This window comes from Lycium barbarum, chromosome 2 (assembly GCF_019175385.1).
Source record: "Lycium barbarum isolate Lr01 chromosome 2, ASM1917538v2, whole genome shotgun sequence".
Classification (NCBI taxonomy): Eukaryota; Viridiplantae; Streptophyta; class Magnoliopsida; order Solanales; family Solanaceae; genus Lycium; species Lycium barbarum.
The window spans coordinates 139635268-139779446 of NC_083338.1; the positions used below are offsets into that span (position 1 = coordinate 139635268).

The window sequence follows — 144179 nt, forward strand, 5'->3', positions numbered from 1 at the left end:
ACTTAATATTAAAGCATCTAAAGAATTGTCATCTTGCAAAGATACCTGCAAGTTAGGATAAGCATTAAAATAAACTGGACCATAAGCCAAACTTATTTGGACTGTCCCTGTGAGGGATTTTTTCCAGTTTCGGTTTCTTCCATCTCTTAAAGCTGCTATAAAGCTTTCTGGTAAACCTCTTAAGGTTAAAGGTTTGAATGCAACATGTACTAACCCAATATGCATAAATCTATGGGTTACCACTTAAACATATATATATATATATATAACCTAAGTATATTGATATATATAAGTATATTCTTACTATATTTTAGGTATATGTAGTATAATTTAAGCATATAACTTAATATATATATATATATATATATATATATATATATATATATATATATATACATACACGTATATGTTGTATTGCTGACTTGCTGTTAGCCTGTTAGTCAGTAAATATATAAACTTTACTTATAAACTTATATAACATATGTAAATATACCTACAATATACTAATAAATACTATAATATATATATACTATATAAAAATAAAAATAAAGTCTTGGACGTGTTTAAACCGAACCGGTTCCAGTTTCGGGTTTTTAACCGGTGGCCGGTTCCAGTTTTTTAACCGGAAACCGGCCGGTTTGTTAATCGGTTACCGGTCCGGTCCGGTTCAAACCGGTTAACAGGTTTAGGCTTTATGAAGGACTTAAGCTATATTCGAGTTTTAACTTATGAAAGCATGCTAATTACTATTTTCACCAATTGAACCAATCAGTGTTTATCAAGATATTTACCTATAATTAACTAATACATAACTTAGAGTCCATTTGGATTAGCTGGAAAAAAAGTGGCTCTTAAGCATAAGTGCTTAAAGTACTTTTAAGTGCTGAAAGTTATTTTATAAATAAGCAGTTACGTGTTTGGATAAAAGTGTTTAAAGGGTTTTTAGAAGTAAGGGTAGTATTGGAATGTCACGACCCAACTCGTGGGTCGAGCGCGCACCCACACTAACCCTCCTGGTGGGCGAACCCTTCCCCTAGCTACCTCAATTTGATACAACGTGCGGAATAATAATATGTAAACACACTCCAACAGTTTAAATATTAAAACCAATGCGGAAGAAATACTTTTATTATAAAAAATTCCCAAAAATTGGTCTAGACTTGTACAAGAGCTTCTAAGAAGTTTACAATTTGAAGTAAATAACAGACTCAAACTGGATACGACTTCTGTTTAAGGATAAGGAACAACAGAAATCTAAGAAGAGACTCTGGGCTGCAAGATCTCAAATAGCTCACCCAAACGCCTCTGACGAATGCCTCGAAATGGTCGGGAGACTCCGAACATCACCTGAAAACAACTCTACACTCCACAAGGAGTGTAGCAAGAGTAGTATGAGCACAACACAAGGCTCGTAGGTATCATAGGCTGACAATGGTTAGTTCACACATATAAATTAGAAGCAACTAACAAGTAAGCAGATAAGTAATCAAACACAGTCACAACTCCAGCAAATATGGAAGTCTTGCAGTAACGATAGTCACAAGGGATTTTAATATCTCAGGTTATAAGCCTAGGGGGAAATCTCTAAACCTCGAGTCCATCAAGCCTCTAAAGTAAATACTTACCAACAACAACAACTCAATAATTCACCAATCAAGAATCAATCAGAGAATGTGCCATGCAATGACATGAATAACAATTCAAATAGAGAGCAATGTAATGCCGTCTGTGCAATGCAGTAGTCACCTCTCACGCTCCACTCTCGTACACACATGCTATAGCAATGCCTCATAGTCATGACCCATGGGGGACCCGCGAAGTCCATGTACCACTCATGCTCTCCGGCAGAAACCTCGGAGGCTATCAATTACTCTCAATCTCCGGCAAAGACCTTAGAGTCTCTCAATCACTCTCAATCTCCGGCAAAGACCTCGGAGTCTCTCAATCACTCACCTCACCATCAGGACAACATAAGAGTAATATGGAAGCATGTCATGCATGCTATCAGTCTCAACAATATCATCAATATTAGGGGTGGGCATAAACACCGAAAACCGAAAAACCGAACCGAACCGAATTAATTCGGTTTTTCGGTTTCGGTTTTTCGGTTTTTCGGTACGGTGTTCGGTTCCGGTTCACCGGTTTTTCGGTTTTTCGGTACGGTGTTCGGTTCCGGTTCACCGGTTTTTCGGTTTTTCGGTTTAACCGAACAGTGCTGCTGCTACAGTGCTAATTGCTCATGTCTTTTCCAATTTCCAGTTTTCTCAGTTTGCTGCACCCCTTCTAGTTATACTTTATTTATGTTTGCTAATTGCTATGAATAGTTCTAGTTATACTTTTCCAAGGATACTACTGATTCTAAAATGTATAGTACCTTTATGTTAATTATTTATTAACGACAGAGGGATGGTGTAACAATTGAGCAAGGTTTGGACTGGTTCTGAAATAGAAGCTTAATTAATTAGATATTCGGTGTTGATCCTAAGCTTCTACTGACTTTTTCTCTTTTCCCCCATCGTGTACATTTTCGTTCTTTATGTATTGCATGATCTAGCTTACATCTTCGCATTATAGAATCGGTAAGCATATACTTAAAAACAATAAAATAGCTCATTTTTAATTAAAAAAAAAGTCCATTTTACAAGCAGAAAATATCTCATTTTAGGCCCATGCAAAAAAAAAAAACCGAATTAAAAAACCGAAACCGAACCGAACCGAATTTCAAAAAACCGAACCGAACCGAACTAATTTGGTTCGGTGTTCGGTGTCCACTTTCAAAAAACCGAAACCGAAAAAACCGAACCGAAGTTTGAAAAACCGAACCGAAAAACCGAACGCCCACCCCTAATCAATATGCAATCAACAAGTACAAGTCATATTATTGTCCACGGTTCAATCATCAATATTACCCTTTCCTTTCATGAGATGAGTGAGCTAGTATGTGACAGAGATACAACTACGCAATAATCACATCAAATAACACATGGAATATGGGATGCATTCCTCGCATGAAATCAACCTCAATAATCACTGCAATCATAGGTTCCACAGATTCATACAATGAAATGCAATTCAATATTCAATTTCTCAGTAATAACCTTCCTCTTCCATATGACAAGTGAGATAACAAGAGAGAGAGAGAGAGAGACAATTATATCAAGTGCATGAAATCACAACCATGCCGACCAGCCCACATAACGATATCCCAATAATGGCGACAAGCCCACATAACAACATCACAATAATGGCGACAAGCCCACATAACAGCTCAGAATACCAGCCTAGATGGAATTCAGCTCCACACCATGCCCCAAGGCCTATCATGCTTTCCCCGTCAATCACTACTATCTACATACGTTTTGCTAACCGGAGTCTAGACATAAAGTAAGCCGTAACCTACCTCGAAGCCGAACAGGAGCCACAAACCTTTAAGCTAACGCCTTTCCTTTCTGGAGCGTTTCCAAACGATGAAAGTCTATCAAATACAAATTCTACGTTAAAAAACGAATACATGGATACCCATATTGCCATAGTTTTACCCAGAATCCAAAAATGGACTCAAAATAGCCAAACCTTAGTCCCGAGGGCAAAACTGTAATTTGTTAAAAATCTAGTTTAATATAGTCAAAATATTACTCTACGAGTTTAAACGAGTCCAATGATACCCATATTATTATACTTTAATTCGGAACCCAAAAATGGACCCCAAAAGATGACCCGAGCCCATAAGGGTGAAACTGGAATTTCATTGAAAAGTCAGTTTACCCATAATCTAAGGGTCCTGTATTCAGAAAATTAATCAATTTCATCCACAAATGAACTCTTAAATCATAAATTCTCATTTCTTAAGACTTGGGCTCAAAACCTTCAATTACCCCAAAATCTTAGCATAGGATTATAATCTCGCTTTTCACAACTCAAATACCATTACATATAATCCAATACCCTAATATTAAATTACATAACCCAATATACCAAAATTGAAGTGCAACATGATAAGCAGATGAAAGTTCTCAACATCGGAAGATCTACACTTTTTCCTTTCTAGTTTTAATAACCTATCTTACAGAAGAAGTTAAATACTTTAATCTTTACATCATTTCATTTGAATTATGTTCTCCGCCATATAATTCCTATCTTACGTCTATATCATGTAAGTTGTATATTAATATCACCAACTTGTAATAACCTCTAATAAGCTATTGTAAAGCTAAGGATAACCACATAACTACTTAATTAGCAACTAGCCAGCACCATATTAGTTGAGAATATGCTACCTAAACAAGGAGATGGTATGTAATTAACATAACTTCTTAATAATGTCTTGAAATAACATGCTTTATTCTCTGCAATCAATAGAATCGGGAAATTAGTAGCATAAACACCCAACATTTACATGACTCCATTAACACTTCCTCCTTTTCTCATTATTATCTAATGATTATCTCAAATCATAACTTCATTATTAGTCCATTACCTTCATAATCATTACCAACATCATCTCTAACATGACCATTATTACCTAATCACTAAGCACATAGAATTAATTATATTACACGAAGAACAAATTTTCAGATGAGACTTACCTGATGCCCTTAAACTTTTTGCACGAAAATCCCTTTAGTTATTGCCTTCTCCTTTTCTTTTCTTTTGCAAGCCAAATGTAAATATATCATTTTGGAACCCTAGGCCACTAATATGTATGGGTCATAAGAAGTGGGTCTGGCCCGATGACTTATCATAATACTTTCCTCAATTCACTTAATCACTTTCTGTACTTTAAAAATTTACTCACTCCGTCAAATACTATATTTACCAATTTATATTCTAAATGTTTGCAAATAATATTCCTATGAATAAACTATTCACAAACATTAAATAAATATATTTCAAAAATTACCCATCAATTAAATAACCGTGTCATCCATCCCACAAGTCAAGAATACCGTTTAAGGCTACGGAAAGGGTATTTTAGTGAGGAAGAGTCCAAAAGTGCTAAACGACCAAACGGGTCGTTACATGGAATTAACAGAAAATATAAGGGATAAAAGGATAAAGTTGTTGGTCAATCCAAAATGACTTTTAAGCAAAAAAATAAATAATAAGTTGGGGTTGAGCAACTTCTTAGTTTTAGCTTATTTTAAGCACTTTTTAACTTAATTTAAGCTGTTTTCTATTTTTGCCAAACACTCAAATAAGTTAAAAATGACTTATAAGCTGGTTTGACCAACTTATAAGCCAATCCAAACGGGCTCTTAATTATACAAATACCTTCATATCTCTTTGCATATAATTTAAACTCTAAGGGCATGTTTGGAAAGCCACCTAGGTAATTGAAATTGAGTGTAATTGGTTGTAATTACACAGTTTGGTTTGTTTGTTTGACCAAGTAATTACACAGTTAGGCAGGAATTGGATGTAATTGAGAAGATATGATTACACTCTCCAATTCTCAAGGTGGGTGGGGGGTGGGGTGGGGGGGGGGTGCTCAGACCCAGGGTTATTTTTTAGTTTGAAAAATATTATAGTATCAATTATTTTTTACAATATTAGTTACAAATATATGATTATTAATTAATATATCTTCAAGAAACAATGTGTTATTAAATAACTAATTTAATATCATTTATAAAGGCACACATTTTTTAATATTAATTTTAAATTTTTGATAATTAAATTTTATTTTTAAATCAAACAAACTGTGTAATTACACTTATGCAACCAAACAACACACTTATAATTACACTATAATTACATTATGACAAACAAACAGGTCGTTGTTATTATAATACTGTGTAATTACTGGGCTTTGTAATTACTAGGGTAGTAATTACACCAATTGGCTTTCCAAACAGACCATAAACCAAATGGTAAAATTAAACTCTCTGCAATAACGACAAATGATCATTTAATGTTGTGGGGAACACTAAGTGAAAGGAGCTTCAATAGCCTCCCATCCCACAAATGGGAATCCATTCTAAATCTTTCATAATCTTAGCTAAGTTCATCCCAGTCTCTTTCCTCTATTGGATCACCCCAAATAAACTAAACTTCCTTGAGAATTATGACTTCTCCACAATTGTCTAAGCAGTAATATATGTATGTTTAACGACAAATTGCAGATACCCCGTTCTGGAAGAATCAAATAAAACAAAAATAGTTCCAGGTGTTGTACAAATACACATTGGTCAATTCAATAATGGGGCTAGTACTGCCATTGAGCTAGCTACTTGCATAAATACACCACACAAGTTGTAGGATTTTAGTGCAGAGTAAATCCAAAAGAATTAATGTCGATCTCTGAATCATAATAGTTTTAAAAGAAGTTTGAGGATTACAATTCATATGAGTAAGGACATACAAAGATCCAAGATTTCTTCAAGAACCATAGCCTCTAATTGATTCTAATTCATGCAATTGGACATACACGATCCAGCTGCTTGTGGATGTAAATAATTACAAGACAAGGATAGGTGTCTTCTCAAATTGCGAATTTCCTGTAAAACTCAAAGTTTGTGAAAGACTTAGCTGTTAAACGTCCAACTTAAAATTTTAACGAGTAAAGTGACTTATGTGATATTATAAACCCTTTTGGAAGCCCTTATACAAACGATGAAAAGCAAAAGTATTTCTCCAAACCGTCCAGCGCGTGTAACCCTATTCTAGAGTTTACATGTGGATTTGATTATTTTCTTCAAGTAGAGAGGGGAGGTTCAACAAGACTGAGTTTGAATTATAGAGATTAATTAAGCTCAGCAAACTATATTGAGGTTCAACAAGACTGAGAAATGTTATAAGTATATGGCTAATGCGCTGAATTGAGAGAGAAGCCTAGTGCAACTCTATGTCTGAGTTGAGAGAAGTTCAAAGCGATAGAACATGAAGAGAAACTAATTGTGCAAATGGGTCATCAAAGTGTCTATATAATAAGAAAGAATATGAGTTTCCAATCCAAAACGTTAAGGCTATGGATGTAATATATAATGACCCGAAAATAATACGGCAATACGGGCAAACGAAATCTACATTGCCTGCAAATTCGTATAGGGCATTAAATTGTTTTTACAACTGTGTGGTTGTATAATTAAGTACAGTTAGTGTCTTACAACATGATGCACGACAGTCATTATGATAAATGAAAATAAATATGGGAAGGGCTAAAGCCGCTATTCATAAATGCTCCTAATTCCTATTATGATCAACAGTCACCTCTCAATTAATATCTCCATCAATCATTAAACGTGAAGCTTACAAATTTCTGCCATTCACCCATGCCATGCATGTTCAATTGAATCTCAATCGACACTTATGAAGAATACTGAAGGAGAATCAAAGCTCCAAAGGTATATAAATCTTAGCCATTTTTTAATATATACTAGTAAATCTATCCGCGCTTCGCGCGGTTAAGAAAATAACTACTTAGTAAAGTTTTGTGACTTGCAGAGACATCTTTTTAAATTTTATACGGACATAGTTTAATTCTGTGAATTAATTAAACAAAAGAAATTAATATTTTAACTTTATCGACATGAGTAATTCACCGGAGGTTATGTTTTAAAGGGGAAAGATTGAGCATTGCCTTGGCAATAATACTGAAGGTATTGACCTCTTTAATCTACTTTCTAAGCAATTTGATTAATTAATCTACTTAGTCACGAAAAAGATATGTGTCGTTCGTATTTGAATGTTGTTCGTAAATAGTATTAATATTGTATTTATTGATTTATTTGCAAGGATTATATATAGTGACTTCTTTAATGAGGGAAAATAATCATTTTAATATTGTAAATAATAATATTGATTAGTAATTGCATTTAGAGGGCTTAAGTCTTATGTGTCTCCTTCCACTATCCCTTCCTGTTAACAAATAAAAAGAAAACGTAAATTGACTTTTATAATCTAGAAAACAGTATCAACAATCACACACACACACACACACATATATATATATATATCATTAACTCAAAAAGTGTTTTAGCTTGACAAAAATAATTTGTGGAACATCAAAGATGTAATGCTCTCTTGACTATGTTACAATTAACGTTATAATTCATCTATCAAATACCACAATGTTTGCCTGACCAAAAATGCACGCCAACAAAACGAAAAATGAGATTATTTACCATTATAGGATGACATAAGTTATTAGTTCATAAATTAAATTTATCAGTTCGTTTGGAGTTTTTTCTCTAGAATTTCATCCCTCATCCTTATGGCTGGTTTTGTTCAAAAACAAATCTGTTATCACAGATGTCAAAACCCATAAAAGATTAAACAAATTAAACAGAAGATTACCATTATTTCTAATGGAGCGATTCCTATATAAAAATCAATCAACAGACTGCGGTAAGGTATCCAATCACTGAAAAACAATCATTTGTTCAGTGTTTTTTCTTGCGGACAACAATTTCCTACATTGCACAATTGCACAGGAAGCCTCAGAATTTGAAGTGCTGCAATTGTACGCTACTGGAAAAAAAGACGCCGGCACCTACGAAGAAAAACAGAAAATTACGTACAATTAATACTTCAAAAGAAGCAAAACACATACACTACTCACTAAGAAGAATATAATGGAGTTGACAACAGAGAATCGTTGAATCAACTTACATATGATGAACCAAGCTGAAGGATAAATTTGAGTATACATAGCGGTGTGCTGTCCTTCCCTATCTAATGGAAAATAACCCATTCTAAATCCTCAATTAAGTGGTAGAGGCGTTTTCCGTTTCCAAATTAATTGATAGGATTTGTTTAGTCATTCTTTCTAATAATGGGGAATTAATAAATATTTAATATAATAATGAGAAAAGCCAAACAAAATGACATAATAATATGGAAAAAAGGCAAAAATTTGAGAAAAAAAGATAAATATGAATGCTGATCATAGAGAGGTGTCACATCACCTTGTCTATATCTAGCTTTATATTATATGTAGATTTGATACACGATATATATTATATGTTGCCGTGCCACCTATGTTACTTTAATATCTACATAAGAGATTTTGCATATATTAAATAGGACATAATATATATTTAGTCCATAAAAATACATAGGAAATATGTTTCTGTACCACCTCCCTATACCCCTTTTTGTTGTGGCTTTTAAGTTTTTTTGTATGTTCTTCGCTTTTGATTTTTCATTCTAATAACGCCCCATTTCAAAATCTACACCTCCAAATTTATACTACAAAAGTTTAAAAAAACTACTTCTTTCTCCTAATATTTACTATTACCATTTCAAAACACCAACACTTTTGACAATTAAGAGAAAGATTACACAAGCAGATTAGATTAAAAAGGAAGAAGGAAAAAAATTAGTCAGTTACAAAAAGTGAAAGTGTGAAACTATGAGAAATAAAAACAAAACTCACCAATTTTTTATGTGAAATCCCCATTCAACTAACATTTCTTTTTCTTTTACATTGTTGATGACGGGGGCAAGGACTCACAATTAACACAATACCAAATCGACCACAAATATAATTTGCCAAGGTTTTAAGTTTGTGAGATGTGGATATGGAGAAAAGATAACCATGTAGGAAGAAAATGTTTGAAGGTGATAATTTATAGATATGATTATTATATTGATTTGTAACTGATGTTAAATTGAAGAGGTAAAATAATAATAGTAATAAAGATTTTAATGTACCAATAAGCATTATCTTTTCCTTTACTAAATTTTAACTTAGTAAGCCTTATTTCTTTCCTCCAAATTCTTAAGCTTTTATTGGTGTATATTGATGATATTGAGTATTTAATACCATAACTGAGTGGGCAATTAAGTACAGACAGTAGAAGGAAGAAGGCAGCACACTTCTTCCGCATATTTGGAACAAAAAGCAAGGAAAATACAAAAAAAATGTCAAAAAAGGAGAAAAAAGATAAATGTCAATAGAGGCCATAGAGAAGTGCCACATAGGATTATCTATGCCTAGCTTTATATTATATATAGATTTCTGGTAACAGTACAAGATGAAAAAATGATGCTGAAGAGATGAGATCTAATGTTGGGAAGAAAATAAAAAAAGCAAATTAAAGACTTTAATGTCTTTAAAATGAAAAGTTAATTTATAAAATCAGCTAACAGCATGGGAATAATAGAAGCATGAGTGTCCTTCACCCAAATACTCAGTGTTGTCACAGCCTGAGAAGTGAGTAAGTACATATAGAGTAGCAAGTTCTGAGAGAAAGTGACCTGCATTTTTTGCTTCTTTTGGAATATGTCTACATTCAATAATTTGGGAGAACACTGGCAAGTTCCAATCCTATTTTAATAGTCTCGTGATGTTTATAAAGTAAGTTTAAAGCCTCATTGGTTTCGAATAAGGTTAAGACGTCTGAATCTGAATACACATCTGAATATTAAGATGTGTATTAAGATCCAGATGTCTGGATCTGAATGCATATCTGAAAATTAAGATGTAGTCTCTAGATCTGAACAATGAATGATTAAGACTGTTTGTTTTCAATATCTGAATGTGCATGTGATATTATACTATATCAAAAAAATATTACAAAAACCTCATTTCAGCAAAATAAATTTATATTTTTGATAGAAAATAATATTTGAATATTCTATTTGATAAAAAAATTAAATTATCTGAAATGCAAACTAAAATTTATATATCAATATAAAAAAGTACTACTTTAATGAGGTAACATGATTTTTTTCCTTCAGAATTCAACATAAGTTAATTTTTTTAACAAAAAAATCATTCAGTTAAACAAAATCTTGTTCCACTTCAAACGCTCAAGTATAAGATAATTCAAATAATTAACTACATCAGATCAAATTCTAAGGTCCAAACACTGGAAGTATTTCAAATAATGAAAATATGAAAATCTCAAGTATTTCCTCTTCTTTGCATTAGTTGAAGGGCAAGTTGTTCACACATATTGTGCATTATCTGCGAATCTTCAGCTATCCAACTAGGTCCACTTGCTTCATCTAACATTTCTTCTTGTTCTCCTTCTTCCTCATCAAACATTAACTGAGGTGAACCGTATTGATTAAACAGTTCATCATTTATACGCTCCTTCCTAATAAAACTATGAACTACAAAACCTGCAACAACAACAACAACATTGTCGACTAGAGCCAATTTTCTTATCTGAGGCTTTCTCCACCCCACGAGAATGCCAAAAAAGAAAAAAAGGAGTGATGGGCTTAATTTTGGTAAAAGAATGCTAGCAACGCCTATATTGAGTTTCTTCTCTTGTGGAATGGATGGATTCTAATTCGAGATTGTTTGGTGCCAAACATCAAGTTTTTGACAAGGAGGAACCAAACATCAACTATGACTAAACAAATTGATCTAATAAAAAATTATAATTCATGTAAAATAATCCAGCCCATGAAGCACTAGACAAACAAAATTACCATGGACTACCTAACAATGCATCAAATAAAAAGCTAATCGTGAAAGACCCATCCACTAAAAAGCTACTACCATGGACTACCTATCAATTCCCACACCCTCTTATATTTGGGTTGCTAATTGTGAAAGACCCAACAAAAATCCATCTTTAGCGAAACAGAGACTATAATCCCATTAGAACCTTAAACCCAGAAAATAAAATTTCTTATTACTTTGAGCAAGAAGTTCAATCTCTTTCCATAAATGGGGCAACAAAAAAAAATCATAGCAGGTTGAAAAATATCAATACACCTGGAAATGTTGTGAATATAAAAAATACTAGACAAAATACTTGTAAAGATTATGAAAACTTACCAGTACAAGAGGGAAAAAAGTGGTAGTATTTTGGTTGAAGAAGCAGAGAGGAGGCATGGAAATTTTGCTAGAGAAAGAAGCAGAGGCGTGTTTTGTTAATAGCGTGTATTATTTAATGAGTCTGAATGGAATAAGACTCTTTTATGAATCTGATTTGTTCAGATCTATTCAGACCCATTAAGAGGCTTTATAAGGAAATAAAACAAACAAAGAAAATTTACTTGTCATAGCTACTTCTACGACCTATTTATGAATAATAACTAGCTTTGATTTTATTTATTGTTCATAACTAAAATATTTTCTTAAATTACACATCATAACTAGTGTCCTGTATTTCACAAGTTTCTCTTTTAAATTGGTTTTCTCTCACCTCTCAAATTTATTTCTCCCTCACCCTTCTCTTTCTCTCTCTCTGCTCCCTCTCCTGCCCCCAGATCTGTCAGATCTATTTCCCTTGCCTGATTCCTTCAAATATGTCAAGTTACTTCATCAGGAAAATTGTTCAAGATTGTGACAGTGGAAGTCAGAATGACAAGAACTAGTAACAGAACTCTTCTTGATGGCATAGAGCACATAATCTCTGCAATCCTCGTCGAATTTTTGAAGAATAACACTAGAGAGCTCGTACCCCTTCTCGATTTAGTTATGGAGGCAACTCTTCACTGTTGATGTTGCTATAAATCAGATTCCTTTGAAACTTCTAAGTTTCTCTGATTTACAAATCTCTGAAGAAAAGGAGTGACGTTTTGGTTTGTTCTTTACTTTTTCGACATTGCCACTTCTTCTCTGCGGTGGCAGCGGTGGTTCACCGGTGGTTAAACGCATACTCCACCTCCGATGAGAGTTGTGGAGCTTCATGCTCACCAAGTGTTTGATAAAATGCTTCAGTATATTTCAGTATATTTCGTTGTATTTCAATGTATTTCTAATTTATGAAATAATTTTCTGATATATTTCATTGTATTCCATTGTATATATGCATACTACAATTTTATATTTCTTAAACAATCTACCATATTTCATTGTATTCCAGTGTATATTTTTCTGTATTTGGAAGTATTTCTAAAAGTTTGGAATGGAATAATTTGGAGAGAGAAACGTGGGTTATTATGGAACTTCAACAGTTATGCGTGATACATGGTTGATTTAATTTGACTTACCATTTAAAATGAAAGAAGAGAATCTGTTCCATAGATACAACCTATTTTGACTCTGCCAGATTTTGTATTTCAGTGTATTTCAAAAATGCGAACTCAGCCGAACTTTGTATTTCCGTGTATTTCCCTGTATTTCAAAAAAGCGAAATACAACAGAAATATAAGAAAAACTAGCTACGATTTGTAAATATAAAAAAAGTAGCTATAAATTGTTAGAAGCTGTTAAAAGGTAGCTGTTTATGTAAGTTTCCCATAAAACAAATGCACTTAATGGGCTGAATCTGAATAATTAAAATTCAGACCTTAAAAACAAATGCACTTAATAGGCTGAATCTGAATGATTAAGATTCAGACCTCCATTAAGTGCAAACAAATGAGGCCTAAGTCAAGTGAGCACCTATCTAGCTATCTAAGCATACATTTGAAGTAAAGCGAGCACCCATCTAAATTTAGTAATTGAAGGGATTTTTTATTTAGTTACATTAGTATACAACAAGCTCATGTGGGGATTATATTCAACTAGTAAATAAATCCGCGCATCGCGCGGTTATATAAAAACCCGTTTTACTTAGGTTATGTGTAACAAATATGTATTTTATTTGTATTTTTTTTTAATGAAACTTTTACTTGGAAGAATACTAAAATTGATGTTGCAATAAACCTGAATTAATTCTTCTTTAAAAAGAATAGAGCCTCTAAAAATGAAGATAGTATCTACAAATTTTATCGTAATTTCAATGTTAACATTTTCTCTTTTTTGTTCTTTACTAAATGATTTTGGTGGGGAAAGAGTTTGTAAAACAAAAAAAAAACAAAAAAAAAACAAAAAAAACTTGCATCAACATTAAAACTGTGTATGTTCTTAGAAGGTGCAAGAATAAAAGTATAAGAAAGTGAAAATTATCCACATCTCAAATTCTCCAACCATTTTAAAAATCTCTAAATGATTGGATATTCGAATGTCTATAAAATTTAATGAGTTTATTATATGTGTATCTGAAATAACAAATTAAAGTGAAAATAATTATTTATTTGTTTCTCCTAATTAAAGCTTACTAAAAATTTCAAGAATAGTATATACTCCTCAATAAGTTATATGATTGTCCACAAATAACTCTAGAGTTACAACAATCAACAATGTTAAATATATTTTAAAAAATAAAAGGGCATGAAGAGAATATGTATATTTCTTTCTTTTTCTTCACGCAATAAATGTTTCGAAATATATAAAACCAATAACGTACATAAAAATTATAAATACTATACTTATCAAAGGAAGAAAGAACTACAAATATATAATGGTAGTTTGGTATAAGACAAAAAATAACAAAGGTGATTCTAAGTTAACTGCAAATGTTATATATTCGTACTTTGTAAGCAAAAATCATTATTGAAGTATGCGATGAGATAGTTCTTTCATAATAAATTAAAGATTTCGAATGTGAACCTTAAAATTAATGAATAAATCCCTAAAAGAAGCTAAATGGAAAAATATAACACCATAAAAAGTATTTAGAAAAAAACTTCAAGCCAAAAAAACACTTGAAATAAGCCATCTCAAACACCCTTTTATTAAGGTGACCATAGATTTTTTGGCAGTTTGCCCTATGCACTTTGCAATTGATGAAGAAGACAGAAAGAGCGGAATAGTGAATTTGTACGTTGCAACTTACAATTTCACCTGCCTCAATAGGGTTTTAATCTCATTGAAGATCCTCCCTTCTTTCATTATTTCTGCCTAATATATATATGCAATACTTCAAGGAAATAAAATTAAAAAGAAACTAATGAACCGCGTCCCCGAAAATTATTTTCTTGTCCTTTTCGACAGTTCTCGAATCAATCCAGTATAATATATACCTAACAAAGGAGGATATGAAAATAAATGAACTATTTAAAGGGTAAACTGATATGAATTTGAAAAGAACCAACCCATCGATATAAACAACTACGCATTACAATAGTATCAACATATACTAAACAATTATAGGAAAAAAGGAAAAAGAAAGATACGATAATCCATAAAATAATGTAAAGAACATGAAGAGGTAGAAAAAGATATTGAAATACATTTTCGGGACTTAATCAAGCTGGCAAAAAAATACTTACAAAAAAACTGTAGTCGGATCCAAATCACAATCAATGACGATAAACAAAAACAGAAAAGCAAAACCCCATTTTAGTTGATACCAAATTAACCTCTCATGGTTAGTAAAGCAAGTTAATTCAATGTATAATATGCTAGAACTCATTTGAGAATCAACTCCAAAATTGATATCATATATATTATTTTATTGAAAAATATACATATGAGCATTATGACGTAGAAAACAAACCTGAACATGATTATTGATGTGAATTGTGGTTGTTGCATGCTTTCACCCATTTATGCGAAGATAGAAATGAGAGAGGCCGATTTTACGAAGTTAAATTTTTTTGAAATTAACTAAAGTATAAGCAATAATTTTGTTATTCTCCAGACCATTTGAACATATTACATGAATAAATTATTTAACCACCATTATTAGACATCAAAAGAAAAACAAAAACCTCCTAGAAAATATACAAAATCTCAAGATTGTGCACGTTAAAATTCAAACAACAATGAACTGAAAATTACCTCTGCAGAAAGAAAAGAGAGGGACATTCTTAGTGTTGCTGATTGTGCTCATATTCTTAGGTCATATTTCAACGTTTTATGAAGTTTTATTTTAGTGCATAATTGATCAGTAATTGCAAAATTAATAGTAGCAATGACTATCACTAATTGCAAAAGCAATGGCAGTGACTTTCGGACTTTGTAAACTGAAAAAAAGAAGAAGCAATTAATAGAATGTAATTAATTAAGAAATGAATTTCCTATTTTTAATATATCCTATAAATAGGAAAAAAGTCAAAAAAATGAGAAAAAAAATAAATATGAATGGTGGCCATAGAGAGGTCTGTGCCTAGCTTTATAATATATATAAATTTATTAAAGTAAACAATTAAAAGTATTTTGTTGATAGATGTCAGAGATATGTCTGCTCTAATACATACCATATTGAATTAAAACACCACCCATCTAAAAGATTGTTAATCTTTAATCCTCCTTACAGTATTGCATTAATCTCAACAAGGCATACTAGATTTCAATTCCATAAGCAAATACAATTTCTTTATCAAGAAAATCTTAATGGTGAGAAAAAAAGTACAACTATCTAAAGTTACCACAAGGGAAGTAAATGAATAATACAACAAGCAATAAATAAATAAATAAATCATAATGCAATCAATTACTCTCCCCTTTGGGGTTCTTTTCCTACATCAACCAACAATTTAGATTCCTCTAATTCTTTTCCATTTGGTTTTTTCACAAACTTTACCACAACACCACCATTACTACTACTCTTGTTCATTAACCTTGTACTACTTTGTATCATCCCCATTGATCTTGACTTACTCAACCTTACTGTAGGCATCTTCATAGCCAATCCTCCTTTCCTCCTAATCGTCTGATTATTATTATTACCGAAATCCAACGGCTCAAATCCAATCTCACCAAGTGAACCAATAGATTTTGACCTAATAACAGGTTTTATTTCTTGATCCTTATTAATATTTCCTAAATCTACGGTCACCACATTGGATACTTTCCTATTTCTTCTAGTAGTACTTCCAATTCTCGAGATCTTGACTACTTCCATACTATCATCCAAAGCCTCGTACTTAACCACGCGCGACGATCCTGTTACCCTCCCCACGCGCCGCCCAATGTGATTCCATATAGGAGAACTCATTCTTTTATACACCAACTTCAACCACTCCACCACTTCAACCATCGCCGGCCGTTTCGCCGCCGTCTTACGTACGCAACGCGCCGCCACCACCGCGAGTTGCCGTAAAACGCCGTCGTCCTCGGGTGATCCGATTCTCGGGTCACAAATATCCGAATAATATTCGGATTTAATTAACGGTACAGCCCAATCTACCACTGATGGCGGACTATAATTAACGTCGATTGCGTTACGTCCACTAATGATTTCCAATAACAAAATCCCAAAGCTAAAAACATCAGATTTTGTACTTAGATCACTTGGCGCAAGATAACCGGGATCCAAATACCCTAACGTGCCTGCTGGGGGCGTACTTTTAACGACCACATCTTCAACGTGGCCACGTAAAGACAATCCAAAATCACCAAGACGAGCACTGAAATTTCCATCAAGAAGAATATTCGACGATTTAATATCTCTATGAATCACTGGGGGATTCGAAGAATGTAAGAAATGAACACCCTTTGCGATTTGTAACGCAAATTTGACACGTCGGGTCCAATTAGGAGGTTTAGATGAACAATGAAGAAGTTCATATAAAGAGCCGTTTGGCATAAACTCCACAACAATCAGTTTATTCTGATTGGAGTCATCCACTGCATAACCTAGTAAATTAACTAACCTGGGGTGATGAACTCTTGAAAGAATTTCGATCTCATTTTCAGTTGGGGAATTGGTAGAACTGTTTATTTTGCTCTTTTTAACAGCTGCAATGAGTTTATATTGATGAAGATGAGCTTTGTAGACATATCCATGGCTGCCTTTACCTAAAAGATTGTCTTGAGAAAAACCATTGGTGGCAGAGTGAAGATCAGAGTAAGAAAACTCTCTGATTTTAATATGGGTATGTTTTTTTGGATTCTTTTTAAAGTTGCAGTTATAAGAACCGCAGGTGGCAATTGCTGATTCTGCATTGCATGATAAATAACCCATAGACAAGAAATGTGAAATGAATTAGGAAAGTATTGTAACGTGAGAGAAGATTTGGAATTTGAGAAAATAATACTAGTGAAGAGAGAGAGAGAGAGAGGGAGAATAGTATAGTAGGAGAGAAGGGAGAGGCCATAACTGAGGAGATGAGATGGGTGAAAGAGTTGAGGTGGTCGTAAAGACATAAAAGCGGTGGTAAAGGACGCATCTTTCTCTCTCTCTCTTTTTTTTACAGCTTTTGTCAATACCGATTTGAATGGAAACTTGTGAAATGTGTAACCCAAAAAGTTGGAGAAAGTGAGAAAAATGGTCCCTTATGTTTGACGGTAGGTTTAAGAATTGTCTTTTAAGTACACACTAAACAGTTTTGGTCCTTTTCTCAAACTTAAAGGTAATGTTATTAGCGTCTATCAAATATTACCGTTTGCCATAACAATTCTTCATTTTTTTCGATTTTTTTTCTCACTTTATTTGAAAATCAGCTTTGGCCTTAAAAATTTCAAATATAACTTAAAATTGTATTTGAAATTTGAAAAACACTTAAAAATCAAAATACCATAAACTTTTTGATAAAAATGACCTCATTTATACTGGTCACAAAAGTGTTTCATGCTCTACTACACTTACATTCTAAACTTCATAAAAAAAATAAAAACTTGACACTCTTTGGGAGTTGATCAAGAGCCCGTTTGGCTTAGCTTATAAGTTGCTGAAAACAGCTTATAAGCTGTTTTTAGCTTTTTTGAGTGTTTGACTGACCTGCTTATAAGCCATTTTGTGCTTAAAATAAGTTCAAAAAAATTGGGTACGTTTTGCTTAGCTTATCTAAAGCAGCTTATAAGCTGTTTTCAACTTATAAGCTGCTTTTTTAAGCCCATCCAAACAAGCTCTAACTTGAAACAAATAATAAGCATTAGAGTTAACGGCTATGGGTTTTATATATTGCGTAAAATAATAAGGATTAGAGTTAACGACTGTGGTTTCGATAGAGGAAGAAAATAATAAGAATGACAAATTCGAACAAATTAGTCAAGTTGGATGATTTTGCTAGTTTATTGGAAAATATAAATCATATTTTATATTTTTTTAGAAAAAATATATTTAAACAACCAAATATTAATTGAATAAATTATAACCAAACACAATTTTATCTTCAACCCCAACTTCAAAAATTGTAAGTAAAGTGAATTTTCTTTTGATTTCTATGGCGAAACGCCACACTGAATTCTGTTTGTTAAGGTCTATTTTGAATCTACCCTTCATCATAAAGGATCATTTTTGTCATTTTCTTCCAAAAAGTTGAAAATTAAAAATTAAGAATGAAAATTGAAAGATAGAGAAGATAAATTGGTGAATACTTCAAGTATTTTCTTTTTAACAATTTGTCAACATATGCCTGCAAATTTCAATCACCTATCTTTTCACTATGTTAATGTCAAAATTTCTTTTGACAATGTGCCTAGAACTTTTTTACTTTCCGTCCTTCGAAATACTCTCAGCATTCATACTTACAAGTTACATCTTGATCTCAACTATTTGGTTGAATTTTTATATTTTTCTTATCTCGCTGGAAGGAATTATTTTTATAAATGTCACCACGTGCATAAAGATTATAGATAATATTCTGATTTAAAAGAAAATTGTGCCTGCTACTTTCAAAGTGGCAGTATTGCTTCCAGAAATCATTTTGTGGGTGAGACCTAAATTATTTTTGAAAACAATGGAGAAATACACTACAAAAAGTAAGGGAGATTTATCTGAAAATTTTCAAATCTTGAGCGCTAAAGTTTAAATATGAAAAATCAGGGGACGATTAACTTACATTCTTCTTAATTAATTATGAAACGAAGTGAAAGAGCATCTCTTGAAATTTGCACCGATGCATATGTTACTTTTCCTTTTAGTAATGTTGACGTTATTATAAAGTAAAAGCTTGTTTGCTTCAAGAGATAAAAGAAAGTTACATGTCGATTATGAGATGGAACAATATGTAATTGCAAAAAATAACGAACTGGGCAAGAAAATAAAGTTAAGAAACAGAGGATCCAGAATGCGCCGGAAGCTGTCTCTCTAGATATGGATTGGAGATTCAAACATTATTGTTTCTATTGTACAGTTTATTTGAATTCAAAATTTATTGTGTATACTTTGAAAATTTTAATACATATACATAATTTAAGCAAATATTACGAGTGTGATGTTCATGACGGAGGACGAATAAGAGAAAAAAAAGAGAGGCAAATTCATAATATTTGTTCGATCAAAATGAATGATGCATATCATGAACTTCATCTGTTGAATTAGACTAGAATGAATGCGTGACTAAAGTTCTACATCTGCTTGTAAGTTTATCTGTAAAGTAAAAGAAATTACCACAATATTAACTTTATTGAAATCAAAATCAGATAGTAGTATACAATAGTAGTAATAGTCAAAAGTTAGTTTAGAGATGCGTAGCAGTGGCGTGCAAATGGCTTAGGAAAAGGAGAGAAGAGTGGGAATATCTCGGGGACATGCATCTAAATACAGTAGGGTCAAAATGTTCCCATTACCTTACCCTATTAATCCACTTTAATTATTCGGTGCTTCTCTGCTTTTTAGTCCCCTCCTTCCCATAATATACAGCTGCTTTAATTAGTGGTGTTTCTTTTGAATTATTAAAGTTCCATATATTTTAACCATGTACTACATATAGCTTTGTACAACTCGCAAATGCAGTACTATTCAAAAGGAGTCCGGATCTTAAAGGGTATAAAAATACACGGTTAAATTAAAAGGGGATATCCAAATATTTACCTACCAAAACGGGTATAACGTGGATTTGATCAAATCCACGTTATACCCCAAAAAACTTTTTCGGCTGCCAGAAGCAGTCAACGAAAAATTAAAAAAAAATAAAAATTGTATAACGTGGACTGATCCACGTTATACAATATATTTTGAGTTAATCACTGAAATTAACTATATGCTTTAAAAACACAGCCGAATATGATTTTAATCACTCAAAATATATTGTATAACGTGGCTCAGTCCACGTTATACAATTTATTTTATTTTTTAATTTTTCGTTGACGGCTTCTGACAGCCGAAAAAGTTTTTTGAGGTATAACGTGGATCAGCCCACGTTATACCCGTTTTGGTATGTAAATTTTTGGATATCCTCTTTTGGTTTATACCGTGTATTTTTATATCCTTTAGGCTCCGGACTCATTCAAAAGTTTGAAGAGAGTATTATTTCGGGTAGGGAACTTTAAGCGGTGTAAATTTGAATTAGTAAAGTTAGTGAATATCGAATACCATCGTAAAAAAAAGTAATACGTAACAATCTCTTATGGTCGTTTGGTTTGAGGTCAAAATAGTCCCGGGATTACAATCCCGGGACTAATTTATACCATCTGTTGGTATTATTTTATACCATCTGAAAGATGGTATAAAATAATACCAGTATAAGTGGGTTAAGAAGGTATAAGTTGAGTTATTCCAGCACTAATTTTTATACCACGTTTGGTACAAGGTATAAAATAATCCCGGGATAAATCTATACCTTATACCAAACGTGGTATAAAAATTAGTACCGGTATAAATTCCTTATGCAAAATGCTATGAATCTTGGAAGAAAGAAAACGACAAAAATAGGCTGGATTGATGATTTTAGACTATAGATATAGGTCAATTCACTATCAATTCCAATATAGGTGAGTTTGTTCACAATAATAGTTACACATTTTGTCTTTTTCTTTTTTTATGCACATCTGTCCATCCCAATTGCGTTTATTTCAAACAACAAAGATAAAAGGACATCTAACTAGATTATAAATTTACAATTTGTCAAATCCAATTTGTTGTGGATAGATAGGTAGCTTTTCATTTTCTACCTAATTTAAGTATGGTCCTTCAAAATCATAAATGTACAGTAATTTGGTATAATTTGTACACCGACTTAGCCATGTGCCAGTTAAGCTAGTGCTCGAACAAGTACAACAAAAAAAAAAAATAGACTAAATTATACAAAGAATTGCCCATAAACTTATTCGGCGAAGAATAGAGAATGAGAGGATTTTTGGATTATTTTACAAGAGAAATCTCTGTTGAAATATATAGGTAGATGACCACTTTTGGATAGTAAAAGAGAAGATCAGAAACGCCTCTTAACGTTAGAAAAAATAAAGAGCCGTATAACTCCGAGTAATGGTCGAGATTAGTGGCATTTGTTTTGATCATGTTGATCGATGACTGTCTGGACAAAATAATAAAGCAAACTCATGAAAAACCGTCAATAATAATTTGTTCTTGTGTTCTTCAACGAACAAGAATTGAGGAACGAACGTAACACAATGGTCTTCAATGAGATTTCTGCGCTTGATTTTCTTCTTGTTTTATTTGCTAAATTAGTTACAAAGCTCTACAACTTAATTATCGTTCAAATTCATTTGTCTACTTGATAATTTAAAACGAGTGCATCCTTGAGCATCTCCGTAGATTTGCCCAAAAAAAACAAAAGGGAAAAATGATAAATTTCAAACAATATCAATGATAACTTATGGATTTTGCCACAAATTAGTCCAGCATTTGGAACTGCTTCAGCTTCAAAGTAACTACTATTACTACTCCCTTTGTTTCAAATCATTTACGGTGTTTCTCTTTTACACGCATTGTAAGAAAATACTCCCTCCATTCACTTTTACTTGTCCACTTTGAACTTTTCACGCTGTTTAAGAAATAATAAATGAAGTGCATAATTTATCAATGTACTCATATTAATTAGTGTATATTTTTGAAAAATGATTTGAAGTGAGTCATTAATACTATGGGTAAAACGGGAAAAAATAAATTGTCTTATCTTGATATGCTAAAACTGACAAGTAAAAGTGAAAATCTATTTTTGGAATATTGGCCAAGTAAAAGTGAACGGAAAGAGTATTTATTAGGAGGATTTTTTGACTATTTTACCGTTATTTATGTAAGATATAATCTCTCTTCATTAAATATTTACTTTATTTATGTTTCATCTTCAGGTATTTGTAGTATTCAAGAACAATTTTTACTAAGGATAAAATGAAAAAAAAATTAAATTTTCTTGAACTTCTAAAATGACAAATAATTTAAGATAACTATTTTTAAAAATCACGACAAATAATTTGAAACGGATGAAGTACCATTATCTTGTGAAATGTTCTATTTAAAAGACTGGCTAGTTAGTTTTATCAGCTTGGAGTCTAGCAATTATATTAAGTAGGTTCCATAGACCAAAGGGACTAGTTAAACTGGTATCACAATGCCTTAATTAATTAATTAATTCCCCTTGATATAGCCATCATTTAATTCTTCAGTCATGTTCATAGCTAGGCATCAAGTGAAAGAAAGACATCTATCTTCTGCAACTAAAAAAGGGTAAGAAATGTGGGAAGATGGCAAGCTAAGACAAGGACGTTTTAATTACAGCATTTATGAATTTAAATATAGTGAGACATTCCATGAAGTATTTTTCTAAAAAAAAAAATCTGTAGAAAATGTGAAGATTTATATTTACAAAGCTATACCCAACTAATTTCTAACTATAGATGGCCCTTCATGTCTCCTCAGAGAGAGAAAAAGGACAGAAGACTATCTTCGAAACCAATCAGAATTAATGTCCACATGCATATGTTTACTTGTCGTTTATGTAGTTACATTCGATTCTTCTATTCTATATTCTATCTGTATTGAGTTTAAGGTACATATACTGATGATGTAAGAAATATTTATAAGATCACGTTATTGATAAAGTAATTGTAAGTATATTTATTTAACAAGCATTAATTGATAACCTAAAACAAAATGGTACTATAAAGAAAATATTGTAACATGTTAAATTGCATGTATTTTCACTAAAAATTCAAGTTAATTACAGAAGGAAATTAAGCAAATAGAGAACTGCTATATATTGATCTAGATATTTAGACGTGCAAGACTAGTTTAGAAGATTATTGGAAACACATTTTTTTTGGTAAAGAGGATATTTATTCATTAAACAAACTTATGAATAAATAAGCTTATTCATAAGTTTGGACATCAGAGATGAGGTTATTCAATTGGACGCTGTTAAATGCCATATTAGTGTAGCACAAGCTCATTCAAACATAAGTAATTTGTTTATTATGTATCTTAAGAATCTAAACAAACTCTGTTACGAACGTGTACTAGAATTAAAGTCATGAAACTAATTTTGTTTAAGGAAAATATAACTCAACTGTACTAGTATTACAGAATATAAAAGTCATTGAATAACGTTAAATTTGGTTATCAAAGTACAAGTGAGCGCGCTGTTACATTTATAACTTTTCTTATTTTTTATTAAAGTTGAAGTGATCTTAAAATATCAGCCGCCACAATAGTAAAGTTAATAATACTACTAATTTCTCGACTCATTCCCATATGTGTTATGTGTACAAAATTAACTTTCCTCTCTAGTTTTTCTTTTCCCTTAGAAACAAAAATGAAAGAATTTTTTCCCTAAAGATCTAGAAGTTAGTTAAACAAGAATTTGTAATTGAGTTTGAATAGTCCAAACCGACAGGATTTTTGGAAAAACAATTCGTGCTTAAATTCTTCATAACTCCAATAGTATGGGTAGTTGTATATTACAAACGAATTTATTTTATTATAATCAATCTGAATAGCCTCCCAAGTCTGCCTTTTTCATAGGTTTTGTCTAGGAGGCATTTCTGAACAGTCGGTGTGTCCTCTTCTTTATAATTTTGACTTATGGTGCATACTACTTCAATCTCCATGCCGTTCTACCATAAATAGCTGGGTGTAATACCTGGTAGGATGGGTGGAACCTTGTTTGAAATCTTAATGATGAAATTTTTAATTGAGTTAAAAATATTGCATTTAGGATTTGAACGTATATTTCTGCTATTTCGAGTTCAAAATTTCATATATATAACTTTTAGACGAAAAGAATATAATTTCCTGCATGTGGCTCCATCACTAATTTTTCACCCTTATTATAGGTGTGAAGTTTAGACTTTGGGAATAGAAAAATTTCTGGGTAGAGCGGGATTCACCCCCATTGGGCCTGCACGAATTCAAATTTGCCGAGTCAGTGAGTTTAAATACAGAACATTCAAATATCAAATAAATAGCGGTGTACGACAGCCTAAAATTTGCGCAAATAACATCTTTCAAATTTATTATAAAACAAATTTTCAATATAGGATGTTTGATTTTGGAGTAGTTCTAAGGAGTCATTGTTGTTATTTTCTTCCAAATATTCTTATAAATTAAAATTTTAAGAATAATTCGCGTAATGAAGAGTATGTTATAAACTACGTAAGTGGAACAACTTAGCATCAATATTTTTCGCCTCTAATTAATTTTAATTATGTGGTTGGCGTTTGTCCATGGAAATAACTTAAAATCACGCAAAGTTTCTCATTGGCAACGTCCATGGAAATAACTTAAAAGTCTCTAATTCGTTTAACAAACCCCGATTGAAGGTATAGTGATATACATATATATAGCTCATGGACTTTTGCAACTTACATAGTAGTATTATAAGTATGTAAGATGAAAAGCTTATATCCACCTGTCCTACAGCAGGCGTTTTAAGAAATTTAAAAAAGTTTAAGTTAGAAAAAATAAACGCACTTCATTGTATGCATTCCAAATGTCAATGCCGTACAAGTGACGACTTGTTACGTGCAAGTAGTTGTCCAAGTTTTCTTTTAAGAGTCACAAACCCAAAATTGCACAGAGTCAAAGACGTCAACTAAAATTATTACTTATGTTTTTCATTATATTGAAAGTCGCGATTACAAGTTGTACTATTTTTGGGTATAACTTCTAGAAATCTTAATTTATATTTAAATACAGAAAGTACAAATAAAATTAGTTGAAGAATTAATTACATTGACATTAGGTTTATTAAATAGTAATATTCTATTTTGGGTTTTGATCGACTTCTTGTTTATGAGTGCTAAGATATTGGTCTCAATGCTGAGGTATGGGATACGCGCAATCGGACTTGATTTTAGCATATATCTATTGGGACTCTATTCACCACTCTGAGTGAATCGAGAAATGGATCAACCTAATGTTTACTAGGACTCTTGTTATATTTATTTGGGAATTATGATATTTCCTTAAACATTTGAAAACAAGAGATCAAATAAGTTAACAATAATTTAATATAAGAAACACTGGGGAATTTTTACAGTTGTATGCAAAAAGTCATGCCTTGACAAGTGATAGTACTGATGCCCTAAGAAATTTGAAAGGCTTAGGCCCTATTTGGACATGGTTTGAAACTATGTTTAGACATGCAATTTGAATATTTTAAGGAGTATTTTCTCTTATACACATAAAAACCTATAAGTTGTGAAAACTATCAAAACATTCTCAATTCTTATATAATCTTACCAAATGAGCAAGTCATAGTTCATACCAAAATTAATACGCTAATTCATAACAACCAACTCAAAAATACTATAAGACCTTTCTAAAGATACAACATCAATTGATCAAATTTTAGTTTAATAAATAAAATTAAACTATGGGTCTTTTTTTTATAAAATTAAAAGGTTGGTAGACATAAATAAAATTTGGTGAAAGTTAATGAGATTGATAAATGATTGATGGGGTAAATTGTTAAAAATGTCTACCAACTTATGGGTCTTTTTTTACAAAATATAAACTTATAGGTTAAATTTTATATTTAAAAAAGTTGAAACAAACATCAAATCATGTCTTTTTGGATGATTTCGGGTTTGCAACTATGGTTTCAAACGCATGTCCAAACGCTGGTTTCAAACGCAGGTCCAAACGCATGGCCAAACGCCTACTTAGATTCAATTGACTTTCAATAAAAGTTACCTCATATTGTCATATATTCATAATGTTTCTGAAAGAGCGGTACTTTGTGCTTTCTAATTGTTATTTCATATGTTCCTTTTCTCATTGTACGAATTCCAACAGCACTAAATAATTTGTACGTATTTTCAGAAAAAAAAGTGAATGTTGCGAACATGGATAATGTTTATGGGCCACTTATTTGGAAAGAGGGGGTCATTTGCATGATTGTCCTTCAAAGGCACTGGTCTTTAATTTTGGTTCCTCAAATTGTTGGTCTTTAATTTTTGTTCTTCGCCTAATACCTCAAGGTTCTGAGTTCAAATCTAAGCTGAGGAAAACAAATCGCAAGGCACAGGTTTGTAGCAAAATTAGGCCTATTCAGGCAGAAGTTTGCCTTTAAATAGGCCTAACTTTACTACAAACTTCAGCCTTACGATTTTTTTTTTTTAATATTTGCCTGAGCGGGAGTTCAAACCCAAAACTCTTAGATGTTAGGCGAAGGAAAAAAATTAAAGATTTCAAATTTGAGGGACAAAAATTAAAGACCAGTGCCTTTGAAGGCATTCCGCACAAAAAATGGGAAAGGGGCTGGTCAAGCTGTAGGGCTAGGGCCTAAAACCACGAAGAGGTCGATAACTAGACAGCCCAACAAGAGATTCAGATAATAAATATGGGCCAGTTATTGAGTGTTTGGATAATTAAACAAATAGCCGCTATTCAGCTTCTGTAATTAAAAAATGACCATTATCAAAAAAGTTTCAAATTCCAAAAGCGAAACTTCAGTACATTGTCTATTTTAACCATGAAATTTGAAACTTCATGAGAGTGACTATTTTTCAAAACAAGAGCCGAACAGTGGTCAGTGAATGTTATTTCTTATGACTTGTTAGTGTTTGTGCATCCCCTCACCCCAAAAAGGAAGAAGGAGAAAACAAGTTCGAAAGAGAAGGCACTACATTTTTTGTCAATGCCATATGAGCCAAGATTTTCACAGGTCCGACTAGCCCAATGGATAAAGTTTCTTGAATGGACTGGATTGTACATGCATCATTGAGGGACTAAAAATAAAAAGTCGACATCCAATTTGAATAGAAGGGAGTAACTTTGCAAGTGATCTTCAAAATCCAATTTGAAAAACAAGGGATTGACTTCGTAAGTGATATTCTTTTTGCATGAACCAAGAACGGTGATGAGGCTTTTGGATATAGTGATCGTCAATATATGTAAGGAAATTAAACTGTTGCTACTATTAAATTCTTCTCAATTAGTCTATTCATTATTCATTATTTGGCAGTAGTTAGTAACTTTAAATTAATTTTTGTAATGGCTGGGTAGTAGCTAGTACGAGACGCTAATCTCGCATGCTTTTTATGTATTCATCTTCTTTTATTTGAAACATAGAAAGGAGTTGCAGTACCATCCCATTTGTAGTTGTTAGTACATCTTAAGGTCAATTTTGACTAGTCGTGTCACGGTCCAAGCACATGTTTGTTTTAACCCTTTGCGCTACTCCATCATCGAGCTCAAGAATGCATGTATCATGTGCACTTGTGCGTTGTCTTATATAGCGTTTCATTTTGTTTTCTCTCCATTTTCAATATGTGATCTGATATAAGGTGCATCCCTTTTTTAAATGCTTGTAATGCCAACCTAGAAGTCCGACAATCTTTCTCCGTGACGAGCCTTCATCAGCTGCCCTCCGTTATAGGCGTCACATGATTTTTAGTTTCCAATTCAATACATCTACTGTAGGGAAAGAGGTTGATGTCTTTAGACATCATCACATATATGATATGTGTAGGGAACTCTATTGCAGCTATCTTAGGGTTCAACTAATGACCTAAAGGCTTTTCCTGTACAACAAAACCTCGTTTCTCAGCATTAAAAAAAAAATTGATGAATAGCAACTTTTATTTTTGAAAACCATAAAAAAAAAAAAAAAAAAAAAACTCAAATAGGAGTCAATGAAAATCTGTAGCCATGATAACACATATTTTCATGATAAAAGAAATTATATATACACGATATATATTCTGCATAATTTTTTCTCTTATATAGTAGGCGTTTGGCCATGAAAACTAAATATTTTTCACTTTATTTGATATTTTGGAGTTGGAGTTGAAAATGGAGTTGTGTTTAGTTATAGTTTTTACAAAAAATATTTGGTTGTTTGAATGTATTAAAAGTGAAAATAAGTTTTTTGGTATTTTTCAAATTTCAAATATAACTTCAAGTTGTATTAAAATTTTCATGGCCAAACGCTAATTTCGAAAAAAAGTGAATAATTCTCGTGGCCAAACGGGTCCTTAATCATGCTTAGCTGATGTATATGAAAATGCTGCGGGTAAGCATTTACGTACCTATCTGCCATTCTGTCAACAACTTTGAGATGAAATTGAGACTTTGTCAAAGTATTTCCATACTGTATCTTTTGTCTGGACGTGCCCACAATAAATTCCGGATATAAATTTATTTTGGTCCAATGTAAAGAATTGTGTTATGTCACATCAAGCTAGTCCTTTATTTTACTCCGTATTTCTTTTCATGGACATGAATTTACTCAGTCAAGTCTCCCTTGAAAATTTAAAATGAAAACAAAAAGTCTACCTTTAAAACATTGGAGAAAGAAGTCTGCTTCTAACCACCATAATAAATACTGTACATTTGTATTTATCCTTCATTTCTATATATCTTGGTTGATTATTCATTTGGTCTACACTAGAGACCACCACTAGACACGTGCCATGTAAATAATTTTATTTTCGGGCAAAGGAATTCAGTTACTCATTCACAATTTTCACATCCGATGAACAAGGAATATAAATTTATATTAGAAATACGTTAATCAAGTCCTTTAGGGAGTATATTTCCAATAAATTAATCTTCCCTAATAACATGCCAAAATAGAGAAAGAAAAAAAAAAGTGAAGGAAGTTTCTAGATAGAATCTAATTCTCATGAATCATGATAATGAAAATGTTGTCCACCATATGAGAATTGGTTCAAATGTCGCATCGAATTTTGGAAAGTCTAACAGTATTCATGCTGTAATTGATCAGACAGCATAATATTTCGTCGATGTGAATCAAATGATCTATTTTTTTATTTTATTTTTGGTATATAGGATTAAAGCACGTAATCTTATATTCCTTCTCTTTTTCATTAGGGCCTGTTTGGAAAGCCACCTGGTAATTGGAATTGGTGTAATTACCAAGGCAGTAATTACACAGCCTAGTAATTACACAGTAGTGTAATTTCAATGTCCTGTTTGTTTGTCATAACGTAATTATAGTGTAATTACAAGCGTGTTGTTTGGTTGCACAAGTGTAATTACACAGTTAGTTTAATTTAAAAATAAAATTTAATTATAAAAAATTTAAATTAATATTTAAAAAATATTTACCTTTATAAATGATATTAAATTAGTTATTTAACAACAATTTTTTCTTGAAAATATATTAATTAATAATCATATATTTGTAACTAATATTGTAAAAAATAATTGATATATATTTTTCAAATTAATAATATTTAATTTTAATGAATTATAAAACTTAAAAGAAGACTTTTTTTGTGTGAAAGTCATGGATTGGATGTTTGACAAAAAAATAATATTTATAAATATAATGTCATAACATTATTCAAATGTTTGACATAAAAAATCCATCAAATTAAATGTAAGTGAAAAATAAACAACATGCAACGTGAAAGCAAATAACTTAAAATTGAAAAAATAACTTAAATTCAAAATCCAAAAGAAAAAGTTTAACATAATACTCCTATGTCAAATTCCAACACTACATAAATAAGTTCCAACGTAACTTAAGTAAATAATTCAAAAGAAAGGGAAAATATAAGTCTATAACCTCAATCACAACAAAATTCTACTTTAATAACGTTACTCGTTATATGTCAAGTTTGTTAACGACTTATCCTTTCTAATATTAAGAGGTGTAGTTTTGAAAATTAGAATAATAGCACGGTTATGCTAAATGAATAAAATAAGAAAAAATACAAGCAATTACATGGAACCATTGGAAGTAATCATTCTCGCAGGAGATCCAGACCCTTTTTTTTTTATCCTTCGAGAAAAAGATTCATTCTCTTCATAAAAAAAATAGGAGGTAGAACCAATAAAGATTTCTTTTTCGATTCATTCCTGGCTTCATTCAAGAATTGTTTTTGATCCAATCCGCAGGAATCAATAGAACGGGAATAAGAAGAAAGGAAATGAAAAATAAATAATATAAAAAAATACATTTAAAAAAAATAAAAAGTAAAAATTAAAAAGAAATTAAAAATATATAAATTAAAAATAAATTAAAAATCAAAAGAAATTAAAATAATAGAAATAAAAGATAAATTAAAAAAAAAAAAAAAGTAACCCTGTAATTACAGGGTGTAATTACACTCAATTCTCAACCCCCCCCCCCCCCCCCCCTGCAGAATTGGAGAGTGTAATTACACCATCTCAATTACACCCAATTCCCACCTAACCGTGTAATTACTTGGTCAAACAAACAGGTCAAACTGTGTAATTACACTTCATTACACCCAATTCCAATTACCTGGGTGGCTTTCCAAACAGGCCCTTAGTCTCAATGCCTTTACATATTTTTGTTTTAGTATACCTTTACCTTGTCTTCTCCTATTCTTTGAATATATTGTCTTTCTTACCAAATACTCCCATAGTTCATTTTTACTTGTCCATTATTTTAAAAATAAATTTTTACTTTTACTTGTCACTTTTAGCATATCAAAGATAAGACAATTTTTTTTTCCTGTTTTACCATATCATTAATTACTCATTTCAAATCATCTTTCAAATTCGTTAGAAATATGCATCAATTAATATGGGTATTATGATAAATTAAACACTTCATTTATTATTTTTTAAGGGGTATGCAAAGTTCATAGTGGACACGTAAAAGTAAACGGAGGGAGTAATTTCCTAACAATATAATTGGGTTTACTAATGATTATTTATTGATTCTTTCAATGTTTACTTGTTTAGTTAATGCTTTTTACCTTATATTTTATATTAATAATAACTAGAGTACTGCACACATCCATCAAGCAGCAAATTGAGCTGGCGAGCTAATCCTCAACTAACTCACTGATCACAGAACTGATCAATTAATGGAAGTGATTAATAAAAAATGTTAATTGAAGTTGGTGAAGTAAGATGATCTGTATGCTAGCTAGCACTAGCTAGAATTCTCCTACGAATTTTACCTTCTTCCTAGGAAATAGGGAAGAGAAAAATTAAAGGGAGGATATATATGTAAATAATTTACACTCGAGTAAAATTCACAGTTATTTTTATTAAAATACTGATTTGTGTTTACATCAAACCAATATATACATAATATGTGTTTGGACATAACACTTCTCATTTAATCATGATTAATTAATATATATTCTTACTATTTTAAAATCACTTAATCATAAAAAATGCAGATAATTTTTTTTACCGACAGGAAGTGAAAGCCAATTTTTTTTTTTTACTCGAGCTTTTTAACAGAGTCGTTTTAGCCAAGAGAATTTTAGAAGAGAGATATCCATAGACAACAAGGAAATACATAAGCATAATATTTGCAGAAGGCAAAAATTTAGTCGCAGCTAATATTACAACTAATTATATCAATTTTTTGTCATGCTTAAGTGATAAGTAATTACTAAGATAAATATTCGAGCAAACTTTTATCACTTGCAGAGTATCTCTTATTTCTTTATCAAAGACTAGGCCCTGAACCAAACAAGAGAAAAAGGTCATCTGATTATTTCCCTACTCCATTTTCCCATAACTATCTGAGTAGTCATAGTTATTTAATTTGCAGTTATTTGTCTACTCAATAATTACATATTTTACCTGGAAAAATTATTAGCGTAAAAGAAAGAAGAAACAAGAAAGAATTGGCAAATCATTACTTCCATGTAGTGTGTTGTCAGTTGCTTATTGCGATGAGACACTCAACAGAATTTCCTACCCATGATGTTGGGTCACTGGTTGTTATCTCCATTATTGGTGTTACCCCTTGAATTTTACTTTTACACACACAAAAAAAATGTGTATTCACTTAAAAGGTCGAGACTATATATACCTTGCTGACACTTTTGACAGTTGAGATAATATAGTGGATCGGAGCTGTACTATTAGGTATGAATTCAAAAAAATACAATAACTTTTACTTCGATTATGTATTTGTATTAAAAAAATTATTTTTTTTATATATGTATAGTTATCTGCAAATTCATTAATTAAAACGAGCTATGGGTTGATGACAAATTCAAAACTCATAAACTTTAAATTCTAACTCCATCTCTAATCTCAGAGCGGAAATTTAAGAACCTGCCTCATGTTAGATTGTTCTTGTGGACTATAACCACTAACGAGAGAGCACTGTATTAATAGTAGTTAATAATTAGTAATATTCTGAATCAAGGAAACATCATGGTGTTATCACTTCTTGTTGAGTTTTAGTTTTATATCGTCTGTATAAATAGTTTTTTACATCACTAGGAAATATCACCTAAATTATATCTATACGTAAATATTCTTAAAACGTGAGATTTGTAAATTTAAAAATAAAATATATTACATGTCACAATAGATAAAAATTATTTACACTAACGATTTATATTACTTAGGCAAATTAGGAACAAGAAGAACAATAGAGGCAAAGATAAATAGGGTACTCCACGAACCCTATTTCTGCATTGTAAATTTCTCAATCATAATCAAAGGGTTCTAAAGCAACCCCAATTTTTTTCTCTACATAAAATTGTATGTGTGAAATTTCAGAACCACCAAAATTATCACACCAAAAAAGAAAAAGAAAATCATAAAAATCTACAAACTCTCAAAATTTTCATTAGCTTGAGACTTCATCCAAGAGCTTATATCTTCTTACCCTACTTTTAAGTACCTTTCTTGTGATCCCTCTATTTGAAATCTCCTCTGATTTAGTCCTCCTTATTTTTTCTTCCATATTCACACCATCAACTGTAACCCTTTTTCTAGCAGCCAATGAAGGAGACTTTTGTAATTTGATGGGGTTTTTCTTGATAAGTTCAAGCTTCAAATTAGAAGAACCCTTTAATTTCCCCTTTGGACTTGTGCTTCCAATTCTATTATTTTCATTTCTAATGATCAACTTCTTCTTCAACTTTGGACCATCTTGAATATTGTCACTTGTAGTATTTCTACATGATGATGAAGAATTTGAAGAGTTCTGTGTTTTTTCTCCAGAAACCTCCTTTGGAGTCAAGCACCAATTGCATATACGATATGACTCAGCTTTTGGATACAAGTTGCTACAATATCTGCAAAAGAAATTAAAAAGGACGCCTTTTAAACATGATATTTTCAAGAAAATACATTAAGTGGCAAAACCAAAATATGATAAGATCAATTTAAACCACCCCATCATATTATGTATACGATACAGTATGCCAACTTATTAGAAATACAAAGTAGTCATTCAGAAATGTCACGAAATCTCCAATTCCTAGGAAAAATAAATAAAATAGCTTAATTTAAGAAAGATCCTTTTTTTTTGGGGGGGGGGGGGGGGGGGGGGGGGGAAGAATTCAAGTAGTACCTGTGTTGAGATCTAAATTGGCAAATTTTGCATTTGAAAAGCTCAGAAGATAAACCATAGTCTCCACACATGCAGCATTCAGTGGCTCCTCTGACGCTTGTCATCTTTGTGTATCATTTCTCTAATGAAGGACTATAATTTCCCCTTTTTTTGGGTTCCCTAAAGGGTTTTATATGCACAAATATTGTATATGCGTATATATATAGATGTGTATCAGCGTATGTATGCGTGTGTTGGGGTGTTTGGAGGGGGTGGGGGGTGGGATGGGGTCTTGAAGGGGATTGTCTTCCACACAAGAAAAGAAAAAGATGGTACCATGATAGAGGGGGAAAGTTTATCTTTTTTTCCCCACCTTTTTAATATTAGTATAATTGGTCCCTTAGTTATTGATAAATTATTATTATAGTTCTTGGAATATCGTATTAAACATATTAAACCTTTAATTAATTTAATATGCAGTTTTGATCCCTTTGCTTGCAAACATTCACAAATTTACTAGAACTATTGACTGTTCAACATTTTAATTACACATGTAGTCAGTGGCGGAGCCAGGATTTTCATCCAGAGGGTTCAAAAATTCTAAAAGATAAATACACGAAGAAGTCAGGGGGTTCAACATCTACTATATATACATAACAAAATAATTTTAACTTTGAAAATATACTGTAATTTTTCTCCGAGCCTGGAGCCAATGTGGCTCCGCCCCTGCATGTAGTGTAACGGTAAGGTGTACAATTACTTCATATTTAAGGACTCTTAAAGTCTAAATATACAATATTTTCTATAAAAATGGACTAAAAGCGCACGTTCTAATGAACTGAAAGTTAAATATGTTCAAGTCAAATTTCACAAGCATCAATATAAGAACCTATCAATATCTAGGGACCAAAAGAGATATTATTTCTAATTTCTTTCTTAGAATTGCGGGTGTATGTTGAAATGAATCATCATATCATTTTCAAGGGTCCCGTGAGGGACAAGTACGTAATTTATTGTAATTTGCCAAATGAGACTCCGTTTGGATTGACTAAGCTGTTTTCAGTTTTTTTAGTGTTTGACTGACCAGCTTAAAGTCATTTTGTGCTTAAAATAAGCTCAAAAAAATAATTTGGCCCATTTGACTTAACTTATCTAAAGCAGCTTATAAGCTGAAAAGCCAAAAAAAAAAAGTTAGACTACCCCAACTTATTTTTTTTAACTTATGTTTGCAGCTTATAGGCATAAGCCCGTCCAAACGTACTCTTAGATGCTGAAAAGGAGCCGTGGGGCACATTGCTACATTTTTTATTTATTTGTTTAGAATTTAAAGTTTTTTCTGAGTGGACATTCTTTCATCGTTCACTCGTTTTAATTTTTTTATTAAGACGACTTGACTAAGAAATAAAGAGAGAAGTATAGAAATCCTAGATAAATAAAGTTGATTTGACATATACAATAGGATATTATTTTAAAATAATAAATTTGATAACCAAGATCAATTTATGCAAATTGTGTAGTATTATTTTGATTTGCCGGACACGATTGATGCATAGATTAGCAATTTGAGGAAAAGGAAGTTGTTGTTTCCTTCGTTTCTCCATCGTTTAGGCCTTAACTGGTGGAGAAAAAGAGTTCATTTTATTTTAAAAATCGATTCATAGTGTTCTTAATCCACTTATAGTTTTTAACTATGAATAGTATTTATTTTCTCCTCCAAAGAGTAAGTTTTCATATATAGATTACTATTGATAAAATTCCATGCGAATGCTCACATGGTAAAATACCACTAAATATTTTCTTAGAATTACTATTGCTGATAAACTTTCCAAAAGATCTCTGATATTTTGAGTCAGCTGATCGTGGAGATGATATGAGTACCACATTTGATGTTTTTATTAAAGACGTGTTTTTTATTCAACAAATTTCGTTTCTTTCTTTCCTTTTAAACTCTAAATCCAACAAAATAGGAAAAAGGTTATGGCCTATTGTTAAACTTATAAAATTATGAGTTCTAAACTTATTAGTTTTAACATTGTATGTATCTTCTACACACATATATATATATATCCGTAAATGCAGGCTAATTGAGTTTATTAAACAATGTTTCATTCGCTGAGGAAGAAGGATTCCTTGGTGACAAAGCAATTAGCAAGACAATAAGTGGCCCACACGTAGAAAACAAAGAGAAAACGGCAACGTAATTCCAAAACACTTAACATACGCTCTTAAGACGCGGCTTCTATTTTAGAACAACAAAATTCCAGTTATCTTATGCCAAATTTAGACTAATTTATCAAATTTGATTTATGAAAATGTTGCTCTAAAGGTGAGATTTTCTCCCAACGTAAGTTCAAGGTTATTACTCTTGGACTTTTTTTTTTTTCAGCACCTTATGTGATTATATTTAAATCAAATATGTCTCGCTAAGTACTCGGTGTGGTCACCATCACGTTTGAACATCATTTGTTCATCAATACCATATAAATTGACAATTTAAGAATCATTTCCCTAAATAATCAAAACCATCAAGCCTTAGTAATTTCTTACTTTTTTTTTTTCTCATTAAGTTTCTTTTTTGTCCTTTTTAAAAAAAAAAAAACTTTAATTGGATGTCCAGCTCACAAGATTATCCACAACATTTAAATTCTTGCGGATATTCTAGTCTTTATTCTTTACAGGAAATTAAGTTTCCCACTTGACCTTTTGGTTTAAGTGTTTTTTTATCCCCATCACCTTTTATATTAAATTAGTCGATCAGTTCTTCCCCATTTAGAAGTTCCCATATCATCACACAGAGGCACATTGGCCTGGGAGCTGAAGTAATAAGTTCAACTGCAAACACGGAAAAATTGTACAAGCTAAAGTCTCCATGAACGAAAGAGTTGGTTCACCATTTTAGTTTCGCTGAGCTTCAAAAATTCTCTCCCTACCTTTAAACATGATGGAACCCTCTTTAAATTTGTTCGAAATATTAAAGGGGCATATAAGAACTTATCTTAAATCATGACTTAGTAAGAAAAATTTATACAAACACGTTTCATGCCATTGATTTGATTGTAAACACCGGGTGTGGATAAATTTTATCAGGCAAAAATTATGCAGCAATATTCCTTTTTATCTTAAAGGAAACAACTCACTCATGAGTCCTCTCCGTTCAGCGAAAACTATTTTTGTTAGAGAAACCACTTTAACAGAAATAACCGAACGTCTGTTCGTGCCTGGTGACTCCATAAGTTAAGTGCACTGGTACAGGAATGATGACTATATATTGACTTTTAATGAAGAGTATTCAGTGTCCAAAAGTTATTAACACCTTGCTGAGGAGACAACAGAGATTGCAGGTTGCAGTTTGATTTGGAACTCTACTATGGTACCTAAACATAGGCTCATAGTTTGGTTATCAAATCAGAATAGGCTTCTGACTAAAGCAAGGCTGCAGAGATTGAATATTCCTATTTGTGGATTGTGAATGGAACAAGGAAGTGAGACAGGCTTTGCTAAGGTGGTCTGGGTTACCACTCTTGAATCAAACTATCCGGCAAACTCTGAAATGGTACAAAGCAAGACAGTGGAAACAATTCAAGAAGGAGATAACCACAGCACTTTGGGGAGCATTGATCTATCAAAATTGGCAGGCAAGGAATGGGAAACAATTCAAACTAGGGTTGGGCATAAATACCGAAAACCGAAACCGAAAGAAACGAACCGAACTAGTATGGTTCGGTGTTTGGTGTTCACCTTCAAAAAATCGAAACCGAAATAACCGAACCGAACCGAACTTTGATAAAACAGAACCGAAGAACCAAAATTTAAACTCAAATTTATACATTACCCAAAAAAATTAAAATAGTCCAGACCCATTAAGTTTAAGCCCAAAAAAAACCCAATTGTAATAAGCTCTCTTTTGCTTTTGTATCTCTAATTTTTCACTTCAGTTGAGAAAATCAAATATCATTAACAAAGAAAAGTGACTAGGATGTGTCTTTAGGATTAATGTATATCCTTTATGTGTTTTCTTAATTATTCTTACTGTATGTATATGACACCTAGCAATCCTATATTATGGTTATAATTTTCTGTTCTTGTGTATCTTGTTTGTTTGATTTTGATTTTAATTTGTTAATTTTATGTTTTGTTGCTTTTGAGAATATGAATTAGTGTAAATGGAATCGCTTCTAATATCATATCAAAAAAACCGAATTGAAAAAACCGAAACCTAAAGAACCGAACCGAACTAGTTTGGTTCAGTGTTCGGTGTCCACCTTCAAAAAACCGAAACCGAAATAGCCATACCAAAGTTCAATAAAACCGAACCGAAGAACTAAACGCTCACCCCTAGTTCAAACAGGTGATAGTGCAACCAGAGTTGGTGGCATCTCAAATTCATCAGGTCAAGGAAAGAGTAAAGCAGTTAAGTCGTACAAAAAGAGCATACAATTGTAGACAGTTGATCCAACATTTGTGTAGTTAGGTTGAGCTACAGCAAAGTTTATATTTGGGTTCAAGTTACTGATGTATAGGTTGTTTTTTGGTTTGTTTGGAGGCATGAGATATCAAGACCCTTCCTGGAAGGTGGTTGGTGTTCTCGTGTGCTCTTTAGGTATAATGTTATTTTGTGGGTATGGTAATATATTCAGAGTTTATTAAAAGGAAATAACCGAACGAAAATCTATAAAAGATTTTCTGGTGCAGTATCGCGCACGATTAGCAGACATTCTCACCAACATTAAAACATTCGAAGCTAACAGCACTGCTAATTACTAATCTAAGCCTCAAGCGATCAATCAAAATACAAGGAAAAGATGGACCGCGTTTTACCTTAAATTTATTACTATGTAAAGTAAAAGACCGAGATATTATTTACAGAGTTGCAAGGACAATAGAGAAGAAAATTAGAATATGATACAGCGAGACCAAATTACAAAATTACAACTGCATCAAACTTCAGCTGGTTCGAGACCCAAAAATTTTCAATCGTCTCGCTCAACTATACATTCCACTCTTTTCCTCCTTCCCAAGCCAGCTTGTCCAACAGATAACCTTCCTATCCAGGCATCTGTAGTTAAGCACATGTTAGTACCACACAAACAATACTACTGTTGAACCTACCGCATTCCAGAAAAAAAATAAAGCAACCCGATCAAATGCAAAGAAGCTTCAACGAGGACAAATGGTTCATCCAGTGATGCTAAGCGCAGGTACAAAATTTCGCTGGCTTCTGTCACACTCCTGGACGTTCTCTCCATTACTAGTGACATAATAGAACACCCTTGTTCGAAAATAATCAACTGTACGACATAGGATAGTCATATTATAGTCACTAGTGTATATTGTCGTGTATTAAGTTCAACTCCAAACCCCTACCCCAGAAGTAGAATCTTCTCTAAGCCACCTACTAGGTAATCTATAATGACGCTAGAGATGAAACTCGCACCACTTCCGTTAATCCTTACTGATGAACCAGAATCGAGCAGCAAAATCTGTGTTACGTAGTGAGCACAATATTATAGATGCAAAAATAACTTATTAGTCCTTCAACCAATAATAAGAAAATAATAGTATAACTATTCTTGATCTATATTACTTTTGCCTTAATGATCACCTTTACGTTGCTGCACTTTTGACACATCAAGCTACCAATTTGAAGACAAATGACAGCCATATACATCTTCATACTATTGCAATTAAAACATGACTGAAATCATATTAGGTGCAATCAGAACATTTTTGGCCATATCGATGGTAGCTTGTGACTTCCTAATGTTCCTTATAAGGAAGAACAACAATAACAACAACAACCACCCAGGAAAAAAATCCCACAACGTGGGGTCTGCGGAGGGTAAAGTGTACGCAGACCTTACTCCTACCAATGTAGGACGGCTGTCCCTCAGTTTGACAACTATCTCTTCTCCCAGCCTTGTGAACAAGATAGGATTTACTAGGTTATAATTCCCCTGCAAAATAAACTTTCTTCTCCAACTCTTTGGAACATTTAGCCTAGTGATTGAACAATTTTTACAATGATACCAAGCAAAATTCTATAGACTAATACCCGTGCAATGATAGCTATTGGTCAAAGTCACTAGTGATAAGTGAGAACAATCAGGTAGTCTGTGTGGTTCCTCTTTCTTTTCTTTTTTCCACCCTCAGGAGGAGGGTTTGCCCTCCCTACGTTTTCTTCCCTTTGATCTGACAAACAATTATATAAACTACTGCGCCCAATCCCAAGCTAATCCAGGCTCAGCTATATGAATCATCAAAATCCATTTTGCTCAGACGTGGACCCATTTCATTACAATATTCAAAGGGTAAAGAACTGCTTACAAATAATTTTATCATTCCTGTTAGAACCAGTCAGTTAAGCATATATGTCTGTCTAACTCAACCGCAGTAGTAGTCGTATAAGTTACTTTCTTAATCTCTAATAGTCAAAGGAAGTCATCTGAGAAAGGATACATTTACCATGCATCACTGTTGTCATTCCAGCCTTATCAACGAAAAACCTTACCAGGATAAAATTTCTAGGACGTACAGGAACTATGACTAGTTAGATATTGGTATGCATTTTCGCAAACAAGTTGTCAGAAAAATACCAGCGCTAGAGTTGGTAGGTGCTCAGGAGAAGGCGGTCCAAAAGCTCACACATCAATACTAAAGTCCGAGTGGGACTCCAGGTATATCAGCTAAGCATTTTACCTTTTGTCAAAAATAAAAACAAAAAAATACAAGGGTCAGATGACAACTTATCATACCAGTATCTAAGAGAATCAGGTTAAAATTCTCAGCTTTGCGTGCATTCAAATGGATGTAAGCTGCCCTCTGTAAACTCATGCATCCTAAATCGCTCCAAAAACTCAAAAGGCCTGCAGAGAACAATATGGATAGCTCGAAGTTGTCAGAAACTAGAAGAAATAGCTAAAATAGGAAGAATACCCATTTCGCATCTATCAGTCAACGTAAAGTCTATTCTACTGGCATTCATGACACTGCAATCCCATCAAGATGTAGATGGTTTATTATAATTTCTGAAGGTCTTTACAACCAGAATGCCGAGAACAGTAATGGAGGAAGACGCCATGACGGGGTTTAAGCCAACATAAAGTAGCTACTAACAGGAGGACACAGGGCTATGAACTACCATGCCCAGGCCTTTGACATAAAAGACAGATCATGAGTATTGTCATCACCTGAAAGAAGAAACTACGCAGAGTCTGCTTCTCAATTCCCTATTAGAGGATTGATGGGTGTACAATAGGATTCATAGCCTATTTGGCCAAGCTTATTTTTCTCAAAAAGTGCTTATTCTTCTCAAAAGTGAGGTGTTTGGCCAAGCTTTTGGGAGAAAATAAGTGCTTTTGGAAAGTAGCAGAAGTTGTTTTCCAGAAGCTAAAAAAAGTAGCTTTTCCCCGGAAGCACTTTTGAGAAAAATGCACTTAGAGGCACTTTTTAAAAGCTTGGCCAAACACTAATTACTGCTCAAAAGTGTTTTTTTAACTAATTGGCCAAGCAAAAACTGCCTCTCACCAAAAGTACTTTTTCGAAAAGCACTTTTGGAAAAAACACCTTTCAAAATAAGCTGATTTTAGAAGCTTGGCCAAACAGGCTAGTAATGTCTCACAATCATTAATTTAGAGGAAAGATGATAACTCTGTTAAGTCTTACAAGACAGCTTCACGCGTGCGGCACAATCTGCGTTGATTACTTTCCATTGCATCTAGCACATTGGAAGTCTCTGGTCCTGCAGCTCCACCAGCCACGAGGGAAGGGACAGAAGCAGTCGGAGTCCAAATCTGAAAGAGATACATGTATTGGATGTGTAAATTTGTCGTTACACAAAGTGACAACTAATCCCAAGTACTTGTGACATTTCTCTCTCACCTTAATGGTGCTATCAATTCCACTTGTAGCCACAATGCAATCATATGGGTGGCACTGTACACAATTTACAACTGAACAGGGGTGAAGGCCGTGACGTCAGACTAGGTACGACAGATTCTAATAACCACTTTGAAGTATAAGAATTTTAACAAATTTATGAGAACAGAGAAAAATACCAGCTTCATCTCCATGAAGCATTTTTATCAATCTACCAGTTCTTTTCTCCCAAATAAACCATCTGCCATCATCACTTCCACTAGCAATATATTCACCTGCACAATGTTTTTTACAACATATCCACTGAGATCCTTATAATAAATTGCTAGTGTGCTTAACAGAGCCACTAATTTACATAATGATTAGCACAGGAATAGAACGGATCCATCTGACACATTTGATTTGAAAGTAGCTTAGAAAACCTTCAAATTCAACTCACAACCAATAATCCTTATAAAAGTACTAACCCCCTTTTCTTCCAGACCAGCACTCTCTCAGGCACAAGCACACACACCCCACCCCCACCCCTACCTCACCCACAAAAAAAAAAAAAAAAAAAGAGAAGAAGAAGAAAAGTTCGGCAAGATGGAAAGAGAATCAGTCTCTAGACAGATGAAAAACACGACCGGAGAACAAGAGAGACTCTGGGTTCAGCAACCAAAGTGAACCAACCCTAAACATACAGTTGGTCCAGAGAGCCAGAAAGAAGAACAGTTCTCTTCTAAAGAACATGTACAATAGTTGAAACTTCTTCACATCGTCCAAAATCTTGGACCATGCACATCCTGAACTGGGTGACTTAAGATAAGTCTACGAAAATGTTGCTACCATACTTAATACAGCATCCCTGTTGAACTGAATCCATAAACCAGACAGGAAAACCACTTCCTTGATGCCTAAGAATCTTATCATAACATAACCAACGTATTGAAATCCAACTGTCTCTAAAGTTCTGTCAGCACCCACTTTTTTTCTTTTTTTTGGGGAGCAGGGGGTGGGTGGGGGAAATTTTGCTAGTGTAAAACAATAAAATATTTGTTCACTTGGGCCTCAGTGTGGTTGCAATTTTTTTTTTTTTTTTTTGATAACCGTGGTATCCGAGACAGCTTGCACCCACCTCGATTAATTCCAACGGGTTCCTGCTAGCTTGCACCAACACATGTACCGGGTAACTCTGTCCACCAAGGCTTGGACAAATAGGAAGAAATCACCTAGTGTTTTTTCCTCTGCCAGCAATTGAACCTGACACCTCATGGTTCTCAATCCACGTCATTGACCCTTGGTGACTATTGCTCATGCCATTTTATCCACATACGATTGATTATTTTATTATAGGATCAGATGAGCTAAACTGCACAGTAACTTACTCAAACCAACTACTCCTACATAAGAAGGCGATAGAGAGAGATGAACCACATGAATGATCTCTAACCAACTACTCCTACATCAGAAGGTGATGAGAGATAAGGCAACAAAAGAAATGAGCTACATGAACGATCTCTGTGCTGACACAACAGGTAAATGGAAAACGTACAATAAAACATTAATTATGCCTCAATCTTAACTAGCAGGGTTGACTATACCAATCATTCAATATCACTTCCATGCTATCTGAATCCATTTCATCCCAACACTCAATAGTTGGGCTTTTATGATAAATTATGTTTCATCGAACACTTAAGGTTCTCTATATTCGCCACTGGCTTGCATAAAGAACTACCAGTAAACTTAAGGTTCTCCACATTTACTACTCGCTTACAAAACTCAAAACAGAGTAAAGAACAAACACTAACATAATATAATGGCATTAACATCACTAGAATTTGAGGAAGAGGAAGCTCACTTATGTATGTTAGTTGGTGTTTTATGTGTAAGGGATCAGTTGAAGATGTTGATCATCTCCTCCTTCATTGCCAGGTTGTTTCGACGGTAAATGGGAATTTTTGACATGGTTTGGAAATTCTGGATGATGCCAAACATTGTAAAAGAGGTAGTTTAGTTGGAGATGTGAAGGGGAAGAGAAGGGGCAGGTCTTGGAATATTGTCCCCCTAGCACTTATGTCAATTGCGCGTAGAGAAAGAAATAGGAGAGCTTTTGAAGGGGTAGAGATGAATTTTGTACTGTTGAGGAGCAGCCTCTTATCCCTTATTTCTTTTTGGTGTACCCATGAGATCCTCGTCGGCATAGAAGATTAGGTGTCATTAACCAAATCTTTTTGTAGGTTTTCTATCTTTTGGTATACCTCTTGTTACGGGGTTCTGTTTTTGCCCAAATATTACAGTTTCGAAAAAAAAAAAATTGCAATAACATCACTAAGCCTCAATCTCTTATCACCAATATGGATCTTTTTCCATTTGTTCTATTTTTAGCTAATTCCACGTGGATTCTTGGAGATTGGTCTTTTGAAACTAATTTCCTTCTACATGGGTTTAGGTCTACCTGATCCTCTTTCCCACATGCAACCATCATATGTCACCCATATGGGAAATCGACTTTGCCGTCTATGTAGGTTCAATTTCTTACTTAAATAAATCCTTGTGAAGAAGTTTTAAAAGGAGCATAGTAGGTGAGAAATAGACAGTTGTTCGACTCAACTATAATGACCAGATAATGTTTCAGCATAAACATGAAACATGGAGACCATTAAAAAGTTGAATATACCTCGTTCACCAAGAAAGCTCGCCTGTTTGATGTCAGTGCCTACGTTGCAATGACCAACATATCTTCGCTTCATATCTATTGCTGCTTCAGGCTGCAATATTATTTGAGAGAAACAAAAAAGTACACTGTTTAAACAAGGAACAAACTTGATATTGAAAGACAAGGTGTACATGCATCTGTATAACAAGGGGAAGAAACTTCACTGAGCAAGACATGTTCAAGTTTTAATATTTTGGCTTCCTTAGTATTTTGACATCTTTTTAACAAATGAAATCCATGAATGCCTACTATTCTGCAAATTATTAGTCAGTCAGCGGGATGAGCATTTTGACACTTTTTAGCAAATGAAACGCGTCTCTCCCAAGTACTACTGCAATCCAATGAACAGTCTACAAGATGGTATGTCAAAGACAAATACTATGATCAATTGGATGCATTTGATTACTTGTTTCAGTTTTCACAGTTCAGCTCACCTTCAAAAACCTATGATGACCTTTGAAATTTAAATAATAAACCTCAACTTTTGGTCAATAAGCAAATATAATTCACTTCCATATAAGCATGGGCAAATTATGTGAACTATCTCTAGGTCATAACCAAGCATTGGAGCAGGGGACTCATCAGCAACAGAAACCAGCAAGTCATCACTCACAATCTACCCAGACCAGCCGCCAAGAGCAGCTATATGCTTTGACTCACAATACAAAATCAATTTAAAAACAGATGTTGGAAAGAGATTTGAGATGATACTAGAGACATGTTAGATTAGCTTTGTGGCAACAAAGAGAAAGATAAACTGATCAGGGAAAAATAACCTAAACAGAAGTTCGAGATAGACAGGTTTAATATCATATGCAGAACCAACCATTGTATCACTCATGAGTCGAGACCTAAATAGACAAAAAAACCTCAATAAAGCAGAAAGATGCAAGTAGATCAAAGCAAAAAACACAGTAAAAAGGATAGAGAAAAGAACACCTTTTCAAAACCCAGAGAATAAAAGGAAGACCACACAACTTTACAGCACAGAAAAACAACATTCAAGCCAAACCTGGTACGCTGCTTTCTCTTTTTGACTAGAGGTTGGCGAACCACAAGAACCATTCGCCCATCCAGTCTCCCCAGTGGAATCACCTCTCCTATGAATTCTTAAGTTCAAACTTCCGTGGAGGACATTAGGATCAACATCCCGTCCTTCATCACCAGATATTGATGTTTCAAAAGCCAATTCTAACTCATCATCATCATCAGAATCATCTCTTTCAGACCTGGGACCATCTGGCGACGCATCACTGTTTGTGTCTGAACGATAAAGTATGTCACTTAGGGATAATACTCTTCCTGCCCGGGGATCAGACCTAGATTCTCCTCCATTTGCCTTATTTATTTTGTCAGCTTCAGCTGTAAATTCAGGCATATTGTTGGTAAGAATTAACACATGAATATGAATTAGTATTTGGTCCCGACAGGAATTAGAATTTTGATCCTGACAATAAGCTCTAGTGAAGTGAATCTCGAATCCTCAACAACAATAAATTCTCTACAGCTATTCCATGCACAGAAATAACTCGCAAAAATCATTCTGACATTTAAAACTATGACAAGAGTTCTGAGACACTAATTTGACATCGAGGTGAAGGAAGCAGTTATTTCAAAAAGACCAAAAAACAGTAGAGTAGACAGGAAAACATGAAGATGGCCCTTATGGTGACGGCAAGACAACATAACTAGGAAAACCCCGTAAACTCGTGGTGCTCAGTTGGGTCACCAATAACTCATCAGCTAGTCATGGACAAGAAGATACAAACAAGATTACACAATCATCTGGTCTCAACATTTATTCCCTTCGCCTAAAAACTCCTCTATCTAAGCACTGGAAAAGGGGAACTGAAAGATTTACGAAGTAGAAATACTCAGTAGTAGTCTAGTGTTTCAATAGGATTTCGATAAGAGGTGGCACTGATACCAGCTAAACATTTTTTATTTTAGGCTACAAAATACAATTGCACGCCCAATGTAAGTCACTTACCTGCAGCAATATGTTCTTTTATACTCTCCACCTTTAGTGCAACTTCAGAATCAGATGGAGCCAAGGACTGAGCGCCAATAGCAAACTCCAATGCTTCTTTATGTTTACCCAACTGCAGATAACAACGGTAACAGCTCAGAAAATCAAGTGACAAATGAAAATCAGATAAATAATCTCAATCAATTTATGCATTATCCTTGTCTAGAAATATATTTTATGTAGTTATAGCTACATACAATATATAATTAGATCAAAGGCATACAATATGGAGGATTAGTGCATATTTGAAAGCAAACGAAGGAAGATGTTTTCCTGATCAACCAAAAAAAAAGACCTATTAACTTTAACAATTACCATTTTGGAAGACAAGAAGATTATGAGGTGCTAGAAACATCAATCATAAAGTTTATTTTCCAATGTTATACCATGTCTGAGAAGAAAATCTTAATCTAAGGAGAATCCGGAAACCTAAAATGATTCTGATACTACATCATAGTACGACAAACACATAAATCGCCTATTATTTTGAGTACGTCATAAATATGACGCACAATCACCTTTGATATCTCTCCCTGATAATTGATACTCCAATGGAATTTGGCAAAAATAAATGCCAGAGAAAGAAGACCATAAGTGAGCAAGAAAAACCATATGGCTAAGAGGACCACAACCATGATGGAAGGGATGAGTGCAAAAATCCACCGGGGAATTGGCCCTAAAATCTATCCAGCATATTAACAAGAAAATTTTAGCCACAAAGTTCTTATAAACACTGAATAACATACCTGTGAAAGAGCATCAGCAATCAAAAGAAGAGGCCTAAAGGAAGATGAATTGAGCTTTCTAGCTCTATGACAGTCTCGTATAGCCATATGTGCATCATTTTTCCACTTCCTCTGGTAAAAGCCGAAAATAAATATTTTAAATTAGGTACACTATCCTTAAACAAGTGCTAATATTACAGTTCGATAATGAAATTGTCTGACTTCAGATACCTTCAGCAATATTGAGGCACGAGTGCATAAACATTCGAAGGTTAGAAGGGGACCAATGTCATCCCTGCAACCGTCTAAGACTTCATTACAAGCTTCTATCCCATAATAAAAGTTGGAATCCTCTTTCAAGGACTTCACTGCCATCTGAATCAATTTTTTGCACTTTTCTAGCTGAAGAAAAGTGGAAACAATGATTATTAAGATATGCCACTCTAAACGAAGAGAAAGCAAAACATAGTTTTTAATCAATGCAGGCCCGGAGGCAGGAGATCAGGGACGGGTAAAGAAGGAAGAATAACCTTGGTAGCTGGAATTCGTTTCGATGAAGAACCATTCAAAAAGATTCCACTAACTGATGATTGCAAATCGATTCCATTAGGCAAGGGAGCAAAATTGATCAGGTTTGACACGTCTCCGGAGTTATATGACATAGAACTTCCATGTGCTACAATGAATTAAAGGCTTATCATAAGTCAATAGCATAACCAGATCTTCAAGTATGACTTATCTTAAACTTTCAAGCACACAGAATGTGATATCTCAAATGGTAGCAGTGAATCAAGGTGCTTTCAACTCACAGTCACTTTCAAAAATCAAATACAAGCGATTTGCAGCAAGTTGACAGGCTAAAATTATTTGTCAATTAATCCTTGAGTGACATCCAGAATAAGTCACTTGAGGGCTCATGCACCAATAGTTACTTTTTAAAGTTCTAAACAAAAAAAAATCAGACACTTACACAATTGTTGCACCAACATTGTATCAAAACACAAGTACAGTGAAACCCAAGGTCAGTTTACCATTTACCAAAAGAAAAGACCACATTCAACAACCAACCAATCAAAAGAAGAAGAATATAAATAAGTTTGCTCTCCCTCAATGAGGTCGCCACTTTGACAAGAATGAAGAGCAACTTACAGTGCCCCCCCCCCCCCCCCCCCCGGGGGGACAAACCAAGTACAGAACAAACGTAAAATAGCATCAATTAAACATAAGAAGACACAGACATATCACATGCTTATTTTATAATATTATCAGTTCATTAAAAATGTGCATCTTCTTTATTTTCATCTTTCCTCCAAATTGCTTATCTTTCAAACTTGTTAATTTCTAGCTAAAGTTGGTTTCACCAAAAGGAGGGGATCAGCAGAGGAACATAGTATAATAATTGACATATTGAATAAGTGAAATGTCTAGCAGAATTCCTCAATTACTCAAACCCATTATAGCTAATAAGGCACATGTTAGATTCATCACACATCTCAGGGAGTTCAAAAACTGAAGGCACAACCATACTAGGTAGCAGAGGAAACAGAATCAATAACAAAAATATCTATTATAAGAAAAAATACGACCGAAGTTACGCACCAGGATTCACATCCATCAAGTATACATGTTCTCCACTATAGCTAAGCAAAACCTCTTCTCCATTGGGACTAAATGCGACGTGAGTTAGATGCAAGCTAGTACGTCCCTGAGGAAAAAGAGAGAAAAATTCAGCAGCTTCCATTACGAAGCCACAATCATGAAAAATAAATTGCTCATTCTTGGTGACAAGCACTGACCAGTCAGAGCAAAAGACTGATATGCTATACATATATATACACACAGAACTACGAGGGGTTGCTATTAAATCGTACGAAGTAACTTTGCTTGGTAAGAAATTCGGCAAAAATAGATATTCACTGTAATGTAGCCAAGTAGATGCACCAATTTGCATGCTACTGTTACATGGTGTCTGGTCCAGCTTGCACTCATCTGGATTACTCCAAGGGCACCTGCTACCTCCCACTAGCACAGGTACCGGGTAACTCAGTCCAACAATACTTGGACTGTTAGGAAGAAAGCACCTAGTATTTTTGCCTCCGCTGGGAACTGAATTAGACCTCATGGTTCTCAACCCACTTCATTAACCACTGGTCATGCCCTAAGGTCTGTTGCATTACACTTTACACCGACATATTACCTTTTTTTTTTTTTCTCCTCTATCTTTGCTTCATTCCATTTCTGCCGGAAGATTAGCCTGCATAAAGTTAACCCCTCCCCATTTTATTATCATTGCTGGAGAACACCTTCCCCACTTGTAAAGGAGGATGACCCCAAGAGAAAAAATCAGTTAACCATAATTATATTTTCAGATGGTTGACAGCAGAGAAAACCATGTCTATCAGAAGTAAATTACGTCTTTGGATTAACCAAATATTAATATAGTCAGGTTCTGCAGAAAAAAGCATGTGATCCTATTCCAGACTCCTTCCCCCCGTTTACTCCCTTCTACCAAAACAATGACAACAAAGAACTCATTGATATCCACTTCCAAGTTCCAACTATAGGATTGGCAATAAAGCATGTAGAGGACTAGAGTAGACTAGACAAGTTCCTTGCAAGAACTTCTCAATGATCTATTGTTGGGGGACTGGACAAGTCGAGAAAAGGTCATGAGGACATCTTCAGTGCAAGCATCTGTGAATTTCAAGTGTCCAAACGAGATGAGGTGTTCCCCATGAATCAAGATCTACTGAAACCACTGCACCCCTAATGATAGAGAAATAATAGAACTTCTAGCCAGCAAAACTGTGTGGGATAATGCAGAAACTGAAGTTGGAACTAACACTGTCAGAAAGATGCATTGGGCAGAAATAGCTGACACAAGGTGGAGGTGGCAGCTTTTTCTGACTTGAGGATAATGGAGGTAGCATTCTCCTATCGTACAACCGAGCAAAAGCATCACTGCAAAAAAAAAAAAAAAAAAGTAAAATGCAACTCAGAAAACGCAGTATCGCCTGGAATATACCCTTACTGCAATAGACTAGTGAAGACAACTACACCTTCCACCAACAATAAGCAAATGCGGCCTCGTGGAGCTAATATCACATGACTTCAGAGCAAACAACTGTCTAGGAGGATCAGCTAATGATTTCTTAGCTCCACAGCGTAAGTCAAGCTGTCATCAGGGATCAAACATATGGAAATGCAAATGTTTTAGATACATCACAGCTTAAGACAAAGTTCATAACAATTCATATCAATTCACTTGAGAACAATTAAAGATAAGAGTACTTAGAAACATTAGCATCAACCACTCGATAAAGAACTCAGAGCCTTCAAAAGGAGCAGTTATAGTTATAAAACAAAAGTAAAAACCAATAATAATCATATAGAACTTTTTGAGTTGATAGCTAAAGCTTCAGGCTAGCCAAGGAAAAAATAGTAGAGCACATAACACAATTGCTTTTGCCAAAATTGCCAAAAAAAAAAAAAAAAGAGAGAGAGAGATTCCTAAAGCACGTCATGATGATGTCATTAAAAAAGAAAAACATAATTTTCATGAAGCAGTCGTAACTCGATCTTATAAAAGAGATGGGGGACTTTTAGCCTTTCGATGAAAAGGAAATATATTCATCACAATGTAGAGTAAGTTAAGACTAACAAGTATATTACGACATTCTTGACGAGAAGAACCAGCTGGGGGACAAGATGCACCCTCCCGAAAGTCATGCTGCCTCACTGTCCCATCTTCACTAGCACTCCATACTACATGAGGATTCCCAACTTCAACCTATAGTCAGAAATAGCAGCATATATTATAAAAAGACGGGAAATAAAATCCACACAAATACTTGATTATCACTACAAAAATATTTCACTGCTGCCTGAACACCTACAGCTATTTTTTTGACCCTCCTGGTATGACACTGAAATAGTGCCGATGGAGTCACAGCATTGTCTTCGCGACCTCTTCCCTTTAGATGAGACAAATGAAAAAGACGAACCTGCCATAGCAAGTAAATGTGAAAAAAGCATAAATTTCTGGAGAAGAAACACTCAAAGAAATTGAACAGCATCGTTGTATAAACACACAAAAGTTGGTGCTTCAAGAAACTACTTCAGCATCTCCTGCTCCAGAAACAACTAGATCATCAGAGGTTTCTGGAACAAATTTTGTGCAGAATATGTTGGCACTGTGACCGGTCTCAATGGAATGCAAAAGTTTGCAGCTTGAGTAACTCCAGATATTCATCTGCAGCAAATAAATTTTTCATTACTTAGATTTAGTGCATTGAACCCAAGATGCAGGACATCAAATATCAGCTGAACCAAGGAATGCAATATAGATACAGAAACCACAGTTGTGAAATATAATTAAGCAAGGGGACCAAAAATTAACCAAAAGTGCAAAAGAAATTGTGAAAAATTGCTCACATGATTCCCAAAGCCCTCTGACAAACTGGTCCATCTTCAAGTCACATTTAAGAACTGTTGCCAGAGTACTCCCAGCAGACCCTGGGGTAGCCCTTGCTTTAATTTCTTTTGTGTTAGTAATAGCTCTTCATTTAATCTATATGTAACAAAGCATCTCCAAAGATTCATCATAAGTTTAAGTTTTAATAGAACTTCCTTTTATTCAGCCATCTCTGTGGTTAGATTTGACGAATAGAACAGTTCTCTATCTCAAATCTTATCATTTTACTGCTAGATTGATGGTGGTACTTAAAACCTCCCTTCACAGGAATCTATTTGTGTTGACTCTATCATGCACGAGCAGAACTCGAAATAATTGTTATAACACAATTCGCGGTGGTCTTCAATTTCAAGGATGCAGGATCATCCAGTAGCCACGGCATAGTAAGGAGAAAAACTAGTACGTGCAGTACTTTGAATCTTGTTTCTCATTATAAGTGCCATTTGCAAGTTATGGATGAATATAGAGATAGATCATCTACCGTGAGGGAGAACCATGAACAAGATACCAGAGAGAAGAGAATTACCGAATGAAGAAAGCTAGTACTCATCCGAAAAGAATAATCAAGAAAAAATTTCACCACTTGTCGAGCGATATTCTGTATTCACCTATCTACCAGATTTTGCAATCCATGGTAAGAATAGCTTTTCCTTTTCCCAAAATGGAGCAGGCATAAACTGAGTTTTTTAATTAATGCCAGAAAATAGTAAACGCCGACATCTTTCTCACTTGAGATCATGATTGAAAGGAAAAGATTTCTAAAGCAAGTCAAGTGTTAAAAGGATAGAGTTAGCTCTAAGCCTACCAGAAGTATCATCAACGGTTTGAGATTGACAAGTAATACAAAAATTTATAACTTTGCACTAAGCCAGTGCATCAGGCGTAATTACAGGTTGTGCAATCCCTCCATTGCATTTACGGTCTACCTCATGTACAACAAGCAGCTTGCACCAAAAAGGTAACAAAAAAGTACATATCTGTTTAAGAATATCAGAAATATATGCTTCGTATGATATTGCACTTTATTCTGCTTCAAGCTTCTGCATCTTGCTTCTCTCTGAACTGGGCTGCTATTTATAAGTGATCAAGAGAAATAAAGACCATCTGATATGAAACGGTTCGCCTAAGTCTTACAGTTCTTGGTTACAACCTTAGTAATCAAAACATCTTTGGTCGAACTGGCCAAAATGAACATAATGATTCAAGAAGCCCATTGGGGATATTCAAGCTACATTTGTAACATGGACCTAAGATAAGTTAGCTGCTTCTACTGTCAATGGAGCTCAAACTGCTTTTAAAAACAGAGCAAGAAATTGTTTTCCCAGAAAAACCCATGTATTTTATATGGTCGAAACGTACAGGAAAAACTTGACATTCTCTTTGATGTGAACATCACAATCAGAAACAGAGAGAAGTCAGTCCAAAGGAAGTCTATCCCTATCCTTTACTATCGGGTGTGTAGCTAGAAAAATAGGTTTTAAAAAATGTCAAAGAACCATATATAGTTGAAGCATCTCCCTAAACTGTTACCCGAAACAACTAGGTATGTTGTCACTGGCGACTAGCACCATCGACATAAAAAGTAAATTATCATGCATTTACGGAACCATGGAAGCCCTTATGGTAACTTAGCAAACTTAATTTACGAAGGATAAACGTTTTTTTACTTTTAATCGGTAAGAATAAATGTTTTCTTTACCAATCAAAAGAAAATTATTTCTCGGGCCTCTTTTATCTTGGTTGCACTTTTGGTCCTTCAATTAGGACATCATGCACTTGACTTCAAGTTATCGAGCTCTGCAGATTTCAGTCAATAGTAAACCAACTAGCTAATTCTAGCAATTCAGTTACGACTCTACAGCTTGCGGAGGGGCATGTTTGTCTCTCATATGCAAGGCAGCACGTGACTTTCAAAAAGGAGCATTAGGTAGTAAATTTACGGCTTCCTTTAGAAATGAGCGCCCTCTAAAAATGGTGTGCAAGCATCACCTGGGCCATTGATTATTATAGCTGACAGGTTAGTTGGTTAGTTCTGTTTAAATTAGAGAAATGGTAATGTCTCAAAAATTGAAGGTTAAACATGAGCAACATCAAATAATAGGACAAACGTAAAAATACAGGATACCAAAGGGAGCAAAACTATATCTTGCTCCTAAATTATTTCTTCTCCCTAAATTTTTTGATTCTGAGTTCCAACTGTTTCCTCAAGTGTTCTGTATTCTTGATTCTATTAGGCCAAAAAAAAAATTGTGAAAGTCAACTGAGCATATCACATATTGTATGATGGAACATCTTTCCATAGAAAGTTAGACTATTGTGCTGACAAAAATGTGTCAAGATGCGAAGTGTCTCCCCCAGTACCATTATCAAGTCAACTCTATTCGAGTCAACCTGCCTGGATCACATCCAACCCATGGGAGAAAATAGTCAAAGAACCACAAGGTTGATAATGCTAACAAAGGTTGTAGCCTCTTTGTTTGCTTTCTAGATAATCAGCAAATAAACAATCTCAAGGTTATTTTGACTTTTGACCACTTAGTTGTATTAGGCAAAAATCACAATGAGCGGTATCATCAAAGACAATATAAAAGGTATTCACAAGCAACAAATCCACAGCCAAAACAACTTATGAGGTCCCCCACCCTCGTCCCTGAGCTCATGGTAAACACTAAATAGAACTTCTGTCTGTCCAAGTCAGTCACCAATGTTTTCACACTTTGGAAAAGAATCGCAATAGACTTGAGGCTCCCGCAAGAAAATTACAAAATGATCCAACATAAAAAATGTACTCAAGAGTTTCAAATGACTATTAATAGAGAACAATCTGTCTCCAAGACAGGGCTGAAAAAAGTATAATGAACACACACATACAGACACGTCCATGAGAGCTCTTATATCTGGCTATCTTGCAGACTCTAGAAGCCAACCCAACCATCACATTGAGAAGCTTCGTTCATCTAAAGCAGAAGAATAAAGGAGCAATGAGGCGTAGAGAGTATCATACTTTTGTATCATCTGATCCAGATATCAAAAGGGAGCCTTTTGAGTTCCAAGCTATCGCATTCACGCAACCCTGGTGCCCCTGTTAAGCAATGAACAAACCCTTGAGACTGTAAGCACACACATATATACATGAGCCAACAAAATAATATCAAACAAAGGTCCAATAGCAACTAACAGCATTTCTTAAGAGGTTAATAAATCTACATATGGTGTTTGTTGACCTGAAGAAAGTGTGTGATAGTACCAAGAAAGGTCCTTTGATAGGTGGGTGTTGGAGAAGAAAGAATTCATATAAATATGTAAATGCTATAAAAGACATGTATGGAGGAGACGTAACCGGCATTAGAACAGTAGTAGGAGATACAACAAATTTCTCATAATTGTTGGTTTACACCATGGATCAGGATTGAACCATAGCTGTTTACTCTAATTACGGATGAATTAACTAACATAATACACGATGAGGTCCAATGGTGTAAGCTATTTGCTAGCGATATTGTACTAATTGATGAAACCAGTGAGGGTGTCAATCAAAAGCTTGAAATATGGAGAAGCACTCTAGCGAATAAGGGCCTCAGGATAAATAGAAGTGAGACTGAGTATGTGTACTGCAAGTTTAGTCAGCATAACAAGAGGCAACTTGATATGAGAGTAGATGGGGCTGTGGTATCTAAATGCGAAATTCAGATATCTATAAATAGAAGTAAGACTGAGTATGTGTACAGCAAGTTTAGCCAGCATAACAAGGGTCAACTTGATATGAGAGTAGATGGGGCTGTGGTATCTAAATGCAAAATTCAGATATCTTCTATGAAAGATATAGAAGATCAGAACTTTATGCTAAAGTCTGGAAGGAATTATAATACAGATGCATAATGGTTTGCTTATAAAAATAAGCTTTTCTTCACAAGCATTTGTAAAAACATTTTAACTAGAACTATTCATCACAAATACTAATTACCCTAATCCAACACTTCTACTTTATATTATTTCCAACTTGACGTGACATCTCTTTCAACTAACTGTGATAGTTTGTCACACTTCAAACAATTAATTAAACTACTCCTTAACCAACTCAACACATCAAAGTGTGGCTTTTTTTGACGGGGTGTATGCAAGTAAGGTGAAATTTCCTATCTTTGACTAAAGTCATTTCACATATTGTTCTAGCATCTTGAAATATTAATATTTGTATTCTGCTCAGGTTTTACATGCATAAACTTTATTGCAAAGGAGACTCATTCAAGGCCTATAAATAAGAAAAAAGTGCCTATTTATGCAAATGAAAAAAATACCACTTACATGGGCTGCACTTGAGAAAAGGTAAATAGTTGACAACCTCAGCTAGTTGCTTTTTAGTAAAGACATAGGATGAGGGTTTTAAAAGACAAACAATGTTTTTAATCTCTCACCCGACTCTCAAAAGAGAGATACCCAAGTTTGCAAAATAATAAGTCAGATAAAAGATACCATGAGATAAAAAACTTAATAATATGCGCCATAGTATTGGACTCACTAAGGCACTCACCTCTAGTTCTCTTTCTAGAGCCATTCTTTCCACCAAAGAGGAGTGCATTTGTAATCCATGACTGGAGTCCTATAAAGCATAGAAACCCAAGCAGAATATAGTTGTGAGACCAAATAAGAAGAGTAATGAGCTTAAAAACACCAGAGAGAACCTTACTAGTAATCAAATCATTAAGGGACTGAAGCTTTGCTGGTCTCATATACAAGAACCAACAAAGAAATATATTTCCGCGGCTGTGAAAGTATTTGATAAATTTTCAAAAAGACAAACAAATGTGTAGCTGCCTTAAGTCAAATCAACGCCTTTATTTGTAAGCTCTTGTGATGGTTTTGGCTTGGATTTCTCAAAATTTAACAAAATTGGATGTATTTGCTTCTCACTAATTTAGTTTAGATTTTTAGTTGACAGGAAATAGTTCTCGTGTTTATTTTTGAACTAAATTCCTTCTTTTTTTTTTCCTTTTTTTTTGGAAGTAGTACAGGACACAATTTATAAAATGAGGGTTTCCGGTTCTCTTTTCTTGTTTCCATTGTCAGAATTGATATAAATACGACCCAACATAAGCTATTGATGATGGATTTGGAGATAAGGAAGACGAAGAAGAAGAAGAAGAAGAGGGTCGTGGATGACCGACCGAGGATTAGGTGGGGGAGTTTGACTTTGTCTAGATGGGGGAGAAGTTGATGGCTATGGGAGCGTGGGATAGTAGGGGGGATGCGAGCAGTATGTGGGATAGGACGGCCAGTTGCATTAGGTAAGCAGCTAGAGAGGTATTGGGGGTCTCGAGAGGCCGCCGTGGTGGGCACCGAAGGGATTGGTGGTGGAATGGAGAAGTCCAAGGGAAGGTGGAAGCAAAGAAGCAGGCATATATGAAGTTGGTAGATAGCAAGGATGATGAAGAGAAGCGGACGAACAGGGAAAAGTATAAGATGGCGAGAAAGGAGGCGAAGTTGGCTGTTTTGGCAGCAAAAATGGCAGCCTTTGAACGCCTTTATGCAGAACTAGAGGACAGAGGTGGGGATAAGAAGCTATTTAAGCTTGCCAAGGCGAGAGAGGAAGGCACACGACTTGGATCAAGTGAAGTGCATCAAGGACGAGGATGGCCAAGTGTTGGTACAGGAAGCCCACATTAGACAGAGATGGCAGTCGTACTTTCATGAACTCTTGAACGAAAGGGGGGACAGAGACATTGTGTTGGGAGATTTGGAGCACTCTGATAGGCGTCGCGACTTTAGATATTATAGGAGTATAAAGGTTGAGGAGGTTAAGGGAGCTGTTCGTAGGATGCGCAGGGGAAGAGCGACCGGACGTGATGAGATTCCTGGAAAATTTTGGAAGAATGCAGGCAGGGTAGGCTTGGAGTGGCTGACTGGGTTGTTTAATGTCATTTTCAAGACAGCGAAGATGCCGGAAGAATGGAGGTGAAGTACAATGATTCCCTTTTACAAGAACAAGGGCGACATTCAAAGCTGCAACAACTATAGAGGTATCAAGCTGCTAAGTCACACCATGAAAGTGTGGGAAAGGGTGGTGGAAATGAGGGTGAGGAGAGGTGTGTCCATTTTAGAAAATCAGTTTGGATTCATGTCGGGGCGCTCGACTACAGAAGTCATTCATATTGTAAGGAGATTGGTGGAGCAGTATAGGGAGCGGAAGAGGGACTTGCACATGGTATTCATTGACCTAGAAAAGGCCTACGACAAAGTGCCAAGAAAGGTCCTATGGAGATGCTTGGAGGCTAAAGATGTACCTGTGGTGTACATTAGAGCGATAAAGGACATGTATGATGGAGCTAAGACCAGGGTAAGGACGGTAGGAGGAGACTCGGAGCACTTCCCTGTTCTGATGGGGTTGCATCAGGGATCAGCTCTTAGCCCGTTTCTATTCGCCTTGGTGATGGATGAATTGACCCGACAAATACAAGGTGAGGTGCCTTGGTGTATGTTGTTCGCGGATGACATAGTCCTGATTGACGAGACTCGCAGCTAGAGAGCTGGAGACAGACGTTGGAGTCTAAAGGATTTAAATTGAGTAGGACCAAGACAGAATACTTGGAGTGCAGGTTCAGTGGCGTACTGCATGCGGCTGACGAGGAAGTGAGGCTTGGTACGCAGGCCATTCAAAAGAAAAGGAAGTTTCAAGTATCATAGGTCTATTATACAGGGAGATGGGGATATCGACGACGATGTTTCACATCGTATTGGTGCAGGGTGGATGAAATGAAGGTTCGCCTCCGAAGTGCTGTGTGATAAGAAAGTGCCACCAAAACTTAAAGGCAAGTTCTACAAAGTGGTGGTTAGACCGACTTTATTGTACGGGGCGGAATGTTGGCCAGTCAAGAACTTTCACATTCATAAGATGAAAATCGCAGAAATGCGAATGCTGCCATGGATGTGTGGGCACACTAGGAGGGATAGAATTAGGAATGAACATATCCGAGACAAGGTGGGAGTGGCATCGATGGAGGATAAGATGCGGGAAGCGAAGCTGAGATGGTTTGGGCATGTGAAGAGGAGAGGCACAGATGCTCCAGTGCGGAGGTGTGAGAGATTGGCTATGGACGGTTTCAAGAGAGGTAAAGGGAGGCCGAAGAAGTATTGGGGAAAGGTGATTCGACAGGATATGGCACAGTTTTAGCTTACCGAGGACATGACTTTAGATAGGAGGTTGTGGAGGACTCAGATTAGGATAGAAGGCTAGGTTACTTATCCTTTCACCATAGTAGTTGTAGTTTTGCTCATCGTTTATTGCCATTTGATTTCTGCTTATATTTGTTGGGCCTTTGTACTTTGATTATCTTATTTATCTATAGTAGTTAATGCTCCTTTCTTTCTGGACTGTTCTACCATGACTTTCTCGTTTTTGTTATTCCTTGTTTTCATATTGTTTTTTATATGCTTGGCCATAGTTGACCTTTTGTCTTGTTTTCCTCTCTTGAGCCAAGGGTCTTTCGAAAACAGCCGCCCTACCTTTCAAGGTGGGGGTTAGGTCTGCGTACACTCTACCCTCCCCAGACCCCACATGGTGGGATTCTACTGGGCTTGTTGTTGTTGTTGTAATCCACTTGTACTCTTCTTTACATTACTTCAGGCTTGAAATGCATGTGCACATATTTCAGACATAGAACAATCACTTCTCGCTGATTAAAGTTTGGTAAAAGATTAAAGTTTTTTTTTTTTTTTTTATAAGGTAAAGTTTTATTAAAAAGCAGTATCAAGATGATACTGTGAAAGTACAAAGAAAATGCAGGCTAGATTACATTAGAAACCTAAGCAGTCTAGCATGTCATCTAAATTCATCACAACATTTCCATCTTTCCAATAGTACGTGTTGTGCATACAACTATATTTCACGGACTGCAACTGCTCCTTTTTGCCTTCGAAACACCTCTTATTCCTTTCTATCCACATAGTCCAAGCTATGCTAAGAGGACTGGCGCTCCATATCTTCTTTAGGGATGCATCTAGACATGTAGCTTCCCAACACTCTAACACACTCCTGAATGTCATTGGGCTTGTCCAATGACAAAATACATTGAAGATAGATGACAGCTAAAACTTTGGAAAGAGGACACCGGAAAGTACACCATATATACAAGGTCAAAATTATTTTTATGCATATAAAGTAGATGTTGAATTCCCTTGGCTTCTTCATGTTTTTACTTCTTTGTATGTTGAATACCCGTAATTAAAATCCTGGCTCTGCCACCTGTTGCATTGCGTGATAACAAATTGCATTTATTGATTGGATTCGGGCCTAACTCGCACTGCTTTCAAGAGCTAGCTTCCACACTCCTTCTCGGAGCCACCCCTGTAACTGCTTAATTTACATTCGGCATAAAGGCATGTTTGTTGTGATGGAAATGTTTCTTTGAGAAATATTTTCCTCAAGAAAAAAATCTGTGTTTGGTTACCTTCAATTTTGGAAAATGTTTTTGCCAAAAAAAATATTTCCGTTAAAGAAGGATATGATTTTCCTCTCATGAACAGAAGTGATTTTCCTTTACAAATATCTCTACTCATAATCCAAAGCACTTACTTCAATCTAACATTTCAACATTATAGTAGGTTACTCTAACATTTCACGGGTTCGAGCCGTGGAAACAGCCTCTTGCAGAAATGCAAGGTAACGCTGCGTACAATAGACCCTTGTGGTCCGGCCCTTCCCCAGACCCCGCGCATAGCGGGAGCTTAGTGCACCGGGCTGCCCTTTTTTTACTCTAATACTAGAAAATATTGTTAAAAAATATTATCTTCCGACCTTATCCTACACCAACTTTACATCTGACCAAACAGTGGAAAATAGAACAAATATAATTGCGAAAAAAAAATATATTTTCTTTGTAAGTAAAACATTTTTATTCATACCAAAGTCCAAACTCATAAACTCCAAAACCGATTACCAGTAAGGGCTTTAAGCAGAGCTTCATTAGATTTGTGAAGAAAAAAGAAGTAGATTGTCCTTGCAAACATTTAGGGTTCAAACAGCCGACATGAGGCCACCTACATCCGTAAGGGTTAGCTTGCTTGATTCAATCTAAGCTGCTTCAGAAACACCACATGAAACATTCTCTGGAGATCCTCTTCTTTTTTTTGAAGTATTTCTAGGGTATCATAATCTGTTCAATCTAGTATAACCAAACTGATCTTTGCCTTTGGCATAGCTACTCTTACTCATTATGCATTCGTGTTTTTTTTTTTTTTTTTTTGTCCTTTGCCAGCACAATTTCAGCATCATTGCTCTACTATTCCTCAACTAAGTACTAAACAACACAGATAAAAATTCTCTTCCCTTGCAAATTCAATTTGGTCTAGTGAGGGCAACCATAAAAGTCACAAACAGGTCAGCCTTATAGTTGTCCCGAATTACAATATCATAGAAGAGATAGTCCAATATGAGCGAGGACATGCGTTATAAGTCACTATTGTTCAATGGAACTCAACATTTCTATCCAGAACCTTAGCTAGAAAGTTTGAATTACATTCAGAATGCAGCATCCACATTCATATTTGCCCCTCTACTTTCGAAACTAAGCTACATTTGCCTTTCATTATACTTTCTCAACAAATATACCCCTACAGTCATACTTTAGGGCTATATTTACCCCTCACCCGTTAAAACTTCATTTTCCCTAGGAAATGAATCTCGTCGAGTATATGAGACTAAACAATCCACCACTATTCCCTTTCCTCACATAACGAAGCACAATTATTCACTTGACTAACTGAAAAAACTACAGCATATGGCATCATCATAAGGCATAACTCACATAAAACAAAAGCTCACGGAATATCAATTAGAAGAAGAGATAAGCAAACTGACGAAAACACAAAATAAAAAACAGGTAGTAGTAATAACAATTAATAAAGGAGATGAGAATTACAGTCAGTAGTACATAGAACCTTAGCGCTTTACACTACTAATCCCTTATGCTCACATTACAAAGCACAATTATCCACTGACTAACTGAAAATTATAGCATATGGCATCATCATAACATAGAACTCACGAAATAACAAAATAGCAAACTGAGGAGTATTCAAAATAAAAAATAAAAACAGGTAGTAGTAATTAATAAAGGAGATGAGAATTTGAAAGCGTACGTGACGAACGTCGAGGTAACGTTTGTTGATCAAGTTAGTGATGTTGCCGTCATGGAAACAGAGTGATGAATCCATTTGAGGAAGCTTCTAGAACACTCAGGAAACCCTAGGTAGATTTGGAGGAGGAGGAGGAGGAGGTGAAAATGACGAGTGTGCGTGTGTCTACTGGCGATCATCAGAAAGCAGTATGGAACACGAAGCAAAACGAAGAAATGAAATGAGTCGGTTGTTTGTCATACGACGACGTTTGTTTTCACGTCTTAGCCACTAACTAATGAGTTTTCATTATGAGCCCGTTTGGATTGCCTTATAAGCTGTTTTCAGCTTTTTTGAATGTTTGGATGGTTAGCTTAAAGTCATTTTGTGCTTAAAATAAGCTAAAAAAAATAATTGGGTCCATTTAACTTAGCTTATCTAAAGCAACTTATAAGCCAAAAAAATAAGTTAGACTACCCCCAACTTATAGGCATAACTCCATCCAAACAGGCTCTATGTCACGGATTTTTTCTGTTGTTAATGAAATTGAATGAAATTTCCATTTGCTTTTTCAAAAAAAAAAAAAAATTAAGTCCAAAAACATCATTTGTAGGCCTAAGGGCTCGTTTGGTAGCTGCTTAGAGTTATGCTGATATTAGTAATACATAGATTAGTTATGTGAGAATCAACGTATTATTTATGCAGAAATTAGTTAGGCAGCAGAATTGCCCTTTTTTTGGGGTGGTATTTAAATTTTGCCCCTCATATTTGTGGTCTTTAAATTTTGCCCTTCGGCTAAAACCCATAGGTTCCGTGTTCAAATCCCCGCTCAGTCAAAAATTTGCAAAGCAGAGTTTAAATTTCGCTATGCCCCTCCGGCAGACTTTTAGTCATGTTTAACTAAAAGTCTGCCGGAGGGGGCAGACTCTGCCTTGAAGCATATATACGTTTTTTTTTTTTAACTTTTCAAGGTAAACTTTTAGTAATGTCTTAACTAAAAGTGTGCCCCATAAAACATAACTAAAAGTATGCCCCATAAGGCGTAAATTTTCCTTAAGGCATAACTAAAAGTTTGCCTTATAAGGCAAAGTTTAAATTTTGCTATGCCCCCTTCGGCAAACTTTTAGTTGTATTTAACTAGAAGTCTGCCGGAGGGGGCAGACTTTTAGTTGTGTTTAACTAGAAGTCTGCCGGAGGGGCAGACTTTTAGTTGTGTTTAACTAAAAGTCTGCCCCCTCCGGCAGACTTTGCCGTGAAGCATATATATATATATATATATATATATATTTATTTTATTTTTACTTTTCAAGGTAAACTTTTAGTTATGTCTTGACTAAAAAGTGTGCCCCAAAGACATAACTAAAAGTATGCCCATAAGGTGGAACTTTTCCTTAAGGCATAACTTAAACTTTGCCTTATAAGGCAAAGTCTATGCCTTAAGAAAAGTTCTTGCCTTATGAGGCATAATTTTGTTATGCCTTAACTAAAATTTTGCCCCATAAGGCATAACTAAACTATGTCTTAGGAAAAATTCTACCTTATGGGACAGACTTTTAGTTATGCCGGATCCGGCATAACTTTAGCTTTTCCTTAAAGATTGTATGCTGGATCCGGCATACACTCCCCCAGTCCTGCCTTGCGAAATTATTTTTTTATTTTATGCCTGAGCGGGGGTTCGAACCCATAACTTCATGTATTCACCCACCTTTCCAAGCAAAGGGCAAAACTTAAAGACCACAAATATGAGGGACAAAATTTAAAGACCACAAATTTGAAGGGCAAAATTTAAAGACCACCCCAAAAGAAGGGCAATCCGCGCAAAAAAATGTTTAGTTACTCATGAATTAGTTATTTTATCTTTTATCCAATAAAATAATACATAGATAATCCTCATAACTTATAAGTGTGTTAGTTATGCATGTTTTTAAATTACAAACCAAACACCGTATTAATTTATATATGAATAACTTATCTCATAATCAACTATCAATCATAATATTACTTATGCAAGATCTAATGCGTAACTCACCTCTAAACCGGCTACCTAATGATCCCTAGGTGTTAAATTCAGTTGCTTTCCCAAAAAAATAAAATAAATTCAGTTGTATAGTCAAAGAAGTCTATTGTATGCCCTTAGAAATAAGAATTTTTTTATCTTCAATATAATTCTTTTCTACATGCATTTGGTATCCAAATCCAGACAGGTTGGTTTCGATACATTGTTTTGCGCGGATTGCCCTTTTATTGGGGTGGTCTTTAAATTTTGCCCCTCATATTTGTGGTCTTTAAATTATACCCTCATATTACTGGTCTTTAATTTTTGCCCTTTGCGTTGCAACCCTGAGCATTCACGTAGAAATCTGAAGTTCTGGGTTCGAACCCCCGCTCAAGCATAAATTTAAAAAAAAAAAATGCAAGGCAAAGTTTGGGTCGTGTGTATGCCGGACCCGGCATACACTTGTGAAGGAATTACCAAAGTTATGTCGGACCCGGCATACTTATGCCTTATGGGCAGACTTGGCATAAGTATGTCGGGTCCGGCATAACTTTGGTAATTCCTTCACAAGTGTATGCCGGGTCCGGCATACTTATGGGCAAACTTAAAAGTCTTTTCCTAATTATGCCTTATGGGGCAGAATTTTAGTTAAGGCACAATTAAAAGTATGTCCCATAAGGCGGAACTTTTCCTTAAAGATAATTAAAAATTTACCTTATAAAACAAAGTCTATGTCTTCAGGAAAAGTTATGCCTTATGGGGCATACTTTTAGTTATGCCTTAACTAAAAGTTTGCCCCATAAGGCATAACTAGAAAAAGACTTTTAGTTAAAACTTAACTAAAAGTTTGCCCATTAAAAATTTGTCCATAAGTATGCCAGATCCGGCATAAACTTGTGAAGGAATTAGCAAAGTTATGCCGAACCCGACATACTTATGCCAAGTCTGCCCATAAGGCATAAGTATGCCGGATCCGGCATAACTTTGATAATTCCTTAACAAGTGTATGCCGGTGGGGGCATAGCGAAATTTAAACTGTGCCTTGGATTTTTTTTTAAATTTTTGACTGAGTGGAGGTTCGAACCTGGAACTTATGGATTTTAGTCGAAGGGCAAAATTTAAGAATTTCAAATATGAGGGGCAAAATTTAAAGACCATCCCAAAAGAAGGGCAATTCTGCGAATTGCCTGTTTGGATAAAAGATAGGCCCATTTCTTGCCCAGCTTGATCACAAGCCTCAATATTTCAAACAAGAAGGGAAATTTAGCTATAAATAAAGTTTAGAAAAATAATTTACACCATTTCGGGGTATACAATCCATATATAATTCAACTATTTTTACTTGGTGGATGTCATTCAGATATACAAAAGGAATTGTATATCTCGAAAGTATACCATATATAATTATTGCAATGTAATTTTTTAAGGATGAAGTTTTTTAAAAAATAAGTACAAGTAGATATATGAGTAATTATGAAAATAAACACTGTTTCTTATTCAAGAATGTTAGCCCAATCAAATTTGCGAGTCAATAAAGTTGAAGTAACAATCCAGGTCCAACTACGTCGTCTGAGTAGAATCCAATTTTATTTTCACAAACATAGCAGCCCAACAAAATCCATAATAAAAAGAAATTAATAACTATTCACACACTAATTATACAACTATTATATACTCATTAAACACTTAATGTATACCAAATATACATAGACAGTGATTAAATTCATTACAATTAGACGATCAAGTGTAAAAAAATAAACAACTGACTAAAAATACATTTTTTTTGTGAAGATTTCCCTTCAAAAGCACTAGTCTTTAATTTTTGCCCCTCAAATTGGTGGTCTTTAATTTTTTCCCTTCCCCTAATATCCCAAGGTTTTGGGTTCGAATCTCAGCTCAGTAAAAAAAAAAAGAATTTTGCAAGGTAGAGGTTTGGATTCGTGAGGTAAAGTCTAGGTAGAATTTTGAATGCAAAACTCTACCTCACATGCAAAACTTTGCCTGCAGGTAGAGTTTTGCATTCAATATTCTGTCTGAGGCCTAACTTTGACCCGAATAGGCCTAACTTTGCTACAAAACTCTACCTTGTGATTTTTTTTTTACTGAGTCGGGGTTCGAAGCCCAAACCTCATGGTATTAGGCGAAGGACAAAAATTAAAGACCACCAATTTGAGGGACAAAAATTAAAGACCAATGCCTTTGAAGGATGATCATGCAACCGACCCCTAAAAATATTAAAAGTTTTAGTATGGGCTTTACAAAAATAAGTCCACTTCATGGTTCTCGGCCCAATGTCCATTTATATATCACAAAAGTTTTTCTTAGAGGAATTTTTACAGCCCATAACTACCTCTAAGACTTATTTATTAGTAATAACTATTTTTTTTATAATTATATTTGGTAGCTTAATTATTTATCAAATTACCATCTATAACTTGTTTTTGTAACTGCAGTATATTTCCCTAAAAATAAGTACCTCTCTCCCACTTACCCACAATTTTTTTTTTTCCAAATATTTTTCTCTCACCTATCAAATCTATTTTCTCTCTAACCCCTCTTTTTCTCTCCGTTCCATCTCCTAGTCTTTTAAATTGATTTTCTCTCACCTACCAAATTTATTTTCTCCCTCGCCCATCTTTCTCCCTCTGTTGGCGCACACAGAGATTATGGAAGTAGAAGTCTCTTCACAAGTAGACTCCAAGACGTGGCTTCACAAGTTAATCGCGATGGCGTTCATCTCCTTCGATTCCTCTCAAAAGAAGAATGTTGGGAATTGCTCCAGTTGAAGATATTCCCAAAAGAAAGTTTTCCTTTGGAAGAACTAATTGAAATTGGATACATAATTACAGAAAAGTGTCAAGGCCTTCCTCTTTTTGTTGTTCTAGTTGTTGGACTTCTATCAAAGATAGAAAGATCTAGAGATTGTTGGGAAAAGTTTGAGGTAAATTTGAGTTCAAAACAGTTGATGGACATAGTAGATATGAGCTATCAGAATTTACATCCACTCAAGTCATCCCACGCCTCTAACTAGTCCAATTGAAAGTCTTTATCTCCGGATAACGTCCTTTTTGTAGCAAGCTGAGATGACTCGCTTCTTTCCCATGAGAACACCATTGATGAGAGTTGTGGAGCTTCATGCCCACCAAGTGTTTGATAAAACGTTTCAGTATATTTCAGTGTATTAACAAACAATATATTTAATTTTCAGTATATTATTTCGCTGTATTTATCTTCTTCTTTTTTGTATAAATATAGTGAATGTTCCAAATATAGAGCCGATTTTTACTACACTTTGTTTTCACGACTTTTGTATTTCGCTGTATTTCAATGTATTTATGCATTTTGTATTTCTAATTTATGAAACAGTTTCTGATATATTTCATTGTATTCCATTGTATATACGCATACTATAACTTTATATTTCTTAAACAATTAACCATATTTCAATGTATATTTTTCAGTGATAAAAGTTGAGAGAGATTCGTAAGCTTTTATGGAAGAACAACCGTTATGCGTGATTTATGGAAAGGTTTAAATTGAATCCCAATTTTTTTTTTTTAAAAACCGTTCCATAAATAGGGCCTGATTTTACTCTTCAGTGATTTGTGTGAAATATGATTGATTTAATTTGACTTACTATTTAAAAAGGAAAAGAATATTATGTTAAAAAAAATATTGCCTATTTTTTCTCTCATAATTTTTTTTAAAAAATATGTTCCAAAAATAGAGCCTAAATTTACTCTAACGTGTTTTGTATTTCGCTGTATTTCACCATATTTCACTGTATTTCAAAAATGTGAGATACAACTGAAATACAGCCAAAAGCAGCTACGAATTGTAAATCTTCAATTTGTAACTATAACTAGTTAGAAGCTATTAAAAGATAGCTATTTGTATAAGTTTTACTTTTTTTTAATTAGTTATTTCTTTGTCTTGCTTGATCGATCAATAAATCAGAAACAAGTTCTTATGTGTCTCATTAGTATATAACTTTTTCTAAAAATAAGTTTAAGGGCCACTTAGATATGATTTAGCATTAGGTCATAAATTTCATTAAGCCGCACATGCGCATCGGCACATGTATACAAGCTCTTATAGTAAATATTAGAGTCGACTAGTCCACAAACAGATAATACTTGTAATGTGTACTTTATGTGTATATTAAAGCTTGTTAAAATTTGCATAATAAATGAGACATTCTAATAACGGTGTGACTCTTATATAACCTTTAAAGCTGAAGTACAGAAAAATTTATCAAATTGTACGAATAATGAAGAGAAACTGAGATGAGGATGACAGTTTTCAAAAAATTTAATTCTAACTATACACAATAAATTAACCCAAAAATCGGTGTGTTATAAATTTCTTAAAATAATCAGCTGAACCAAACTAGTGATATCCCTAATTAAAATGGATCATATCGAGCTAAACTATGCTTCTAAAATGAATATGTCAAAACGATAAAGTCAACTCATAACTTAATAAGTCATTCTTTTTGTTTAATCATCCTATAGTCGATATCTTGTTGACTCGTCTAATTCAAATTCACGCTTCATAGGTACCTCTCGACATCTACTACAGTCCAGAGGAGTCGAGTCAACTTGAGTTAAACACGTATGTTGTAACTCAACCTACCTAATTCAAAATCCCGCACTATCCTCTTTTTGTATATTTATTTCTTTGCCAATCGTATATTCTGGGACTCGTACATAATCAATCTGATAAATTGCACGTATTCTAAAGCATATAAAACATTCGGTCCATTTCAACTACTACCTGCTCCTCTCTATATTAGAAAAAAAAATTAATCAATGTTAGGTACATCTCCCCATTTTCCAAAGTTCATTTTCAATGATTTTGACGTTCGCACCATGCGCCTTATAGGCCCATTTAGCTCTTGGAATTGCCACTTCGGTACTCTCAAAACACAAAACTATAAGATGCCCAAGTCATGACTTTTGTCATCGAAATAGTTCAAACAATTCATTTTTTGGAAGCATATTAGTCAATCAACATCATCTTTTTTGACAATCAGCACAAAATCACGAGAATCGCGTTTTCATTTAAAATACAGGTAACCTCATTTCAAAGAGTCTAAACTGCGTGCACATCGACTACATAAATCATTCATCATAAATAAACTATTTTTATGTTGACCACCAACTATGCAAGGATGTAGGCTGTGTTTCCACTTTAATTTACGGACAAGGGCCTAGAATACCCTTGAACTATTATCATTGGTGTAAAAATACCCTACATCCATCTTTGAGCCTCTAAATATCTCTGTTATCCACCTTTGAGCTCCCAAATACTAATGTCATCCATCTATGGGGTCTAATGTACCCTTATTTTCTAACAACCCCATGTTGACACCCAATTTTGTCTATTGTTTCGTCCAATTTACATCGTTAAGCTTCTATTTTATTAGATTATTAATTATATTTTTTTTTATCACAACTTGTAGTCAAATTTCTTGATGATCTTTGTTACTATTATTACTTTTATTATTACTATTATTATTATTATTATTATTATTAATCTTGAACTTGGACGGATTTTTCGAATAGATTCGGGTCCAAACTTCTGTCATTTTGTTCTTGGCATATTAGATGAAAAGAGGAAAGTTTCGATTTCGCAATTAAGGAGGATATTAAGCTATGATTTTTATGATTACTAGTAAGAAATTAAGGTGAATGAATTAAGGAAAGAAAGTGGAATTGAAAAGAGAAGAGAAGAGAAAATCAAACTAGAATAAATGAAAGAATATAAAAGGCACAAAGAAAGGGATTTTGTAGCCGGGAAATTTCGACGAAAATCGAGGAATGTTTGATTTTAAGGAAATTTAGAGATGACGGAGTCTTAGGAATTTTGAGTAAATAATAATGAGTTATGGATATTTGGTTTTGGGGGTAACCTGATGCCTTTGGGGATTTTTAGTTGGAAAGGGATTATGCGCTGAGTAGAAACTTTAGTTAATGGGTGAAAAAAATTTATTTGGTTTATTTGGGGAATATAGTAATTTCAAATAGATTTTCTCGATTTTCATAATGATAATAAAAGTAGAGGGAAGTAATAGTAATAGTAATAATAAAAATAGTAATAATAATAATAATAGTAATAATAATAATAATAATAATAATAATAGTAATAGAGATCATCAAGAAATTTATTTGGTTTATTTGGGGAATATAGTAATTTCAAATAGATTTTCTCGATTTTCATAATGATAATAAAAGTAGAGGGAAGTAATAGTAATAGTAATAATAATAGTAATAATAAAAATAGTAATAATAATAATAATAGTAATAATAATAATAGTAATAGAGATCATCAAGAAATTTAACTATAGGTTGTGATAAAAAAAAAATTAATATTAAAATAGAAGCTGAACAATATAAATTGGATAAAAGGATGGACAAAATTAAGCATCAACATGGGACTGTTAGAAATAAGGGTATATTAGACCCCATAAGTGGATGTCAGGGGTATTTGAGAGCTCAAAAGTGATTGATAGGAGTATTTGGGAGCTCAAAGGTGGATGGAGAGTATTTTTACACCAATTGTAATAGTTGGAGGGTATTTTAGGCCCTTTTCCGCTTTAATTTATATTACTTGGGGATCAGGAAAGAGGAAGACGAGAGATAATGAGAATTAGTTTCACACCTTTTGTGTGTGAAATTCTCACCCATACCGCTAGACTCTGAAATTCTCACCGATATCATTAGACTGTAGGCAAGTGCAAAGCTATAGTACAGGACGCGTGTTCGATGGAACCCAATAATTTTAATTCATTTAATATGTATAAATTATTAGTTTAAAATTTAAAAACTCGAGATGACTAAAATACATGACCCATGAGTTTCAAATCTCAGCTGTCTCTACTGTGTGAGGTGTAAGGTGTAGGCTATTTAATCAATAATTAAAAGGAGGATAAGATGGACAACCAATAGAGGCCCCTCGCATGCAGTTGGAAGCGTTGAAATTTACCCAAATAATGCAAACATGTGGTCCCCTCCCCCCTTTCACCATTGCAATCCATTTGCAAAGGAATCATATCAAGAAAAACACATCACTGTCTCTCACTCTTTGAACCAAAATGCGTGCATGCTACGTAAAAACATAGGCATAAAGACAACACCACAACCACCAAACACAGTTAATATTCTCCACAATACAAACAAACACCACAACATGATATTACAACCAAATATATAGTACTAAAAATTTTACACAACCAAGATTTCCATATGAAGCAGCTCAAACTAGTCATGTGTCAAACATGATATTCTCCAAGTCCTTTTGACAAGATTGGCTTGATCCATTTCACCTCAGAAGAGCACAACATATACCTGATGTAACCAAAAGAGAGGCGCATCGCCATGCAATCGACTGCCTTTAGAAAGAAAAGGAAATGCCCGGCCAAGAGGGATTAAAGTGACAGGAATCAGGATTAATAAAAAATAAAAAAGAGCAAGAAAGTGAGGTTTGGGGCCCAAATTCGCCACCAAGCGTGCAACTGGAACTTTTCCATGGTCCTACTGAGGTAACAATTCACCTTATATCCTTCACACAAAGAGCGAACAATTATGTGGGCAAGCAAAAACACATTCCCAAAGGGCAGAATCAACTTTTCTCTTAGGGGTCAAGATATGAACTCATGATTTACCACCCTTTACGGAAGCATGACTAGACGTTCTTTCCCTCATCTAAAAAGAAGACATGAATACGACACGACCACTGAATTTCAAAGCCACAGCCAATGTTTGGTTCCAACAGAATGATGGAATAAAGACTCTTAAGGGATTCTCCAATCTGGTTTACTATTTTTATGGCATATTCTGATCAACCACGCTTTGCCAAAGCATTTAAACACTAATTCTGCTTTATTCAATTCAATAACCTTTAACGCGTACTTCCGACCATTAATAACTCGTAATAATACGACCAGGGGCAAGCTGAAACTCAAAGAGAATCAAGTCCTAGAGACTTGGCTTTTGCCTTCAGGGATCTCAAGTAACAGATTGCTTCATCAATAACAACCATTGAGTCTTTTCCCTTTCCTCCAGGGATTATTTCCTGCAAAATGCTTATTGTCTCGCAAATTTTATCTTTTCTTAGCCTCTTTTTCCCTGAATCTTGGTCAAGGCCATTGCCACAACTGGATTGTGCATCATCCTCTAAGTCGGAGCACGTATAGGCTTTTGCTGACGTGGCAGTATCCCTGAGCTCTGGTGCATCGTAGCTACCATCTAACAATTTATGCCTTTTGGCTGGCCCACCAGAACTAGCTACTTCTTCTTCTTCTTCACCCTTTTCGTCAAACCACTCTGGCAGACAATGAGCGGTCATAGTACTAGGGGAGTGACCAGTACTTGTTTCTTCATCATCCTCGGAATCATCATCAGAATAGAGTAGGGCGTTCAGTTCTTCAGTATCCTCATGCATTTCACTTTCGACATCATGTCTGTTGTTTTCTTCATAATATTCATCACCGAAGAAATGCCCAGATGGAGAAACTTCATTTCTTCTAAACTCTGGATAAAGGGCAGGGGCTTTTGGATTCAAAGAAGCCGGGCATTGTACAGGAGTAGCATTAGCAGAACTATAGATCAAAGTTGTCTGATCACCAGATTGATCAAACACAAGGAATCTCTTGCCTCCATTAGGATATTTGTTACCTGCAAGATTTTCAAGTGCTCGAGGAGCAAACTTCTCTTTGGGTAAAGTGGTCGAAACAGGATTAAAACCCTGATAAAACTGAGGCGAACAATATAACCAATTGCAAGGTTCTGTTGGCCGGCTTGCATTTGACTCTGGCAGCCCGGAAAATGTGAAAAATGGAGAATTTCCATTAATAGGAACCTCATTTGACTGAGGAGTCATGTAAGTAGGAAAAGAATTCTGCTGCCCTATATCAAATCGTGGATAGGAAAAATTCAAATGGGCTGACTGCAGATCTGAATACTGCTGACGGAATGAAGATACGAAGTCCTTTTCCATTCAACCTCAACAATCACCTGAAGATCGGACAAAAGAATCCAACAAACTAATTAGATGAATTGTAGTCAAAATTGATCTAGAAGACGGTAAAAAGTTAGGTAGAAAATCATACCAGTTCTAAAAAAACTGTGAAACTAATTGCTGTTTATTGCTTGCACTCTTGCTAAACAACGAAAAAACTAAAAACTCCAGCTTAATATGAACACGGTAACTAGAAAGATCAATCTACGTAACTGGCTTAAGCAAATGACGGAAATATTCAGCCTGCAATACCAAAAAAAGGAAATCAGAACAAGGCATCTCATCATGTAAAAAGTTATTCGATTAGCAAGGATTCCAGAAGACAAGAAGATAAAGAATCGAATTCAAGAATAACAAGTGTCTATGACTTACCTGGCAATCTTGGAGAGGTTGAAAGCATGCTATAACTCTAACTATTATGGTGGCAGACCCAGCAATTCCAGTTTCGTGTTTTAATGCCCGAAATCTCGTCTGACTAGCTGCTTGGCTAACCATAACTACTTGTTCCCAACACTTTCACTCAATACAACACCTCAATCTTCCAGCAGAAACAATCAACAAACAACAAACAAACTAATTCCCAACAATCCCTCAAGAAAATGATTCAAGCACCACAAAGAAATTCTTCCAGCAGAAATGGCAGAGGCAAAAGATCGAACCCTAAAGAAATATTCTCACAAAGACTAAAAGTAAGGCTGAATGCTAAAGAAGACTAAAATGGAAGTGACTAAATTCAAGAAAGTTTAGCTAATCCTGAGAACGTAGCAGGATATGACAATGAAACGTGTAGATGCCATGGAAGTGATTTTAATGAAGACTTGATTAATCTATCTGAACTGTTTTTTTTTTAAAGGGTATATTTTTACAGAATGACACGGCAATACAAGTTCAAGGAGATGACTTTCCGATAGACGTCAACAGATAGACAAAACCACCGCATGCTGTTCTTTACTTTGCTCTATTGCCTCAACTCTTGTTCTTCACCAATTCTAATAAGCTCCTGTTAAGAACATTTTCACATCCAACATCAGCTTTAATAAAGTCATAAACACCAAATGAAAAAACACAATTAGAGAAAAAGAGGAATCTTATAAAACAAGATTGATCACAGAGAAAACTAAGAAGGCGTGGGGTGTATTATTATGAAAAAAATACACTCCTTTTTTTTTTTAAAAAACTTTTGCTTCTTTAGGCTCAGAAATTTATCAGACTCAAGCTCAAAATCTTGAGAATCACTGGATTTATAAGCCTTGGAATCTCAGTCTTCTAAAGAAATAGGAAATTACAACTTTCTCAAATGTAAAATTACAGTTACTATTCTTCTTAGCTACCAAACACAGCATTACAAAATTGAGAAACTGCAGTAAATCTCATAGCATAGCCAATCAACAATATAGTACTTTATACTAGATTCCACAATAAGAGTAAGACACAAGATCTCAGTGAAAACTCCATTTAACAATGCCAGAAAACAACTAAAAATCTGGACTTTCGAACCAAGAACCCAATATATCAAAAAAAGAAGAAACCCCATGTAATCAAAACAGAGATACAGCAAATGGATTAAAAGAGAAAGCAAATATCAACCAAAAACAAGAATAAGAAATGGAGTACTTACAATAGTAGTGAAAGTAATTATTATCCTCAGAAAAGCAATAAGATAATTGAAGAGAGATTGAATGAAGTAATGAAGAAAATAGGGAGTTGAAAGTGTGTGTTTATTGCAAGGGAGAGATAAGAATGAGTCAAATATGAGGGGAATGCACGGTGTGTGAGACTATATAGAACACCAGAAAAAGAAACATCACTTCATTTTTTGTTGCCCAACAATTAATTGCTTCTCATACGTGCTAAGCGCACGCTTGGTTTTTTTGTACAATCATGGTCTCTGTATATATGTATTGCTAAAGAGCAAAAAAAAAAACAAAGGTAATATTCCTACACACTTAAAAAGTTTTAAAGAGGACCTAATACCTCCCTATACTTCTAAAGTGAATCTAGATACTACTCTAAGCTAAATTAGTAAATGTGCACAAGGATTTTATACATGCTAAGAAAAAACAAATATTGAGCTACAGAAAAATCATGAAAATATTAATTTCTTGGGGAAAATTTTGGGATTGATCTAGAAGAGTTTGAGACGTTTTGAATCTACAATAGTTTGGGTTCGAAGGGTTTTTGGTGATTAAAATGTATGTACAAAGAAAGAGAGAAGGTCAATTTTACGATATACAATAAAACCCTCTCTTTATTTTTCCGTTATAATTGTAAGAGTAAAATATGAGAACCAACATGGTATTAGAGGAGAGTAGGGCCAGAAGGTGAAAAGGAAATCGAGATACAAAAGGAAAATACACATCTTACTTCTTCATTGGCAAAATAAAAAATAAAAAATACTGGCATAATTTGAAAGTATTTGGCTTGTTTTTCTATAAGAGAATATACTCTCTATCCCACACAGATTCATGATTTTAAATTGATGGGTTGAATTATTTTTTTTTTTTAATGAACATGCTATAGGATTATGAGTTCAAAATTTTAATATTTTTTAGAATTTTAGTAAATTTAACGTATATTAATATTTCAAGTCGAGAATATTGAATTCAGTTGAACTTGTATCACCACCGCCTATCAGGATAGTTTTAGATACTGTTACATCCGACATTTTTGTTCATTCGGAAAATTCAAGATAAAATGACTTGTGATGAATAAGGCCACAATTGGACCTTACTTGGCATGAATGTGTAAGTTATGAATACCTTGGTGTGGAATTACGAAAGGTGGCCAAGGGCAAAATTGGAATTTTGGAAATTTGCCCATGAATTATAATATGTTACCAACCATTTTGGGCTCCAAAAAAAATTCTTAGACTAAGGCCCAATATGGGAGGCCCAACCGGCCACAAAGGGGTCCAAACCCATAAAATATTTTTATTATGCATATAATATTGTATAAGTAGGATAAGATTGAGAGAACCTTCAAGAAAAACAAAGAGTGAAGAACAAAAAAAAAAAAAGGGAGCATTTCGGGTTTGGAGAGGAAAAGAAAGAAAAGAAAGAAATTTTTTTTTGAGCCAATCCTTTGGTTTAGAAGGTTCATCTCTTGAGAGATTATTGCTAAGAACAAGATTCTCTACAAGTTGATATAAAGATTGTGGCAAGAAAACAATTTCATCCTCCAAGTGAAGAACTTGAAGAAAGGTAAGGATTTCATGCTCTTGTTGTGTTAAAAATGATGTATGCATGTTGTAGTATGTGTGAATGAATGAAAAATATGGAAATTTGGTGTGTTGGAAATTGGGGTGTGTGGCCGAATGCATATATGGTTATTGCATGATTTTAATGGTTTGAATTCTTGTGTAAGTTAGTTGTAGTATGGTGAAAATTGTATTAGAAATGAAAGTGGAATGAACTAGTGAAATTTGGAAAATATAGCATGTGGCCGTGTGGTGTGTGTTGGTGTTGGAAGGTGAATTGAATCTTGTTAGCATGTTAATTGTGTTGTTATGGAAGATTGGTTATTAAGTTGTTGAAGGAAATTATTGAACTTTGTTATGATTTGTGTATAAGTGAAAATGAAAGTGTTAAGAGGCAAATTATGCTTATGACAATGAACTTGGAATATAAAAATGTGTTGATGAGTTTGCATGTTGAAAGTTAGGAAGGGATTGGAAAAGTAGTGACTTGATGGAAAGTTGAATGTTTGTGAATTTTATGAATATCTTGTGAATATTATGTGAACATGTTATGGATTCCTCTGATGTGTGTCGTAATGATTTTGATGGATAATGGATATGAAAATAATAAGTTTTGGTTGGAAATGTAAGCTTGAAACGAAAGATGATTCGTCGTGTCGGAGGGTAGGGCGATGCGAGATGCGGTACAGCTATTGACCACATTAATGGCGGAGCAGGTTCGCAGGCATGGATTTGGGGGTGGTCGTACGGACAGGTATGAGAGCTCCAGGGCTCGCGAGTTTCTGACATGTGGTCCTCCAGAATTCTCCGGGACCAAGTCTGAGGAAGACCCCCAGGAGTTCATTAGAAAGATGGAGAGCACACTGCGATTGATTAAAGCTTCGCCGACTGAGTCTGTGGAGTTGGCTTCGTATCGATTGTATGAGGTGGCAGCAAATTGGTATGAGTCTTGGCAGCTCTCCAGGGGCGACGACGCGCCCCCAGCGGTATGGGCCGAATTTACTAAGGCCTTTCTTGACCATTTTCTACCACCAGAGCTACGAAGAGCTAGGGTCGATCGGTTCTTGAACTTGAGACAGAATGGTAGAAGTGTTCGCGAGTACAGCCTAGAGTTCGATTCACTGGCTAGGTATGCACCCACCATAGTAGCTGAGATGGCCGACAGGGTGCACATGTATGTGATGGGACTGGACTCTTATCTGATTGATGGTTGTTTGGCTGTGGCTGCTCAGCCAGGGATGCATGTAGCCCGGGTACAGGCACACGCCCAGGGCATGGAGGACCGACGTAGGGAACGTCGGCCTGATAGGGGTTACGACAGGGGCCAGCCTAAGAGAGCCAGATCGGAATTTATGTATTATTTCAAGAATTAACTTATTTTGATGTGATGCATGCACAATTTTTTTTAATTTATTTATCATAATTTGGTGAAATTGAGATTAAACTACATCTCAATTATGATTAAATGATAAAGGTTGTATATATTTACTTGCCATGCCAATATGCCATGCAATTACCATTTTGGTTTATTGTTTGACTAAGCAGGGGCGGAGCTAGCCCTTCAGTTAAGGGTTCGATCAACTTTTATTCGAATCATATATTTGTATTAATTTTTTTGTCAATTATATATAAATTATTAATTAGGAACCCAAAAATTTTAAAGAATTAAAACTCCGAACTACAAGCTTCAAATTTTGACTCCGCCTATGCGAGTAACGCCTCTGCGAGTAAGTATTTTTGGTAATGCTAATAGCTATGTTGTGTGCGTGTTTTATCACTGAATAGTGATCGTGGTGGGGTTGGGAGATGGGTGGACCCATGAGTGGTTGTATCATGATTTCTCTCCATTTTTTCTTTGTGGGTTTGGGTTGGGTTTGTTGACCCGTATCAGTATGGTTTGGTTTTTCTTTGGTTTAGGTTTGATTTTTTCTGGTTTGTCATCCCGTATTCGGTATTCGCATTGGAGCTCAATTATTTCAGATTTGTGTCGCGTAAGGCTCATTTAGGGAAAGCGCTCCCTATCAAGAATTTTTTCATACTCAAGGCTCGAAACCGAACCTCTAATTAAGAAGGGAACAACGTTATCCACTGCACCACATCCTTTGTTTTTTTTTTTTTTTTAATTCCTTGGTCATGAGTATGACTAACATTTTTGTATGTCTTTTTGCTCTATTTAATTTTCATTCTTTTATCTCTCAACATACCCCACTTTAAAAGAAAGGGAGAAAACATCATTTTTCTGTTATTGGAAAGAGCAATAACAATGAAAAGGACCAAGTTGGTTTCTACTTTGATCCTTCATTTTTAGCAGTAGTGATTTATTTTGGGAATGTTACTATTTCCTTTGCTTTTAAAACTTTTTTTTTTTTTTTGGTGATTCTAATGCAACAGAGAATTTTTAAGACATTCTTTTCTTTCTGCACTCTTGAATTACATTTTTACTTTTAATAAAGTTCTCCATACTCTTTAATGTTCAAAACAGTTACTAATAGAATGTGCAATGTGCTTCATAGTTCATTCAAAATAATGACTACTCCCCCACCCCACCCCCCACCCCCCACCCCCAAAAAAAAAAAAAAAGAAGTTGGGCAATTGTCTTAACTCTTGTGACTGCTTATTAAGCCAAGCAGTTTTGATTTTTAAAATGTTGTTCGTGAAAGATTGAATTTTACAGTATTAATCTCCTCTTTACTTTTTTTTTCATGAAAGTCTCTAAAATGTATTGATTTTTTTGCTTGAAAATATACTAGAAAAACATAACCAGATTGATTTAATTTTCATTCTCTCATTTTAATTACTGCATGCGTAAATAAAATTTTCTTTCCGAGGACCATATTTTGGGTAAATTCTAAGGTGGTCATTGGTCAAGCCCTAATTATATCAACTCTAAGACCAAAACTTTTGAATTTTCAAAAGGAAAAGAAAAATATTGAAGCACATAAAGGGGATGGTATCCTATGTGTTACAAGAACCACCCAATCATTTGAAGCTTGACCATTCAAACCAATGAATCATACAAACTCAATATGGCCCCATCTAACCACCTATTTCTACTTCATACCAAAGTTTCACAACGTACCTACAAATCACAAAGAGATCAATGTTAAATGCGCCGATGGTATAAATAATTTTTTGCGTTATCAACAAAGTTTAATCAATTATGACAGTTTATTATTGTATTTCTCAGATTATCATAGAGATTATCATAGGTCTAACTTAATTTGATAGTTTAACAATTCTTTACATGATCAATGCACATAACATAAACATTTTAAAAAGAAAATGCCTGCAGGCAGAGGTAAAAGTACTAGGCAATTTGTTTTGATGTGTTCAAACCTTGATATATAGATTATTCGATACTAATGCTAGTGAAAGATTACACAAGTACCTTGTGAAATTAATCAAGGTGTGCGTAAAGTGATCTGAACACCACGATTATGAAAATAATGAATGCAGTCACTGTTTATCCAGTTAGATATGGACTTTACTTTCAGAGTTCAAACCATCAATAACTCTACTTTAAGACTGAGGTTAAAAGGCATGAAGAGGAGAAAAAAGAAGAAGAGAATGGGTGAAACATGGCCTACTTAAGAGTACAATAATACTTTCCATTGATGTGATTTATGGCTTTATTTGAACCATCAAGAGAGCCATCAATGGATACCCCCAAAAACAGGGATAAAGACTCCCTTTTTATCATAAAAATTTAAAAAGAAAACAACTTTATTCTCCACACCATTGCACTTTGCAACAAGTATTTAATCAATACTGATATCCACACTTTACTCTTTATCTACTTTTTATCCCTTATATATCTCTTTCTTTTACCTTTTTTTTTTTGGAAATATTCAAGTGGTGAAATACATGACTGTAGTATGTAATTATATGTTTGTTCTTCTTTACCTTGTGTCTAATATCATTTTGGAGCCCGGAAGTCCCACTTTAGAGGTAAAGTGCTCTATCAAAGACGACTTCATACGCAAGATTCGAAATCGTCACCTCTGATAAAGATGTAGTAGTACTTACAACTTCAGCACAACCTTTGATGATTATAAACTTATAGCATACAATGATATATCTACAGTATTAACTTTCACTATAAGAAAATTAACTTTCACCATATATTAACCTTTGACTGGCTGGTTTCTAATATTCTGAGAGACATTTCATCATCCTATATACCAAATATGTATCAGCTTGATTAAATTTCTGGTTTATTATTTCAGTTCTAAACAATGATAATTTGCATCAACATCACTTCAATATATTTTTTTCTAGATACATCACCCATTCATGGTGGCAAAACTTACAATAATATTAAGAAAAAATTCGGCAGTGTATTTGTCACTTGCTTAGTGCTTAATAATTCATTTGTATGTGAAGCGAATATATTCTTCCCTGATTGAAATTTGTTTTCTCTAATACTTATTTTATTTCAGCTAGCTTTGCTCATTTTGTTAGTATTCTGATTAATATAATTGAGTAGGTGATTATCCGATAACGACAGTCAAATCCTCAACCGATCAGTTCTTTGACTATTGCTATAATCATACCTAAAATTAATCTTAATTACTCAATACGTGACGTACATATAATACCCCATCTAATTAAGTTTTCATCAAAAAAATCGGATTTGGTGGTTAATTATGAGCTACTACGTAAAACAGAGGAGACGAAAGAAAAAGAAGCCTACTGCTTACTAAACCAAACCTTGATTAATTAATTAAATCTTGAGCAAGACAAAGCAAACATGACTAAAGAAATCATATTATTATTAAATTATTAATGAAAGAAATGAAAGGGATGTACCATATAATAGTGCCTAATGAGACATGGTTCGACAGGGAAAAAAGAAAAACAATAAAATATCATCAAGACCATGATTTAATCACCTGAAACAAATCTTGTGCTCAGATTAGAAGATCCATTGCAGCCAATTATTTATAAATCCTAAGAGAAAAATATGGATGACAACAGATGGATAACTTGACAAATCAAATGCCATATTGTTTGGAGTGGGAGGACAATAATCACACGCCCAATCAAGTTCATTGCATCTTCTTTCTTCCCATAAGCCCCCTTTGGTTGCACTAATATACCAAGATTCAGAATTTAAATTTTATAAGTTTGGAACACGACTGAATTTATAAATCATTTGAGCTATTGGGTTTGAAATTTAATATTTGTTACATATTTAGTATCGCATAGTGGAATTTTGTGCACCGGATTGCCCTTTCTTTTTCTTTTTTTACATATTTAGTAAAAATAAAATAAAAAATATAGTATTTGAGCCAAATTACTGAACTCAACTGAACATGTAACTAATATAGTACATTTGCCGCTGCTAATAAAAAAATACAGCAATATTAATACACTATTTCTATGTAATATACAATTGTAAATGGGATGTAAAGGATTCCCCAAGTCACGTCTTAACCCTAATTTAATCATCCTCCATACCAGCTTTAGTAATCTTTTTGTCCAACGATCAGTAATTAAATCAACATTTTTTCTGTTTTTTATTTCTATTAGAACAATATTATGATTATTGTTCATGTGATACGCCAAGAAGTAACTCAAGATTGGTGGATGTGGATTGACCAGTTAATTTGAAGTCATAGTTTTTAGGAGCTGCTTGATTTTAGTAGCTTACCCACCCACGTTAGTTATGAACTTGGAATATGTTTTTAAGAAATAGCTAGAAACAAGGCACTAGTTATCGTTAGGTTTTTGGGTTTTCTCTTCCTATGTGAAATTAGATTAATAAAACTTAATCCAATTTGGACCAGGCCAATTTTGCCCAAAATTTTCTCTATATATAGGATCAATTTAGGTCTTATTTTGACAACACAAGAGTGAATTCATAGCAGCCATATAGAGAAAAAAACATGACAGAGAAAGCAGATTTTCGTCCAGAAATTTTCTGCTACAGTAGTCCGCTTTAAATTGTGTTTCCCGATTCGTTAACCGTTGGATCGTGCTGAAATTTGAACTGGGGGTTCTCAACATCTGGTTCTTCGATTTCAACGGTGCAGATTGGATTTTTTGTGGTATGTAGCTCCAGTTTTTTAGTACGAACAATAGCTCATTTTTTGGGGTGATTTCTCTCCTTTCTTCGCTAGTTTTGGTGCTATCTTTTATGTATTGTTGCTCCGTGCTTGGCTTTGTTGTTGTAGCCATTTGGAGAACATTATTGTAACTCTGGTTGTTTATAGTGGAGCTTTTGTGTGCCAGAGGTCCCGTGGATGTTTCCTCTTCACATTGAAGGAGTTTTACCACGTAAATTTGGTGTCTCTTCCATTCGATTTATTTTTGTTTGCTTTTCTATTTTATTGTTGGTATAGTTGCTGCCTAGATTTCCATTTGTGCTAGTGTTTATTGTCTTCTCTTGGTTCAAATAGTATGGGAAGTTTCGACTTGGGTACTTCTTCCGCTGTTATCTCGTCGTGCAATTTGGTTATTGCTTGTTTCTTCCCAACAAAGTGGTATCAGAGCTTGTGGTTGTGTTTGGTTGTGTTGATTGTCTATTTGAATGATGGAGGCAAATATGAGCAAGATGGTTTGTTTAAATGATAGTAATTACATTATTTGGAAAAGCAAGATGAAAGATTTTCTATTTGTCAAGAAATTGTATTTACATGTGTTTGCTTCTAAGAAACCCGAGTCTATTGAAGATGAGGATTGGGAATTTGAGCACTTACAGGTTTGTGGCTTTATTAGGCAATGGGTTGAAGATAATGTTCGAAATCATATTGTGAATGAGACAAATGCTAAAAGCTTGTGGGAAAAGCTCGAGACACTTTATGCTTCGAAAACTGGCAATAATAAGTTGTTCCTACTGAAACAATTGATGAATATTAGATACAAAGAGGGCAGCCCTATTTCTAATCATATCAATGATATTCAGGGTGTCCTTGATCAGCTGTCTAAAATGGGTGTCAAGTTTGATCAAGAAATACAGGGATTTTGGCTTCTTAATACTCTGCCAGACTCTTGGGAAACTCTTCGAGTTTCTTTGACTAATTCTGCTCCCAGTGATGGTGTAACCATGGAATATGCTAAGAGTGGTGTTTTGAATGAAGAGATGAGAAAAAGATCTCAAGCGTCGTCTTCTTCAACTTCACACTACGATGTTTTGGTTACTGAAGACAGGGGAAGAAGTAACTTCAGAGGTCAGAATGACAGAGGCAAAAGTAGAAGCAAGTCAAGATCCTCCAGGTACAAGACTCTTACATGTGACTATTGTCACTTGAAAGGGCACATCAAGAAACATTGCTACAAGTTTAAGAGAGACCAGAAAAGGCAAAAGAAAGAAGACGATAATGAAAATCGTGTTGTTGTTGTTGCTGAAAATGATCTTCTTGTTGCTTGTGGTAAAAATGATATCAATCTTGTTTGTGATGAGTCTACCTGGTTTGTAGATTCAGGTGCCACTTCTCATGTCACGTCAAAGAAGGAATTATTTTCTTCTTATACTCCGGGTAATTTTGAAAATTTACGAATGGGCAATGATAGTGAGGTTGAGGTACTTGGTATTGGCACAATTTGCTTGAAAAGTAATAATGGCTCGAGGTTGGTTCTTAACAATGTCAAGCATACTCCAGATGTTCGGCTGAATTTAATTTCTGTAGGAAAACTTGATGATGAGGGTTATGATCAAACCGTTGGTGGTGGCCAGTGAAAGCTAATTAGAAGTTCAATGGTTGTGGCTCGAGGTTACAAGATGTCTGACTTGTACTTATTTCAGGGCTCCATTTGTGGTGACTCAGTAAATTTGGTGGAGAATGATACTTCATCAGAATTATGGCATAGAAAGCCGATTCATATGAGCGAGAAGGGGATTGATAACTTGGCTAAGAAGAATTTTCTTTCTGGGGTGAAACAAGCAAAGTTAAAGAGATGTGTTCATTGCTTAGCCGGGAAACAGAAAAGAGTTTCTTTTCAGAGTCAGTCACCTTCAAGAAAGCATGATTTGCTGGAGTCGGTACATTCTAATTTGTGTGGTCCTTTTAAAGTAAGCTCTTATGGTGGTGCACTTTACTTTGTGACTTTTATTGATGATCACTCTCGCAAACTCTGGGTATTTCCTTTGAAGTCCAAGGATCAAGTACTTGATGTGTTCAAGACTTTTCAGGCCTTGGTTGAGAGACATATAGGGAAGAAAGTAAATTGCATCCGCTCAGACAATGGTGGTGAATACATTGGTCCCTTTGATAATTATTGTAGACAGGAGGGTATTCGGCATCAGAAAACTCCTCCAAAGGCTCCTCAGTTAAATGGTTTAGTAGAGAGGATGAACAGAACTCTAGTTGAGAGGGTTAGATGTTTGCTTTCAGATGCTAAGCTGCCAGATTCATTTTGGGCAGAAGCACTTAATACTGCTGCTTATGTTATCAATTTATCTCCTACTGTTGCTTTAGATGGTGATGTCCCTGACAGAGTTTGGTTTGTTAAGAATGTCTCTTATGCTCATCTGAGAGTCTTCGGGTGTAAGGCTTTTGTGCATGTTCCTACGGATGAGAGGTCAAAGCTGGAAGTTGAAACTAGGCAGTGTATCTTCATTGGTTATGGTCAAGACGAATTTGGCTATCGATTCTATGATCCAGTTGAGAAGAAACTTGTTAGAAGCCGTGATGTTATGTTCTTTGAAGACCAGACAATTGAAGATTTTGACAAAGCTAAGAAAGTTGATTCTCAGAGTAATGAAAGCTTAGTTGATGTTGATCCAGTTCCTGTGACTATTGCACCTGAAGAAAATCTTCAAAATAATGAAGATCAAGTTGATAATAAAGATAGTGATCATGTTCAGAATGACCAGCATGATCATGTTCCATATAGAGAGAAAAACATGAGAGAGAAAACAGATTTTCGTCCAGAAATTTTCTGCTACAGCAGTCCGTGTTAAATTGAGATTTCCGATTCGTTAACCGTTGGATCGTGCTGAAAGTTTAACTGGGGGTTCTCAACATATGGTTATTCGATTTCAACGGTGGAGATCGGATTTTGCGGTCTGTAGCTCCAATTTTCGAGTACAACCAGTAGCTCGTTTTTTGGGGTGATTTCTCTCATTTCTTCGCTAGTTTTGGTGTTATCGTTTATGTATTGTTGGTCCGTGCTTGGCTTTGTTATTGTAGCCATTTGAAGAACATTATTATAGTGGAGCTTTTGTGGGCCGGAGGTCCCGTGGATGTTTCCTCTTCACATTGAAGAGGTTTTACCACGTAAATTTGGTGTCTCTTCCATTCGATTTATTTTTGCTTGCTTTGCTATTTTATTGTTGGTATAGCTGCTGCCTGGATTTCCATTTGTGATAGTGTTTATTGTCTTCTCTTGGTTCAAATAGTGTGGGAAGTTTCGACTTCGGTATTTCTTCCGCTGTAATCTCGTCGTGCAATTTGGTTATTGCTTGTTTCTTCCCAACAATTATATGTATATGTTAAAATCGAGATAGAGAGACAAGAATAATGGGAGAATTTTTTCTGCTTTGTATTCATCATATTAACCTCCTTATATACAAGTAAGATCCTCCTTACCCTAATCTAATAAGGTAACCTTATTCTAATAGGACTATAAATCCTATATTACTATAATTACAAATTCATCATAAATAGACCAAACTTATTATAATTAGAATAGAATAAGGTTCCCACCAACCTAGCTAGGGATTCACCGACTGACCGACGTGACCGGACAAACGGGTTCGGACACACGTCTTTTTAAATCTGACTTAACTATGACCTGTGAGATTATAACACTTGAGATTTAAGTATCGATCGAAATTTAAGGTCTAAAGATGAAGGAGATGCTACATGAGTGGTTTAATTACATGTGTTTTTACGAAGTAACTAGATGTACAGATTTACCTCAAAATAATTAAAATTTAGGCATTTGGATGTTTCATAAAATAAAAAAAGTTTAAATAAAGTTACATGTATGAGGCACACATGCGGGCATTAATGTTCAATCTTTATGTCATGATCAGATAGTCAATTACATGTACGTTGGCACCTCAACAACTCATGAAAACATTTCACGGGTTTTTGCTAGTGGAAAATTATTGCTTGGTGAAGGAGTTCACTCTTCATGATTAATGGAGCAACTAAAGTTGTAAAATACTAAACATTTCTTGCTTTAGAGTTCATAATTTTCAAAGTATCCGGCTGGTAACTTTGACATTAATTCTACTGCCTTCTGGAAACTAGTAAGAATTACAAGAATATTACTATTAAACATCTCCAAGTGTTTTTAAAAATCTGTTTGGGTATTTTTTTTCTTTCTATTTTTAAATTTATACAATAACAATTTTTGTTACACTGTTAAATCTTAAAAGACAACTACAAGTAATTAACTACATAACAATAGAAAAGTCCCTTCGTCTGTAACGTTTATCCATTGGAATTTGATTCGTCGGTATAAACGATTATTTATTTATCGGAAATCCCTTACCGCTCTGACGAGCTAAATTCTGATCGATGGGGCTTTCGTCAGGACTTAGTAATTTTCTGATAGTAAATAAATTCCGTGTAAGACATAAAGTGATAGGCCAGAATATGTTAAATTACTCTGATGACGTAAAAAAGTAATTTACGCTGTTAATACGTATAAATTAAATTAATTAGAAAATCCGTGTGGAGAGAGCATTAAGAAGGGAAAATGAGATTTTTGAGATAATAAGTGGGGCATGAGACCCCGTGGAGCCAAATTGGTTTGTGGATTCTCCAACAATAACATCCACGCTTGGAAAGCTAAACTGCACCCTCCCTCTACCCCCCACTATAAACAATTCTTTTTTAAAATTAAATATGCTTTTCTCTTTTTCCCCCCTTTTTTAAAAAACAATTATTGATGTTATTATCAACAAAGTACAAACCCATACAAAAGTGCAGCGCAAAAGGAGGAAGTCCCTTCCATGCTTAATATTACCCACCTTCATCTCCTTAATTATATCATAATTTTATTTATTATACCACCCACTTTTAGCTCAGACAGCTATATGTATTTTTTTGTTTTTTAATCGAAAGAAAAATAAGAACCATTATGTCTCCATTAGTAAGTGTCAACGTAACCACTTATTTTAGCCTTAGCTAATTTACCTAGTGCTAATTAACCTAATGAAGCTAGCTAATGAGACATTGTTGATTATTTTTATTATTAAGGTGTGTTAGGTTTGAATTTCCATCATCATACACGTGTTGTAGAACTTGTTTAAGACGCCAATAAGCTGCTGATTGAAAAGGAGATGTAATTTTTTTTTTAATTATTTCTACTTCTTTGCCATTTTCTCAAGGTATGTATGTATCAATTATACTCATCATCTACACACGTAGATGCACGCATGTGAGGTGAAAAAGAAAGCAAGGTGATTAGGAGAGTTATGGAAACATCTTAAGGTGTATACTCGATCGTACAAGATTTTTTTTTACGAATCATCAATCAGATATTTATAGGTAAGCCTTCTTAAATTGTGCGATTAGTAATGTTGAGAATATATAAGACACATTACATGCTACAATAAGTAAAGATAACCTGATAATATATAAAAATCTCTTACAGTGATAATGTATATAACTTAAACTTATTTTGAAAATTATATATATATAGCTATGGTTTTGCTTGTTTGTTTCCCTTGGATGGAAAGAAAATAGGAACTTTCTCATCATGGTACCAAGATGTGATGTTCAAGTCTTTAATAGGATGTCCATATTAATAATATATGTATAATGTGTGGAACTTGTTATATTTTTCCTCCCACAATGAGAAAAAGTGAAAAACAAAGAAGAAGAAGAGTAAGATGCAATTCAGGTCCCATTTAGGAAACACACAAGGATTCTAACTAATGAATGAAAGAGATATAATGGGAAAGGAAAATTACATTAGTTTTGCTTAGCTTGTGTCAGCCCAACTATACCTTATGGGTTCAATCACTTGGTGCACATAGTATTTAGGTGGAAAATAAAGTAATGCCACTATTTCCACTAAGAGTCAATGTGTGTTGTGTTTCCGTTGTGCTTCCTCACATTGAGAAAAAATAATTTAAATAAAATATGAAAGTTGGAACGAAATTTATTGTCATCACATAGCATGCAAATGCATTTGCATGCCTTGTCCAATTTGAGAACGTGCTTGCATTTGGACTTTTGTTTCCATGTAGACTTGCACCATAGTTGAGTTGTATTATAGTAGCATGACGGGGATATGTTATGTATATACATATATGACTTCTTCACACACTACATCGGATAAAATTCGTGTTCGGGCCAGTTTCTACAATCGAGAGCTTGGAGAGGCCAGAAGGGCCTCCACAGCTAGCACTCCCTTCCATCTACTCGGATCATATCAATGAATCTCAATCAGTGTGCTGTGGCAGAGAAGCACGTGGAGGTACAGTTGTTAGGGTTTGTCCTGAATTTCTTGCCTTATTTGAATTTAACCATAATTGTGTTTTACTTTAAAAAGGTTTCTCGGTGGAAAAAGTTTTCTTTGTGAAAAAAATCTACCATATCTATCCTTTTTTTGAAGGAGAAGTTTTGGACTTCTATAAACAGGAGATCTTCTCTTCTCATAAACAACATAATAGCATCCACAATGTAGTCATTAAAGAGTCTTGTTTAGGGAGAGATAATTCTCTCAATAGATTTTATGTTTTTTATATTATTTTTCACAATATGTAGGTCAATTGACCAGATCATATCAAATATTATGTTTCTTTTAGTATAGTCTCTTTGTCATCTGATTTATCACCATCAAGGTTTGCAATTGTAAGCTACTGCGCATGACACCCTCTTATTTCGATCTCAACAAGTGGTATCAAAGCCAATAGTTGAACGAGGTTGAAGACGGGTTCAAGCAGATATAAATCAAGTTGCAGACCAAGTTCACGATAATGAAGACTTTGTCCGGCTTCATGTGGAGAAAAGTTTCAATCATATTCAACATTCATGCTGCTGCATCTTTAAAAATAAAGCAAAATATTTTTTAAAACAATTTTTAACCCCATAATATCTTTAACCTTATTTTTAACCATGGGAGTGTAAGTTCAGTGACGTGACCAATGAGGCTACTGTGGAAGTGACGCTTGGTACCCAGGCCGTCCAAAAGAAAGGAAGTTTCAAATATCTTGGGTCTATTATACAAAGAAATAGGGATATTGACGGTAATGTCTCACATCGTATTGGTGCAGGGTGGATGAAATGGAGGTTCGCTTCAGGAGTGCTGTGTGATAAGAAGGTGCCACCAAAACTTAAAGGGAGGTTCTACAAAGTGGTTGTGAGATCGATGTTGTTGTACGGGGCAGAGTGTTGGGCAGTCAACAACTCTCACGGCCAAAAGATGAAAGTTGCGAAAATAAGAATGTTGCGATGGATGTGTGGGCACACCAGGCGAGATAGGATTAGGAATGAAGATATCTGAGATAAGGTGGGAGTGGCATCAGTGGATGACAAGATGCGGGAAACGAGACTGAGATGGTTTGGGCATGTGAAGAGGAGAGACACAAATGCCCAGTGCGGAGGTGTGAGAGGTTTGCTATGGATGGTTTCAGAAGAGGTAGAGGTAGGCCGAAGAAGTATTGGAGAGAGGTTCTTAGACAGGACATGGCGCAGTTCCAGCTTACCGAGGACATGACCTTAGATAGGAGGTTATGGAGGACTCATATTAGGGTAGAAGGCTAGTAGGTAGTCGCAGTTTTGATATATAGTCTATTGTCATTTGATGATTGCTACTATGTGTTGTTTCTTGTATTTTAATTATCTTATTTATCTGTGGTAGCTACTGCTTCCTTTTCTTAGACTGCTCTGTCATGACTTGTTCGCTTTCTTTAGTTTCATTTTCATTTTGCTTTGAACTGCTTGTGCTTATTTGACCTTTTCTTATGTTTTCTCTTGAGCCGAGGGTCTTCCGGAAACAACCTCCCTATCTTCCGAGGTAGGGGTAAGGTCTGCGTATACTTTACCCTCCCCAGACCCCACATTGTGGGATTTCACTGGGTATGTTGTTGTTGTTGCTTATTTTTAACCATGGCAAGCACCATTGATGAAGATTATATGAAGATGGAGAATCGAGATTATTTTGCCAGAAAATTCAGGCCAATGGGAGATTTGTTAGGGTTTGTCCTGAATTTCCTACCTTATTTGAATTTTACCATAATTGTGTTTTGCTTCAAAAAGGCTTCTTAGTGGAAAAAGTTTTCTTTTTCTTTGTGAAAAAGGATTCTACCATGTCTATCATTTTCTTGAAGGAGAAGTTTTGGACTTCTAAAACAAGAGATCTTCTCTTCTCATAAACAACATAATAGCATCCACAATGTAGTCATTAAAGAGTCTTGTTTAGGGAGAGATAATTCTCTCAATAGATTTTATGATTTTTATATTATTTTTCACAATATGTAGGTCAATTGACCAAATCATATCAAATATTATGTTTCTTTTAGTTTTGTCTCTTTGTCATCTGATTTATCGCCATCAAGGTTTGCAATTGTAAGCTACTACGCATGATGCCCTCTTATTTCGATCCCAACAACAATTGGGTCACATCAGTCGTCCGTTAGGATTGAAAAGTGTTGTTTTGGTTTCTTTATAGATAGCTTATCATGTAAGCTAAGACACCATCATCTCATCTCTTGTATTTTATCTCTTATATTTCCTCTCAAGAAAGATACCTCCGGGCACGCTGATTTTCTTTGAATATATTTAAATCTTGCTTGATTTTGTCATTTTTTTAGCTCGGTTCTTTCAATCTAACTCTCGTAATCACGAATATTAACCCCAAAAAGGAGAGTTTTCGGGATTGAATACGACCTACTTGTCTTTAAACTCTTAAAATACAAATCTCTAACTTATAATCCGTTTTCACCGGAAAACACACAATATAGGGTACAATTCACAAATAGACAATTCTTAGTCAATATAATTAAAATAGCCACTGTCAATCAGTTTCCATTTATATGAGTGAAACTTCAACATAATGTGAATATAATGTGACATTTTAATGATCTGACCGCTTGTTAGTGAATCAAATATATTGCTTCTAGAAGTAGAAATGAAACAGGTACCTTTTAACTCATGTTAATATGTACCAGAAAGTAGGTAGTATAGCAATTGGTGAAATGTCTTGAATAGGTAATTAGACGGCGGATAGGCGGATAGCTAATTTCTCCGAATGTTCTGAAAACAAATACATATATCATTTTATATGTGAAACTCTTTTTAATTTGTTTTAAAAAGAATGATATCATTTTATATTTAAAAATTATTAAATTTTATCAGAACAACCTCCATATACCATAAAGATAAGATAAGCTATGCATTTCACCCTCTCTAGACCAACTTGTAAGGTTACATGAGCATAAGATTCAATTTTAAATTTTACATATGATACGATTGAGACCACAAATTTTATGTTTAAATATTTATTTCTTTTTTAAACTTCGTGCTTAGTCAAATACGGTCTAATTAAAAAAAAGGGATGGAATCGTTAGTTTTGTCCATATTCATGTCTCATGCAAGTGCTGCTAAGTTTTGGATTTAAGTAATATCCTAATAATGTAAAATTAAAGTGTAGCTTAACTGATATTGATAGGTTCTCACTCTCTTTTCCAAGTTATCATAATAGACTTGATATAAAAGTTTACCTAGTACTATTATAGGAGATTTACACGTTAATACACAAAATTTAAATTCATAATTGTATAAATTGGATTTTGAGATTTATAGACGTGACTATTGAAAAGGAGAAAAGAAATGGGAAACATAAATAAATCAAGCCTAGCTCTGTATGAAAGTCAGGCGGATTTCAAGGAACACCACCGTGTGTCTCCATTAATTGTCAAGTAATTATGGGATAAAGGAGCATTTGTTTAATATTAAATACATACCATATAATAACACGCTTCCACTAATTAACAATCTCTATTGATTTCTAAGTCCAATAAAGTTTGGATAAGACATCATATTTTTCGTGTCATTTTTCAACTTTTTTACCATAAGGGTTGAATATGGAGTAGTAGTAGTAGTATTTTATTTTTATTTTTGGGAAGTAATGAGAATAAGTCAATATGAACAGCCAGCACTGGCAATTGTAATTATGTTTTGATTTGAAAAATTAAGAGACAGAGGGTATAAAGAAATTATTTCTCACATTCACGAAATAATAATGAGATGTTGTTGAAGTGGAATCTGTACTTTAGTTTGTGCTTAAGGAAGGTAGTGAAAAGCTCATCATACAATTACACATTTTCGTGAAAATGAATTAATGAGTATATCAATATGGGATTATAAAACAATAACACCTTGAGGTGTTACTATGTTTAAAGTTTAATTAATTTTAAGACAGAATAAAAAGTTTTAAAAATTGTATATTCTTGAACGTGGAGAACTAATAGAGAGAATTTCAAAGCCTCGTGACATTAATCACGTCATCTTCTTATACTAGTGCACATAATTAATTAGTGTAGATATGCACAGGTGTAACCTCAACTCACCAAGAAACATACGCAATTGATGAAATTTTTTTGTTTAAAAAAAATAAATAAAACTGGCCTATATATCGATCAAGTGTTCTAAGTTCAATGGAGAGTTTGACTTGAACACTATAAAGACGAAAAACGATGAAGTTAAAGGGACAGTATTTCTAATGATCTGGGACTGGCCGGATTAAGATTTAATTAAAAAAAAAAAGGGGGGGGGGGGGGGGGGGGGGGCGGTTGTTAAGGTTGTAGGTTTTCCGATTAAAAAGGCTCCACAATATTTTTGTTTATTCGATTGACTTACAAGCAGTAATCAAGATAGTCAAAGCTTTGTAAGTCTAAATCAACGTATGATATTAAATATATCCTTGGGACATGTTCAAATGGGAACCACCTTTTCAAATAATCAAAATCACCAAGGGTAACCAACACATTATTCTCTCATCCCAAATATTAGTCATTATGTAGGCGTTTGAATTTGAAGATGGAGTTGTGTTTGATTATAGTTTTTGTAAAGAATATTTGGAATAATGTTCATGTTTGAATGAACTTAAATACAACTTTAAAAGTGAAAAGTGAGTTGAAAAACATGTTATTTTTCAAATTTGAAATACAACTTCAAGTTGGATTTAGAAGTTTCATGGCCAGACACTGATTTTCAAATAAAGTGAAAAAAATCCGAGAAAAAGTGAATTTTTTTTATGGCCAAACGGGTCCATAAATTGAATTTATTTTAAATAAATAAGTTTTAAAAACAAGAACAATTTATTTCTATTTTTTTCAAATTCACTCTCACTATTCCAAACAATGAGATATTCCAAAGTGAAACAAAAGATATTTTAGATAAATACTTTTATAATTTACGTAGATATTTTTATCAAGAGGAGTACAAAATTTTGAAAAACAGATAATATGAATCAGAAGTAATAATAATTAATCCGTGGCCGCATTGCAAAAAAAAAAAAGAAACGGCCGTCACTTTTGTGAAATTAAAATCTCTTCGAAAGTTGCAGCCCAACAAGATTAGACACTGATTTTTTGTTTATATATGCATGCTTCATCAAGATTCTGAAGAAAAAAATATACAGCAGAATAATTGTACAAGTTGGAATTTTGCTACACTCATATAAAGTACTTCTATTTTTCATCATCACTCACAAACTCATATTCAATTCCTCAATAAAAAAAAAAATGAAATTCATGGCTCTCCATCAATCAGTTAGAATCACGGCATTATCCTACAGATTCATGCATGAGCTAGCTGTTTTAAAGATTTCTAATTTCTAAACATTGTTTTTATCAAATAACTTCAAAATTCAAACATTGGGGAAACTTTATGTCAACCAATTATTATGTAAAACTTTTAAATACAGATTTGCAGGTGATCTGTGAGTCAATCAAGTATGTAAATTTTTTAAATAACATAAAATAATTAACACAGTTTCGTTTATGTATATCCCCTTGCCCATAACATATGATGTCCCTTCGGGAATATACCCATAAAATAGCTCTTATATATATATATATATATATATAGCCTGATATAAAAGTTCAAACTTATGTTTTGCCAAGAATAAGAAAAAGTTTATTTAGTGTAACTCAACCCTAAAACTTAATATATGAGGTGTGAATTATCAAAGATCAACGTATAAGGAGTCTCATTCCTTCCATCAATATAAACTCTAATATCTTTCAAGGCGCAATTGATGCGCCATAAACTTCTCTCTCGTAAAAGAATACAATATTTTTTAGTGAAGTCATAGCATGTGAATCCATATATACAAGCAGGGGCAGAGCCAGTAAGGTGCTAGGGGTTCGGATGAGCCACTTCGTGAAAAATTATATTGTATATACAAGGTTAAAATTACTTTTTATGTATATGTAGTAGATGTTAAGTCTCTTGGCTTCTTCATGTGTTTACTTCTTTGTATTTTTGAACCCCGTTAGTAAAATTCTGGCTCCGCCACTTGATACAAGACATTCTTTTATCCTGTTAACGCTTGCTGCACAGAAAGAAGAAAGTAGTTCGAGCCTCTCTTATCTCCTTGCATGACTAAGACTAGACATTTAGAGCATGAACAGCATAACATACACAAGGGTCTATATTAATTATACCAAAATTCAAGAATAAGAATGAGTTTAATTTGGCTTTGAAACTAGTTGACAAAATAGATATCGGGCTTAGCCCAGCCTTAAAAAACAAGCTTACGTGAGAATAACAATTGTCCAATATTATGCAAGAAAACAAGAAGTTAATTCATTTTCGCAACCAAATTAAATGTGTGAAGGTTTAACATATTGAAATAGTTTGGCATTGATTAATTAAGAATTAAAGTACAAAATAAACAGAGAAAAGCAAGAAGAAGAATCTTGATTCCGACCAGAAGATCTCAAGAGATTGGAATTGCAGTAAACACACCGTAGGCGCACACTTTGAGTAGAAAATTAATTCGTTTATGCTACTCATATATATCTTTCTCTTTAATTTGTTCAGTAAGTCGCTGTCTTTTTTATTGTTATTTTTCATGTCACTCTCTTATTTACATTTAAGAAGAAGAAGAAGAAAAAAAAATGTGAAGTGATGAACTGAAATTTGGTGAGATTCTGGCGTGCAGGAATTTCATTACGCAAAAAGAAAAGTCAACAGTAAAACTTAATAATGTCATTTTTGATTGGTTTTGTCCATTTGTTTTATTAACTATATCCCAGATGGTTCAAACTAATTTGCAGTGTCTCTTTTCTTGACATGACAGACACATTTATTTATGGGAAAAAGGTCAAATATATCCTTCTACTTTACTTTATTGGCTTACTTTGCCCTCCGTTAATTAAAGTAGTCAAATATACCTTTCATTTCTAACATATTTCCACATAAACAAGTCTAGCCATTGGAATTGGGTGACATGTACACCACATGACATTTAACTTATTCTATGTAGTGTCTGCGTGACAATTTTTTTTAAAATAATCTGGAAAATTGATTTTTCAATACATTGCTCAAAATTTTGGATGCAATAGCTTATTCAACTGTTCTCTAAACTTTGTGAAATGTTAACTGTTTATAATAGTATGATTCTGAAGAAGTACTCAATAAAGAAATACCACAAAGCTTGATATAAGTTATGCAATGCAAAGAGAGAGACAAGTATTGACATCATTTAAAGAAGCTGCAAATGAAAGTGTAAGATAGAAAATTCAGCTCACATTGTCAAAAAGTGATAGTTGTAAAAGCTTGCAATTACAGCGTGTAGCGTGGAAAGCAAATTCATATATACACCAGTCAAAGATATCAAAGGCAGCACATGAAATGACCAAACTGCCTAGCCTAAGCAGGCATGTTGACGGTCCGGTGGCTGCTTAGGCTATTCGCATTTTTTTATAAAAAAAAAAAATTGTTTTTATTACATAGGGATAGGGGAAGAAGAAATGAGAGAGGGATTACAATGTAGGGATTCAAACTCTCACCAATAAAGTGAAAGTTCAGATAGTCAACTAACTGAGCTACTAAGTCCCTACCTATTCGCATTTCTTAGTAAGTAATTCATGATTAATTGTATTGTTGGACAGCTGGCAACAAGGGGTGGTGAATCATGAATGTAAACATAACGTATTGGTTCATCTGAATCAGACAATTTTAATTTGGATCATGTATAAGTGTTAACAAGTTTACTAAATAAGTCATAAACAATAAAATTCGAAGTCAATAAATGAGTTTAAATTATATAATATCGTCGGTCTAAAGAAATTTTATCCTATTAGGCCATTTTACCTATTAGCATTTAACTGTCTTATTTCAAATTTACAAATCTCACACTTTAAGAAATATTTTATATATATATATATATATATATATATATATATATATATATATATATATATATATATATATATATATATATATATATATATATCATTTGGGTGACCAGTTAGTATAAATTTTGTTTACATTGATAGTAATATATATAACTTAAAGGGATGGTAAAAACTTATTCGTGAACCCAAGTTTACACCAATAATATTTTGCATGATACATGTTTGCACATTTTAACACTTAATTATGATCAATTTATATGCATTCTCACCTCATTAAAATCACTATTTAACTGTAAGTTAACATGGTATGGTACAAACACACAATGCTAATAAGTATTTATGATAATTACTTACCACATCATAAGTTTACACCAAAATTAATTTTACTTACCATGATTAAGTGATTTAATAAAGTAAAAATATAAATTAGTTAAACATAGTTAAGTGAGAAATATCTATATGCAAATACATGAAATGTATTTTTGGATTTGGGATAAATTATTCGGTGTAGATATGCTTTTCATGGTATTTAGCTCAAATGAGTTGATGTTTGCAAATGTTCTAAAACAAGTTAACATTCCGCACTGAGGTATGTCCATAGTTCAAATCCCATGCTACCTCAGTTATTTGTGAAAATAAATTAAATTATTGAATTAAAATATAGGAGGATTTGACTATTGAAAAGGGGATCAAAGAAACGGGGAAAATATTAAATCAAGGTACTATGCAAAAGTCATGCGGATTTTAAGGGGCACCACCGTGTGTCAATTGTCAATTATTATGAATTTGTTATTAAAAGCCCATATAATGATAAAAACATGTCTCCCCTAATAATTTCTGTTGATTTTTTAGTGCAATAAAGTTTAGACTTGGATATGACATCTTATTCTTTCATCATATAAGTCGAACATGGTTTAGTTTTCACATAGTTTTTGTTGGAAAAATAAAAGTCACGGACCAACATCCAAATGCTGGTATGTAATTATGTTTTGATTTGAAAAATGAAGAGACAAATTAGCACAAAGGTTATAAAGAGGTTAAATCACATTCTTACGCAATAATAATTAGATGTTGAAGTGGGAGCCGTGTACTTTGGTGATTAAGTTGGAGGTTCAAAAAGCTGCATTACGGAGAGGAATCAAATTTATTAATGATGTTAAGAGTAATTATACTAGGAATATTAATTATAATTATAATAATAACACTTACTGCATAGTCAACTAAAACCCACTCAACGGCACTAGGATCTTCATATGCATAATAACATAAAGCTTAATATAGAGTCAGCGGAAATAAAAAATTAATGAAAGAAAAGAGAGTAAACTTGAGACCATCTTATTTATTTACCTTATTTTATTGCTGAATCTGGCTGGGTAAAATGCTGTTATTTAAATATAAAGTCATAGCAGAATGAGTGTTTGAACGTTTAGGACTTAAGAAAAAATTGCCAAGAAAGTGGTCGGTAATTAGGCCGTCGATTTTTCTAATAAAGAGACTACAAAATCTTTTCCTTGTTAATTTGATTGACTCAAAAGAGATACAATCAAGTTAGTCAAAGCTTTGTTATTCTAAAACAACACTTGAATATTCTTGCAACTTGTACAAATAGAGACAAACTTATTCAATTAATTAAAATAATCCTAAGTTGGCGACACATAAAATACAGCCGTGTCCTAATACAAAACTCACGGCCGACACTTATTGGCATTTGCAAAGAGGTTCAAATTTTCCAATTTCCCCTTGGTAATGGAGACATTTTATTTAAATAAAGACTTAGGGGGATTAGTTATCCCAGAATTATAGTGTTATTTTATCCTTGTGGAAGGGTGGAATAACTAATCCCAGGATAAGTTATCTAGCATAACTTGTTTCCAGCCGAATGACCCCTTAGAGTTATTACATAGATAGAATAGTCTAGGCAACATCTAGAAATCAAACAATTGGCTAAATTGAATCTCCTTGAGAATTTTTGTTCAATAAAATGCATTAAGCATCTCTTTAATATGATTTAACTGTATTTAATATCAAATATTTTTGTAACTAGTAGAGTATATATAGCTGAAGTGGCTAGGAGGGTTGTCTTAAAAGGGAGAGCCAAGGAGAAATTGTCAAAGCTTTCATTTTTATGTTGGATTCGAACGATGCACGCACGCCAAGTCCATCAGCCGCAATTGGCATGTTTATATTAAAAATTATATTATGCATAGAATACTCTAGTGTATAATTATTAATTAATTAAATTAAAGTATCTACAATTGTAAATTACTTTTTATAACAACAACTATTTTGTGATATAAATATAAGATAAATTACCTACTATAACGAGTAAAAAAAATGCATTGATTGTATAAAATCAATTATTCTATCGGTATATAAATTAAATTCTTATCTTAAATAAATTTTATTGAGTTTAAAATTAGTTACCAATTACAAATTGAAGGTAGAAGTAAGATGTGTATTATAAAATCAATTATTCCACCTTGTTGTATTCTCACTCTCACTCCTTTCCAATCTCCTGCTCTAGAGTCACGCCTGTTTTTTTTTTTTTTTTTTTCTTTTTCTCTTTCTTTCTTTCTTTCCACTTTCCACTTTCCAGTATTTCTTCCTCCGTCTATTTACGATTCGGTCCCTCGTGTTTCATCCTTTTTCTCCATATTATTTCAAATTTTGGAACTATAATGATTGCCAAACGGGGCTTTAGGCTTGAATCGAGACAACATTTCAACATTAAGCTAAGGCTAAGGCTAAGGCTTCCCTTTTGCCAAACAGTCGATCAAGCTTATAGAAGTATGAGGTAGGGGAATTTCTTCAAGTAGCAAAATAATTGGACAAATTAGAGTACTACTCCCTCCGTTTCAAAATATGTGTGTTTTAGCTCTTTTCACGCTCATTAAGCAGTGGTAGAACCAGTATTTTCACTAAGGGAGTTTAAAACATGAAAAAGTAAACACAAGAACAAATCAAAGGGGTTCATTATCTACTATATATTCATAAAAAAAAAAAAAAAAAAAAACATGAAACGTAATTTTCTGTCGAGAGGGTTCGGACCCCCTAAGTCCTACTTGGCTCTGCCCTGGCATTAAGATACAAGGTACAATTTAATAAGCTCCCCTTGTTTAGTAGATGCTTTTTGAGAATTGAACGTTATTAAAAAGAAGTAATTCCTTAACATAAAAATATAATTGGAAACAATTACTAACTTTTGTCTTGAATCCCTGTAACAATTATTATTTTGGAACAATGTTTTTTGCTAAAACAATTATTTTGAGACGAGAGAGTACTATTCACTATGGAAAGAAGGATGCATGTTTCAATAAGGGTTTGCTAATTTGTTTATGGAAAAATCTAGGCTTAATACCTAGATAGCCCCTTAAACTTGACAGGTTTTGTAAGATAGACACTCAAACTTAGCTAGTGACCAGATAGACACTTGAACTTGGTAGAAGTGTGTCTTTCAGACACCCGTATACATAAGGCTAAGTGTGTGAAATACACTTGCTTCTAATGTGTTATGTGGACCAACTTTTAAATGACACGTGTAATTTCAAAGAATTTTTTTTTGACAAATATAACTAAAAAGTATTAGAAAAAAACTAAAGCATATATAGAAAAAATGCAATAAGGAAAAAAGAAATAAACCCTCTTCCCACAATCCACTACCCAGGAAGTTCCCCCTTCCCCTCCCTTTCGCCACCACCACCCTCTGCCCCAACCCCCCTTTTCCATCTTCTTTCTCAAGAAAACTCGAGCCCTCTCATTAACTCGTTCTCCATCTACCAACTTGAACTCCGGAAATAACTCAACTTGGTTATGATGAGTTAAAAGCTTTACTTAAAATTAGACCTCAACTTCAGTCCTCAGACCTTTTACTTCATTATGACTTCATCAATTGAGTACAATGTTTGGTTTTACAGTATGAAACTTGAAAATATTGGGAGATTTATTTGTATATTGTGTTTTCTTTCATAAAATTTGATAGCCAACTTGAATTTTATGTTTTTTTGCTGATATAGTAATAACCTAATTATGAAAAAGTAGTTGATCTTTGTAAAAATGGAGAACACACGCTAATGATCCAAGGAGAAGAATCTGATAATACTAGCAGTTAAAGGAGGAGTAAGTTGAAACTATAGGACCCACACGGAATAATATTTTTATTTTGAAATGTAAAAAATCAATTACATACACGTTTTTAGGGAAAAAAGAATCACAATTTGGGTTCTCAAGCGCTACTATGTGCGTGCAAAACAACCAACTTGCCATGTCAACATGAAATGTATAAAAGATACACTTTTGCCAAATTTAAGTGTTTATCTGATCACTAGCTAAGTTTGAGTGTCTATCTTATAAAACCTGCCAAGTTTAAGGGGCTATCTAGGTATGAAGCCAAAAATATATTTGGCAAAACCATTTTTGGGCAAAACTGTCAAAAATGGGCTATATTAGTCATTTCATAAGGAATCTTGAAGAATCTTTGCTTTTTAATATTTTATTGTGATGTGCTTTTATATCACTGCCCTTCCTGATAAAATGAGACTCTCTCTCTCATATAGGCTAATCATGGGCTATGTTTTCCCATGCTCTTTTCCATTTTTTTAATATATCTTTTTTTTATTATTATTTTTACATTAGTTGTATTGTGTATACATAAGGTAGGCCTAGGGTGTATTTTTTTTTTATTCACTTATTGTGTATGCATACGGTGGGCCCAGGGTGTATTTCCTTTTTTCTTCTTTTCTTTTTGTTTACTTATTGTGTATGCATACGGTAGGCCTAGGGTGTACTCATTTCCTTTTTCTTTTTGTTTTGGCATCCGATTTTTTTTTCTTGTAAATAAAGTGTTATTTATTGGCTATATACGTACGGTATTTAGCCTAGAGTGTATTTTTTTCTTCTTTTTCTTTTTTGTTTTGGTATCTGAAAGTGTTTTTATTTTTCCTGTAAATTTATTATATATTGGCTATATACATACGGTATTTGACTTGGAGTGTATTTTTTCTTCTTTTTCTAATTCTTTTTCATGTTTTTATTTTTGTTATGGTATATATATATGGTATTTGGTTCCGGTTGGACGTTATATATTGAAGAGTGGAATAATTTGAATGAATGATTAATTTCTGTTGTTTTATTTTTATTATTTTTGTTCATGTTGTTTAATTTTGTATTATTTTTTGTTGAGCTCAATATTGCTATTTCTTGTGAATGCAGTGTCAAATCATTATTTATTAATAACATAAAGAATCAAGTCACTATTAGTGTTGAAATAACTATGAACTAAAATTAGGTATGACCTTATTATGAAATGCTTCCAATTTGATTATGAAAATGCAATAAACCAATATTTTACATTGAATTTTCTATTAAATATTGAAAAGTCATTTATTTTACCATTTTGCTCTATTAAAAAATGCAGATAAGTAATTTTCTGTTCCAAAAAATGTCAAGTGCTGTTGTAGCGAAATTGGTCAAGGTCCGCGTTTAGAACCCTTAGGTCCCGAGTTCAAGTCTAGGTGCGTGCATTTAGTCTAAAACCTTTTTTTTTCATTTTTTGTTTCACTTATATGATCACCAAACTCAAAAAAATCAAGTATCAATGTACTTTAATCCTTTTGAACACCAAAACTCACTTAGTATTGCTATTTGATTGAGAAAACACTAAGCCTTTGAACGAAATGTCATATCACATACTCGTTTGTTTGAAGATAGAACATTAACATATCTAATACTTTGAATGCAGTGGCAACTCATTATCTCTTAACATAATGCATCAAGTCACTTTTGATGTTGAAGCAACTATGAACTAATGAGTTATAACCTTGTTATAAATGAGCTCACAATTACCGATCGGTAATGTAAAACAATGACGAGAATGCTAACGATTGTCTTGTACAAAAAATCGTAACGTAAAAAACCCACACAAAACATGAATATCATTATTTACATTTCAATTTGATTGTGAGAGTGCAACAAACCTATATTTTGCATTGAATTTCCTATTAAATATTGAAAATTCATTTATTTTACCATTTTACTCTATTAAAAAAGGCAGCTAAATAAATATTCGTTTCAAGAAATGACAAATGTTATTGCAGCAAAATTGGTCAAGGTCCGCATTTAGAACCCTTAGGTCTCATGTTCGAGTCTAGGTGTGTGCATACAGTGAAAAGTTTTTTTTTTCAATTTTTCTTTTACTTTGATATTGGGCTGCATTTCTCCTCTTCTGCTGAATATATGGGTTGTGGTTATTTGGGTCCAACTTCTTTGAGTAGCCCAATTCCCATGCATCTTTATGTTCACAACACACAGTCCACAAAATAAAATTTGTCCACTAAAATATAATACTTCAATTCATACGATATAAATATGTGATAAACAATAGACAAAGACCCATTCCATTGGTATTTTTACAACGTAATTTTTTGGATATATCGAAAAAAATTGGTAAAATGAATGACTTTTCAATATTTAATAGGAAATTCAATGCAAAATATTGGTTCGTTTCAATCAAAGTCAACCGTAGTGTTGACTACTTGTTAAATCCATTATTTTAGACAAGATGAATTTAATGGAATCAAAACTTGTTATTTTAATAAGTCTAAATCTATTTCTACGATTTAGCTAAGTATTATCTTTTGAATAGAGCAAAATGGTAAAAAAAAATAAAAAAAAAAACTTTTCAATATTCAATAGGAAATTCAATGCAAAATATTGTTACCATAGTTAAATTTATATATTTATATAAGAATTTGATCCAATTGAATCAACACTTAGCGGGCCTTTGACTGAATCTTAATTAATACTTAGCTAAACTGATTGAATTACCTGAAAGTGTTTTTATTTTTCCTGTAAATAGAGTGTTATATATTGGCTATTTAGATATGATATTTGACCTAAAGTGTTTTTTAGTTTTTTTTTTTTTTTTTTTGGAATTTGATAGTGTTTTTAATTTTCCTGTAAATAGAGTATTATATATTGGCTATATACATATGTATTATTTTTTGTTGAACTCCATATTGCTATTTCTTGTTAATGCAGTGTCAAATCATTATTTTTTAACATAACGAATTAAGTCACTTTTAATATTGAAGTAACTATAAGCTATAATTAGTTATAACCTTATTATAAATGAGCTCACAATTACCAATCATTAATGTAAAACAATGAGGAGAAGTGTTATCTCATAGCGTTAGGCTACATGATTGTTTCTACAATTTTTAATCCTGGGTTGTTCATATTTTAAAAATATCAACAACAAAAAATCCCCAAAAAAAAAAAAACGAAAATTGGTGTTGTTGTTTGATTTGTGTGAATTGGAGTGTAGATTTGAGTTGGAGGTCAAATCTACCTAGATCTAAAGTTTTAAGTCATTTGGAGGAGTTTTAGATAGTTTCACCATTTCAACAAAATTTGAAAATAAGTTAATGGGTTTCGAAGATTAGGTCAAAATTGAAGGTTCAAACCTATTGGTCTTTGTTTTTATAGTGAAAGAGGTAAAGAATCTGAAGTTTGGGAGAATTTCAAGTTGATTTGAAGAGTTCACCATTGTTGGGTTTGAAGAACTTGAAGAACTAGCAATTTGGGGGTTGATTGATTTCAATTTGTATTGAGTTTTATTCTCTATGTTGTGGAAGAGCTAGATCTAAAATTTGGAGTAATTGGACTTATTTTGAAGAAATTACAAATTTCAAGTTCATGGTGTTCTTGAATAATAATTAGCAGCTTTTGATTTAATTCAATCAATTTTAAAAAAAATATGCAACAAGTAGTCAATACTATGGTTTATTTTAATTAAAACATGAAATTATCTCAATTACTTGAGTATTAAATAGAATTGAGTAACATTTAGCAAGTTTAGATCTAATTTTAACAAAAATAGTGGATATAACAAATAATCAACACTATAGTTGACTTTAATTGAAACATTGAATTCCTTTAATTTAGCTAAGTATTATATAAGATTGAGTAACTATTAACAACTTTCAATCTCATTTAATGATTTTTTTTTATAAAAAAAGGTAGATGCAACATGTAGTCAATACTATGATTGACTTTAATTGAAACATGAAAGTATCTCAATTAGTTAAGTATTAAATATAACTGAGTAGTATTCAGTAAGTTTATATCTAATTCAATTAGTTTAAACAAAATTAATAGATTTAACAAATAGTCAACACTATAATTAAATTTAAGTTGAACATTGAATTGCTGCAATTTAGCTAAGCATTATATGGGATTGAGTAACAATTAGCAACGTTTGATTGAATTCAATCAATTTAAAAAAATATATATGTGACAAATAGTCAATACTATGGTTGATTTTAATTGAAACATGAAATTATCTCAATTAATTAAGTATGTAGAATTAAGTTGCATTTACCAAGTTTAGATCTAATTCAATCAACATAAACAACAATAGTGAATGTAACAAATAGTCAACACTATGGTTTGACTTTAATTTGAAGCATTTGAATTCTTTCAATTTAGCTAAGTATATATAGATTGAGTAACAATTAGCAACTTTTGATTATTTTTTTTAAAAATCGATGCAATATGTAGTCAATACTATAGTTGACTTTAACTGAAACATGAAATTATCTCAATTAGTTAAGTGTTAAATATAATTGAGTAGTATTAAGAAAATTTAGATCTAATTCAATTAGTTTACACAAAAATAGTAGATTTAACAAGTAGTCAACACTATGGTTGATTTTAATTGAAACATTGAATTGCTGCAATTTAGCTAGATATTATATAGGATTGAATAATAATTAGCAACTTTTGATTTAATTCAATCAATTTTTTTTTAAAAAAATGCAACAAGTAGTCAATACTATGGTTGATTTTAATTAAAACGTGAAATTATCAAATTAGTTAAGTATTAAATAGAATTGAGTAACATTTAGCAAGTTTAGATCTAATTTAATCAATTTAAACAAAAATAGTGGATATAACAAATAGTCAACACTATGGTTGACTTTAATTGAAACATTGGATTCCTTTAATTTAGCTAAGTATTATATAAGATTAAGCAACGATTAGCAACTTTCAATCTAATTTAATCATTTTTTAAAAATAAAATAGGTAGATGCAACATGTAGTCAATACTATGGTTGACTTTAACTGAAACATGAAAGTATCTCAATTAGTTAGGTATTAAATATAAGTGAGTAGCATTCAGCAAGTTTAGATCTAATTCAATTAGTTTAAACAAAATTAGTAGATTTAACAAGTAACAAAATTAGTAGATTTAACAAGTAGTCAACACTGTGATTGATTTTAATCGAAACATTGAATTGTTGCACTTTAGCTAAGTATTATATAGGATTGAGTAACAATTAGCAACGTTTGATTTAATTCAATCAATTTAAAAAAGAAAACTGTGACAAATAGTCAATACTATGATTGATTTTAATTGAAACATGGAATTATCTCAATTAATTAAGTATATATAATTAAGTTGCATTTACCAAGTTTAGATCTAATTCAATCAATATAAACAACAATAGTGAATGTAACAAGTAGTCAACACTATGGTTGACTTTAATTGAAACATTTGAATTCCTTCAATTTAGCTAAGTATTGCATAGGATTGAGTAACAATTAACAATATTTGATTTAATTCAATCAATTTTAAAAAACAATACGTGACAAGTAGTCAATACTATGGTTGACTTTAATTGAAACATGAAATTATCTGAATTAGTTAAGTATTGAATAGAATTTAGTTGCATTTAGCAAGTTTAGATCTAATTCAATCAACATAAACAAAAATAGTGAATGTAACAAATAGTCAACACTGTGGTTGACTTTAATTGAAACATTTGAATTCTTTCAATTTAGCTAAATATTATGTAGGATTGAGTAACAATTAGCAATTTTTGATTTAATTTTTTTAAGTAGTTGTAACAAGTAGTCAATACTATAGTTGACTTTAATTGAAACATGAAATTATCTCAATTAGTTAAGGATTAAATATAATTGAGTATTATTAAGCAATTTTAGATCTAATTCAAATAGTTTATACAAAAATAGTAGATTTAACAATAAGTCAACACTATGGTTGATTTTAATTGAAACATTAAATTGCTGCAATTTAGCTAACTATTATATAGGATTGAGTAACAATTAGCAACGTTTGATTTAATTCAATCGATTCTTTCTCTCTCTATATGTGTGTGTGTGGCAAGTAGTCAATACTCAATACCATGTCTTATAAATTAGCCGTATTTATCATAGCACGACTTAATGCTCTTTGATTATGATCATTTTTTATGCGATCTTAGTACCTTTTTTTTTGTTGAATATTTTAGTACAACGTTATATTTCATTTTACATTTTGTGTTATTTTCTTAAAAAATATCTTAGTTAAATAATCGTATGTTAATAAGACTAAAGGAATATTTGGAGTACAAGTTATATGACACTACTTCCTAACTTTGGGCTGTTTGTTATGAACATAAAGATGCATGGGCATTGGGCTGCTCAAAGAAGTTGGGCCCAAACAACCACAACTCATATATTCAGCAATATCTAATGCAGCCCAATATCAAAAGTTTCCAACATTGCATCAAATACACTTGATTAACAAGGACAACTCACTTTTAATTACATTATAAGGGAATGCAATTAGTTATAGGGTAGGCAACAAATTTTGGACAAAATTGTATAAAGTACATTGATACTTGATCTGTTTGAGTTTGGTGATCATGTAAGTGAAAGAAAAAATGGATTTTTTTTTTTAGACTAAATGCGCGCACCTAGAATCAAACTCGGGACCTAAGGGTTCTAAACGCGAACCTTGACCAATTTCGTTGTAATAGCATTCATCATTTGTTGGAACGAAAATTTACTTATCTGCATTTTTTGATAGAGCAAAATGGTAAAATAAATGACTTTTCAATCTTTAATAGAAAATTCGATGCAAAATATAGGTTTGTTGCACTCTCATAAATGTAAATAATGACATTCATGCTTTGTGTGGGTTTTTTACGTTACGAACTTGTGTATGCAGCGATCGTTAACGATTCTCATCATTGTTTTACATTACCGAACTTGTCTAGATTAACATTGTTTAATCCATAATTTTTTTAAGACAAGTCAATTTCGTTCATTCACTTTTAGCGTCAATAAAAATAAAATAAGCCTAATATCATTTTCAAACATTTCATTGATTACACATCAAATTCTTAAATTATCTATTTAAATAATTTGTTGGTGCAAGTTAAATTAGCGTTGATCATATTATTCGATTGATATATGCATGTCAAAATCTATTAAATCAGAGGTGTCAATGGATGAGATTTTGACGCTGAGAAATTAAAAATAAATATACTGGCAGTTGATTAGTGCAGTTGTATGGGAAGCAATGCTAAAACTCCAAGCACCAAATTATAAAGGCAAATATTGTTCTATAGTTAATTACAGAATGAGGCCTGGGATGCACGAAAACTAAGTACGAATACGAATAATAGTGATAAAAACATCTTCTTCATTTTTCAAAAACTCTAGATCAATTTTATTACATCCTAATTAGTTCTTCTCAACATATAATGCTTATTTCCTCGTTAATATTTTATTTTTATTTTATAAGAGCTCCAAATTCCCTTTTGAAAGTAATAACAGATGAGGATCTGAAATTGATTCATTACTTTTTTTTCTATTCATCAGTTCATGGAACATGTTGTTTGTTACTACTTTACTTTACTAATTAAGAGAAACGTTAGTATCTTATTGGTAATTTATGTATGAGAGTGAGTCAAGAGATCACTTGCGGAAATTTAACTAAGTAGATATAAATACGAAGAATATTTGATGAGATTGCAAAAGTTAGTTCTCATTTGATTCCTTTTGATATACGCTTGAATAATATCAATTTTTATATTTTTATATATATGTTTTATGTTCAAGAGGTTATTTAGAAGTTAGTTTAGAATAGAATAATATAAGTTGGTTCACCATCTTCTATCATCTATAACTTTGAGCATTCAATCTAGTGAAAAATTAGTATTAAACTCGTAGTGGTTATTCCAAATAAAAATGACAGCATTGTTGCTTCTATAATGTGAGATTGTGAAATGATTTTAAATAGTTGCTCTTTATCTAAATAAAATCACCAACAATAGCATATATATTATCACACTTGATTGACAAGCCTTTTAGTAGGTGGGGAGAGAGATCATTGTGAAAGTGAGAGAAAAGAGTAAATGAGTAAAATTGTATTAATGAAAATAGATTTCATTAATTAATGGAGAGGGTTGGTTATAATCGGAGTTTATTACTGTATTTATATTTTTTTCTATTCAATGTGCTATATTTGTTACTTTTAAAAAGATATGTTATTCTTGTATATAATTCTTACTAATTGGTTTAGGGGGTAAATGTCTCTAAAAAGGAAAAAAAAAGAGAAAAAGAATTAAGGCTTTGTATATTGTTTAGGTTGGCCCACCGTATAATGAAATAAAAAATAAATAAATTTGTGTATATTGTTTAGGCTGGCCCACCATATAATGAAATAAAAAATAAATAAAGTTGTGTATATTGTTTAGATTAACCCACCATATAATGAAAAAAAAAATAAAGTTGTGTATATTGTTAGGTTGACCCACCGTATAATATAAGTGTATGCATCTCATTTAAATATTGCCATTTATGTTTTATTGTGGTCTATTTTAATCATAACACTACATTAAATGAGAGAAATTGGTTGTTGAGGGTTAGGGTATTTTGGTCATTTTGCTGTGGGCCAGCCCTAGTTTTGACACTTTTGATAAAGTGGGTTTTGCTATTTAGCAGCACCCTTTGTTTATTACATAAACCTTTATGTTCGCTTATTTTAATACATGCATATTGAAATTGGTTCCTTGTCTTAACTTTGTACGAGTGTAGCCAATAAGTGAAAACAAAGATCTCTTTTGTAGTTGTTCAAAGCATTGCGCATGGTTAGGGTCAACTCTTTGTCTTGCTACTTGTTGCTGCTCTGCAGGTAGATTCAGAGAAAGCCCACGAACTTTCCCTGTTTCCCACAAACTCTGAAGTAGTCTCCCTTTTTACAATGATAGCAACAGGTGGCTACACCTTAACTCATCGATCACTAATGTGGTGGAATTATTGAGATCTCTCCAATTCTAATTAGAAATTTCGGATTTGAGTTATGAAATTAAACTTATTGATAGAAAATATTTTATCCAACCTGAATGAGGGAGTCGATGATACTCACGGAATGACAAGATTTTTTTTATTCACATTCCATTTTCTTTAAACGTATACTGGCCTATGTCAATATAGGCACAAACATTTGGACGATCAGATTTATCGGGCCTTCCGGCTCAAAATAGAATTAGCAGAACAATTATGAATTTCAAATACCAGATGATTATAAAAAGAAATTCCTAACACCAATTCCAAATTCTTAGTTCAATGTAACTTTTGAAAAGCCAAAGAAATAAAATTTTACAAATAAATATTTCAAATGTAGTACTATTACATTACAATTTTTTTAAAACTTAAATACGTGCAATTTATAGTTCAGTCTTGGTACTGCACATTTTGAACGAAGAGTTCAAATTTTACTTAATTTGTCTATTTAAAGTCTAGCTCTCGGTCTCAATATATAGGGGTGAGTCTATAGTACTAGCTAGCTAGGTATGGGCTCGAATGAGCCCAATAAATTTTGCATAGACCATCTATTTGCAGTTAGAACATCCATTATAAAAATATTTAATTGAAAACACAATAACAAAAACAAATCATGAATTTCGTAACAAGTTCATAACCCATAAATTTTAAATCTTGACTCCACCTCTATTAATATATAAGATAAAAAAATTCAATCAAGAAAATGAAGTAAAATTCTAAGAGGGATCAGGAGAAGCATATTTGCAAATGTAACCAGCTTTCACAGATCAAGAAAAGCTCTATAAACGTACACAAGCATGGGCTTTCGATTTCTGCCCCAAACTTCACATGCATGTTCCATTATTTTGCATTCTCTATTCTATCTCTTCATCTCTTGTTGACCCTCAAACTAGTACTAGTAAGTAAATTTTTGTGTGTGCATCTTCATGCTCCATATTTCAAGAATTATGTTGTCGAACCAAAAAGAAATTTATTTCATATACATGAGTACGTACACCAGCGTGATTCGGTCAAACTATAATATACTCCTATGATAACTTCAAGATTGTTATTCTAGAAATGAATAATATATCTTTCTTTTTGATAATATGTACTCTTTAGATGTCGAAATGCTTAGCCTTCATTCATGAGTTGCACCAAGTCCCATGCAATTGTCAGTATAACAGTAAATGAGAAGAAAAAAGTAGCTGTTTTCTTTTCTTGCTGTATCTGTCAATTGATTTCTGTCCGTTTTGGGCCTGACCTCGGAGAGCTTTAAAATCTGTCAATTGATTTCTGTCCGTTTTGGGCCTGACCTCGGAGAGCTTTAAAATCTGTCAATCCACCATTATATCAAAGATGTGAGATTCACCTATACTTATGAGTCGAGCGCTAAGGTTTGCTCAACAGCGCCCAAGGTTGCATAGAGAGCGGCTCTAATACCATCTATAATAGCACAACCCTAGTGACGTTATGTTATCCACGTTGAGCCTAAATATATACATCTCTAAAAAGGATGGTCTAAGACTAGTTTTTTATATAATCAACATTTCTCTGGTATTTTTCCGATGTGAATTTGCCTAAGATGCCACATGAAAGCTAACAACTTAATTAAATAATTACTCACCAAAAAAATTTAAGAATATGCAAGAAGAAGGGGTTTACATTTAAAAGCATAATAATTAAGGAATGCGCTTGAAGCTTTATTTGGGTGTTAGTGCAAATAATCAGTAGCCAATTACTAGGTACAGTCAAACCTCTCTATAACAGCATCATTGGGTCCGAAATATTTTGGACGTTATAGAGAATTGATGTTATACACCTATAACAGCATTGACATTTAAATAATATTTTGTTGTTATAGGCAAAAAAGATACATAAAATCTAAGTTTTCATTTTTAATTGCCAAATTCTAATAGCTGTTATATGGAGGGTAATTTTACAAATAGCGTACTATTATAAAATTGGTTGTTGCTGTTATCGGTAAAATATTATTATAAAGAAGTAAAATATAACATAAAAAATCAGTTTCGAAAAAATTTAGTTATTATAGAGAGGTGTTTTTATATGCAGATACCGTTATAGAGAGGTCCGACCTTATTACTTTTCTCTTTAATCCTTTGTCCTTTTTCTTGTATAAGTTTCTGTTTGAATGATAAGTTTTAAGGGTAAAGGAATCTCTGCCCCTAGCAATACTATAGCAATATGATGCATGGTACTTGACCAGCTCCACTTTTTGACTAAACTTTATATTCCAGAGGACTCATATCCCAAATTTTCCCTCATCTCTATTTATGGAAATAGCTAATCAAATAATGGAAAGACATCGATTTAAATTTTTGTAAGAGGTTACTTGTATAGGAAAGAAAGAATCTCTTACGACAGCAGCATTATTGCAAACATGACCATATTGATGTTGTACTCTAACTAGCGACAGCAAATTTGGATGTAGATTTTGTCTTCTACATGCTTTACTATTCTTTTGCATATATGAATTTCTCACCAAATGTTGAGTACATTGACTAACTCGATCGAATTCGTCATATTTTCAATCGATTTATGAATCTTTTTCTGTCACGGGATATTGTGGTCTTCCCTTTTATCCTCATAGGCAAATTTAAAGTCTTTTTTGAATTGAAGTAAATAATGATTCAATGTAGAGGATGTAGAAGCTTAAGGAGATTTTCCAAGTCCAAAAATTTATGTGAATGACCAAAATTTATGGCAATAAATTACGTACTATTCTAAGCTATCATATTACATAAAATATTTTTACTAATACATAAACATCAATCGAGGAATTAGCTTAATGGTCAAGAAGCGATAATTCAAATTGTGGTGTGGAAAGTTAAATTTCAATGAATTTTTTTTTTCCACCCAATATCCAACACTCGCAAGATTCGCCTCACATAAGACTCATTTAAGAGAAAATCGTCCCCACAATGATTTCCATTATTGCTCGTGATACATCTTCTATACTAACAATGTCAAAGAAGATAAAATATATGTCAAGTTACTTCTCAAGTTTTTAAAATATATGCAAGAGAGTCGAATTAATCCCTATTTCCCCTTTTTAGTGCAGCAATAGTTTACTTCCAACTAGTTAGTGTTTTGAGGATTTAATAAAACAATTCAACCTTATGATACCTTGCAAAAGAAATATCTTTATACCAATTTTGGTAGAAACCTATACCTTGTATAAAGACAGGTAGACTGTAGTTAATAAAACATTCAAAGTGCCAATTTTTTTGTGGATTATAATATAGTCAAACCTCTTTATAATTGTCATTCGTTATAACAGCATTTCATTATAACGGCTTGATTTTCTCCAGAACCAATTTTTTATGTTATATTTTACTTCTCTATAACAACATTCTGCCTATAACAGCAATGACATTCATTATAGCGGTACACTCTGTGTAAAATTACCTCTCTATAACAGTCACACTCAAATATTGTGTAATAATATTTTGTAAGAAATATATTATCTATAAAATAAAATATTAAATATTTATGATAATCATCATTAATGTCATGTACATAGTAAATTTCAAATACGAATATCTAAAAATCTTCAGTTATGCTATTAAACTCTTAGACAACCTTTAAGGCAAAACTATTGAATTCCCTTTTGCTGAAAGTTTGAACAAAAATCTTCGTCAGTTCAAACGTTATATTATTACTAAAAGACAGGAATTTATGAAACAATCTACAATTTTAGAATTCTTACATCAAACTTGAAAATTTAAATTTTCAATTAATTTTAAATGCATATGTTCCTTAGATTTTAATTCTTTATCGGTATGGTATAATTAGTTGTGGATTTCTTAGTCATTTATTAGTCTTTTCAATTTTTAATTAATGAAATATGAAAATCAATTGGGATTGTAAGATTAACAAGTACTTTTGTTTCGTTTATACTAACATAAAAAGTATTAAAAAAAAATTAAAAAAATTGTGTACTTTTGTTTAACAACTAAATGAAATCTAAACATCAAATGTCAGTATACATACATAGCAACACCTCACTATAGCAGCCATGAGATTTTCGAACAAACACTGCCATTATAAGGAGGTTTGACTGTACAACTTGCAAGTAACTCACAATATTTTTGCGTGATTGGCCTTCATTTGGGGTGGTCTTTAATTTTTGCCCTTCAAATTGGTGTTCTTTAAGTTTTTCCCTTCGCCTAATACCCTGAGATTGTGGGTTAGAACCCCAGCTCAGTAAAAAAAAAAAAATCGCAAGGCAGAAGTTGCAAAATTTTGAAGGGCAAAAATTAAGGCAGAATTTTGCAAATCTGTACATGTAAGGATGAATTTGGGCCTTAAGGCAGAAATTTGCAAATTCTAGCCATGTGCAAATTCTGCCTATAAGACCCAAATTCTGTCTAGAGGACAAAAGTTAAATGCCACCATTTTTAGGGATAAAAATTAAAGACCACCCCAAGCGAAGGACAATCCTGCAAATTGCCCACTCACAATTGCAAAATCAGAAAATGTTTCAATGGACCATTTTATAGTCTTGTGCATGGACTCCACTAGCCGGCCCGTTCAAAAAATAACTTTGAATAAGCGTTGAGCCCAGTTTGATTGGACTAAAATTAGGAGCCCACTAAACAATATGGATAGATCATAGAGGAACTTACACAAATACTAGTAGAGTCTACAACTATTTTTTAATTTATAGAATCTACAAAATATACCCTATAAATGATAAAAGGAAAAAATCTTTAGATATGGTCAATTTAGTATAAATATGGAAAAAAATTTATATAGGTTATATTTTTTCCTTAATTTATCCTACAAATTCTCCTTTCCAGCCTATCATTAATAATAGAATTCATATTATGATGAAGGCAATAATATTAAGTATAATTGACATAAACACTATACACATATAACATGTACTAAACACGTGCCTTTAACTCGTCTTTTGAAGGTTTTTTCACTTTCCCTTTGCCTTCAAACGAATATAGTGTTAATATAACATATATTAAAAATAATATATTATATTACTGTATATAATAAGGGATAATGTAACTTTTGTAGTCCTTAGTCAGAGTTAGTTAGAGTCCTTGGTTAGATTACAACTAAAGGTTGCCAACTAAAAAGGTTGTCTTTTTCCATATTTATCACTATATTTGTCTTTTATTATTTTTTTGTATTCCTTAGTTAGAGTTAGTTAGAGTTAGTTAGAGTTAGTTAGAGTCCTTGGTTAGATTACAACTAAAGGTTGTCTTTTTCCATATTTATCACTATATTTGTCTTTTATTGTTTCATTTACTATAGGTTATTTAAAAAATATCAAGACACTTTTAAAACCTTTTTGATAATATAAAACCCGTAGGCTAATTTTTTTAAGGTGACGTGACATGTATGCATATATGTGCATCAATATATGTATTAATATAAGTTAAGCAAAATACCTCTATATTGATATTTTAGGAATGTAAAAAGTTGTATTTATGTAATTAAAAAGTTTAAATTTTGAATAAGTTGCATTTGTGTAATTCTTAGAAAGTAGTTGTAATCTTTTTATTACCATTTTAAAAAATTGTATTTGTGGGATTTTCCCTAGATCATATGGACGGATTAAAACTGGTGAGCCCATGATAGGGGTTGGACTTGGATAAAATATCTTGATTGGCTGGACTTGACACAATGTGGCCTTATTCTCAAAATTGACCTAAGTATAGTCTAGGCCCAATCCAATAAAGCCCATTCTCAAAGCAATGGACAGTCCTACTACTATTTTACAAGGGTATAGTACATTTGGTCTCTCAATTACTGATAATTCTGATTGTACTTCTTATGGCATCTGACTAGACACATTTGACCTCTAACTTGTTGAAATGTGCATTATGTTATCCTTTGCTTGTAAATATTCACAAACTTGCCATGATTATAATCGGTCCACTACTTAATTATCCATGTATTATGTAATCTTCTATTGTTACTCCATATTTTATTGTAATATAGTTATAAAAGTAGTTCAAATATAACATATTTCCTATATAAAATCTAAAAACGTTTACATGGAGCATCTTGCAGATACTCGACGCATGCCAGCCCGTTGGAAAATAACTTTGATAAACGTTGAGCCCGACTTGATTGGACTAAAGTAATGCACCCACGAACTATATGGATTAGGTCAGGGGGACAGAGCAAAATTGGGGAGCCCATAATAGATCTTGGACTTGGATAAAATATCTTGATGGGCCTGACATGACACAATGTGGCCTTATTTTCAAAATTGTCCATAGTCTAGTCCAGACCCGATCCGAAGAACCATATTCCAAAGGGAAACTTACATAAATAGCTATCTTTTATTAGTTTCTAACTAGATATAACCATAAAATGCAAAATTACCAAGCGTAGCTACCTTTCTTTAAAAACGCGTGTATTTCTGTTTTTTTGAAATACAAAGAAATACAGTGAACAGTAAACACGCTCCAGTGAAATCAGGAGCTATTTATGGAACATATTTTTTGAAATACAGTGAAATACACAGAAATACAAAATCGGGTTGAGTAAAAATAGGCTATATTTTTTTAACAGATTCTTCTTTTTCTTTTTAAATGGTAAGTTAAATTAAATCAACTATATTTCAAGCATTCCATAACAGCTCACGAATCTCTCTTAACTTTTATCACAATCAAAACTTTTTGAATTCAAAAACCACTAAAGATCTGAAAACTTCCAAATATAAAAAATTATACGCTGGAATATAATGAAATATGGTTGATTGTTTAAGAAATATAAAGTTATAGTATGCGTATATATAATGGAATACAATGAAATATATCAGAAACTATTTCATAAATTAGAAATACAAAATGTAGAATTACATTGAGATACAGTGAAATACAAAGTGGAGCAAAAATAGACTCTACACAAAAAAAAAAAAGATAAATACATTTAAATACAGTGAAATACATTTAATCACTTTCATCACTATCACTAGCAACGTCTTCATCGGAGACCTCCATCTCCCGGTCAATGTATCGTAAACTCTCTGTATTACCGGCAGTTGTCCCTACTTTTCCGGTAAGTTTTGAATTTATTTTCTTATACAGTGGTCTCTCTATCCTCTTTTTGTGATTTTTCAGTTTATGTTTGAAATTCAATTGTAAAATTAATTTGTGAAGAAAATTGGTGTTCATAGACTGAATAATGTTTACAATTGGCTGGAGATCCTCCACTATTTTTGGTACTACTTGGAATCATCAAACTAATGGAAGGAAAAGCTGGAATTTTGGTACAGCTTGGAATCAACAAACTGTGATGGGGGCAGGAGAGGGAACGAAGAGAGAGAAAGAGAAGGGTGAGGGAGAAATAGATTTGAGAGATGAGAGAAAATCAATTTAAAAGAGAAATTTGTGAAATACAAGACACTAGTTATGATGTGTAATTTAAGAAAATATTTTAGTTATGAACAATAAATAAAATAAAAGGTAGTTACTATTCATAAATAGGTCTTGGAAGTAGTTATGACAAGTAAATTTCCTACATTTTTTGGTGCGGATTTTTCTTCAAAGGCACTAGTCTTTAATTTTTGGCCCTCAAATTAGTGGTCTTTAATTTTGGTCCTTCACCTAATACCCCGAGATTCTGGGTTCGAACCTCAGAACAGTATTAAAAAAAAAGGAATTTCGCAAGGTAGAGGTTTGAATTCGCAAAGCAGAATTTTGCCTTTAAAACTCTGCCTTAAGGCAGATCAGGTAAAATTTTGCCTTGAGGTAGAGTTTTGCCGAAAACTCAAGTTTGAAATTCTGTCTGAAGTAGGCAAAATTCTACCTGCAGGCCTAATTTTGCTATAAAACTTTGCGTTGCTTTTTTTTTTTTAATTGCGCTGGGGTTCGAACCACAAACCTCATGATATTAGGGGAAGGCCAAAAATTAAAGACCACCCCAAATAAGGGCATTCCTGCAACTTGCCCTTTCTTAAACGATCACGTTTTACTTCTTTGTAGACTATAGCCTTTCTTCTCCATTTAAGTTTGGGGAAATAATTTAGGACAACTTACATAAATAGCTACCTTTTATTGGCTTCTAACTAGATACAACTATAAAATGCAAAATTACCAAGCGTAGCTACTTTTCTTTAAAAACGTGTGTATTTCTATTTTTTTGAAATATAGAGAAATACAGTGAACAATAAACATGCTCCAGTGAAATCAGGAGCTATTTATGGAATAGATTTTTTGAAATACAAGGAAATACAAAATCGGGTTGAGTAAAAATTGGCTATATTTTTGGAACAAATTCTTCTTTTTCTTTTTAAATGGTAAGTTAAATTAAATCAACTATATTTCACGCATTCCATAACAGCTCACGAATCTCTCTCAACTTTTATCACAATCAAAACTTTTTGAATTAAAAAACCACTAAAGATATGAAAACTTCCAAATATAGAAAAATATACGCTGCAATGCAATGAAATATGGTTGATTGTTTAAGAAATATAAACTTGTAGTATGCGTATATATAATGGAATACAATGAAATATATCAGAAACTATTTCATAAATTAGAAATACAAAATGCAGAATTACATTGAGATACAGTGAAATATAAAAATCGTGAAAACAAAGTGGAACAAAAATAGGTTCTACACACAAAAAAAGAAAGATAAATACAGTGAAATACAGTGAAATAATACACTGAAATATACTGAAACATTTTATCAAACACTTGGTGGGCGTGAAGCTCCACAACTCTCATCAATGGTGTTTCTACAACTTCCACACTAACCACAGATTCACCAAAAAATCAAGAAGAAGAAAAAGCTAACAACTTTGAGAACAATTCTCCTTTATCATGCCGAGAATTTTCTCTACCCTACAGGTGCCAACTTGAGCTTCGACTCTTTTAGTGTCTTCTCTGTAGATTGCAACAGGTTGGGCTTTTAAAGCAAAATTGACATGGAGCACTTGAGCAATCCGTCTAGTTTAATGGGACTTTGTCATCCGAATTGGCTCCCTCAGCTCCCAATTCCCTTACCCAACCGGTTTTCGAATTTTGTAAACTTTCTTGTTGATCAAGAAATCCATTTTCTTCATTTTACCGGTTGTCCTCCTTTATTCGTTACCTACACTGTGTGGGTAACGATTAAGGAAGATGGAATCGTGCTAATAATGATGATAGATAATGGACGTATAATACAGTTAAAAATATTGAAGATGGGAGAGAAATTAATTTGAAAAGAGAAGAGATTGGGAGTTATTGGGGAACATGGGCCGTAAGTTTAGGGGAAATACAGAGACGCTTGTAGATCAGTTACAACTGGTAATTTTGAAATTAATTTAAGCTACTAAAAATAAATAAAATAAAAGGTAGCTATTATTAATAAATAAGTCTTAGAGGTAGTTATGTGCAGTAAATTTTCCTATTCCAAAGCAATCGACAGTCCTACTAATTTGCAAGGGTTAACAACATTTTTAGTCCCTAAATTATTGATCAATTCCGAATTTAGTTCTTGTGGCATAAATATTTGTCCTCTAATTAATTAAAATGTGCATTTTTTATCCATTTGCTTGCAAATATTCAAAAACTTGCCATGATTATAATAAGTCCACCACTTAATTATCCACGTGTTATGTTATTTTACTGTGACATTGTTTTAACAGTAGTCCAAATATAACATATTCTCACACAAAGGACAAAAAAAAAAATATTTGTTAGAACAATTTCGAAATAGCAAGACGAGTGAATGAATGTGCACTTCTCTCGGACTTTCCTCCCTTTTTTCGCCTTTTTTTCTTTTTACAATTCTAAAGTTAATAATCCGTAGCTTGCCTAAGACCAGTCAAACTTCTAACAACTCCTTTACAATACTGTCTAATTCTGTCATACTGCACTGACTATATGATATACGAATTTAATTAAAGAAAGGTGTCGGTCCTTCCCTAGGCGGCTAGGCCAAAAAAAAGGCTCGATGTTAAAAGCTGGTAATAGTAAATGTTAAGAAAATAGATAAAGATAGGCAGATAGGTGACTATAAATATAATATCTTTTGACTTTTGTGGAAAAAAAAAAGGCTGTGAAACTGTAAAGCAAATATTGGTATAAGCATCTAGCTCAGACGCTCCTGGATCAGTCATTTGACTCATTTCCATCATAAGGTTTTAGCAAATATTGAGAATTGACCCCCTTTGCCTGCCCTCTTAGCATTGCCAACCCCATTTACAACCATGCTTGCTAGTTGCTACGCTCCTTCAATGGCCCTCTTTTTCATTTCAATTATTCACTACTCTCATAGGATTTATAGATAACCCCCCCCCCTCCAACCCCCTCCCACCCCTTCTTCATCATTCATTTTCCTACCCTATATGCACCATGCTTGATTTGCTACCCTTTTATTGTTTCTTTTAAAATATTAGTTATGTCCGAACCAGCTTTTGACTAATCGATCGATAATTGCTCAAGTGGTACACGTAGTTTGCCGAGATAATTCTGACCACCAAAGTTGAAACATATAGGTTCACATGACCGAGTGTTATTACTTGGTCGAGCGTGAAGTCTTTTTCTTATAATCGTGGTACTTGGAGTAGTTTGCACATACCTCGACTAGGCTCACTACAATACTAAGTGTTAGCAGTTAATATGAACTTTTTTAAAAAAAAAAAAAAATCGTTGGAAGGTTGGTTGAGCTTACGCGCTCCTTGATTAATTTCACTGTTTATCTGCGATCTCCCACTAGCACAGATATCGAGTAATCCCATGTTCATCAAAATAGAAAATGGGGGAAAATCACCTAATAGTTTGCTTTCACTGAGATTTAAACTTAATGCCTCATGATTCTTAACCTATTTAGTTGATCATTACGTCACACCCTCGCACATGCTCGTTGGAAGGTGAAATCTTCGAGTTTACTTCAGTACTTGTGGCACTTGACCCTGCTTGAGGGTTTGATGTACAATCTTCACTTTTTCATATCTTCCTTCCTTAAAAATCTTTGATGGAGTTTATTTAAAGCACATCTTTTAGCACACGTACACCCTACCAAAGAAACTATCAAGCAAATGAATAAAGGAAGAAATCATAGCTAAGCTCATCGATCCATGTCCTCGCACTTAACAAATCTTAGTGAGTCTCTCTTTTCTTTTTTCCTTTCCCCCCACCAAGATATTCAAGATTTTTCTATTGTTGTTTTGAAGGAGCAAATATATATTAAAATTGACTAAAAGCCAACACGCAAATCATCAACATAATTACAAAACAAAAGACATGACTAAAAAAGCCATTACATAGTACGTATTGATATTAATCAACTCTTAGTCATTGCTCGATGGCACTCAAGTATTCATGATAGGACAAGAAGTTACATTTTTTAGGATCATGTTTGCGGTGTGCTTAATTATACAAAGTCATACATTGGTTATATACCCATATACGCAAGTTAATTTTCTTTTCAATGAAGAGTATTCAATTGATCACCATTCAATCTATGCATGACTGAACCAGTAGTCGTGTATAGGAATTAAATTTCTTTTAATAATGAACGTAAACCATTTTACCTCTTATTTTAAGATTTTGTGTTAGATACTTAAATTTTTCCGTGAAAAATGTTAGCTCTAATCCTATGAGGAACGAAGAAATTAAAGCAAAAAGAATATACAACAGTTGACATGTAAAACAAAGAAAAGAAAACAATCTTATAGTACTATCTTTTTCGTTGTCAATAGGAAATAGAATAGAGGCAAAACGAACTAGTCCCACACGAGCATAAAGCCATATGTTTCTCACTGATTGTACTTCATGATCCACCATTTTCATTTCTGATTGAACACTGAAACTAAACGCTCCTTCTGAAATAATAATTCACTTTAAACGAAGCTTCCCAAAGAGAAAAGAAAGAAAAAAACTAGGGGGGGTCCAGTCCAGTGCATTTATTATTATTAACACATAGAAATAAAAATAAAATGGCTGGGGCAAGTCATTATGGTTGGTATTATCTGAAAAGTCTCAAGTCTCAAGGCACTCAATTTCCGTGACAAAATTTAAAGACTGTTTTGAACATTCACCATCATTCCCAGAGACTCTAATTTGATGCTCTGAGAACATGTACACTTGTTCTCTACTTTCTTTCACTTCATATATTTTTCTTTCTCCCCTCCTTGAATACATATATACATGCATTTATTGTTGTACTTCGAAACTTATCTACGTACTTTTTATTATTACTACTATATTCTTTATACAATTAATAGTTTCATATATTACATTTCATATTAAGGTCGGTCATGAACCTATGCCTCATAGGCAAAACTAACTTATGCGCACATTATAATTAGAGTTTATGCCCGATGGCTATCATTCCTTAACCTATTATTTTAATTTTTTCATAGTTCACACATTGATTTCAATTCAAATTTTCGAATCCAAGAACGAATTTATCAAAACTTGATGTGGTATCGTGTGTATAGTAGTGTATATCGAACCATTTCATCTGAAAGTTTATTACATTATTAGAGGGAAACATTTCTGTTTATTTTAGATTTGCAGCAATTCTTTCATTCAGGTTGTAAGTTCTTTCTTTGAGAAAAGGACATAAATGGTCCCTTAACTATGAGGGTGGGTTCAAAATTGTCGCTTAACTATGCACTAACGGTTTTGGTCCTTCAAGTTTGCCACAAGTTAACAAAAATGGTCCCTTAACTATGAGGGTGGGTTAAAAATAGGCCCTTAAGTATGCACTTAACAGTTTTGGTCCTTTAAGTTTGCCAAAAATTAACACTTTTAATCTTCGATAAAATATTCATCGAACTCTGTTTGTTAGATTTGACTAGAACTATGAAAAAAAAGGGAAAAAATTAGCTCGATGTGAGTTCTCGCTAATTTTTTCCTTGTTTTTCATAGTTCTCGTCAAATTTAAAAAACAGAGTTCGATGAATATTTTGTCGAAGACTAAAAGTGTTAACTTTTGGTGAACTTAAAGGACCAAAACTGTTAAGTGTATACTTAAGGGACTATTTTTAACCAACCCTTATAATTAATGGACCTTTTTTGTTAACTTGTGACAAACTTAAAGGACCAAAACTGTTAAGTGCATAGTTAAGAGATTATTTTAAACTTACTTTCATAATAAAGGGACTATCTATTTCCTTTTCTCTTTTTTCTTTCGTAATTGTCAGTTTGCTTCTCATATTTGATTAGCTTCTCAAAACGTCTGTGATTTAAATAAATATATCGGGCTTTTTTCCCAGCCACCTTTGTTTTAATATTGTATTGTAAATCGTCTTACTAAATTGCCCATTCTCTTGTAAAGGAAAATTTTGCAATACTATGAAATGGAAATTTCATTATTATGAAAGATATTAAAAGTGCAACATTTTAATGTAAAAAAATTGTTAATCACTTCAAGTAAATATGTTAATCATTATTACGTGTTACATTAGTGCTACACTTAAATTAATTAGTGAAAAACTTGGAGAATCAGAGTCAATAAGTACATTATTACTACTCATATTGAAGAAACAATTGGCTAAATAACAATATTTTTTAGTAACAATTCACGACAGAATTATAATTTATATTTGGTAGTTTTATCCTATAAAATTTTGGCATTACATCTGAAATTTATTCTACTTTTGAGATATTTGTTAAAAAAATTTACAATCCCCTATACTCGTATATCTATATTCCGCATTGCTGTATCGAATATACAAAGATTCGTCATTTGCACCATAATTTCATGCATAGACTACAAGGAATAATTTCTCTGGGACTAATGTACCAATAAAAGTGAAGAATCCAAGAAGTTTTTGGGGACTTATCATGCTTTTAAATGCAAGAATTTCAACTATGAATACTCTTAAACAGTAAAGACCGAACAACATAATAATTGAGGCATAGATAACTATTGAAAATAGAAATTGTTAAATCTACAACTATCGGGCTTGGACCTACCATGGGACAACAATAATGGAAACCAAGCATTTATACATCAGAACTTACTGCATTACATTAACTACGAAAATGAAAAAAGTCCATTTACTCCTTTGAACTCAATAAAAAATAAAAAATAAAAATAAAAAAATAAAAAAATTTGGTCCTACCATGTATTAAAATTTGAAGTACTTTTTCTGGAATGAAAGGAGATGCACAGCGTAAAAACTGTCGAACGAGTTAGATCACCTGATTTCCTCAACCTAACAAGCAACATCTTCATTAATTGCCATGCGCATGTGAACGCAAAATTAGAATTTTCACCAAGAGGTTAAATATTTATTATATATATACACACAAAATTAAGTATATATATGGTATGACGTTTCACGAATGAGGGTTGAATTAACCCCTTCCGCTCCTCTGGCTTTGCCCTTGACCATGAGCTAAAGAAGAAAAAAGAAAGAGAATGAAAAATAGCCCAGGATTTGTTTGTGGTAAGCTATGCAATACATGATATATGAATTAGATATACGTTACAGATTTGATCATTGTCACAGACAAAGCTTTGTAGTTAAATGGAGAAGATGTAGCGAGTCCATCATTCATCGAGTTTTGACCCGCCACTAACATTCGGGAATTTCTTTATTATATTTAAAAAAAATTAAAAAAAAAGGGAAACGAATAAATAGAAAAAGTACTCTTATATTAATAATTTGAGCTATTTGAAGAAAAGAAAACCTTGTAAACAAAGGTTTACAATTGCAGTCTAATACTGAGTTGAATTCCCTTCAATAAATTAAAAAAAATCTTTAAAAGCTCTAAAAAAATTAAATAAAAATTGTGAATATAAATAGAGCAATTTGCAGAGGGAGCTTACTCCTAAATTTAGTAGCCAGAGAGATCAATATGATAAATTGAATGATAATAAATACTGGTTAAGACTGAGCATTCTGAAATATTTGTTTTTTAAAAGGGGTATGGGTATTTTATAGCTTCAAGAATATTATTGTCCTCTGCTTCATCTATTTGTCTTTCTTAACTTTATTTTTCAGTAATAAGACGTGTATCGATGTATATATGGTACATGGATGCTGCCATGATTGTCGATATTTAGGTACCTTTAAATATTTTAAGTGGCCATATTTATTTTCTGATTGCTCCATATTTATAAATTAAAGCTTCAGGTACCTCAAACTGGATTTATTATAAAAGGGTAGCTAACTATTTCCCTAAAGATTAAGGAAAAAGACAAGATGACCTTCCCACTTGTTAGTTTTGGTTAAATAAAGAGAGAAACTTTGCCAAAGTTAATCACAGAAAGAAAAAGAGAGAGAGAGAAATTCACACTGTTTTTCTATTTTATTAGAAACAAAATAATTGTTTTTAACCCCTCATTTCTAAGGGATCAAAAGTTCAATGGGCTGATGCACTGCTGCTCTGTCAAGTTGGCAACAAATATTGAGTTTAATTCTAGGCAGAGACGACCAAAAATATATTTATTCAATCATGTTATTTATATGGTACAACAACATCATACCCAATAAAATCCCACAAAGTGGGGTCTGTACGTTATTTATATGATATGAAGAATTATATAGTAAAATAATTCAACTTTATTTTATATTAATAAAATCATTTAACTTAGGCTTTTTCTCTCATGCGATTGCATGAGTTGAAAGCTGCAGAATGCCAAAAAAATAACAATGGTTATTAGGCTACAAAGTATCCAATATGCCTAATGGGCGAGACAGTGTATTTTCTTACAGGACCAAAATAGGGTGTTTTTTTTTTTTTATACCATAATGGGCATTTCGTTGATTATTCAACGAAATGCCCAGCATTTACTGTTCATAGCCGCAACATTTTTTTTTTTTTTTTTTTGCATTTCGTGACACAATCAACGAAATAGATGTTTTTTTTTAATTTCGTGAATAAAAATGAAAACAGATTTGTTTTGTTTTGTTTTTTTTCGCATTTCGTGACACAATCAACGAAATAGGTATTTTTATTTTTTTTTTGTATTTCGTGAATAAAAAAAGAAATAGGAAATTATAATTTTTTTTGGGGGTGGTGAAGTTATATATATATATGAATGAAATAAAAATATATATATATAATTTCCTATTTATATATATAAAAAAGAATATATATATGAATGGAAATAAAAAAAAATATATATATAATTTCCTATTTATATATATATATATATATATATATATATGAAATATATATATATGAATGAAATATATATATGTATGAATGAAATATATATATGAATGAAATATATATGTATGAATGAAATATATATATGAATGAAATATGTATGAAATATTTTCCTATTTCGTTGGTATATAAACGAAAATATATATATATATATATATATATATATATATTCATCTTATTTCATTGGCATATGAATGAAATAATAATATATATATATATATATTCATCTTATTTCATTGGTATATGAATGAAATTTTAAAAAAAAAATATATATATATATGAATGAAAAAATATATATATATATGAATTAATATTTTTTTTTTCATTCATATATATATATATATATATATATATATTTTTTTTTTAATTTCATTCATATACCAATGAAATAAGATGAATATATATATATATTTTCGTTTATATACCAATGAAATAGGAAAATATTTCATTCATATATATATTTCATTCATATATATATATATATATATATATATGAATGAAAAATATATATATATATATATATATATATATATATATATATTTTATTTTTTTATTTCATTCATTCATATATATATATATATATATATATATGAATGAAAAATATATATATATATATATATATATATATATATATATATATTTTTTTTTTTCATTCATATATATATATATATATATGAATGAAATATGTATGAAATATTTTCCTATTTCGTTGGTATATAAACGAAAATATATATATATATATATATATATATATTCATCTTATTTCATTGGCATATGAATGAAATAATTCATATGAAATAATAATATATATATATATATATATATATGCCAATGAAATAATATATATATATATATATATATATATATATATATATATATTCATCTTATTTCATTGGTATATGAATGAAATAAAATATATATATATATATATATGAATGAAAAAATATATATATATATATATATGAATTAATAATTTTTTTTTCATTCATATACCAATGAAATAAGATGAATATATATATTTTTTTTCGTTTATATACCAATGAAATAGGAAAATATTTCATTCATATATATATATTTCATTCATATATATATATATATATATATATATATTTTTTTTTTTTATTTCATTCATGTACCAATGAAATAAGATGAATATATATATATATATATATATATATATATATATATATATATATATATATATATATATATTTTATTTCATTCATTCATATATATATATATATATATATATTTATTATTTCGTTCATATGCCAATGAAATAAGATGAATATATATATGTTTTTTTTCGTTTATATACCAACGAAATAGGAAAATATTTCATACATATATATTTCATTCATACATATATATTTCATATATATATATATATATATATATATATATATATATATATATATATATATATATATATTTTTAATTTCATTCATATATATATATATATATATTTATTTCATTCATATATATATATATATATATATATATATATATATTTTTTATATATAAATAGGAAATTATATATATATTTTTTTATTTCATTCATATATATATATAACTTCACCACCCCAAAAAAAAATTATAATTTCCTATTTCTTTTTTTATTCACGAAATACAAAAAAAAAAAAAAACACCTATTTCGTTGATTGTGTCACGAAATGCGAAAAAAAACAAAACAAAACAAATCAGTTTTCGTTTTTATTCACGAAATTAAAAAAAAAAACATATTTCGTTGATTGTGTCACGAAATGCCAAAAAAAAAAAAACTGCTATTTCGTTAAGCAGTTCACGAACTGCAAACAAAAACAAAAAAAAAAATTGTTGCGGCTATGAACAGTAAATGCTGGGCATTTCGTTGAATAATCAACGAAATGCCCATTATGGTATAAAAAAAAATACCCTATTTTGGTCTAATGGCTGCAAAAATAAGCCATTTTGGCTCCGGACTCTCAAAATGTTATCCTTTTGTTTATGAAAAGAAAAAATCATTTAAATGACAATGTCTTTGAATCATTAAATTCATGGTCATGTTTTCTCTTTTTTGTTTTTTTGTTTTTTCCTCCTTGAGAATCTTAGTGTGCGGAAACAGAATTATTTAGAATCATTAAACTGTAACTTCTATTTTACGCAAGTAACTATCTAATTATGTGAATTTGTCTTGGACCCATGAGATTAGCAAGTCAGGAGATTGTGACTTCTCATTGTTGGGCTGCTATTGCATAAAAAATTCACTTATTTCAACAACTAAGCGTTTTTCATGTAATTAGTGTCCCATTTATGCGAAAGTGGTTAGAATTATCATGCCTTCACCCTTTTAATCCATAATCAGTAGTTTTCTTTAATTATAGTAATGTAATTTTTAAGATACGGGTTTCTTTAATTTTGTTTTATTTTTGGGATTCATGGCTACATGGCATAAAAAGTTAATTTATTTTGCCATGTCAGATTGTTTTTGTGACAAATTTGGTTGAATATTTTATAAGAGAAAAAGCTCTAAGTTGAGTGATTTTTTTGATACAAAACAAAATTGAATGACTTTGCTACATAATAACTCATGAGTGACCTTTTAAGATATTTACTCTATAATACACGTTGAATAGTAACTTAAAACAATTAAGCAATATGCTACAGTAAGTTAAATTGCACTATTATGTAATATCTTTACATTTTAAGTGCATATAATTTAATTTCATAAATTAGAGTACAATCTTGTTTATACTTACTCTTTTGCAAGGCTGATCGTGTGAAGATTGGCTAAATTGTCAGCCCCTTTTTCTTTTTGTTCAGGGAACTGATTCCACAAAACCAAAAGGGCTAAAAGTTGAAATAACTTTACAAATACAGTATTTCTGAATGGCAGAGCCTGAACTGAGACAAATTGTAGTATATTCTTTGCCCATGAAAGTGCTTTTTTTCTTTCTTTCTTTCTGCAAAGTCCCATTCCACACATCAAATTAAGCAAACAATTATAAGAAGAAAAGGGTTCATTTAGTTATATGTATATGTATTTTTCAAGATTGTTAAAGGGGAAGAATTTTGTTGCCCATTGCATTGTCAAATAAAACTAGTCCCATACTGATAAGGATAAAAGTGAAACAGGCTACTCTCACCTTCAATTCAGTTCTTTATGAAGCATAGCAGCAAACCCCATAGAGTCCAACCAGACAAACAGTCAAACAAGGACTCATCACATGTGTTCCACAAAAAAGTATATGGCAGGAGGCTATTTTAGTCTTTTCCATTTAATTTTGCAGCAGAAAAATTAGGACCAAAAAACCAATATGTGAAGACTATAGTAATAAGGAGGATATTGTTGGTTGGCCCCCACTTAATCGATGATGAGATTATCAATTGATTTGATCGAATTTCATTCTTTTTTCACTTTGAGAACAGTGGATTGATTCGATCGAATTTCATTCTTTTTCACTTTGAGAACAGTGGAATTTTTGATCAAAATCTTCTCACCTAGCTCTTTACTAGTATAATATCATATGGGATACTTCCTTGAAGAAATTCGCACTATTTGTTGCCTCAGGTCATCTGATAGTATAAAAAATCTTTTACACTATTTGTGTATAGAAATTAAACTTTTAATAAAGATGGTAACAAGTTAAGAGAACAAAATCAGATATTACTGAGCTGTATTGTTTAGCATCTCATAAAGAAGCCATAAAAAGTATATACACAATGCAAAAGTGCACATAACACAAATAAAATGAAATAACTCAAAATTCTCTTCCTCCCTCATGCCTCATGGACATAACTCAAAATTTCTCTCTGGGGTTTTCACCTTCCACCACCTCTTTTTGTTTTTGTTTTCCTTTTTTTAAAAACTCAAAGAAATACAAAGCCTCAAGGCTAAAACAAAGTTTATCTATGATAAACATCAAAAGCAAGACAGACTATTAAGAGTTTTTTTTTTTTTTTTTTTTTTGTGATTTTTGTTTTGCATCTCATTATCTTCTATTTTGGCTTCTTTAGCTGTTAAGAAAGTCTAATATTTAACAGCTCAATTTTTTTTTTCCCATGTTAATGGCATGAAACCTCTTGACTTACATATCTTCCCTTCAATCTTCAACCACCAAAATGATCCAACTACTCACAATATCTTTTACCCCACCATTATGTATTAATATTCTCCATAATATTCCTAACTTTCTTTATTTTAAAGTTGTGTAGTGGGGTGCATTGCATTCTCAAAGATCACACCAAAACTCTCATTCCACCATATCATAATACTTGACAAAAGGTCTTCCACTCAATTTTTTTCCAACGCTAAGTATCCACTTTATAAGGTGTATTTAGCTTTCTCCTCTTAACTGGACTATTATGTGATGAATTTGCATATGACCCAACTCCTCCTGACTCATCAGTTTTGTAACTTAAACATGCTGCATCCAACACACCGATTGGACTTTGAGGCACAGATTGGACTGAAGCAATTGGACCTTTAACTAAATCACTTGGCAAAGATAAATCTTGAATCAATTTAACACACTTCATCACTTTATCCTGCAAGCAAAGTAGAATAAAGAAGAAAGCTTTAATATTGTTACTATAACCTAATCAACATGAAAATGATAAGTAGTGATAAAGTTGTTCAATGCAGGTACTAAGTTTTTTGTTTGGACCACCATATTTACCTTTTGTACATGCTGAACTAGAGCAGATAGTGCTTTCTCACTGTCTACTGTCTCAGTTTTTACTGCAACTGAGATTGCTACTGCTGCTGCAATCACAGAAGGCTTGAATTCCAAGAAGTGAATTCCTGCATTCAATTTTCACCCACAAAGAATTTGATGATAAGTATATATTATATGTATACTTATAATATACATGATTAGGGTATATGTTTTGTATAGCTTAAAGCCCATAATTAAATTGGGCCGACAAGCCGAAAATGAAAAAAAACCCTAAATGAACCTTACCTTTTTGTGTGCTTAGTATGAGTTGTATTGATTTATTGATTGAATATCTTGAAGCATTTTGATCATTATTTATCTTCTTGAGGAAATAATCTATGAATGAGAATGGGGTAATAGCCTGCATTCGCCATTTCAATGTGCTCAACACAAGGAGCTCCATTCTTTGTATGGTTTTCGCTTCAAATATGAACTTTGCATCCCCTCCCTGTCGACGATCATTGCAAATTCACAATACTTATTTAGCCAATATCCAAATTCAAAAAAAGAAGAGATGCAAACAATGTACTTAAAATTTCATATGAAAATTCACCTGTAAATCTAGAGACGGAGGAACATCGGTTTCCTCCAATTTTGCAGCAAGAGACAAACAAGCTACACCAAGTAATTGCATCATCCATTCTTTGCCCTTCTGTTTAAACAAGAAAAAAATGTTATAAGCAATGTGATTAAAATATTGAATGGAACTAAAGGCAAAGTAATACCAAATTCAGTAATCAAGAAAAACTTACAGGCAAGTCATAGGCAGAAAGGAATCTATCAAGATAGTTCACAGCCAAGTATGCACACATTGGACCAAAATTGAAATTTGAATGAACCTGCAAGAACAAATCCACCATTAGATTTACTTGATATCTACTCAAACAAAACTAAATACAATTAGTAACTGATAATCAATCCTTGATTAACACAAGAAGAAGACCAAGACAAGTAAAGAGGCAATAAATTCCTGTAACAGACAGCTAAGAATTGGTGAAACAGGATCCAAAAAAATCCCACAAACTCATTTAACGTATGAGCATTAGTTGACCATTAAACAAAACACCAATAGCATCCCCCACCAAACCCCACTCATGTTTTGTGTCGATGTATTGGAAAAAGTTATACCATGATAAAGTAACAGCCAAGATTCATTCATCTAACCCCTTAACCCCCCCCCCCACCATCCCTACCCAACCCCATCAAATTAAAACACCCTAAGATAATAATGACAGAATATCAACCTCTTCTTTTGTAACAAGAAAAGTTACATCATTAAAACTCTCTTCTTATATACTGTTCATCATCGGTCACTGTTTAGGAATCTAATAACTCCATCAAACTAATTAATCTAAGTGATAAAGAACCATTAGTTAACAATTTCCATTAACCACACTATGTTGCTCGACTCTCCAAAACTGCAGCCCCATCCGTGACGGATCCTCCAAAATGTACTACTTTTGGAGGATCCGACACGCACCTGGCTACATTTTTTAATAGTCCAATCAAGCTAATTAATCTAAGGGATTAAGAACCATTAGTCAACAATTTCAATTAATCACACTATGTTGCTTTGGACTCTCCGAAACTGATGCCTCACACGTGTTGGATCCTCCATAATGGCACTACTTTGGGGGATCCGTCACGCACCCGACAACATTTTTGAAAATTCCGAGCATCATAATTAATCGAAGTGATTAAAAACGATTAATCAACAATTTCCATTAATCACTATGTTGCTCGAACTCTCCAAAACTATTGTCGTATTCGTGACAGATCCTCCAAAGTGCTCTACTTTTGGAGGATCCCGATCATCATCTCTAATTAATCTAAGCAATTACGAACCATTAGTCAACAATTTACATTAATCACTAAGTTGATCAGATGCTGTCATATCCTCCAAAATGGCACTACTTTGGAAGATCCGACAGGCACCTGAAAACATTTTTAAAGAGTCCGAACATCATATTTAATCACCCAATAATCTTTTTTATAAAAAAAGACCATCTAAAGAGTGATGAACCAAACCTTAGCAATCCATTCAAGAATCTCATCTCTAGCACCAATATCCAAATCCCCATTTTTCAATCTATCAAGGTAATCACCAAGAGGCATATGTTCACATTCCTTTTCAATCATCAAGACTAAACACTCATCACTCTGCAATGGCAAACCAGTAGTCAAACATTCTTCCCCATAAATCCTCTTGTTTTGTTGACCGCCATTTCGATGATTCCTAGGATACCATCTGTTTTCCACAACATCCTCAACAACAACATCCTCAACAAACCCAAACCCAAATCCAACATCATCATCATCCTCATTGCAAAAAATAATATTGTTGTCTTCTGCACACAAAAGGCTAGAAACAAGACAATCCTTATTGGGTGCCATTGAAAATAACTCAACTAAATCTTTAATCTTAACTACCAATCTTTCACTCAACAAAACAAGTTTCTTTCTTTAACTATATCAAAAATCTATGTTCTTAACAAAACATCTTCTTATACTAACAGATTTTCTTGGATAAAGGATGGATTTTGAAGGGGAAAATGATGATAAGCAGAGAAAAAAAGACTCTTATATGTTTTTAGTCACTGGTTGTTCAATAGATGTAGATATAGAAGAGTGCTAGATATAGCGGCTAAGAAGAAAAGGGTGTTCTTTATACTAGATTTTTAGGGCATATAGAGAGAGAGGGGTGAGAAGGGAAAGTGAGGCTAGCAATGGAAGAAAATGAGAAATGAGAGTGGCCAAAATATAGACGAAACAAGTGGAAAAATGTAAAGATTATTTAGTGAAAGACTTGAGAAAGAAATGTTTATTACACCATTTATGTCATAAGCATATATGGAAGACAATATACGCGGAGATAGGTAATATGTATTCTGTATTTTTATTACATTTGCATATTTGGAACACATATATATATACGTGGCGATATGCATGTGTAATCTGTATCTATACTCTACGTCTGTGTATATATACAGTATGTACATAAGCTATATTCGCTTTTTCTTTTGAGGTTTTTGGAAGGAGATATGTATACGTGTACTCTGTATTTTTATTACATTTGCATATCCGGATCAATAAAAAATATGTGTTCGTGGCTGAGCCTGAGCTGGTTCAACGAGGGATTTCTCACATGAGAGACGTGAGATTGATTCCTCGCCAACAACCTTATCAGAGCTGTCGCACAAAAAACGTGAAAAATACTGTCAGACATCTTAATAACGGTCATTTCTATAATAACATTTGTTACAACAGTCATGTTTTCTGTGAAACCAATTTCTCGTGTTGTGTTATATTTATGTCTTTTATATAGAAAAAGTTTGACCATAGTTACTTCTCTTTTACCCGGGTTATTATTTTGAGTTTTAGTATTATACTTCTCTTATGTTTCCTTTTTTCAAAAAATAAAAAATAAAAAAAAATTGATGGTTGGGTCAAATAAGTCTCATGAGGGAATGAGATCACTTATCTTTTACCTTCTACGAATTGACTTGAAGATTTTTACAATTAATAGTTTCACACTATGAATTCATAAAACAATTAAAAGTTTACCAGTAAACTACATTTATTTACATGTTGAAAAATAGCAAAGATACAGATAGCTTTCTCATTTTGGTAAAAAATGATTGTATTAGTGTGTGATTTATATAAATAAGCAGACAAGTAATGATTCCATATGAGGAAATATATTCGATCATACTAATAAAAGAGCAAATATTTGATTCTAAATAGAATTGCTTGTCTCCTCCTTTTCTTCAATCAAACAAACCAATGTCTTCAATTTTACTAAACCTCTTTATGTTTTCCTCATTCATGACGCCAGAATAACTATGTAAGTCCTTTTTACCTTTCATCATTGCCAAAACAACCGAAAATGTCACGTGGTTAGCAATATGAAGTGAGAAAAACATCACAAAAGATCAGGATTCATATTAGCAGAGACAAAACAACGTTAGATAATTTTATGTATTTATTTAAGTTTTAAGTATAAAAAGTAACGACATGTATTCTAATTAAATATAGTAAATATCAAATTAGAATGGTTAAACCGCATTCAAATTACCTTGAATACTTTTATTGTTTTACGAGTTTAAATTATATATACTATCAACAACAACAATATACTCAATGTAATTCTATAAGTGGATATCGCGAGGTACAGCGTACGCAGACCTTACCCTTCCTTTGGAGGTAGAGAGGTTGTTTTTTATAGACCCTCGGCCAAAGAAAAGCAAAGTCAAAACAGTCCAGAGAAAAAAAAAAGGAAAAGTAAAGAAGTCATGACAAAATAGTCTGAAAAAAAAATCACGTAACTACCACCGTCATTTTAAGAAATATTTAAATCAACATGTGATCTTTACATGTTATAGTCAGGGGCGGAGCTAGGTTGGGCCAAGGGGGTTTTGGCAAAAAAATTACACTATATATGCAGGGTTAAAAATATTTTCTATGTATCTATAGTAGATGTTGAACCTCGTTGACTTGTTTGTGTGTTTACTTCTTTATATTTTTTAATCTCTTTAATAAAAGTTTTGGCTCTGCCACTTATTATAATAGATAATGTGTCTTATTTCCAGAATTACAAATCCTACGTGATAGTATAAATACTTATTCATATAATCAGTGTATACATGATTTAAAGGGAAAAGGGTCAAAAATATCCATCTACTTTGGAAAAAGGGCTAAAATTATCTTCCGAATTTATTTTGGGTCAAAAATACCCCTCTCATCCTTAAAGTTTTCAAATATACCCCTGTCTTGACAGAAATTATCCCCCAAAATAACTCGAAATTATTTTTTAAATCCGCTCCATCATTTAAACCCGACCCAAGTAAATAATAACCATAAGATCCCCTTATTCCCCCAATTCCCTCAAATTTCAAACCTACGTATTGGGAGAATAAGAGAATCTTATGGGTTATTATTTAGTTGGGTCAGGTTAAATAATGAAGCGGGTTTAAAAAATGATTTCGGGTTATATTGGGGGATAATTTTCGTCAAGACAGGGGTATATTTGAAAACTTTAAGGATGGAAGGGATATGTTTAACCCAAAATAAGTTCGAAGGATATTTTTAGTCCTTTTTTCAAAGTAGAAAGGTATTTTTGGCCCTTTTCCTTATTTAAACTCTTTATTTTACAAAAACGAAAATGGCATAATTTATTAGGGAGCGGTAAATTTGTAACATGTGAGGGGCAATTCTGTAAAAGAAAAATGGTGAAAGGACCAATTGGCTGTAAAATTTGTCATCTTCCTGGGGTATTGACACGTGGGCTTAGGTTCATTAGTTGAAGTGTAGTGGGGAGGCAATGGCTATGTGCCGTTTTAGTCGGAAACTGCAATGATGAATGTGTAGTACTAATTTTGAGAGGCTTTTTTGGATTTTATATCTACTTTTTGTGTACAAAACAAATTATTTCCCTGAAAATACGGTCTAATTTTTTTTTATGAACAGAGGTCTAGTTATTTGTCAGAAATGTCAATTTTCTCCTAATTTTCAATTTTTCATTCAACAAACAAAAATAGTTACCCGCCCCCCGCCTCACACGTTACAAATTTACCACCTCTGCTATGAACTATGCCATTTTCTTTGTTTTTTTGTCATCAGAATTCAGAAATATATTTTTTCTTCTCCTAAATTTTCATTCAATAAACAAAAATAGTCCCTTTCAAATAATTACCATTATTAGTGCATGATACATTTTTTTTTTTTTTTGTATTGATGGTAATTTGAAATAGTACATGTGCACTTCAATTAACTTATTGCACTATCTAATTGACGAATATAAATTATGTTGTTAAAGTAATCATGTCCACTAAAATTAGATTAGATAGTCCCACACGAATTGGAACTTGAATTTTACATGCGTTAATTCTCATGTCTTAACCACTAAGTCATTCATTAGGACACATGCTATATTACTTTTTGTAGCCTTTTTTAGATTTTAATTATGTTCTAGTGAGGTGTTTATTATTTCCTGGTAATATTGTGGGATTTTACTTGATCTAATAGATAATATAAAATTTATAGCGACAAAAAAATGAAACTAAATAATAACCTCGTTATGTTTACTATGATATTCAGTATATATAGCATCATTCTATTGATCGCAGAGAAATAAAAACCGTTCAAGGCATAACAAAGTATATTAGGAAGAAAATAAGAGAAAAAAAAAAGAAACTACAATTTGGATAGATGAAAAAAAATATAGCTTTATGCAAGAAAATGGATTTGGGTTTGCCTCGACAATTTTCATTTGTTTATGTAGGTGTTTAATCGTTATTTGACCCCTCTAAATATAACAAATTTCTTGGTTTGTTCCGCTAAAAACGATTTTCGCACAAAGTGTCTGTCAATTCGAATGAATTTGATGTGGTCCAACTACCTCATCACTCACAGTTGGTTCACTAGGTGTGAAAGTGGCTTGTACTGTATGTTAAAAGAAAAGAAGAAAAATATATATTGCGTTTATCTCTAACTTATCCCTTTTCTCTATTTCTTAATTTTGCTGAAATATATAGTCAAGATTGTCCACTTAATTTTTGTTTGGTAAGGATATTAATTTTTGTTTGGTAAGGCTAACCTTGAACTTCTTTACTACTAATAGTACTCCATTATTCTTCGTTATTTTCCATTCGCACCCTCCATAATTTTCACTAAATATCAAGAAATGCAAGTCCTTAAAAAGTAAAATAAATTACTTTATGTTCTCCACATGTTTTGTTTGATCATTTTCTTTAAATAACCCTCCATAATTTTCTATTGCTTCTAGGATATTTTCAGTTCGCCGTGGTTAATTTGATTTTAGTGGTAATAATAATACTTTACTCTTGATCCTGTTATGGTGCAATGATAAGTACTTCTTCATCTTTAATCAGAAATTTTGAGTTCAAGCTTACGTATGAAATTGGCTTTGTTAGGGAGCGGTTTACCCACAATATGAGATTTTCCGATACAAATTTCAATTTAGTCAGCCCCAATATAAATACCGAACATCAAAGGAAGAGGAGAAAAAAAAAAGACACTTCACATTTGGCTATATCAAGAACATGAAAAATAATTTATATGCAAGAAGAAGCAAAACTGGAAGAGATCTTTAATATTACTGATTGACAATAGACACGTAGCGACACATTTTTCGAAAGACCGAAACGACAATATGTGGTTAAAAGGGAGTTCAATCAACTATTCAGGCACATCAACTTACTATAAAGGGGAATCCAATCACCTTCAAATGTAAATATTGATTTGCACTCGGACATTATATTGCTTACTGGAATTTTCTCTAATCACTCTTTCTAACAACTTTCTTTGATATAAAATAGACCATACTTAATCCGGCCCTTCAATTACGAGTTCGGCAAAACCAATGTTATCGACTTCAAACATAAAATGATTTGCATTCGAACATTATATTGCGTACTGAAATTTTTCATAAGTCACTCTCTCTATCAACTTTCTTTAGTATAAAATAAATTATTCTCATGATGGAGCCAGCATTTCAGCTACGAGTTTGGCAGGACATAATAATTTTGACTCAAATTTTATAATTGTGTTAATAGTACATTTGATATGTATAGATAATATATTAAGAATCCAGTAAATAAAATCATTGTAATTAAGATTTCATAAGCTAAAAATAATAGTTCCATTGATAATCATACTTTATCTAATTCTTATCTTATATTGACTGTTGGACGTATTAATTGTACTTAATCAAACTCTCTCACACACCTAACCAAATAAAAATCTTTCTCATGAATTTTGTCAATTGATTCTTGGGAATATATATATATATATATATATATATATATATATATATATATATATATATATATATATAATTTGTTGTCAAAGTCTATTTCATTAACTAGTTAATTTTCATATCCACAAATACAGTTATATTAAAATTTCCAAATGAAAAACAAATTATCGATGAAATAATCATAGAAGGTGAAAATAAGAAAACAAAAAATCTAGAATTTCATGAGAAAAGGGCTAATAATGTATATCGTGTATCTTTGTAAGATGCATGGATCCATCCCAAAAGAAAGTATAAAATTTATTTAAAAGGATGTGGAAAATGTAATATGCCAGATGAAGTGTTGGACTAATTAAAGTTAATCTCTTTATACTGACCAAAGTTACCACTAAAAGAAATGACCTTTTGCTTTTTGTTGCTTTTGGGAGCGTTTCTATGGGCCTCTCCAGACTCCAATATACTATCATTCAAAGAGTACAATTTTATTTTTCCCTATAATTCAGCAATGGTGATTAGGACAGCTCAAAAATCAAAATGCTGATTAAGCAGATAATCTGGATGATTATTTAGTCAGCCTAATTATAACTCAAATTTTGCTTGTTGACGATGTTGACTAAGGCAGTCATCTCTTCATTGTTAAGTACTCTCTAGGCATTGTGGTAAAAGTTGGGTGCTAAAAGTGCAACAATTGCAAAAAATAGGACGCTATAGTGTAAATATATATTACACCCTCTCTTTTATTCCTTAACTAATGTTCGTACTCGCGAGATGCGCAGTTGTAGTATATTACAGTTGTCATATCCTATTTTAGTATCACATCTAATTGCTTTAACATTGAAATTGACATTTTTGCACATATCACAATTTTTCTTCCCAAGTTATTTTTTAAGACTCCTCTTATTCGTGAAAAAAAAAACTTTGAAATTAGTTTTATAGTGATTTTGTTTTCTAAATATTATTTTCAGTTATTTACCCATTTCAATCTATATTAATATTCTTTGAGAAAAATCTAATAGTATTATTTAAGACTTTCCAAAAATATTACTCCAATCCTATTTCCTTTTTATACTAAATTTTTTTTTATCTTTTAATTAAATGAAGAATTAACTACATTCAATTTAAAAAGTTTATATTTCAGATCAAATTGAAAATAAAAACATCAAATTGAAAAAAAAAAAAAACACTCAATTCAAAAATTAACTACAGACCATGCAATTGCATTGCCTGTAGATATTATCCAAAACTTGCCATGTGATATTGTAAAAACCACTTGACTAAAATTGTTCCACACTACACACATATACACACAGGTGTTATGATTGAAAACTTAGTTTGATCTCTTTATAATTTACCAATATAGTTATCACATTTTCCTTGACATGGCAAGCCAGCAGAAAGATATAAATTTTATTGCCTAAGAAAAAAGCTTTTTAAAAGTAATTGAATAAAATTGTATACTGAAAATTTAGAATTTACATTTTTCAAACTGTTAAATAAAATATAAGCACAAATTACTCAAATAAAATTACTAATTAATTTCGATAATAATATATATGCATCTGTACACTCAAACCATGTTGAAATCCTCTTTCATATATAGTCAACAAAAACACATAACTTTCCATGATCACTCTGATTCTTTCTTTTCCTTGAAAAATTCAAACAACGTTGGCCCTTCAAAAAAACAAAAAAAATAGAGAAATTAAAGATGGACCCATCAATGCAAAAATCAAATTAATGAAACCAAACTTAAAAAGTATAATGAATAATGTATTCATCATTAAATTTTTGTAAGTTCTTGTCTAAGTGTTATAATTTCTTTCCTTATATTACACGGATAATATAAATCTGACAATATGAAAATCTTTGGTATGTATTCACAAATTAAAATTAAATTTGAAAATCTTTGATACATATACACCAACTTAAAATTAAATCTAAAAATCTTTGACACGTATTCACCAACTTTAAATTAAATCTGACAAAATACTTTCGTTTGTATTTATTAGAAGTACTCTTCCTCTTTTAAGTAAATCATAATGTAAGTTTGAATGGTAAACAAACTCTCGAGACGATACATCAATAAAGTTGCATTTTATTCAAACTATACTACCAAATTAATTATAAATTCTAACTCCAAGATCTTAGAGAAATCTAATAAAATAATACATAAATTAGAAGATATGGCATCACGTATATGTAGAATGTCAATTTAAAAATGCTTGTTATTTTCAATATAAAGTTTGAGTTTTAATTTAAGTTATTTAAATTTCTATGTGATTTTTTAAAATTATTTATAGATTCCATTTATTTATTTGTATGTGTAATTGTCTTAACAGCGTTCTAAGAGATCTTATAATTAGAGGCAAAACTTAAAAGTAATATATTATTATCTTTCAGTTTTATTGCAATTCAAATTGTATGTTGAATTACTGCTCATCGCTAATAGTATCCTAAAATTGGCAGTATTACACGTATTTCTTCATAGCAATTGTAATGCTGCAAAGGTAACTCCTTCAATTGTAGTAATATGTTAAATCCTTTCACTATTAACCTGCAAAATGCTTTATTGCACAAAAGGAAAACAATACATACGTTCCTCTATAACTTATCTAACTTCTGACCCAAACCAAGTCTTTTCAAGCTCATCATCGGTACCTAAACCATAGCTCATTAATTGTCTCACTAAATATCGATTTTTAGATGGTTGATAGAATTAGTAAATTTCTGAAAACGACATGTATACCAATATATCATTATTTCGAAAAAGAAACTCCATGTGCTTCTCTCTTATTTTTTTAGTTTTAGATTTCAATAGTTATTTTTTAAGGATTCTCTAATACTTATACTATGGAATAAAGTTGTTTTCTTATGAGTAACTTCACAGAGAAACTATGTTAGGAGTTCTCCATAAACTGTAGCAGAAAATAAATCAATTCCACTGAATATGCTATGAAAGAGAATAACTCAAAAAGAGTAGCAAATATACCTGTAGTAAAAGGGGCTACATGCTTGTGAGTGTACTCTCATTATTGCATAATGAAAACATCAAGTAATCGGAATATATTTTCTAAATTATTGTTCAACCAACAATATAATCTTTGCGACTTATATCATAAAATTTCAAGAAATCTGTAAGGACAAGCGAAGAATAAAATAATGAAGCTAAGAACAAATAAACCAACTAAACAAATTTCTTGAAACCATTAAAGAAAATCAATTTCTGAATATGATAGACTTCTCTAAAAAAGTTGTGTTAAAGATGAGATAAGTAACGTTTTATAGTGGCAAACTATAATATATTATGGAATAATAGAAAGAGTCCTATTCTGAATTTGAAAACTACTATTGTGGCATCTATTAGATAAACGATACAATTGATCAAGGATAAGCTTAGAAGAGGTTTAAAAATAAAGCAAATAATTTGGCTAAAATTTGATTTTGAATACTAAATTGGAATAAGGTACGTAAGGCTGTGAAGAAAAAAAGCAATAAAGTTAAATCATATTCAATTAATTACGACATTACAACGGATAACCACATTTTATCTTTTAATTTAAATGAAATGTAGTATTTGGTTAATGTATTACTCTCTCTCTCTCTCTCTCTTTTTTTTAAATTGTAAAGATATATTTGAGTTTGAATAGTCCTATAATTACAAAATTGTTAAGAATAAATCTAACACATTTTTATCTTTGAATTATACTTTAATTAAATGTGAATCGGTTCATAAGTAACTCTTTCTTAACAGATGTATTTGTATTTGGATAAAAATCCTATGGAGGTGATCATATGTGTTAAGGATAAAGTGCAAAGCTTGAAAAATGCAGATAAATATGGTTTATTTAACTTTTTTTTTATAGAAAAATTGGATGATACCAACTAAAGGAACATAATTGTACGTTTAAGATTTGAATTCTTCATTTTTTAATATAAAATGAAAAAGAAATCCATTAGGTTTAGATCACATCTTCAAAATTCAAATTTAAATTTAACCAAATCTAATTCAATGATTTTATCTTCTCATTCAAATTTGAAACTTTATCTCACCATTATCAATTCAACACTTGTATTACAATTATTATTAACTTTGTCTTAATTTTCATTAACTTTGTCTTAAAATTGTCAAGTGGCTTGTTATTAGCTTGTCACTTGGCTTAACCACATTGCTTGTACTTCTCCTATTTTATATACACTAGTATTCGTACCCGCGCGATGCGCGGTTGATATGAAAAGAAACTAATCGTAAAAAATTAGTACACATACCTTAATTAATTTGACATCGAATCTAATTGTTTCAATTTTTAAATTGACAATTTTTCCGTGACCATTTATTTTTTCTTTATAAATCAATTTTAATATCCTACCTACACCGAAAAATTAAATTAAGAGTTGTTAATAATTTTTTAAGTATGCAAATAACGGCAACTTTAAGATTTGATTTTTATAGTGTCTTTTTTCACAAATGCTATTTCAATTATTTATCCGTCCCAAATTTATATATAATCATTTCTTTCACACTAAAAATGATTAATTTATCTTTTAATTAAATAAAAGTTAATTACACTCCATGTTATTGCATCCATTAATATTGTCCGAAACTTGACATATGATTTTATAATAATTTACACTTGGCTAAATATCTTTAACCACTATATATTTTATTAATTGAAACCTTGTTAGATCTCTTTATAATTTATCAATGTGTCTGCCACATGTTACTTACTACATAGCAAAACGACAGAACGACTTAATTACATTGTATAAGCAAAAACTATTCTTAAGCAATTGATTAAACGAATGAACTTGCAATGGAAAACGTATCAGATATTGTATTCGTCATTAAATCAAATTTCTTGTCCCATTGTCTCAATTTTTCCTTTTATATAACACTGCGATTTTTTTTCTACTCATACAATATTCACCACTCATACTTGTTCTTCAAACTCTTATTCATTGTCTCTTTCTCCTTAAATGGGTGATTTTAGTGATGAATTTACAGCGTCCAAGGATCAACCTCAATAATTAATGTATATAAAATGTTTTCTGGACTATATTTATCCAACGACTCTTGGGATAAAAAAAAGTTTAAATATCTTTATTCATAACTTTTATTCAATGTCCTAGTTGGAGTTTAAAGTAAATCTTCTCACTCGCATAGAAATGCTTCATTCCTATCATTACATTGTCACGTTTAAATGATTTTTATTTCTTTAACTTGAAATATTTATCTTTGAATTGATATTTCATACAATAATTTTTTGTATAATCAACGATTACCCTTAGACTACAATTTTTCCTATAAACTATCTTTACTAAAAGAACAACCATAGTAGTTTACTTCACATAAATGAACAACCTTTAGACTTACAAAAGGAGAAAATGTAAAACTATCAACAATACAATTATCTATTCACTTCATAATCTCTGTGTTACTCCTTAAACTTTTGATAAGAGATTTCGTTCTTAAAAGTTATTGGGAAAGGCATGATAATTTACTAAGTTGATTTGGTAAAACTCCTTCATATATTTCGTTTCTCCATCATATTTGTTCATTTTTCATATATTCATTTCGCATTTCTGAGATATTTAGATACATCAGATCTATTGAACGAAACTTCAGATTCATTAGTTACACCTGTGACAAAAGATGAATGTAATGTTAATTGTAACAACACAACATACCCAGTGTAATCTCACAAGTGGGGTTTGGGGATAATGTTAATTGTAAACAACTACAAAATAATAGCAATAACAAAGTTAAATTAAGCTTGAAAATATACCTTGAATATTATTCAGAGAAATTTGATGTGCATAACCCATAATCCTTTTACCCATCGTAGAAATCCTGTACAAAATAAAAAAAAATAAAAAAAATCACAACTATGCTGGAGTATATATTCTTGTTAACTTCTTTTGAATTAGAGATAGGATAAGTACTTCATAAGTGATGGAATTGACTCATGGTCAAGTTGTTAGCAATTTGACCGTACATGAACTTTTGATGATATTAATTATG

The 144179-nt window shown here is 32.7% G+C and overlaps 5 protein-coding genes and 1 long non-coding RNA gene across 8 annotated transcripts; all 6 read right to left on the reverse strand.

Moving 5' to 3' along the window:
• Positions 1 to 10720: 10720 nt before the first annotated feature.
• Positions 10721 to 11876, reverse strand: LOC132622955 (uncharacterized). Its single transcript, XR_009576051.1, has 2 exons — positions 11738 to 11876; positions 10721 to 11070 (listed from the first exon to the last, which is right to left on the reverse strand). It is a non-coding gene; the product is annotated as an uncharacterized LOC132622955 (long non-coding RNA).
• Positions 11877 to 15937: 4061 nt separating this feature from the next.
• Positions 15938 to 17886, reverse strand: LOC132627598 (serine/threonine-protein kinase-like protein At3g51990). The gene has a single exon (XM_060343022.1). The coding sequence runs from the start codon at positions 17640 to 17642 to the stop codon at positions 16170 to 16172; it is 1473 nt and encodes a 490-aa protein (XP_060199005.1). The 5' UTR covers positions 17643 to 17886; the 3' UTR covers positions 15938 to 16169.
• A 15264-nt stretch (positions 17887 to 33150) lies between these two features.
• On the reverse strand, positions 33151 to 34259 carry LOC132627599 (uncharacterized). Its single transcript, XM_060343024.1, has 2 exons — positions 34078 to 34259; positions 33151 to 33799 (listed from the first exon to the last, which is right to left on the reverse strand). The coding sequence occupies exons 1-2, from the start codon at positions 34179 to 34181 to the stop codon at positions 33349 to 33351; spliced, it is 555 nt and encodes a 184-aa protein (XP_060199007.1). The 5' UTR covers positions 34182 to 34259; the 3' UTR covers positions 33151 to 33348.
• A 4609-nt stretch (positions 34260 to 38868) lies between these two features.
• LOC132627600 (protein ALTERED SEED GERMINATION 2) lies at positions 38869 to 62258 on the reverse strand. Of its 3 annotated transcripts, none has more exons than XM_060343026.1 (20): positions 61995 to 62258; positions 56392 to 56460; positions 54865 to 54942; positions 51504 to 51638; positions 51283 to 51390; positions 51048 to 51176; positions 50446 to 50561; positions 50230 to 50347; positions 48986 to 49091; positions 47917 to 48062; positions 47618 to 47788; positions 47408 to 47512; positions 46623 to 46734; positions 45645 to 45994; positions 44594 to 44684; positions 42111 to 42206; positions 41935 to 42005; positions 41719 to 41846; positions 40809 to 40919; positions 38869 to 39112 (listed from the first exon to the last, which is right to left on the reverse strand). In XM_060343026.1, the coding sequence occupies exons 1-19, from the start codon at positions 62067 to 62069 to the stop codon at positions 40838 to 40840; spliced, it is 2286 nt and encodes a 761-aa protein (XP_060199009.1). In that variant the 5' UTR covers positions 62070 to 62258; the 3' UTR covers positions 38869 to 39112; positions 40809 to 40837. The 3 variants fall into 3 exon arrangements, with proteins under 3 accessions (XP_060199009.1, XP_060199008.1, XP_060199010.1); XM_060343025.1 differs by having other exon boundaries at positions 47408 to 47518; positions 61995 to 62257; XM_060343027.1 differs by lacking the exon at positions 56392 to 56460 and having other exon boundaries at positions 47408 to 47518; positions 61995 to 62257.
• Positions 62259 to 71108: 8850 nt separating this feature from the next.
• On the reverse strand, positions 71109 to 74818 carry LOC132627601 (transcription factor bHLH143-like). Its single transcript, XM_060343028.1, has 4 exons — positions 74606 to 74818; positions 73360 to 73987; positions 73079 to 73230; positions 71109 to 72983 (listed from the first exon to the last, which is right to left on the reverse strand). Exon 4 carries the CDS (start codon positions 72964 to 72966, stop codon positions 71929 to 71931), a length of 1038 nt encoding a protein of 345 aa, XP_060199011.1. The 5' UTR covers positions 72967 to 72983; positions 73079 to 73230; positions 73360 to 73987; positions 74606 to 74818; the 3' UTR covers positions 71109 to 71928.
• Positions 74819 to 129314: 54496 nt separating this feature from the next.
• Positions 129315 to 133191, reverse strand: LOC132627602 (cyclin-D4-1-like). Its single transcript, XM_060343029.1, has 6 exons — positions 132415 to 133191; positions 131139 to 131225; positions 130940 to 131038; positions 130633 to 130834; positions 130348 to 130472; positions 129315 to 130216 (listed from the first exon to the last, which is right to left on the reverse strand). The coding sequence occupies exons 1-6, from the start codon at positions 132778 to 132780 to the stop codon at positions 129980 to 129982; spliced, it is 1116 nt and encodes a 371-aa protein (XP_060199012.1). The 5' UTR covers positions 132781 to 133191; the 3' UTR covers positions 129315 to 129979.
• Positions 133192 to 144179: the final 10988 nt, after the last annotated feature.

Excerpts from the sequence above, each read along its gene's own strand:
- LOC132627600 (XM_060343025.1), bottom strand. The coding sequence starts at position 62,069 with ATGGATTCATCACTCTGTTTCCATGACGGCAACATCACTAACTTGATC. Across the intron at positions 54,943-56,391 it reads CTCTAGAAAGAGAACTAGAG|GGGCACCAGGGTTGCGTGAA; the intron begins GTGAGTGCCTTA and ends ATTGCTTAACAG. Across the intron at positions 50,348-50,445 it reads TTGCTTATTGTTGGTGGAAG|TGATGCTTTTGCTCGGTTGT; the intron begins GTGTAGTTGTCT and ends TTTTTTTTGCAG.
- LOC132627602 (XM_060343029.1), bottom strand. The coding sequence starts at position 132,780 with ATGGCACCCAATAAGGATTGTCTTGTTTCTAGCCTTTTGTGTGCAGAA. Across the intron at positions 131,039-131,138 it reads TTTCTGCCTATGACTTGCCT|AAGGGCAAAGAATGGATGAT; the intron begins GTAAGTTTTTCT and ends TTGTTTAAACAG. Across the intron at positions 130,217-130,347 it reads TAGTTCAGCATGTACAAAAG|GATAAAGTGATGAAGTGTGT; the intron begins GTAAATATGGTG and ends CTTTGCTTGCAG.
- LOC132627599 (XM_060343024.1), bottom strand. The coding sequence starts at position 34,181 with ATGACAAGCGTCAGAGGAGCCACTGAATGCTGCATGTGTGGAGACTAT. Across the intron at positions 33,800-34,077 it reads CAATTTAGATCTCAACACAG|ATATTGTAGCAACTTGTATC; the intron begins GTACTACTTGAA and ends TTTCTTTTGCAG.
- LOC132627598 (XM_060343022.1), bottom strand. The coding sequence starts at position 17,642 with ATGGGTTATTTATCATGCAATGCAGAATCAGCAATTGCCACCTGCGGT.
- LOC132627601 (XM_060343028.1), bottom strand. The coding sequence starts at position 72,966 with ATGGAAAAGGACTTCGTATCTTCATTCCGTCAGCAGTATTCAGATCTG.